We start from the raw sequence: 144,179 nt of genomic DNA on the forward strand, positions 1-144,179 counted from the left end.
CTGCCAGGTCGGACTCACCACTAGGCGGCAGGGGAATCATGCAGGGGTGTACACCCGGATGATCTCCCCCTTAATGCCGCTCCTTGGGTGCCCCCTCTCAGCTGGGGGTCTGAGGGGGGAGGGTTCATCGGCTGGCAGGCGGGCCAGCCGATGCTTGGGAATCCGATCCATATGACTGCCTTTGCTCCTTACCTGCTGTTCGCAATAAAGTTGTGGCCTATTTTCACCCAGCCGTTGTGTGGTCTCAGTTTGTCGCCTGCGCCTGCCCTCCTCCGCGCCATCAGCCTAGGCTGCAAAGCAGCAAACCGAAAACCTCCCCTAAAAGCTACCTAGCTGTAAGGGAGAAGAAAGGAGGGGGGAGCATACAACCTGTCCCTGTAGTGTGTGGAAATCTTGTACAGTCTTGACGTGAAGAGCAGAAGAGTAGAGTGTAAAGGCAGAGACCAGCTCATGTCTCCCAGAAACCTGTGCCACACAGGGGCAGTAGCTGGACAAGCTGCTGCAGAGTATTGGGGATTCATGGGCTATATTTATAATACAGATATTTATGATCTGGAATGTGCTGGTCGTAAGGTGGAACAGTGATAAGTGAATAAAAGACTGGAAGTGACAGATGACTGTCTCTGGGAGGATGATGGATCTACGATAAGGCTGATCACCTGCTAGGTTCTACTTTGCATTAAGACTATCAGAAAACTGAATTCTGGAGAATCACCCAACTTTAAAGCAGAGAGGAAGCTGATATGGAAAAGGGGAGTTTTCCTGGTCTGCATAAAAGTTAAAAATGCTTCCTGGAGAAGGTTTAGAGAAACATCTAAATAAATAATAAATATGAATAATAAGATTCAGGAGAGGGCCAGTTTATTGCTCAATGTCTTGAAGACCTGTCTAGTTCATTAGGGCTAAATTATCCAGGAAGGAGGCTCCAAAGTCTTTGGGGAGAATGACCCTCTGGTTTAATCAGCCTGTGGTGGACTTTAGAGAGGAGCAGGTTTCATTCCATTGCCGCTTAACAACTCACTGTTGCTTCATTGTCCTTGGTAGGCTTGCTGCTGCTTAATGGGTTAGCTTAACTTCAGCAGGGTTCAGACTCCATTTTCTAGCCCTAAGCCCATGTTAGAACCAAAGTGGAGGCCCAAAAATGCACCCCCGCTTAAGTTAAAGGCCTGCAGGCTACAGAAGGCCAGCTGATATTTCTTAGGTGGGCTGAATTTGTTCATGGGGACTCCAGCTGCTAATCTCTAATTACATTCTGATAAATAGAACCTGAGTCATTGCTAATAGGTCTTAAGTGAAATCTCTATCACTTGCAAACTCTCTGTCCTATAAAAACAACCAGCTATTTGCACATGTGATATATGGAAGACAAAATGCTTTTCATAGCACCCTTCCCTTATTCTGGACCTTTATTATCTCTGCTGTCACTATATCTAAATTTATTGTGTCCTTTATATAGGCCTATGCCAAGATCATCCTACAGACTGTTTCTCTGAGAATACTGGACCTAATACAAGAAAATGAATATAAATCATGTTATATTTTATCTCTTTTATTTATCCCAGTGCATGAGGCCTGGGGAGGGCCATTCTAGACTAAATCACTACCACCAAGCTGTTCTTCCTTGCCAGGCCTATGTATGCTGAGACTTTTGGAGCCTTGTCACTGGAGTTTTAATGGATCCATCTTGCTTTGGGAATTGTGCCTGGATGTTAGAAAGATGGCAAGGGTAAATTTAGGGGAGCTAGTGGAAGAAAAGGCAAGTGTAGGTGGGACGAGCAATGAGAAGATACCCAGAGAGGGCGAACAAAGAAGGTCAGGAAAAAAGACTGGGAGAGAATTGGTGGATGGTAGGGAGGCAGGGGAAGTGGCAGTTGGATGGAGATAATGCAGAAGGAGTGAAACAAAGGAATGTGGAAGCGAAACCATGTGACAGGTAGCAAAGGAGGCCCTCTAGAAGTAGGGAGGATCCTAGTCAGGATAGGCTGGGACAAATCACAGCCTATCCTCTCCGAGGGCCAAACTACAAGTGACGCCTGACACTAGTTGGACGCTTGACAGCTTCCCTCAAGTTTTGATGGGAAATGTAAGCATCCTGGACTGGTCTTGCAGCTTCGCTCTCTGACTGTTGTCTAATGGACTTTTCAACTGTCACTTGTCCAACATTCCACCAAGCTGCCTACATTTCCCGTCAAAACTTGAGGGAAGCTGACAAGTGTCCAACTAGTGTCAGACATCACTTGTAGTTTGGACCTGAGCCTTCAGCTCTCAAATCATTCTACTGATTTTTTTTAAAAAACGAATAATTTAAATCTTACTAATTCACCAAAGGTTTTGGAAAGAGGGGAGTTAAAGGCATATGGTTTTAATTCTTACCTTAAACTTGAAAGCAGTTCTCTATTCCTCCATGGGTTCCCAGGTTGAAATTTGGAGAATGTGTGTTTACATTTCAAAAAACCAATAAAGCAAGAGATGAGGTAGTTACAGATGGAACCTCGTGTTCTGTTCCCTTCACCTGCCTTTCATTCTAGCTACAGAAATTACCAGAGATTCCCCAATAATCCTTTATCCTTTCTTGGCTATAATTCCGCATTTTCTCAAGGACACAATACTGTCCCAACAAGATTTTTGCTTGAATTATGATCATTCTTAAAACACGTGACCACATGTGAAGCTACCTGATACCAAGTCACACCACTGGTCCATCAAGGCCAGTATCGACAACTCTGAGTGGCAGTCGGTCTCCAAAATCTGATGCAGAGGTCTTTCACACCACTTAACTACATGATCCTTTTAACAGGTGATGCTGGGGATGAATTTGGGACCTTCTGTATACAACGCTGATGCTGTACTATTTGTGTTTACGCAAAGGAGAGAAGCAACTTGGACTTCATTGACTTTGGGTCATGTTGTGATGGTTAATAGCAAAACTTCATCTCATGCCTATGGTTGTATCTATGCTACAAATTTGTTTTGTTTTTTATAAGTAGCCCTATTACTGCAGAAGCTATTACACCAGTAATGCAACACGACCAAGCAACTCTAGGCTAAAAGGATCCCATTGTTCTGGGTGGCCATTAAGAATGGTTCTCTCTACATAGATAAGTAAATATAAAGCTTGCCGGCTGCCACCCAGCATTTCTCAAATCTTCTAACTACCTTACTCTCTTGACTTTCTATATTACAAGTTGACCTCATCTAAAGTTATCATATTGTGTGTAGATTAAAAAAATACTCATCCTACCTTGTGTTATCATGGAAACTCTCAACTTCTTTTCTAACTTTGAGGTCAGTACATTCGAACATATTTTCACAGAATGAAAGCAGCCAAACTGAGGTTGATTTAGTCACACTATTTTAGACAAGAACATTTGGTGAAGCACCAGGAGAAACTTTACATTTCCTTTGTCACACCCGGCAGCATCAATCAAAGGTACTCAAACCTTTGTCATACCCAGGTGATGACCTTTACAGTCTTTGTTCCAATGGCTGAGGGGGCTCCCCAGCCTCAGGACACATTTTGCCCTATAAAAACCCTTGCTTTGCCCCATTCAAATTGTACACGCTTACCCAGCGTAGTACCCTCAGAGTCTCTCTCTCTCTCTGAGCCCTCCTCCATGGCCAAAAACATGGGACATTTGAAGATCTCTTCTTCCGTGGACCACCCTGCTCCTCTGATCGGTAAATATACGCCGCCGCCCCTCTCACACACACTATTCCAACCTCTGGCTAATTTCCTAGGACTGTCTCTCTGTGTGTACCAAACCGTTTTTATTTTGCCTCTTGTATGTATGTTGGTTTTTCCTCTTTAAATAAAAATACTCTTTTATTTAAGCACCAAGTATCATCTGCTGCCTTGGTGAGGGGACCTCGTAAGTACTGGAGTATCCTATTGTTACTCCTCTTGCATAGCCTTCTTCCTTACCACTAATTCCTCCCACTTACCCGCAAGGAGCCCCATTCCCAATAACAGTAGCAGAACAAAGAGGGGAATGATTATGTCACTATAGGAAGTAAATATGGCTGTTGAAATTAAAATGTCTCTCAGACATGACACCAAGGAATTCTGATTAGAAGCACACCATGTTTATTTTTAAGCCCATTAATTTTCAATTATAGGAACACTAGGGATCTTGCTGGAAAAATCGAAATGTTGTCGTTACAAAAAGATGTTGCCAGAACACACCATGATTGCAACCTATTTGCACAAGTTAAGTAACCATACTTCTATAATACATAAATAACTAGATGATTGTATTCAAAATATTCATATCTTGGCTAGGCTAGATTTATGCTGTTATCATTTATAGGAGGGCAGAGACGAAGAAGCACACAATTTTTCCCCACTTCAATTGCTGGCTATTGGCTGCATAGCAAGGTAGAGTTCTTGGAAGTCACTTCGAGTTTTGAAACAGGACATGGCACCACAATAATTTAGGAATTTCAACATCTCTATGGTAAAAATCTCTGGTTTTGAAAGGGGGTTTACCATAGAGATTTTGAAATTCCTAGAGTGTAATGACGTCACTTGCTTTTCTGAAGCAGGAAGTGACTTTCCCTGTGCTTTTTCCTGGTCCTGCTTTTCTCCCACAGCTCCATTGAGCAAAGGGGGGAGAAACAGGGAGCATCATCAAGAAGTCCCCCACCATTACTCAGTGACAACCCTAGAATATAGAGAGCCAGTTTGGTGTAGTGGTTAAGAGCACGGGACTCTAATCTGGAGAGCCGGGTTTGATTCCCCACTCCTCCATGAAAGCCAGCTGGGTAACCTTGGGCGAGTCACAGTTCTCTGGAGCTCTCTCAGCCCCACCCACCTCACAGGGCGATTGTTGTGGGGTAATAATAACACTTTGTAAACCGCTCTGAGTGGGCATTCAGTTGTCCTGAAGGGCGGTATATAAATCAAATATTATTATATTGGTGTGCTAGCAAGCACAAATGTGTGGTTGATGAGGGTTATATTGAATATTCTGACCCAAGTCAGAGGAGCATGGTGGCTTGCTTTTGAGAGCTCTGTTCCTCTCCTTTGTTATAATAAAGTTATCGTGTCATTCTGCCTACTCCAGCCTCTGTGTGGTGACTGGCAAACACACAGGGGAGCCAACTTCGGCTCAACAATATTGTGGTGATTTTTAACTGTAAGCCACCTCAAGCAGGATTCTAAAGAGATGGCATATACACATATCCTAAATAAATAAATGGTCACTGTAAATGTTGGCCAAAGAGAAATCAAGTGAGGTACCTGCTTCCCTCAGAGCTGAGGGGAAATTACAAGCTTGACATCAGCAATGAGTCATGAAGTGTTAGCCTATCAAGTGATGAAAAATCAAGCGAGGTACTGGCTTTTGTGAACTGTCCCTATGTTAGCTGTGATGAAAGGATAAATTGGTACAGAAGTGGCACTTGCTGCTTGGTTTGAAATGGGATCACAGATAAAACACAACAATGATTCTTATTGCTAATTTAACACCCAACTCCACGTGTTAAATACATGTACAACCAAGGCTGCAATTATATAGAAAAATGTATGAAGCATTACATTACTGTAATTCTAGCTAGCTTTCTTCAGAATTATACATAGTTAGGTTTACCTCATTCAAACCAAATAAAAAATTCCTCAGTGCTGATATCAGAAAGACTGAACAGTAATTTCAGGAAACAGACTTGCATGAATTGTGCAAATATATATATTTTTATTAAGCTTATGATGAGAACTAAGATAAGGAGACACTGACTTAAAAGAAGGATACTATTTCAGATATCTGGAAACCATTGCTAAAGTTGACCCAAATAAACATTTGATGAAACCACCCCCCCTTCTCTCTCTCTCTCTCTCTCTCTCTCTCTCTCTCTCTCTCTCTCTCTCTCTCTCTCTGGTTGGAGTGGTTAATGCTGTTATTACAATGACATTGCTCTGGTGCCTCTGTTTTGAAGAAAAGAGACAAGCAGAGAGTTCACACTTCCAAGTGTTTGCCAGCTATTGACTTATACGGTAAAAATTAGAGGTGAATGAAGGAAAATTAGAAGGACTTTAAGTGATATGACTAATGGCACAACTAATAACTTATGACACAACTGCTCCCCTCAGAGCTGGGGGGAAAGTAGTTGTGCTTATGACACAACTAATAACTTAAAGCAGTGCTAAACATTATCATTGCTGTGAGAAAGATGGTATTAAAATAGTGTTTTCTTCAATAAACTCATTAAGTATGGTAGTAAAATGCCAGCATGCTATAATGGTGACACACTTCTTATTTATTATTTTATTCATTCGTATATTTATATCATACTTTTCTCCTCAAAGCAGCTTACAACATCATTCCCCTTCCTGCATTTTATCCTCACAACAATCCTGTGAGGTAGGTTAGGCTGGGGGAGAATGCCTGGCCCAAGGTCACCCAGAGAGCTTTCATGGCAGAATGGGGATATGAACATGGGTCTCCAAGATGGTAGTCTGACACTCTTAACTACCACCACATCAGCTCTCAAGAATTTATGGTTTACTAAATCTTACTTTTCCACATTCTAAATCCTTTTCAAGTGAAGAGCTGGAGTGTGTGTCTCCAATGTTAGCTGTGCTCAACTGTCAGAACTTAGAAAATACTGGTGTAGGCCCATGATTTTTTATCTTCTGATTAGTGATTGATTGATTGATTGATTGATTGATCGATCGATTGATTGGATTTTTAGCCCGCCCTCCCTGCAAGCAGGCTCAGGGCAGGTTACAATCACAGATAAATTACAACAAATAAAACCAGTAAAATACAACTCAGTACCAACATGGATTTCAACATTCCAGGTAGTGCACCCTTCCCCCTTTCCCTGCCCACCATACACAAGGGAAGAAAAGGGTGGAGGTGTGGGTTGGTGAACCTAAGCATGGGGAGGCGGATGGACCATATGCTCCCCCGCACTGGCAGGAGACCAGCCAGATTCATTTTGTCCTTGTGGCTCAAGTCCACCAATTCTATTTATATGTAGATCCATCAAGTTAAATCCCAAATTTATTTTCAACAAAATACTGCTTTCGTGACTTATGAATGTCATAACTGTTGACAAATTGTTAATCAAATCTTAAAAGTCCCCTATTGTTAGAAAGAAAGCTGTGGATGAATTACTATGTTTAAAGATTTTTAAAGCATTTATTCCATAGCAAATTAACCATTCTACATTTCCAAGCAGAGAAAAGTCATTTGTTATGCCAGACAAAATATCTCCAGGAACAAACATGACACGTTTTGTGCATACCTTGGAAAAATGGCAGCTTCATAGCTTTTAACCAGTTCCAACCCTATTTTCTCGTAACAAAATCCTAACTTTCCACCAGCGATTCCAAAAAATCTGAGATTGAGCATCATTTGTATTATGAGAAATAGCCATCACATTAAAGACAAGGAATATTTTAAAAAATACTAAGGATACTCAATCTCAGATTTTTAAGTATTTATTCTCTATACCAGTCTCCTAAACAAGTACATTTTTCATACATCCTTGCTAAGTGCAGACAAAGCAAACCATTGGTTGAAACAAAAGAACACGGATGGTTTGTTCAAATACTGCTGAAAATAGTTAACCTCTGCTCAAGCCAGAAAGCTTTCCACAAGATGTTTGGTACTAGCAAAAAGAACAGTCTCCACCCCAATACTATTCCTTGCCCAATTAGAAGAGATGTTGGACATTTTTCAAGATAGCATATACGATTTCACTTGGAAAGAATATGGCCCAAGGTCAGTCAATCCATCAAAACCAGTCAGTTGTTGACTTTCAGCCAGGGAGGTCAGAGAGATGTCTACAATAAAAACTTAAAACCAAGGGAAACTTTAAAAAAAGGAAAGTAGCCAAAGAAGATTAGAATTTCTATGTTTGCCTTCTTTGTTAAGAAAGTAAAAGAAGTGCTTCAAATGAAGGAATTAATCCCTCCCTTGAGTGACACATTAGATGGAATGAGACTTTGTTTGTTTGTTTGTTTGTGTGTGTGTGTGTGTGTGTGTGTGTGTGTGTGTGTGTGTGTGTGTGTGTGTTTGTTTTTAACCCGCCCTCCCCACAAGCGGGCTCAGGGCAAGGTACAACATTGATTTAAAACCTTTATTAGCTGCCTTTCTACCTTACAGCACTCAAGGCAGCTTACAACAGATGTAAAAATAAATAAAAAGTCTCCATTTAAAAGAACAATCTAAAACTATCAATAGTCTTCTGTGTGTAAGATACAGCTTCTTTTGAACTTTTTTAAAAATTCAAATTCATACAGCATAGCATGGTGAAATTGGGTGGTTATAGTTAATCACGTTTCTTTTTCACCAAGTGGAAAAACATCAACTGTTTCAGGTATCTGCATGCTGATAACATTCCCAACATTGTTAGTGCTTTATAAAAACTAGCAAAAACTTAAACAATGTGGTTGGTAATACATAGACAATAGGCAGGATCAGGCTTGCCAAGCTTTTCCTTTCAGAAAGGTTATCACTCTCTTTTCTACCATAATATTGGTCCATGGATGAGTTGTCACAGGGCAGCAACACAGGTCTGCACAAATCAAGGGACAATCCTTAGCAGGTCAGAGAGACACAAAATTCTACACTCAGCCAACTTTGAATGATCATGGTTGTTGTGGGTTTTCCGGGCTGTATTGCCATGGTCTTGGCATTGTAGTTCCTGACGTTTCGCCAGCAGCTGTGGCTGGCATCTTCAGAGGTGTAGCACCAAAAGACAGAGATCTCTCAGTGTCACAGTGTGGAAAAGGTGTTGGCAGGTCATTTATATCTACTCAGGAGGGGTGGGGTTGAGCTGAGTCATCCTGTAAGAGTTTCCCAGGGTGTGGAATGCTAATGGTGGGAGGCTTCACTGTATCCTGAGGAGGTTCTTTTGCATATGGATTGGTGCTTGATGTGCTAATCTTCTCCGCAGGGCTATTGTCAGGTGTAGAGTGTTTTGTTAGCCTGGTGTTTTTCAGAACTGGAAACCCTGCTCTGTTCATTCTTAAGGTTTCTTCTTTCCTGTTGAAGTTTTGCTTATGCTTGTGAATTTCAATGGCTTCCCTGTGCAGTCTGACAAAGTAGTTGGAAGTAGATTTGCAGGACCTGAATGACCATCGCCAAAAGCGCTATTACATGAAGCTGACTTACACTGAATCAGACCCTTGGTCCATTAAGGTTAGTATTGTCCACTCAGCCTGGCAGCAGCAGCTCTCCAGAGTCTGAGGAAGACATCTTTCATGTCACTTACTGTCTGGTCCTTGGAGATGCCGGGGATTGAACCTGGGGCTTTCTACATGCCAGCAGAGGCTCTACCACTGACCCACAGCCTATCACTAATTCATTGACTGCCTCTTTTAGGGGACAAAGAAACTTAGTGCTTGTTGACATCGGATTGCTTGCTCATGCCTGCTTCCTGCTATGGATTTTTCCATGATACTGCTTTTTGGATGTTTCATCACTAGCCTGTCCGCTAGACAGCAACTCTTCATCTTGAACAGGACAGGAGCCATCAGTTGCCAAGTACTACTCTAGGCAGATCTTTATAATATTTGAGTTCTCGTTTTTTCATCTGTCCCAGAGTGTGCACATAATGAAAATGCCTGAGAAAGTAGACCCACATTGCTTTATGGGTCATTAATTGTGCCCCCCTCCCGACAACCCAGTATTCTTATAATCCTCCGAGGCACTTGAACATAATGACAACTAATGTTGTCTCTGAAGTTATATTAAAATATACATTGCTAACACAGCAATCTGTTTAATTAAAGAGGTAATGGACAAGAAAAAAAAGTCTCTTCTTCTTGTCACAGGATCTAATGCCTCTAGGAAATTAAAACCTCATGCTGTAACATTTCAGCATTTTTGTCTGCCTCCTTCAGTGTGTAGAAAGAGAAAACAAAGCAAATACAAACTGGAAAGGTAAGCTGGATAATCAAATTTGTATGTGTTTTTTCCCTTAAAAAAAACATGAAACAGGGAGAACTGTGTGTTGGAAACTTACTGTGTATTTTATTTACTTCATTCATACCCCAATTTTTCTCCCCATTGGGGACCCAAAGTATTACAACATTCTCCCCTTCTCTCTTTTATACTCACACCAACGCTGTGAGATAGGTTAGACTGAGTGTTTGACTGGTCCTAGGTCACCCACCCAGAAAGCCTCCATAACATAGTGGGAATTTGAACCTGGGTCTCCCAGATAGTCTGGGATAGTCAGAGATAGTCACTTAAAGGATCTGCAACTGACATTTTTGCAATTACAGTATCCTCCCGCCATAGTGGGAAAGATAATTGGAAAGACCAGAATGACACTCAGGGACAGCTTTCTACAAGACAAGCCCAAAGAAAATAACAGCACAGCTGGTGGTCACCTACAGCCCACAACTCAAGCCAGTCCAACACATTATTAATGACCTAAAACCCATGCTGAATTATGACACTTTCCTCCAAGACTCCTTCGGGTGGTGAAGGGTATAAAACCCATTCTTCTTCTTCTTCTTCTGCAAAATGATTGTTGTCTTGTGGGAACACGGTTGAATAATGTGACAATGTGACTCAGAGAATGCTGGGGAAAATGTTTTATGTGGTGTGACCTGCAGCATCCTCAAAGGGGAACAGAAGGTTCTAGCACATGTTGCTGTTTGCAGTGCATGCAGAACAAAGCAAGAAACACACTTCCTCTCCGCCTGTATTATATTGTCTAAAGATGCATCTGATGAAGAGAACTCTGGTTCTCGAAAGCTTATGTTACAATAAAGTTGATTAGTCTTAAAGATGCTACTGGACTCTACTATTTTGTGTCTAGAGATCAGTTATTGAGCTAATGGTGGTGGGATACCATGTTTCCAGAATTCTGCAACCAGCAGAATTCCCCCTCTATTTCTTGCATGCACCTTTCCCTGAAGACTAGAGTCACTCATAAGTGTGAGTATTCTTTTCGTTAAAATTTCCTATCTCTCAGAGCCAAGCTACAAGTGACGCCTTACACAGGTTGGACACGTGTCAGCTTCCCCCAAGTTTTGATGGGAAATGTAGGTGTCCTGATTTTACAGCTTGGCTCTCCATTACAGTTGCAAGACCAGGATGCCTACATTTCCCATCAAAACTTGAGGGAAGCTGACAAGTGTCCAACCTGTGTCAACCGTCACTTGTAGCTTAGCTCTCAGGCTTCTGGAGTAACTTCTGAAGGGGGCAGGAGGCTACAAGAAGAAAATGGAGAGATCTGTTCTGTGAATTCCTTTTTTATTCATGGTTGGTAGGACTCAAACCATAATACCATTGTTTTTCTCAAAACGTAAAGCTTGTGTCACAAAAGCAAGCTGCATAGAATAAAGCAAGACATATATTAGCTGGAGTAGTTGGGATTGGGTGGTAGGAATCTTAGTTTCCTCCTCAACAATAATTAAATTCAGGTGTGGCAGTAAGCATACCTGTTGGGAAGATTCCAGGGTTTCCAACAACCTGGAGACACAATGTCCTGTCCCTTTAATAAAGATTTAATGTGTGAAAATGGGCAGATGAAACTTTTCACGGTATGGAGTTAAGTGACATCATCTGGAGAATAACATCCCATCAAGCCTCTATGGAAAGGAGGAGGTATTTTTTCTTCCAGACTTCATTATTTTTACTTCATTTATGTCCCACCTTTCTCCCCAAGGCAACCCTAGATGATGCTGGAGAGTTCATAGTGACGTACAAGATTGAGAAAATTATAAATATGGAACTTAATAATGTTTCCTTTGCTACTGTTAATAAAATCAGAGATCAGCTGGAGAAAATGGCTGTTTTGGAGGGTGAATTCTCTGGCATTATATGATGGGCGCTGTTTTTTATCTAGTGTACTTTTGATTTCTGTTTGAAATTAGAATGTCACTAGTGACAACAGAACTCAAGATCTCACAATAATAATGATCATAACTGCGCTTATATACTGCTCTTCTAGACAGATTAGTGTCTCACCCAGAGTGGTGAACAAGTTAGTGTTATTATTATCTCCATAATACAGCTGGGGACTGGGGCTGACAGGAGTGGCTTACCCAAGGCCATCTATTGAGCTCATGGCAGTAGCAGGATTCGAACCAGTAGAGTGCTGATTCGTGTCCGAACCACTTAACCACTGTGCTGCAGTGGTTATTACAGTATAACATCAATCAAGTTCCTTTAGATGTACCATAAGTCAATTATGTATTCAGAGTGAATGACATTAAAGAGTGAATTCTGTATACTTACTTGGTTTAGTCTTTTTAGATATCTATCCATTAAAGAGTGAAGTGTATACAGAGTAATGCAATCTAATTTGGTAACAATTTCTAAACATAGTCTCTAAATGTCTGTTGTTCTTTTAAACTGGTTCTCACTCATTTGTAACCCCCCCCCTTCATACTATCTCTTTTAATTGATAAAGTTCAGCTTGGGGGCTAATTGGATACGGAGATGGGGAGTCTATTTGCCCAGGAGATATTAAGCCTGTTGTTTACTTTCTATTCTACTGCAAAAATGTGTTACTCTTACTCCAACATTCAATAAAAATGTTAATGCAGGAACGAAATTATTTGCATGAGGGAATGATGTTTAATATTCTCTGAGTGCATAGCAAAAACTTACATATAGAAAAAAAATTGAAAATTGCTTTGTGAAGAACCATAACTGCCTCTTGAAAACAATGAAAATGTACAGAGGAGTGGGGAGGATGAATGTTGATTTAGGCACCTAGTCTAGAAAGCTAGGGATTAAGATGATGGGTCCTTTGGGTGATAGAGCGGGAGCTTCAAATGATGGAACATCTCATGTAAAGCAGGAAGAGCTTCAGAAGGTATTTTATCTTCAATGAGCCCTCAGAGTGATTCTAGGCCCAGCAAGCATTTCAGGCCAAACCAGTGTAACATTTGCGTTCACGGCACAGTACAAGACACGAAAGATTATAAGAACCAACATTGATGGGACAGACCATGAATAGAACTCGGGCTGGGGAAGACAATTTTTTTTAAATTAGTAAATTACAGATACCATTGGATTGGATGATCAAATGAGAAAGCTAGTCTGGGAATGAGTTAATTTAGGGCAGTTCCAGATTTCAAACCATGTGAATGCAATTTTTTTTTTTAAAAAAATAGAAAATAGTGAAACGGGAATTTCTCTATTGAGATGTTTCACAAATATCTTTAGCGTGATCATATTATTGTAGGACAACAGCATTTGTACGCAGCATGATTGAAAAATTAAATACTGTGTTTTTTACAAGTTCTGTTCTGTGTTATGATTTTTTTTGGCAAGCAAGAGGCACACTCAGAACCCTGTAGGGAACAGCAACTTAGCTTTTCATGGGAGGATGATAATGGCATGACAGAAAGCTGTGCTACTCGCAAGATCCTGAATTCGGCTGCATCAGCTCTTCCCCTGGCATTTCTTTCTACTTGCATGAAGAGCAGCACAGGGACAAGATTGCACCAGCTGTTCTGAAAATCATATACAGGAAAGCAGCTGATGGCTGCTACCTGCCTGACCTCCCATTATGGTCGTTTTGATGGAATGGGGAGGGCCTGTGGCTCAGTGGCATGGCAAGTAACAGAAGATGTGAATGACTCTCATTGGCCTAATATGCGAAGAACAAACTAAAGACACAAGAGACAGAAAGGTAACTCTTTCTTTGCCTCCCTGACAGAAAGGCTGAGGGTGAACAGGGTCAGTGCAGAGCATTCAGTAAAAAACATAGCAACAACATAGCAAATAAAAATAAAAATTAATTGAAACCAAACAAAAAAACCTAAAATGGATGCATGTGCCTGTGTCTCTTTCTATATATTATTTGATGCCTTAATTCCTGTGGGAAGCTAGAGGACCGTTCTCCTTACCTGGTCAGGCAGGGAGTTTAAGAACCAATCTAAATGTGGGAGGAAACCATATACAGGTTGTTCTGCTAGCCGATCCGTTTATAGCGGAACTGTTATACTTAAGAGCATCTGTACGTCTTCCCTAGATGTGCCTTATTTATTTATGAATTAAAATATTTATCTCCTATCCTTGAAACTCAAGGCAGGTTACAATGTATATATTTTTTTAAAAAATCACAATCTAAATCCAACACAATAAAACTCCTAATAAACCTCTCCTTTCTGGCAGCACCCTGGGATTTTGGTAAAGCAGACAAACTTTTTCATCTTAAGAAGTTTTTGGCCTTTGGGGGTGGATGGGGGTGGGAATGATTGGTCAGTCACCACATCTGCCCTTCCTTCTCACACATATTTTGTCCTCTCAACAACTATGTGATACGCTGAGTTCCCAAGTGCCCAGTGATAGGAAACTCCCACCCCACCCCCTCTGTTGCTTGCACTCATTTCAGAAAAGAAGGAAGCGGAGAAACAACATTGCTGATGCTGTGACATAAATTCCAACAAGGAACATCCCTAAGTGATGTCACACACACCCTGTGACGCTCTAGGAACTGACCCAATCGCTTGTATTTATCATAGAGATTGGGTTAATTCCTAGAGCATTGTGGGAGAGGCAGTGACATCTTTCTCAGGCACATCCCCTCCCATGCTCCATCCCCAATAGCTCCTGGTGTTGGCTTGGCAACCCTACATGGGCCTAAGGTGAGGGGGAGGGATTTGAACTGGATCTCCTGTCTGACATGCTAACCACCACATCTCTCTGACATTTCCTTCACTCTCCCTATGAGAACAAAATATAACTATAATAAATGAACAAGGAAACTGAATCTTCTTTTGTTAGAATCCAGCAAGTCTGGGCTTCAATCTTTCTCTCTCTTTGAACTTCTGTATTTCTTAGTGTTTGCTGGGCTTATCTACTCATCGTTTATGAGCTAGTAGGAGGGACTGAGGTTGATTCAGGCTGCTGGGAAAGATGACACTACACTTGCTTTCTAGTGTTCCAAAATTTTAAAATTATGTAGCAACCAAACTTTTGCAATTAGAATAAATCACGCATTTTAAGCAATCAACCCCCCCTTTTTTGCTTCAGTATTCCAGACTACCTGTTAATCTCTGTTATGATAAGAGCTTTAATACATTTAAAATGGCCCCTTTTCAGGTTGCAGTTTTCATAAAACTGTTCTTTTAAAAGGTCTTCATGATAGCCAACCAAAATATCTCCTTGAAAAGGGGTGACTTTGTAGTTTGCTTGAATTGCTGTTCCTGTTCCAGCACTTTGAAAATTGGAAATAATCCTTTGCACAGCATGCAAGCTTTTCTGTGGCTCCAGCACATTATGCCCTTCTATCTAAAGCGAAGCGTTGTGAGAAATAACCATCATGTACATAATGAATGCAAGGAACCCCAGAGGAACATATGGGAATAGATATTTTATGGCAAGGGAAAATCACAAATAAATATCATCCTGTGAAACGGAGCTACATAAATGGAGAGTTATCTTTGCTTGAAACGGGAGAATTATTCTTTCAGATGCTGTGGCGATTCAATCACAAGTAATATAGACTTTGTTGAAGGATAAAGCGTTTTGCGTAAGTGGCAGTATTATAAAGTATCTTAAAGGCTTATAAACCTCAGCAGGAATTTATAAGACAGCCTGGCTATTTTATCATAAGAAGAAGAAAAAAGATGAGACTTTATAAAATGATTAGGTCACAATTTGCAGGCAGAAGGTTTCCTTCTGTTGCACTTGGTTCAGGAGTAGTATAAACAATAGAAGCAGAATCTTCCATTAGAATGTGGAGCACCTTTGCTATTGTCAATGGACCAAATGGGTCTGAGTGACAGCTCTGCTCTGTATCCAGTACTCCTCAATGAAGATATATTTGAAAAACTAAGACCCAGTAGGAGGGGGAGAAAATTCTAAAGTCTGCTCAAGATTTTTCAGATGGCAATCATATTTGCAACTAATGTGTACTATAAGATCCCCAGATCAGTAAGATCATAAATCCCCCATATAGTGCCCATGGGCTCCATGGCATCAGCTGATGTGTTTTCTGGTGCTCTCTTGCTTCTTCCTCAAAGCATCTCTTTCCTAAAACAAAGAGTTAATCCTGACTTTACTCCACTGGAATAGGAGGTGCTTCAGAACAGCCTATGAGGCATTTCTCCTGTGTCTGCAGGGAGCATCAGTTTGGAAACAGCAGCATCCCCTGTGGAACATCCCAACATTTTGTGAATGGCCCAGCTGCCCATGGCAGCCATTTTATTTTGTCTCCCAGTATTTGTTCTCAAAATTCCCCAAATGGCCAACGGGTCAAAAAAAATCAGGGACTCCTGACTTAGATATTGTAGTCAGGTAAGAAAAATATGGTGTGTGTGTGGGGGGGGGATACATGGAACTGTCCTTAGAAGAATGCTGATTAAATATTTGACCATTAAAATCACAGCTTGAAGAGCTAGATTAGGAAACTGAGAGGTTAGAAAGAAATATTCAGAGACTGGCCCATATACAGCTATAAGGGAAATATCCACATTATAGGTATACTAGTAACTTCCTTTTCTCAGAATTTCTTGGGAACTGTAATTGTGTGAGGGCAATAGCATAGAGTAATGCACTGATGTCATTTATTGGCATACTGCAGTGACATCAGCTCATTGCCAGCAATGTCATTACGTTGCTGGTGAGCCTCCCCCCCCCCACCATATAAGTCTCCCACTGATTGCCAGACTTGGCCTGGCAACACTAAATCCAGAATCCAGAGGGTGACACCCCACGAACCCCACAACTCTACAATAAATATATCAAAATGAATTTAATTGTAATATCATTTCTATTCTATAAACACAAGAGTATACAAAAATTCATACAATATTACAAAAGCTCATTCAATAATACACAAATCGTACAATTACATATATACAAATCCATACATCTCCCAAAATACTGCTAGTAGCAAACACCAGTTCCTTTGCGCAGCTAAGTCCTCTCCTATGCAAGTAGCTGGAGAGGGGGTAATTCTTAAAACCCGTACTCCTATACATGAAGACGGAAAAGTGGCAAGTTCAAAATAGCTGTAAGTGCAACTGTAAATATTCAAAGCGGCTAATTCCGAGGTACAAAAACAGGATCCCCCGCAGGATCTCCCGGTAATTGGCAACGAGCCCGCCAGCTAAAGTTGCTCGTTTCGGTTTCCCTTCATCTTGGCCTCCTCTCTGCCATGAAAATATTATAAGCCGCATTTATATATGTAATTGTACGATTTGTGTATTATTGAATGAGCTTTTGTAATATTGTATTAATTTTTGTATACTCTTGTATTTATACAATGGAAATGATATTACAATTAAATTCATTTTGATATATTTATTGTAGAGTTGTGGTGTTCCTGGGGTGTCACCCTCTGGATTTTGGTATTTCTGGAACCCATCCTGTTTAGTGTGGTTGCTCAACACTAAATCCAGAACACCTCACAAAACTACAATTCCAAATACTCTTTGAGGGAAGCCGTGGCTGTTTAAGTGATAATATTGACAGAGGTTTGAAACCCAGATAGAGGCATTGTCTTATGAAAGTACAAGCTGGAAGATTACAGTAGCGCAGGATGAGTAAACATTGTGCAGTTACTAAACAGTTTAATTGTACACCAGTCCTTGCCAAACACAAGATACTTTCCCCCATCTACTTAGCGGATACTGCTGCAGTTCCCACCCATGGATTGTCCATCATTGTCCTCTCCCATGAACTTCCCAATATTTAAGTTTTCCTCTAGCAGCATGTTGATATTGTAAATGTTTTGAGCATCAAAACAATGGGTTCTGTGGTAGCTCTTGCAATCCTAGATCTGTTTATCCAGGTGATGTTGGAGCACTGGTGGTTAAGTATTTCTTAAAGCTGCATGTGCCAGTTTTATTTCCACTTTCCCTGAATACTTCTCTGAAATTCCAGCAGCTGTGATGATGGCTGCTTTCACACACGTTGAATAATGCGCTTTCAGTGCACTTTCAATTCATTTTAGCAATCATTTGCAAGTGGATGTTGCTGTCTCACACAGGAAAATCCAGTTGCAAATAACTGAAAATGGTGTCACATGAGAGCTCCTCAATAAAGCAGGCATATGCGGTGTTCCACGCTGGGCTGGGGTGGGGGAATACCCATGTGGAAGCAGCCTAACAGTGGGTAGATTGTGTTGGCTTCACATGTCATTCTCCAATGAAGAATGTCAGTGTAAATATTTCTGATGTATGAGAGTTCTACAGTGGTAGTTCCTGTGAGCCTTGAACATGGCTTTGAGTGTGTATCTGAAAAGTGTGGCAAATCACTTATAATTCAGGGGAGTTTTTATAGCAGTCATTGATGTGGCATGGGGATCTAAAGTTCAAAGGAAAATCAAAATTCCAAGGATGTGAAACATGCAAGGCTTGTTGTCTCTTTGGATTGTGGCCTTGGACCTACCCTCCAGTATTACATTAACAGTCTGACCTTAAACAAAATTACACTCTCCTAAATCCACTGTGTTTAGAACAGCCAAACTCTCTTTAGGATTGCACTGGAAATAACACTAAGGATTTTTTACTAATTTTATTTTGCAATGCTGCTAACAAAAAGGATGTATTAGTATGTGCCCTGTTGGGGTTTGATTTCTCACTTTAGATCTTTCTTTGTCTAGAATTTACCAATAAAAACCCGTGAACTTCCCTCTTCCTTTAACTTTGTCTGGAGGTCTTCCTTGCATTCCTAATCTCACTCCTGCTGTACTTTTAAATTTGTGTTCTTATTCATCAGAGCATGAAAATGTTGGTTTTAAAACTGTGGGAAAGTAATTGTAACGGGACATAACACTGAGTCTTCTTACACATGCTGCTGTCATATAATAAAATAGTGTATAATTTCTTTTACCTTCTTTTGTGGCACTTCAGGAAGCAGCCAGCTTTAGTTGAATATACTCGGTGGGGATTTTTTGATTGCCCTGTGCTATTTCCTTTTACAGTATGTGTGGCTGTAGGTGGATTTTTTACATTTGCAAAAGCTTTTGAATTTACTGAGCGATGCTTTGTACAAAAGTTTTTTCAGTACCCAGCAACTTAGATCAGTAAACTCACGCAGATGTTCCTATTCAGTACGCCAATAAAGATAGTAATGAGAGGACTGATTCATCGAGTTCTTTCCAGCAGGGAAATACATATTTCATACCATAGTTCCATCTCATAGAGTTCTTTTGAATTAAAGTGGTGGTGGTGGTAAAGATTTGCAGAAATGTACATTTTTTAAAACGAGTGTGTTCATACATATGGGGAACATTTTGAACCTGCTGAGTGCCCGGAGTCTCTTATATCCCTCACCTCAGCAAAAACAACAGCAACAACAGTGCTGTAGCCAGGGGGAGTGGACAGGGTCTACAGAAGCACACATGGATTTCTCGTCAACCCCTTCCTACTGTAGCAATTGTCCCTTCGGAAGGAGAACTTATATGGAAAGCCTGTGTGGAGTAGTAGTTAATTTAATTTAATTTAATTTTAATTTAATTTATTACATTTATATTCTGCCCTCCCCGCATCAGCGGGCTCAGGACGGATAACAACAATTCAACATATTAAATACCACTACAAACTTTAAAACTTTAAAAACTACATCTGATTATTAGAGTGTGAGACTAGGAATGGGGAGTTCTGGATTTGAATTCGTACTCTGCCATAAGAGCTTGCTGGGTGCCCCTGGCCCAGTTACATGCTCTCAGCGTAACATACGTCACAGGACTGTTATGAGGCTCCCTATTGGGGAGAAAAGTAGGGTATAAATGAAACAAACAAACAATAAAAATCCCCCCAAGGAAAGAATCCCAAAACAACAGGGAAAATTATGTTTTGTATTGTCGAAGGCTTTCACGGCCGGAGAACGATGGTTGTTGTGGGTTTTCCAGGCTGTATTGCTGTGGTCTTGGCATTGTAGTTCCTGACGTTTCGCCAGCAGCTGTGGCTGGCATCTTCAGAGGTGTAGCACCAAAAGACAGAGATCTCTCAGTGTCACAGTGTGGAGAAGATGTTGGCAGGTAATTTATATCTACTCAGGATGGTGGGTTTGGGCTGAGTCATCCTGTAAGAGTTTCCCAGGGTGTGGAACGCTAATGGCGGGAGGCTTCACTGTATCCTGAGGAGGTTCTTTTGCATATGGATTGGGCTTGATGTGCTAATCTTCTCTGCAGGGCTATTGTTGAGTATAGAGTGTTTTGTTAGCCTGGTGTTTTTCAGGGCTGGAAACCATGTTTTATGTTTTCATACTGTAGACTGGAGTTTAATATAAAACTTTTAGCTGGGCCATTTGGCTTTTCCTTTGGCTTCTCTCTGTTAAACACAACCATATTTAGTATTTTATGCATAGCAAAGTTATCATTAACCTTTCATAATGAAAATTAAATTCCTTTAGCATTTAATATTTGTAAATTAAATGCACTGAATAAATGCATTTTTTTTTCTTTTTATGAGATATGGGAAGTGCCTTTGTTTAGGAAGTCTCCATGACTTAAACAATCAGGCAACATTTGTGTGCTTGGGAGACTGGTAGACTTTAGATGGATTACCTAAGGGAGATTTATTTCCAGTTCAGCTCCTAGAATCCTACATAGCATTTTGAAAATAATGTTCAAATGGGAGTCAGATGAGGAAAATAGTAGAGTCCAGTAGCACCTTTAAGACTAACCAACAAAGAGAACTGTGGTTCTCGAAAGCTTATGCTACAGTAAAGTTGCACAGTCTTAAAGGTGCTACTGGACTCTTTACTATTTTGCTACTACAGACTAATACGGCTAACTCCTCTGGATCAGATGAGGAAAATATTCTCAACATCTTTCCCCCCTGATATTCCACATCGAGAGGATATGTCTCAAGATGTAGGCATCATTATACTATCCTATAACAAAGCTAAGAATTCTGAAAAACTATGGGGGTACAGCCAACACTTAGTGATGGAATATCTGCTTTGGGGGAATTAAGAATCAGATGTTCTACTTGTGCCAATCCAGACATACTACTGAGTTCAATGAACATTTGACTGTAGTGATATCAAGATTTCTACTCCTTTTAAAGAGTAAATTTCTATCTTGATGCTCTAATGTGCACAGGGAGACCAGACTTAGAATGATTGTAAGGGAATTCCCCAAGTCCCTTTTTAATTATTGAAGCGCCAAAAACACCAGCAGAGATCAAATGCATGAAACCACGCTATTTACATTTCATTAAATGAGACCAAATCTCCCTTGTTTGGAAGTGTATTCCAGACATCTGCTTCTACAAGGTATTATGTAGCATTTGGTCCAATAGATCTGAAAAAAGATGACAGATGCATTGCTAACTGGCATGAACACAAAACCCTTCTTTCATTAAAATAGTTGAAAGCCAAATAATAACTCCACAGACAGTTTAGGAACTAAAAATTACCAATGAAGAATAATATCTTTGAACTGAAAATCTAAGCACAAATCTGATAGTTCTATTATATACTGAGAAAATATATATAAAGCTCTTTGAACACTTGATATGCTCTTTATAAATGCTAAGGATCGTTATGAGTAGCATTAGGATAGATTATTATAAAGCACCCCCCCCCCAAAAAATATTGGCCTTATTTGTCAGTAGAAGGGAAACAGCTAAAATGAACATAACATAGTTACTATCCTGTGCTAGCACACAATGACTTGGGTCCCTCAATACATTCCCATGGAAAGATATCCATCCATGGAGTATGACTTGCCTACCCCCCTTCTTCTACAGCCCAAATGCTTCTCCTTGGGGACAGGAGGCCCAAGAGCAGCACTGGGTAGACATTTTGGGCTACAGTGGAAGGGAGAGGCAAGAAAGACATACTCTGCAGACGGAAATCCATCTATAGAGACTCTCCAATGGATCCAACCTGATAGGTGCAGAAAGACACACTAGTATACCAATACTGTCCACTCCTCCCACAATGGCTCTAGGCATTTTGTTGCAGCCACCAATCGCAATATCACTTGCCCTTACAATCAGTGTCTGGCAATAGTGTCATAACCAGGGCTTTTTTCCTGGGAAAAGAGGTGGTGGAACTCAGTGGGTTGCCCTCGGAGAAAATGGTCACATGGCTGGTGGCCCAGAAGAGATCCTTCTGGAGGGGAGTTTAGATTGGCCTCCGCACCGCTCGGCGCAAAGGGCAATCTAAGCTCCCCTCTGTCTGGAGATCAGGGGGCGGGGCCACCAGCCATGTGACCATTTTCAAGAGGTTCCGGAATGCCGTTCCACCATGTTCCAGCTGAAAAAAAGCCCTGGTCATCATAACTCATAATGCCATCCTATGCATCTCATCTGCACACTCAGTGTACCATTGCGTAGCAATTTCCCTACCACAGTGCATCATTGGGCTCCACCAGCGCAAGGAAATTAGGAGTACTTCTGTCTCTGCTCAGTGGGCACAAGTTAGGAACAGAATAGTTGTGCAAGCCCAACAGATTTCAATAGCTTCTAATTTCGAGTGATAATGTTTATCAAGTGCCCACAGCATCTGGCCCTATACCAAAAACTCCTCCTCCTCAGGACTCAAGGGAAGTAAGAGAGAAAACACGAAGGAAACTGGAAGCAGACATGAGAGGCAGAGCTAAGAGGAACGTGTATCAAGAAGACTAAAGCCTACAGAGGTACTTGCATTGCTCAACAGAAGGCTGTATGCGTGCATCCTGGTCTGGTCACACCAAAGGGAACTGCAGCCATGCAAGTCAAAGAAGTGATTCTTCTGGGCATAACAACAACAACAACAACAACAATAACAACATTCGATTTATATACCACCCTTCAGGACAACTTAATGCCCACTCAGAGCGGTTTACAAAGTATGTTATCATTATCCCCACAACATTATCCCCACCCTGTGAGGTAGGTGGGGCTGAGAGAGCTCCAGAGAACTGTGACTCGCCCAAGGTCACCCATCTGGCTTCAAGTGGAGGAGTGGGGAATCAAACCCGGCTCTCCAGATTAGAGTCCTGCACTCTTAACCACTACACCAAACTGGCTCTCTCATAACTTCTGGCTCTCTAATAACTTCCAGGTCCAATTTGCTTACTGCTCTGAGCAACTAGGATGCTTGCTCTTCCAAGCCTTTGCCTCATTCCTTTCAGCCTTTATGTTGTTGTTGCTTCACAGGAACAAGTCTGACAGTGGGATGAAGAAGGGGGGGGGGAATCTTCAGCCAGAAAAACACATGACAGAAGAGGAATGTCAGTGAAAAGTACAGATAGATGTGGGTTTTTTCATCTCAATTGATGTCAAAGGAACTTCAGGATTTGGGTATTAAGCCACGATGAATTTGTCTCAATAAAAGGTGCTAGAATAAAACCTTGAGCTATGCTGTGGCAAGGTGCATAGCATCATGCTAGCAAATGGAGGAGTTACGACATTGGTACTACTCATCTGTTCTTCCAGATTGTGAACAATATGGCCTGAAGAAGCGTTAGGCCAGCTAGCAAGAGTCTGATGCATGATGGGTAAATGTTGCCAATCAGAATTTCACCATTCTAATTGCCTGGATATTGATAGCGGTGTTACTGGAATCTCCAAGGTTAGGGAGGCAAGGCTGAAACGTCCCAGCTAATTAGGCTTATCTGACCCATCTGTAAGTTCTCATGGGAGATGGTACGTGCTCATCAGAGTGCTGTGCGGGTTTCACGTAACTGCAGAATGCCAACTTCATGACTTTATGGGACATGGGTTGGCAGCTGAGATCCACCCAGGTTGCTAGGCAATTTGGCATAAACTGGAAAAGCCAGTTATGGGTTTTGTTCTTAGCACCTGCTTTCAGCCATAGCTTCTAGCTCAGATTTTAGCCCTTGCCTTTGTTCTGTGGGTTCTCTTTAAGGACCTTATGGATTACAAGGCGGTTGAATGCCTTGGACTCGAAACTTGCTTGCTGACTAAGAATGCTGCATGATACCTTCAAGATACTGTCATGTCTTAGAATGGCAGTTTCAGCCAGTATGTATAGTGTAAGTTTTATTTAGCTTTGTTTTTTATCTATCTTTTTATACTCTTTCCCCAAACATCTTTTATGCACAATTTTAATAAACAAATATTTATTCATCTCTATATGGTGTTTCCAGATTCCTGGCTTCAACGGAAATTATTGTCCTAGGTTGGTTTGGTCCAGCTCCCTGTGTAACTTTTTATAGGCTACTCAGTACAACTGATTCCCATGTAATGCCCTGTAAGGCTTGGTTTCACTTGTTTTTGAGAGCCAAGCTACAAGTGACACCTGACACAGGTTGAACACTTGTCAGCTTCCCTCAAGTTTTGATGGGAAATGTAGGCATCCTGGTCTTGCAGCTGTAATGGAGAGCCAAGCTGTAAAGCCAGGACGCCTACATTTTCCATTAAAACTTGAGGTAAGCTGACAAGTGTCCAACCTGTGTAAGGCGTCACTTGTAGCTTGGCTCTGAGTTAGAGCTAGTTTGGGGAAATGGGTGACAGCTCTACCCCTGCTATGTTCAGGCGTACTTTGTTGAGACTGGGACCTTAGCACCTGGTTCTACTGATCCTTACTGACCTTTGGGCCCCGTTGATTTTTTTTTTAAGAGAAATTTTTATTTTGTTAGCAAGATTAAAAGCCCAGTGGAAAGGGCAAAGAAATAAAAGAAACAAGTATAGAAGAAAGAATACAGAAAAAAGAGAGGAAGACAAAAATTAGAAATTAAAAAAAAGATATATATTTCATTTTCCATTTTTCTCTACAACACTTATATTTTAACAAACATTATACTTTTATGTATTGTCGAAGGCTTTCACGGCCGGAGAACGATGGTTGTTGGGGGTTTTCCGGGCTGTATTGCCGTGGTCTTGGCATTGTAGTTCCTGACGTTTCGCCAGCAGCTGTGGCTGGCATCTTCAGAGGTGTAGCACCAAAAGACAGAGATCTCTCAGTGTCACAGTGTGGAAAAGATGTAGGTCATTTGTATCTACTCAGGAGGGGTGGGGTTGAGCTGAGTCATTCTGTAACTCCAATCACCACCCCCGACAGAAAAGAGGCATAATGAAAACATTAGTGGATCGTGCAAGACGGATATGTGAGCCGCGCTTTCTCAATGAGGAAATTAATCATCTAAACCACGCACTTCAGGCAAATGGCTACTCCAGAAATGAAATCCGAAGAGCAATCAAACCCAGGATGAATCAAACAACCAAGGAAAAACAGTCACCTACAGGAAAAGTGTTTTTGCCATATATCAAAGGAATTACTGATCAGATGGGAAAGCTTATGAAAAAGCACAACCTTCAAGCAGTATTCAGACCCACCCGAAAAATACAACAGATGCTACGATCAGCAAAAGACAGCAGAGACCCCCTCACCTCTGCAGGAGTATACCGTATACCCTGCAGCTGTGGACAAGTTTACATCGGGACCACAAAGCGTAGCATCCAGACAAGAATAAAAGAACATGAAAGACACTGCAGACTTGGACAGCCTGAAAAATCAGCAGTGGCTGAACATAGCCTAACTCAAACAGGGCACAGTATCTTATTCCAGGACACCAAAATACTGGACAACACTTCCAACTACTTTGTCAGACTGCACAGGGAAGCCATTGAAATTCACAAGCATAAGCAAAACTTCAACAGGAAAGAAGAAACCTTAAGAATGAACAGAGCATGGGCTCCAGTTCTGAAAAACACCAGGCCAACAAAACACTCCACACCCGACAATAGCCCTGCAGAGAAGATTAGCACATCAAGCACCAATCCATATGCAAAAGAACCGCCTCAGGATACAGTGAAGCCTCCCGCCATTAGCATTCCACACCCTGGGAAACTCTTACAGAATGACTCAGCTCAACCCCACCCCTCCTGAGTAGATACAAATGACCTACATCTTTTCCACACTGTGACACTGAGAGATCTCTGTCTTTTGGTGCTACACCTCTGAAGATGCCAGCCACAGCTGCTGGCGAAACGTCAGGAACTACAATGCCAAGACCACGGCAATACAGCCCGGAAAACCCCCAACAACCATTATACTTTTAGTTTGGGTATCTCCAAAATTTACCTTTTCCAATACTGCCCCCTTCTATTTATTTTTCCCAAATTTATCTTCCTAAAAATCAAAGCCACAAATCATGTTCATTTTTCCTTGTCTCACGCAGAAAGTCAATAAGGGGTTTCCATTTAACCATAAAAGTAGACAATGTTTTATCTCTGATCAGAGCTGTAAAGCTGTCATTGAAAGTGATTCCATTCAGTCTGTTCTTTGAAGCTTCCTCCAGCAAAACTGATCGTTGTAGTCAGGAGATCAGCTGTAATTCCAGGAGAACTCTAAGACCCACCTGGAGGTTAGTAACCCTAACTGCAATGCTATAGACATTTTAAATCGCTGTCTCCTTTGGAAGGTAATTTACAACATTGGAAAAAAATATATGATTGGTCAGCCATGACGGACAAAAACAAAAGTAGACTTCCGGTTTGGGATTCATGGAGGTCTAACGCAGCTCCATTTGTGGAGCTGACCGGATTGCCGTTTTAACCGGCCGGAGGGGTGAAAATAACCCGCGGCCGACTGCTCTCAGGCGGGGAGCAGGCAAAGAACGCTCAAGACCCTAGGGTGAGTTAGATCTCGGACGAGGGGGGGCTCTACACAAGGAGTCTCCCCCCCGATCCTTGAGGTCCCACCTTGCGACGGGTCGGCTATAATCTCTGCGGCAATTTTGGGGCCAATTCGGCTGGCATAAGACCTACATACCCAAGCTTCGATCGGGGAGGGAAGTCGAGAGGAGAATTTAAGATCGAAACAGCGATTACAACCCGAGAAAGCTGGAGAGAAGGTAAAGATCGCTATCTCTTGAAACGGGACAGATTGACAAAAACAGAGAGGAAAGAAAGTAGACTTTTAAACTGCAACAGACTAGCGAAAAGGAGGTGAAGACTCGGCAGGAGTTGTATTTTAAAAGAGACTAAGTTTAAAGAAGTTATTACAAAAATCGGACTATTGTTTTGAATACCTGTGGTTTTGGAGCTGTGGGAAAAAGACACCATCGCGAGACCTGCTGTGGGAAGACGGGAGACAGGAAGTGCGTAACAACAATAGAGTGGCTGGAGGGAAGCGGCCCTTGCCAAAGGACAGGAAGTGGGGAATCGCCATCTTTGAAAGTGGAAGGGTCGTGGCTTCAGCGGAAGAGGAAGTAGGCCATCTTGGATTATAATAACATAGAGAAACCATAGAGAAAAGACGCCCGACATTTTGGATATAAAAAATTAATTTTGGCAAAGATTGGGACATTTAAAAAAAAGGAAAACGTTTAATTATACGCCACGGAGCTGAGGAAGAGAGCAGATTCGTGGGAGCGAGCTAAAGCAAGCCCCACGATGTCGAAAAAAGAGTGGCAATCGGCAATAGAAAACTTGGACAAAAAACTTATAGACATGATGAAAGAACTTAAGGACACGAAATTGGAGCTTATTAAAGAGGTCAAGGAAGTTACACAGACAGTAAAGTCGGAGCTGTCAGAAGTGAAAAAAGGTGTGGAAACGATTAGCAGTGAATTACAAGGAACGCAGCAGAGAGTTAAAACAGTAGAAGACGCGATGGAGAATTTAATAGACACGCAACAAACAGAGATGAGGCTGGTGAAGGGGAGGATGTCAGTTGCAGAAACTAAACACATGGAGAAGCAGCTTCGTTTTCGCGGTCTGCCAGAAGTGGAAGGGAAGTCAGCGCAAGAACAGATGACTGAGGTGTTGGCTGATTACCTGGGGAAGGAGGAGGAGGAAATTGTGGCTATCCTAGATGTGGCGTATCGTGTGAACTCGAGAATTGCAACCCAGAGGAAATTACCAAGGGATGTGATTGTGCAGTTTACAACTAGAAATATGAAAGAGAGGATTGTGACCAAACAATTTCAAGATCCATTGGAGATTGATGGCAAGACGATTATTATAATGAAGGAACTGCCCAGATCAGTGTTATTGGACAGGAAAAAATATAGAGTGCTAATTCAGACTTTGAAGGACATGAATATCAGATACAGATGGGAGTTACCGGAAGGAGTGTCCTTTGAGTTTGGAGGGGCAAAAAAACGCATCAGATCTGAGCGGGAGATGGAGAGATTTATCAAGGACAATGAAAAAGACTTACCAACAAAACCATGAATATGGAGTGTAAAGTATTATCTTGGAATGTAAATGGACTAAACTCACCGAATAAGAGAAAAAATATTTTTCATTGGCTACTAAAACAAAAATGTGATATTGTTTGTTTGCAGGAGACCCACATTAGAAAACAGGATGTAAAATATTTAAAATCTGGAAAATTGGGCAAAGAATTTGTAGCGGCTTCCAACAAGAAAAAAAGAGGAGTGGTGTTGTATATAAAAGAGGAGCTGCAGCCAAAATTTGTTATGAGAGATGTGGAAGCTAGATTTGTAGCAGTGGAATGTAATTGGAACTTAAAGAGAGTGTTGGTAGTCGGACTTTATGCACCTAACGGTGCAAAGGAAAGCTTCTTTGAGGACTTAAGGAAGCACCTAGACGATCTTGTATATGACCAGATAATTCTTGCTGGAGATTTCAATGGAGTGACAGATTTGGAATTAGACAAAAAGACTACAAAAGCACAAAAGAAAAGAGGACTATTGCCAAAGCTTTTTTTTGAGTTGATTTAACAAGAGACTCTCGAAGACGTATGGAGGAGAGAATATCCTAAAACCAAACAGTTTACTTTTTATTCTGCAAGGCATCTTACATTATCAAGAATTGATATGATCTGGGCCTCAAAGGACTTAGCGCTATGGACTAAGGAGGTAGAAATAATGCCGATGGTAGGCTCAGATCACAACCCAATTATGTGGAAATTTGGAAAAAGGAGAAAAAGGAAAGCCTGGAGAATAAATGAGGACCTGTTACAGGAAAGTGAGAATATGGAAACACTGAGAAGAGAGACTAAGTTTTTTATACAATACAACGTGAATAAAGAAGTACCAACCAGTAAAGTTTGGGACGCGTACAAGGCGGTTGTAAGGGGCATACTAATGGACTTAAATGGTAGAGCAAGGAAAAAGAAAGAGGAGAAAAGACAAGAGATTGAGGAGAAAATAAAGGCCAAAGAAGTACAGTTAAAAAAGAGACCAGGGAAAAAGAAAATATATCAGGAAATCAAAATTCTTCAAGAACAGTTAACAGCAATGAGTAACAAAGAATTGGAGTGGAACCTTAAAAGACTGAATCAAAAAGCTTTTGAGGGTGCTAATAAACCTGGGAAATATTTGGCATGGCAATTAAAGAAGAAAAGGGAAAAGAAAATAATAAATAAAATTTGTGAAGAAAACAAAACGTATTTGGAGCAGACTACCATTAGCAGAGCCTTTTATAAATTTTACGCTAAGCTGTATAATAAAAAAGAAGTAAACAAAGAATCAATAGCATCATATTTGGAGAAAACCAAACTTCCAGAGATCTCGGAAGCTTGGAGAAATAAGCTGAACAGTGAAGTAACTGATGAGGAAATAAATATGGCAATACAATCCGCAAATCTAGGAAAGGCGCCAGGGCCAGATGGACTTACGGCTAAATTTTATAAGACAATGGCCAATGAACTGGCACCATTCCTAAAAGAGGTGATGAACGGAGTTTTTAGGGATCAAAGAATTCCAGACACTTGGAGCGAAGCGAATATATCATTGATCCCAAAAGAGGGCCAAGATCTGACTAGCGTGAAAAATTATAGGCCTATATCACTACTCAATAATGACTATAAAATTTTTGCGAAGATATTGGCGGAGAGATTGAAGGGGTGGCTCTCGGAAGTCATAGAGGAGGAACAAGCAGGCTTTTTGCCAGACAGACAAATAAGAGACAACTTAAGGACAGTGATCAATGCTATTGAATACTACGACAAGCGTTGTGACAAAGAGGTTGGTTTCTTCTTTGTAGACGCTGAAAAAGCGTTTGACAATTTAAACTGGGACTTTATGTTTGCCACTATGGAAAAGCTACAACTGGGAGAAAGATTCGTCAGAGCAATCAAGGAAATCTATAGAGACCAGACTGCAGCAATTGTAGTGAATGATGAATTGACCAAAAAATTGACGATTAGTAAAGGAACAAGACAAGGTTGCCCGTTATCTCCATTGTTGTTCATTTTAGTATTGGAGATTCTGATGATACAAATTCGACAAGATGAGGAAATACGAGGAATAAAAATAAAGGACTATTCATATAAGGTCAGAGCATTTGCAGACGACATAATGTTAATTGTAGAAGACCCACTGGAGAACATGCCAAAAGTGATAGACAAGATCAAGGAGTTCGGAGATTTGGCAGGTTTCTTCATTAACAAAAAGAAGTCAAAGATATTATGCAAAAACATGACTAAGCAGAAACAACAGTTGTTAATGGAAACAACGGATTGTGAAGTAACCAGTAAGGTGAAATACTTGGGAGTTGAGCTGACTGCAAAAAATATAGATTTGTTCAAGAATAATTATGAAAAATTATGGACTCAGATAGAGAGAGATTTGATCAAATGGAATAGATTGAACCTGTCATGGTTGGGCAGGATTGCAGCAGTTAAGATGAATGTGTTACCAAGAGTAATGTTTTTGTTACAGACAATACCAATCATCAGAGACTCTAAACAATTTGAAAAATGGCAGAGGAAAATATCAGATTTTGTTTGGGCAGGCAAGAAGCCTCGAGTGAAAGTAAAAGTTTTACAAGATGCAAAGGAGAGAGGCGGAATGCAACTGCCCAATCTGAGACTTTACCATGATGCAATCTGCCTAGTTTGGCTAAAAGAGTGGATGACATTAAAGAATAAGAAACTATTAGCCCTAGAGGGATATAAAAAAATTTTTGGATGGCACGCATACTTATGGCATGACAAAGTAAAGGTCAACTCGATGTTCCTGCATCATTTTGTAAGGAGAAGTCTATTTACAATCTGGAAGAAGTATAGAACTTACCTACAAGAAGGAACCCCCTTGTGGGTGGTTCCATATGAGGTGATAGATCCGAGAGCTGTGGATAATGAACAACAATGTTTAACGTACAAAGAAATAACTAAGATTGAAGTATCTAAACTTAGAATAAAGACGCAAGAGGAACTATCACCTAACTATGATTGGTTTCAGTATAGACAGATTAGAGACTTATACAACTCAGACTTTGCAAAAGGGGGCATACGAACAGAGAACTCGGAACTAGAGCAGACCCTTCTTAAAGAAGACAAGAAAAGAATATCCAAGGTATACCAAGTATTGCTGAAATGGTATACTGAGGATGAGATAGTTAAAACACAGATGGTGAAATGGGCTATAAATTTCAATAAAGAAATAACAATGGAGGCATGGGAATACTTGTGGAAAACCACAATGAAGACAACGACATGTATCAATATTAAAGAGAACATTTTCAAAATGATCTATCGTTGGTACATGACACCAAAGAAGATTGCGCTAGGGAATTTGAATACTTCTAATAAATGCTGGAAATGTAAGAAACATGAGGGCTCCCTCTATCATTTGTGGTGGTCGTGTGAGGTAGCTAGGCAGTTCTGGGGGGAAATAATAAGAGAAATGAGTGAAATTTTACAGTTTCAAATAAATAAGAACCCAGAACTCCTGCTGCTAAACTTGGGAATGGAGGGAATTCCAGCCCATCATAGGACGTTGATTTTTTATATGACTGCAGCAGCTAGACTTTTGTATGCGCAGAAATGGAAAGTACAAGAAGTACCAACTATTGAAGATTGGATCTACAAATTGCTGTATATGGCTGAAATGGACAAGATGACAAGAAAACTGAGAGATCTGGACTCAGGGCAGTTCAACACAGACTGGGAGAAGCTGAAACAATACCTGGAGAAGAAATGGGAGGTGGGAGGAAAACTGTGGCAGTTTGAGAACTACTGAAATATAATAAAAGTATAAAGAGAGGGGTGACTTTACCGGGGGAGGAAGAGAAATGTGAATTTATAAGCAGTTAGATTAATTGATTGAGATATATATAGATATGTATAGGTCAACTGATAGAGAATAATTAATGATAAGGTTTAAACATGAGGATTGACTAACTAACAATATTTTCTTTCTTTGACAAGATTTACATGCACCAAACTGAATGTATAGAAGAGTTAAATTGATTGAGTATCTGAGGAGTTATATAGAATTACCATAAAAAGTTGAAATGAGTAATATATAGAGAATAAATCAAATTGTTTGATTTAAATGTGGGAAATTTTTATGGTTCATATATTTTTATAGGTTTATATAGAATTATTCAAAACTGGAAAATGGGATAAATTGTTTATCTAAAGACGTATAGTTTGGGTGTATAATAATTAAAGGAGTTAATGATGCACTGCTTAATATAATGAAGAATATATATTTGTTTTAGACAGAGGAAGTTAATAGAAGTAAGGGAAAAGGGACAGAGGGTGGGAAAGCTGTTGGAAGTCAACAAAAGGGGGGGAAAGGGAGGGGGTTAGAAACGAAAAATTAGGGGAAAATTGATTGTAATGTAAAAATAAAAATGTTCTAACCCAATAAAAAATTTTTCAAAAAAAAAAAAAAAAGTAAAAGTCGCTGTGGTTCAACAGAAACCCTTCAAAAACAAAATCCAACGGGAGGCTGCTGAATTGGAATTCATATGCAAATTTGACTCTGTCAAGCTGGGACTGAATAGAGACTATGAATGGTTATCACATTATCACAGGTAACAGATTTCCTTTACAGAGGCGTGGTCTGGGGGAGCCCAGAGACGCCTGGTGTGGGCTTTGTTTGTCAATTATCTCAGCCTGAGTGCCTGTGGGCTTTCGGGGACCACAGTTCTCTTTGTCAGATGCAGCTGGCAGGGAGAGCTGTGGTTATCGAGGGCTTATACTACATAGGAATTGTATACCTTCACTGCGGCAAACTGACTCCACACCAAAAGGAGATGTTTACATTTACAAGCAAAGGAATGTTTTGATTGCCTTCACACTAATTGCATTCTGTCTTCTTGTGATATATGTCCTGTTCTTTCCCCTCCCCTCCTCTTCTGTATTTGACCAGTTCGGATCAGGCATCTGATGAAGAGAACTTGATTCTCGAAAGCTTATGCTACAATAAAATAAAATTGGTTAGTCTTAAAGGTGCTACTGGACTCTTTTTGATTTTGCTACTACAGACTAACACGGCTAACTCCTCTGGCTTTATATTGTGAGGTTCTCTAACTATGGGAGTGGTACCTTTGGCAGGTGTGGGACATATGGAGGGAAGGGTGCAAATTTCCAAAAAGAAGTAGGAAACAGGTGGAATCTGCCTCTCCCCTCCACTCAATACCTGCATGGACTGAATGCCCCCAACAAAGGACCCTGATTTCCCGATTCTCCTATTGTAATTTGAGAAGAATATACTACTTTGGACTCCTTGAATGGTAGGCTTAATAAAAATGCAACAGATACTGTAGCATATCATACCGTACCACACTACCTCACATCATGGTCCAATACATTAGATTCAACTTGCACATAGTCTGTTAGGAGTGGATAATATGAAAGAGCAGATGTCAAATGAAAGGGAAAAGGATTTATTTAGTAAGTAATCCTTGGGTATTTTGTAGAACTATCTGGAAATAATGATGGCTGGCCCTTTGGTAACATTCACTCTCTTTCAGAGAAAGAATTGATGGCTAATATAAGAGACTACATTGACAAGAGCTATTGCAGAGCACATAATGGTTCCTGTTTATTTCTTCCCTGACAATATTGCCAGCGTATAGGTCATTACGATTTGCCTGTAAAGGATCTTAAACATAATAAAATAAAATCCTAATGTATTCAACCTTTTCATATTATATATTCAGAACGTCCTTTGATTGCCGAGGTAGAATGAGCAGAGAGAGAAATTACATACCACAAGATGTTATCTACCATCAGATAATTTTGATCTTTTAACAAGTAATTCCCCATGTATGCCATCTGGACATGAGAATATCAAGGGCTTTATGCAAAAGTAAAGAATATGGACTCATTTCTATATCACTCAGTTCCTTTTCAACTGCTAATATGTGGAGGGGATTTGTTTGAACACATAGACCTTGCTTAGCATATGGTGCATAGTTCACAGTAGAAAATACTTTCCAGCTGTTGAATTTTTATGTATTGTAATTACACGTCTAAGTGATTTGAATATGGTGCTCACAAAGCTCCTTCTATGGATGAAAATCTTTAATAGATTCAGGGAATGTCTGTGTATCAGATTTTTTTTAAAAAGCTTATTTTGATTATCCAGTATACATAGAATAGGACATCGAAGGCCTTTAACTTTCATTTTTATCTGTGAAATAAATTCTGATAAGACTAGGCATATTGCAATTTACTTTGGTTTACAGGTGGAGTGGAGGGCTCAGCATAAATCTATCAGAGATCTTTGATGTGTTTTTATCCTGAAGCAAATTCTGTCTGAAAATCTGTCTCTGAGAAATAGAATCATAGAGTTGGAAGGGGCCTTACAGAACATCCAGTCCAACTCCCTGCCCAATGCAAGAATAGCCCAAAGCATCCCCAACAGGTATTCGTCTAGCTGCTCCTTGAAGACTGCCAATCAGGGGGAACTTACCACATCCCAAGGAGGTGATTCCACTGCCAAGTTACTCTTAACATGAAGAAGTTTTTCCTAATGTCCAGTCGGTACCTTCCACCCATTGTTTCGACTCCTATCCTCTATTGCCAACAGGAGCAACTCCCTTTCCTCCTCTGACAGTCTTTTAAATACTTAAAGAGAGCAATCATATCTCCCCTCAACCTCCTTTTCTCCAAACTGAACATTCCCAGATCCCTCAGTCTTTCCTCGCAGGCCTTGGTCTCCAGGCCCCTGATCATCTTGGTTGCTCTTCTCTGCACCTGTTCCAATTTGTCCACATCCTTTTTGAAGTGAGGCCTCCAGAACTGCACACAATACTCCAGGAGGGGCCTGACCAATGAGGTATATGGTGGGATAATAACATTCTGTGATTTGAATGCCTTTGTTAATACACCCCAAGATTGCATTTGCCTTTTTTGCTGCTGTATCACACTGTATGCTCATATTTAGCTTCCTATCCACCTGTTTCCCAAGATCTTGTTCACACACACTGCTACCCAGAAGTGTATCCCTCATCCAGTATGCATGCTTTGGATTTTTGTAACCCATGTGGAGAACCTGGCACTTAAATCTCATCTTATTCAAATCTGCCCACTTTCCCAGCGTGTTCAGATCTTGTTGAATTCTATCCCTGTCTTCAAGGGTGTTTGATACTCCTTCCAGTTTGGTGTCATCTGCATATTTCATGAGTAATCCTTTCACATCATCATCCAGATAATTTATAAAAATATTGCAAAGCACAGGGCCCAGGACAGAGCTCTGTGGCACTCCACTGGACACCTCCCTCAAATAGAATGCTAGGAGGGGCTTACCCAAAGTACACAACTTGGAAAGAGTATATGGGTAAATTCTTATTCTGGTTGACTCAGCCTTCCATCCTTCCGAGGTCGGTAAAAGGAGTACCCAGTAAAGTGTAGATGACTGGGGAAGGCAATGGCAAACCACCCCGTAACAAAAAGTCTGCTAAGAAAAACATTGTGATGCAGCGTCCCCCATGGATCAGTAATGAATGACTCTGTGCTTGCACCTTTACCTTTAGTTAGTGTTCTAAGGGTATGTAAAGCAAATTTATGCCACTATGTGACACTATAATATGGCAATTAACCAAAATACAAGCAGTAGCCCTGGTGGAAGAGGGAATTTTTCCTCACTCAAACTGTCCATCACTATTTGTGGTAAGCAAAGAAAACCTATTCTGGTATGGTGAGATAATAAACATTCTACATAGACAATGAAGCACAGATGAGAAGTCAGAGAAGGTTAACTATATGAGAAGGCCTTCAGACAACGAGAACTTCAAGCTGTGGTGGGTGACATTTTCTAATACATGATGTTTAATACTAATTATCCAAGATGCACAAAGAATACTTAGGTACTTTATTCAGGACCTGTCCAAAAAGCCTTTACAATTACAGGTAATATCTCTCTGTAACCAGGGCCGGCGCGCCCATGGAGGCCAGGTAGGCGGTGGCCTCGGGCGCGTGGGCGCTGGAGGGGCGCTGGAGGGGGTGTTGGGGGTGGAGGCGCGCGCAGCGAAGCTGGCATGACTGGGCTGCCTGCAGCTACTGCTGCAGCCAGCCAGCCAGCCAGCCAGCCCCTTGCTGCCGCCGCCGCCACACACCCCAGCCGGGCACAGCCTCTGTGCGCCGCTCGAGCAGCGGCTCGCGGCTTCTGCGCCCAGCTGGGGCGCGGCGGCGGCGGCACGGAGCTGGCTGGATGGCTGCAGCAGCAGCTGTAGCCAGCCCACGCCAGCTCCGCTGCACACTCCTCCGCCCCAGCCGAGCGCAGAAGCCATGAGCTGCTGCTGGGACGGTGCACAGAGCAGCCTGTGCGCACCGCTCCAGCAGCAGCCCGCAGCTTCTGCGCTCGGCGGTCCGTGCGCCGCCCAGCCCCCCTGCGGCACGTGATGACGTCTGTGATGACGTCATCACGCCACACGGAGGCGCAGGCGCACGCCGCCGCAGGCGCTAAAACCTCTGGCGCCGGCCCTGTCTGTAACATGCAGGAAGAGTTTAGCAACAAAAAAAAAGACATGTGAAGTGCTTCTCTTATGTAGTGGAAAGTGTCATCAAGTCACAGGTGACTGATTGTGACTCCTTAGGATTTCAAAGCAAGAGACATTCAGAGGTGACTTAGCCATTGCCTGCCTCTGTGTAACAACCCTAGTCTTCCAACCACCTCATCAAAGTACAAGTCTGGGCCAACCCTGATTAACATACAAGATATGACAAGGTCAGGTTAGTCTGGGCCACCCAGACCAACCTGACCGTAGAAAGCAAACAAGCATTAGATAAAATTTTTTGATCTAGCTACTTTTAAAATGTTTATAATTAAAATTCAAGATAGAAAACTAACCAACAGGCACCAGAACTTTAACACAGATTTTCAAAGCTAGTGAAATTTACTTACCAGGATCCTTTGGTTCTTACCTGCAAGAATTTTTAAAAAGATGATACTCTGCATGAAGAACAGAATTCACCGGAGAAAAGTCCATGTACAGGCAAATGAATCCATAGACAATTGTTGTTCTAAAGTTCAACAGAATGTGAGCTGATAGGAGATGGCTAGCCATGTATCCAAAGATCATGTGAAACTGACTTGAATTTGGCTGAATAATAGCTCTGAAAAAAGGGGGTTTGCTCTTGACAGATTTCCAGTGTGGGGATGGCATAAAACAATCAAAATTGGTGAAACAACCATTCAGGTACAGGCTGGGAATTTAAAATGGCCTAGGAGAGGGGAATACGAACGAAGTCTGGCAGGTCAAAGTATGTCCAATACTTGTCTGACTGTGCCTATCTGTGTTTTGATACAGTAATTATCCCCATAAAATGTTGTGGATGAATGGGATACTTGTAATAAAAATGAATGTTTGCCTATTGAAACAAATAAAAATAACTTAGATGCTTTCTATACACAACTTTCAACAAGAATTTCTCAAAGTAAGCTACAAAATGAAGAACAGCAGATTTATGCTTAATCATTCAAGTACTTCTAGTGTGAACATTGCAATCTTTTTTTATTTCTGCATCTTCATAAACTGTTGACTGTTTGTAAAAGCAGACAATGGCAAACTACCTCTGTAAGTCTCTGCTTAGAAAACCCCACCAAGGGCCACCATAAGTCAGCTATGACTTGAAGACATTCTCCTCCATCACTAATGCTGGTGTGATTAAAAGCAGCTGAGGGAAGCTTTAGAAGTAAATGTGCTAGTTGGGAATTGTTAAGCATTCCCTCCCCCTTTTCTGCATTATTGCCTTTCCCGTCTCTACAACTGCTTTGTACATGAGAAGGGTCCTTTGGGACATTGTAGCTTACAAGCAACAAAACATCCTTAAAATATGTGCAGCTGAGAATGGAGCATGAAGCAGAGCGAGCCAAGATGGTTGATGGGGTGTCCTACACAGTATCCTACATCAGGAAATGGTGGACATTCTATTTATTTATTTTCGAGGTCTATACATCACTTTTCTTCTCAGTGAAGACCCAAAGCAGTTTGCAACATCAACCTTCTTTCCTTCATTTTATTCTCACAATGAATTTGTGTGGTAGATTAGACTGAGAAAAAGTGACTAGCCCCAAGGTCATGGAACGGCTTTCTGAGGCAGAAGGGGGGGGGATTTGAACCTGGGTCCTAGTCCAACACGCTAGCCACTACATCAAGACTGTCTTGGTATGTTGTGTGTCAACTGGTGCTTTATTCCAAAAGCTTTGCACCATGATGAGATATCTCCAACATTGAATCTTCCATGACATCTTTAGATTGGCCTGTAGAAAACGAATACCACCTGTACACCCATCATGCTCCATTTCTGTGTCACCTAGCCAATTTGGCATCATGAAGCAGCCTCCTGTCAGCTGTACGGTGGCATAGTTGGTGTAGTGGTTTTTGCACTGCATCTTGACTGACACAACAACCCTCATAGGATCAGGTTGTCAGTCAATTATATTGAAAAGCACCATTAAGGAATCTCTCGGCTTTCTGGCATTACAGTGAACTGAGGCAACTAGAGAGTAATTTTCCTTGAAACAATGAATTTCTCTCAAGCCTGTTTGCGCACGATTTGAGTGAATAAGTGCACTGCAGCCAAGAGAACAATTACTTTTGACACTTTGTATCGTGAATTGCACACCCATTGGAATATGTATTTATTTTCTTTCTGGAAGCATGCCCAGCATGTGACCCATTTAAAAAAAAATAGGTTTATGTAGGATATTTAGTGGAACAATACTTCTTACTGCTGGAGAGATATTCCTAGAAAAATGTGTGGGGAGATTTTAAATCTTTGCATAACAAGTCAATGGCAAATCGTTAGAAAAAAAATCTCATTATCAATAATGGAAACCATCATTAGCATTCATTTTTAGAAGACTTAACTAAGAAGAGCATTGAGAAAATAAGAGGAAACTCTTGGTAATACCACTTTTATTATATAAAGATCACTTGCATTACTTTGATATGATAATTCTATTAATCTAAACGCTAGCCTTAGGAAGTTGTTTGATAGCCATTCACAATGACTTCTTCTGACCTTGACAAAAATTAAAGCTTTCTGGCTAAATTGCCAAGGCCACATTGTTCTGCGAGGCTTTAGAAGTAACATCACTGGTTGGTTTAGGTGGCCTGCATAAGAACTGTTTTACTTGGCTTACATGATCCAAGGTCATAATGGTCAGACTGGTAAAGAGTCCTGTAGCACCTTTAAACTAACCAGCTTTAAGGTCTCAAGAACCACAGCTTTCTTCATCAGATGCACTCCTCTGAATCTATGGGCAGACTATGCATCATATAAGATAACTGACATATGACAGCAAACTTTTACACCTGTGCAGTTCCTGGTATTAGATCACGTTCATTCATTCTCTCGGTTGAACTACAATTCCCAAGAAGCAGGGCAAGAACACATTAAGCTTTTGAAATCATCTGTGCTATAGTGTACTTTGATTCATTTGAAATTTGGTGCTGGAGAGTTTTATGGATACCATGGATGGCTAGAAAGACAAATAAGTGGGTACTAGATCAAATCAAGCCTGAATTCTCCCTAGAAGCTAAAATGACAAAACTGAGGCTATCGTACTTTGGTCACATCACGAGAAGACAAGATTCTCTGGAAACGTCAATAATGCTAGGAAAAGTGAAAGAGGCGGAATGCAACTGCCCAATCTGAGACTTTATCATGATGCAATCTGCCTAGTTTGGTTGAAAGAATGGATGACATTAAAGAACAAGAAACTATTAGCCCTAGAGGGATATAAAAAAATATTTGGATGGCACGCATATCTATGGCATGACAAAGTAAAGGTCAACTCGATGTTCCTGCATCATTTTGTACGGAGAAGTCTATACACAATCTGGAAGAAGTACAGAATTTACCTACAAGAAGGAACTCCCTTGTGGGTGGTTCCGTATGAGGTGATAGACCCGAGAGCTGTTGATAATGAACAACAATGTTTAACGTACAAAGAAATAACTAAAACTGAAGCATCCAAACTTAGAATAAAGACGCAAGAGGAACTATCACCTAACTACGACTGGTTCCAGTATAGACAGATCAGAGACTTATATAATTCGGACTCTGTAAAGGGAGGTATACGAATAGAGAATTCGGAACTAGAGCAGACCCTTCTTAAAGAAGATAAGAAAAGAATATCCAAGGTATACCAAGTACTGTTGAAATGGTATACCGAGGATGAGACAGTTAAAACACAAATGGTGAAATGGGCTATAAATTTTAATAAAGAAATAACAATGGAGGCATGGGAATACTTGTGGAAAACTACAATGAAGACAACGACATGTACTAATATCAAAGAGAACATTTACAAAATGATTTATCGTTGGTACATGACACCAAAGAAGATTGCGCTAGGGAATTTGAATACTTCTAATAAATGCTGGAAATGTAAGAAGCATGAGGGCTCCCTCTATCATATGTGGTGGTCGTGTGAGGTAGCCAGGCAGTACTGGGGGGAAATAATAAGAGAAATGAGTGAAATTTTACAATTTCAAATTAATAAGAACCCAGAACTCCTGCTACTGAACTTGGGAATGGAGGGAATTCCAGCCCAACACAGGACGTTGATATTTTATATGACAGCAGCAGCTAGACTTTTGTATGCGCAAAAATGGAAAGTACAAGAAGTGCCAACTATTGAAGATTGGATTTACAAATTGCTGTATATGGCTGAAATGGATAAGATGACAAGAAAACTGAGAGATCTGGACTCAGGGCAGTTCAACACAGACTGGGAGAAGCTGAAACAATACCTGGAGAAGAAATGGGAGGTGGGAGGAAAACTGTGGCAGTTTGAGAACTACTGAAGCACTGAAGTAGAGGGGGGAGACTTTACCGGGGGGAGAAGAGATAAATGTGAATTAATAAGCAGTTAGATTAATAGATTGACATATATATAGATATATATAGGTTAACAAACAGAATATAGATAGAAAATAATTAACTATAAGGATTAAATATAAGGATTGATTAATTAACAATATTTTCTTTTTTTTGGTAAGCTTTGTAAAATGTACCAAACTGAATGTCTGAAGATACAGATGAGTCAAATTGATTGACTACGTGATGAGAGATATATAGAATTATTACAAAAAGATAGAATGAGTAATATATAGAGAATAAGTCAAATTGTTTGATCTAAATGAATGTATGACTTACATGGTTTATGATATATAGAAATATTTGAAATTGAAAAATGGGATAAATTGTTTATCTAAGATGGAAACAAAGACTTACAGTTTGGGCATACAATGTTAAAAATAGTTAAGGATGTACTGCTTAGAATAATGGAGAATATATATTTGTTTTAGATAGAGGAATCTAATAGAAGTAAGGGAGAGGGGACAAAGGGTCGGAAAGCTGTTGGAAGTCAACAAAAAGGGGGGAAAGGGAGGGGGTTAGAGATGAAAAAATTGGGGAAAATTGAATGTAAATGTAAAAATAATGGATTCTAACCCAATAAAAAATTTTTCAAAAAAAAAAATAATGCTAGGAAAAGTGGAAGGCAGTAGAAAAAGAGGAAGACCCAAAATAAAAGAATATTTTGGCATACTGAGATCTCAATGATGTTTGGTGTGGGGATGCTACAGATGGATTTATGGGCACAGTTCTCACTGATTCTAATGTGAGATGTTCATGTATAAATCCTGCATGAATCTGGTTGAAGATACATTTGCTGACAGATGCCAGTCTTAACAACTGCCGAGGGACTTCTTTCTCCTTTTTTAAATATAGGTTACATCTCCCAAGTATTGTGTTATGACACTGTGTCCTTTGAAACAGACTCAGCTAAGCAATGCAAAATTGCAGAGGGGGAAAGCCAAATTCTGTCAGGGAGTTGTTTAACAATCTCAAGAACGTCAGAAGGGATGAATAAATATTGAATTCCACATCCCACAGTTAACTGATGTTGCTGTCTTGACATCTCAGTGATGGTAATCTTCAAGAGATAAATCTAATGTCTGTATATTATTTGCTGTATCTGTATCTTGGCCTTTTGCCAAGGAGCTCATGGAATTATATATGAGGTAATCCCATTTCCCCCCCTCATATCATTTCTGTGAGGTAGATTAGTTGTCTGAAAGATTGCAACCAGCCCAAAGCCACTCAGCAAGATTCATGGCTGAGTGGGTATTTGGCCCTTAATCTCCCCCAGTCTAACTAACACTATGACCACTTTGCCATATTTGCCAGCTGCCATTTAGCTATACATCCAGGAAGTGCCACAGAGTTTGGATGTGCTATTTGCTTTACTATGAAAATCTGCATGCCAAAGATTCTTGCCAAAATTTGCCACAGTGTCAAGTTTCCTTTGTGGAATCCTCTGGCATGTATTTACAGGCATCATCTATACAGCAACACAGAATTTTTTCCAAACTTCTGCTGCGCTTCCAATTTTCAGTCCTGCCCATCCTTGTTGATTCAGAATTTGAAAGCAGAAAACCCTCTGAGGTTCTTTTTCACAAGCCATCTTCTTCATTAAAGCTAGCAGTGGCAATTGAATTGAAATTTGATTTAGGAATCAACACAGTCTTGATTTTTTTACCAAGGCAGAAATTGTATTGCTCTTGGGCACATTGTTTATATTCCAATTTATAAGCAACTGGATCTTTTCAATAGGTTAGTAGTTTGATTTCACAAAGCCTTTGTAATATATCAGAATTTGAAACATCCATCTATAATAATAGAAGCTCTTCGGCAGAGTGGGAAAGAATGGGAGGAACATTTTGGCCATCTTTCTGTGTGCTGTGGGTTTGCCTTTCCCTTCCTGTTACAAGATGGTGTGCAGCCAAACATAGGGTTGCCAACTCTGGGTTGGGAAATTCCTACAGATTTGGGGGTAGACTCTAGGGAGGATGAGTTTGAGGGAGGGAAGGGGAGGGACCTCAGTGGGATATAATGCCATAAAGTCCACCCTCTAAAGCAGCCATTGTCTCCAGGGGAACTGATCTCTGCAGTCTGGAGATCAGTTGTAATCCTAGGAGATCTTCAGGTCCCACTAGGAGGTTGGCAAACTTAGCCAGGCATGTGAGCATTGGGCAAGAATTAAAAATTAAGAACCATCTTTGCCCATGGCTCAACAGGCTGTGCTTTGGGATGAGCCAACCACTGATTAATTTTATTGTTTTGCTAGTTTGTTGATCTTGAGTTTTGGTGTTATACACCACTTTGCCACAGTGTCAAGTGTTACCCAAATAGGCAGTCTTCCAATTTGTTGGGGGAATTAACTTAAAGGAGGCAAGCGAGAGGGGGTAACTGGGATTCTCCACCTATGTTTATGGGGATTATTTCCTTAAGAGAACTCTTGAAATAAGCCAGCCAGATGTTCAACTTGAAAGATTTTTTATTGAAAGAGAAATGAATGGGCAAACAGAGGGAAAAAACCACACACTGGATACATATGAGACTAACAAAGAGGAAATCAGGGAGGAGATGGGGCGAAAGCAGTTATAGGAAAGGCTATGGTCAGGGGCGGTGCCAGGTTTTCTGGCACCTGAGGCCAGATGCCTGCACCTGGGGGCAGCTTCGGGAGTGTTGCTGCCCCCATGTGCATGCGTGCAAAGCACACATGCATACACCCAGACTGCATGATGATGTCACTGCATGTGACGTCAGCGTGCCGCTGCAAGCATGCCGCTACAACCCAGCCTCTCCATTGGCAAGGCAGGCAGCTGGGACCGTGCACGTGGCCTCCCACCCTCCCAATCAGTCACCCTGCACCACCCCGGCTGCCTGCTGTGCCAGGCTGGCCCACAGCTGTGTGCTGGCAGTGGTGGTGGCAGCATGGGGCAACTAAGCAGGAGGGCTGGGAGGCTGCGTGCTCAGTTGCCCCGTGCTGCCGCTGCCAGCACGCGCTCCTGGCCAGGCATGTGCGGGCCAGGCGTGGCAGGTGGCTGGGGCAGCACATGGGAGCGGCTTCCCAGTCCTCTCATTCAGCCACCAGCACTGCCGCCGTCAGCCCCACAGTGCGTGCCCCTGGTCAGTGCTCAAGGCAGCTGCCGGCACCACCTCAATGGATGCGCTGGCCCTGGCTATAGTTACCGGTTTCAAAGATAGAGGTCTGCAGAAGCAGCAGCAAAATGATCAGCATTTCACAGAGAAGAAGAGAAGACCCAAACAGATTAGGGTGTGTGTGTTCATATCCAAAGATATATACACACTCACTGGTGGCTAGAGAGTCAGATATAGGGCAAAATGCTTCCTAGTATGAGGTGATGTTTTCACCCCCAAAACAATGACTTAATGGGTTTTCCGAAGGTGGATAATGAGTTTGGGAGAGGGTTAATAGGTCTACCTGAGGTGGGATTATTTAGTTAGTTAGTTAGTTAGTTAGTTAGTTAGTTAGTTAGTTAGTTAGTTAGTTAGTTAGTTAGTTAGTTAGTTAGTTAGTTAGTTAGTTAGTTAGTTAGTTAGTTAGTTAGTTAGTTAGTTAGTTAAACGGTGTAAATAGTGCTTGATGAGCCTTTGAGTACTAGATGGGGAAAGCTACCAGGTTTGATGAATAGTATTAGGTGGTGCTTACTCTGGGTAAATGGGTGAGGGGAAATGAGGCAGGGCGTGGATGAGAGTAGTCAGGTTCTTGAAAGACTCATTGTCCTAAATTATGTATCTCTCTGGGGCATGGAGCGAGTCTTTAGTCAGCAAGCCACTCTGATTCTCCTTCTAAAATATTTTTCAAGCACCTACCTAGCTGGCATCCATTTTGTTTTATTTCAGGTCAAGCAGTGTCTTGCACTTACTCTATATGAGGAAGAGTGTTTATGATTTCATATCTATAAACTACCCCTCAGCAGAAGGGTCTGACTGCTAACATCAGGGAGAAAAGTGGGGTACAAATATTTAAATAAAATAAAGTAAAAAATGTTTCAAAAGTATGGGTTTATTTAGACTTCCTCATAGTCATAAGGTTATTGAGGCATCTCCATTGTATATTTATGCATTTTAATTAAGATATCAGTATCTTTTATATATATAAGTGTCTACTGAATGAAGCATGTAGAAAATAAGTCAAAGTATAATCTTACACTTTGGACTGGTGAGTTCTTCTTTCTTGGCTGCAAATTGGAATGATATTGTCACAAGCTGAAACAGACTTCTAAACAACTGCTGCAAATAAACGTTACGGGGAACTATCTTATGCCCGTTCAGACAAATATTTCATCTAGCCTCGTTACTGATCTATATTTATTTATTAACATTTAAAGTCTGTCTTTCTATCTTATCATATACTCCACAGATTACAAATCTAAAAATTTAACAATCTGTAAAAAACAATGTTACACGACAAATCAATTAACATTCAGACAAAGCCAATGGGTTCCAGGACATCAAAACATTAACCAATACTATAAACCAAAAATCGCAGCTCCCTAATTCGGCTGCCGAAAAGAAAAGAGGCTATATATTAAAGATCTTGGGAGAATGTCCATCTGTAGTAGCCAATGAAAGGCTATTAGGGATGACACCATCTGAACTTATCTGGGGATGAGAAGGGACATCCCAAATCCAAAGTGCTGCTGTCAAGAAAACCCTGTCCATTCAGGTTCCTAACTTTTGAGACTTGCCAGCCTGAGGAAGTCATAGCAGGTGCCTTATATGTGACGATGCTCTCATTTTTCTGGACAAACACCAGAGGGCAATATACTTCTTCCTCAGCTTAGTAAGATCATTTTTTTAAAAAAACGCATGAATTCCCAACTGTTACTCCAATTCAGTAAGGGAGGATCCTAAGTAGAAATAGGTTTCCATATGTGGAGTTGGTGCCAATGAAGCTGTACATCTGTGCCACATTATAACTTTCGGATGAGTCCAACTGAAGCAGGTAGATGCATTTTTTGGTTGTTGCTGAGGATAGAGAGGTACATTCCCATCTCAGACCACTAGATGCAGCATGCATAGGGTCAATGGCCTGGTACCCACTCTTTTGAGATTTTCAGTGCAATCCTAAGAAGAGTTACACCAGTCTAAGCCCATTGAAATCAATGGGCTTAGACTGGAGAAACTCTCCTTATGATTGCAATGTTAGTTTCTAGATGAAGGTATTTTTATTTTTCTAGGCTTTTGACAATATATAGACTTTGGATTGTGGCTCTGTGGCTCTGATTTTCTGCAGCTACTTTGCTCAAAAACACTCATGTTGAAATTTGAATGCTTTTTATGCTGTGACAATTGCATTTAATTTTTGTTTTTTGTTTTTATTGTATTCCTTGGGACAGATTGGGAACTTCCTGAAGATGTTTTTAGTTGGTCAGCCTCATCTTAAATAAATGAAGAACAGGTCGGATCCCAAGACTCTCTTCTACTAAGTCTTCCATAGACAGAGAAAGACTTCCTACCTCAGGGCCACTAGGAGAAGGCCTTTCCTGTCAAAGTTAATGGAAAGGAGTCCTTGGATCCACAAGAAAGTGCCTCATAAATGAGTCACATCATTGGTCTTTTGAGGTCAGTCTTGTCTACTTTGACTGGCAGTGGATCTCCAGATTATTTAGTAGAGGTTCTTCACATCATATCTACCATCATATCTAATCCAACTGGGGATTGAGCCTGGGACCTTTTGCATACAAAGCAGATTTTGATCACTGAGATACAGCAGCCCTCCTGCCAGAAGTCAAATCTTGAACTGCCTTTTAATGTGCCAGAAAAAGGAAGTTGCATTATACTGGATAAAATTTAAAATGTTCTAAGCTAATAACAGAACAAAAATATATTTCTTAGAATATCTACTTCTGTTTTATTTTCAAACTTAATTGCTCTTACTGCCAGTATGAACAGACAGTGACAGCCCCTTGTCAGATTCCAATGTATTTATCTACAATGAATGCAACCTTCTATAAAAAAAAAACAAGCAAGTTTCCTATTAACTGGGAAGGAAGGGGGAACCAACAAGCAAAATAAATTTGTATTAGAGTGACTTGAAAACAAATCATCTCTGCTGTCTATGAAAAATATTTACTTGCATATGGCTTGGCTTTCTTTAATATTTAAAAAACAGAGCCAAAACACTCTTTGGTGATATCTGATATGGCTAAAAATGTAGTCATAAAAAATGTGAGTTGAAGACATTAAAATCCATGTTTACAAGACATTTGCCAAGTCATAATTTATTACATAGGTCTATTGGTCAAATACGCCTGATAATGTTTTGTTTATTCCATCCAAAAATCCCTCACTTACTGTAGTGATATATCACTTCTTTTTTCCCCATGAACCATTCCTATTCTAGTAAATAAGAAGGCCATATTAAGCACTTGTGGGACTCTGGGCCCATAAAGCACTCTGAAAATACTTGGAATGTGTTCTCTTTAAACCCATAAAATAAATCATGATCTAATCAGATGCTTTATCCAAATTCAATACATGTTAGGGAATCCATTTGTTCAGAGCAAATTCCTTATTAGACCCTTCTTTCTTTTCATTGACTCCTCTAAATGTAGCAGCTCAGCAGTAGATTAATCATGACAATTATTCCCCAAATGAAGTAACAAGTATCACTAGTCTATTATTAAAATAAACATATGTCTCCACACACATATTTTATTACTTGTTGAAACCTCCAGTGGGCATAGCTATTTAAACAGGGTAATTTTTTTTATTAAAAAAATAGGTATGGTTTGCACATCTGGTAAACTGATTATCCTCTACCTAGTGATCTCATCTGACTAACGCACAGTATCTACGGGCCGAAGAGTAATATCACGATTAATCTGGAGTTCTTCTTGTTAAGGCTTGTAACTGTTTCTGGAAAAAGCAAGCACGAAGAAGAAGAAGAAGAAGAAGAAGAAGAAGGTCTTTTCATAGAATCCTACTTTTCTAAGGCTTAAGGACGCATTTCAGAAATTCCTTCTACATTTCATTGGGATATCATGGCTGGTTACAGCAATGTTATCAATTTATGAATGGTCATGAGGATGCTGATTTCAAACACATACCCAGTTAATAAGATGAACAACTAGGTGATTAGACTTGCTGGTAAAGAGGGAAGGAGCTAAATTGCACCATCAGGTTCTGAACTTTGAGATGGTTTGCACCTCACAAAGGCAAGAAAAAATGTGTTTGATAAGAGCTTTGCATACCTGATAAGGAGAGCTTTAAACTAAATCTTATGGGGGAGACAAAAATTCACAGCCTACAACAGGAGATGAGAACACTAAAGATTTGTGGGGAGTGGCACATATGCTAGGAAATATTAACTCACAGATAAGTACAGAAATAAAAACCTCAGGGCATATAACTCATGGATTCTGCTGTCTCTACACTAATGCACAGAGTACGGGAAACAAGCAGGAGGAACTTGAAGTCCTAATACAGGAAGGGGACTATGACATAATAGGCATTACTGAAACTTGGTGGAATGACACTCACAATTGTAATACTAGGATTGAGGGATGCAGCTTGTTTAAAAGAGATAGACAAATAAGGAAAGGGGGAGGATTAGCATTATATGTAAAGGAAGTATATACTTGTGAGGAAATACATGTATCTGAGCATGGGAGTTCAGTTGAGAGTCTCTGGGTAAAAATAAAAGGAGCAAGAAATAATAATGATATTATGGTGGGGATCTGGTATAAACCACTCAAGCCATGCAGAGGACTTGGATGAGAAACTCCTAGAACAAATTACAGAGTTCTGAAAGAGACGAGACACAGTGGTCGTGGGAGATTATAATTACCCAGATATTTGTTAGAAGTCAAACTCTGCCAAAAATCGAAAGGTCGAATAAATTCCTGACTTGTCTTGCTGGCAGCTTCATTTTTCAGAAAGTGGAGAAGGAAACAAGGGGATCTGCTATCTTGGACTTGATTTTCACCAACAAGGAAGAACTGGTTGACAAGGTGAAAGTAGTGGGCATCCTAGATAGTAGTGACCATGTAATTTTGGAATTTACAGTGTTGGGGAAGGTAAATGCTGTACGTAGTCAGCATATAGGTTGGACTTCAGGAAAGCAAATTTTAACAGACTTAAAGTTATGCTGGGAAGAATCCTATGGTCAGAAGTACTTAAGGAGAAGGGAGTTCAAGAGAGGTGGGAGGTTCTTAAAGGCAAAATAATGAAGGCACAATCACAAATGATTCATACAAGAAGGAACAATGGGAGGAGCCTAAAGAAGCCAAGGTGGTTCCATAAACAGTTTTGAAAAGAGCTGAGAAATAAAAAAGACTCATTTAGGAAATGGAAAGAAGACCTTCTAACCAAAGATGAATATAAACAAATAACCAGTGTGTGTATGGAAAGTGTTAGACAAGCTAAAGCTCAGTATGAACGTAGATGGATACAAGTTTAAGGTTAAGCTGTGGGAGGGGGAGCAGGAGTGGACTGGGAGGCTGAAAAATCCCGGGGAAAGTCCCCCTCCCCAAATTGTCATGTCCCTGATGGAGGGGGGACTTGCCAGTGACAGGCCTATTGACAACTACCACATAGCTTAGCCAGGCTTTTCATGGGGAGACACTGAGGGGCAGGAAAAGAGGGGGAGCTGAAAAGTGGGGAGCAAATAAAAGTAGGATGGCTGTCGATTGGAAGGAAGGGGAAAGGCTGAAGGAGCAGCCAGGGAAGGGAAAGAGGAAATAACAGAGAAGGGAGACACAATGACAAATGGGATGTTCTCCCAAAGTTCTTGGGGGTTGATATATGAACTCATTGTAACTGAATCATAGAGATGACAGCAGGTGTGGAGAGGGGCTCATATACTTGACATTTAGCCACACATTACCTCTGGGCTATTGTGGCAGGACAGTCACAGCACATCAAAGCACTTGTTGCCTTGGAGACACTGCAAGCTTCAGTGAATGCCAATCTCAGGGGCACCTGGACAATTAGGAGCCACAAAATGGAAGGTGTGGCCTGAGGCAGTTGCTTTCATGTAGTTTCCTTGGGAGAGCTGAGTTCTAAGACAGACGCTTAAGTCCTGTCCCTCTGTGTCTCCTCCAGACAGAGGCAATCAGGCAGTTCCAGGCCGACAACAGAAGCGGATAGAGAGAGCAGGGCGATCCTGTCGATGGGAGAAGATCAAGAAGGCAAGTTCTCCTGTGAAAGCAGGTGAACTTGTAGTGTAAGCAGGGGGTGATGATGACTGGCGGCTTGAAGCCTGGAGGAGTTCCACAGCCTGAAGCTCCTGATGATGTTAGCTGACAGAAGTTGGCAGAAGTTGGCTAGCGGAAGCGGGTGGATATTCCTGGACGGAAGCTGGGGAGTGTTTGTGTATGACTGTGAATGGATGGAGAGTGAGTGTGTGAGTGAATGAGAATGGGCCCATCCCTTAAGCTGGGTGGAGCTCATTGAGTGTCTGTGTATGGAAGGGAGTGAAGGTGATGGGCTGAATGTGATGTGAACGGGGGTGTCCCATGCTGGCATGCACCCTGCGCAGTCAAAATGGATACTGGCGTGTGTGGATGATGGATGACTGGTGATGGATGAATGGGAGCTGGCGGCTATTCATGGATTGAAGCCAGTGGATGCGGGCAGACAGAAGCTGGTGGATGTTGGCCAAGCGAAGGGGGCGGAAGAGACCTGGACGATGCTGGTGGATGGAAGCACATGAGCTGCCTGCTTACCATGCTTTTGTCTTACAGGATGTCTCAGTGTGGAGTTTGGGTGAGGTGACCTCGCAAGCCATCAAGAGGGCCGTATTGTTTATCTACTAAATAAACAATAAATAAAAGTGTGTTCTGCCATGGAGCCATAGCCCTTCCATATTACCAGGCAAAGATTTTCTTACATTATACCAGATCATCCTCCCAGTGAAAATCTCCCCATCCTCATCCAGTCAAGCCAGCAGCAGCATCTTAAGCAGAGTTACAAACTTCTGAGCCCAAAGATGTTACTTTGCTTAGGATAGCACTGTAAATATTTCATTGTGAGTGTAGTTGGTTGCTAAATTTGCTGGCACTGGGGCACAATCCAGCCCAAAGAAAACTGATAAGCTCAGGTGACACTGAGAGATCTCTGTCTTTTGGTGCTACACCTCTGAAGATGCCAGCCACAGCTGCTGGCGAAACGTCAGGAACTACAATGCCAAGACCACGGCAATACAGCCCGGAAAACCCACAACAACCATCGTTCTCCGGCCGTGAAAGCCTTCGACAATACATCTATTGTTTTCAATAGAAAAGTTAAGCATTTCCAGTATTTTAAAGGCCATTGTACTTTATTGCACTCATCTATGATTTTGCATAGCATAAGGAACAGAATTTACTCAGTTCATCCATGGGATATTAAATGGTAAAAGATGAAGTTACAGTATGCAAGTCGTTATGGGGGATCGATAATTGTTTCGGTATATACATATATAGCTTTATCGCTTGTGTAAGTGGAACTGTGTTTTCATTTCTTGGCATGCATTGCTGAATCCAGCTCTTAATGTATTATCTAGGAAGCAATTTCCCAAGCCATGTTATCTGTAGAAGTGATGCCTGTACAGCTATATATTCACAATGTTACTTGTCTTTGAAGACCAGTGTATCAACAATACCGAACGCAGAATACTAAAGAACTGATCCATTTTGGCAAGTCCTGCATATGCCTGAAGGGAAGGAGAAATCTAAAGCTGTATATTTTCTGCTTCTTTTTCTTTTTTGTTCTTTTTGGGGTTATATTTTCAAAGCACTATACAGAGATTGTACTTTTTCATTAAAAGAAAATTCCCAACACATTGCTTATGAGTAGAGATGGGCACAAACCACATTACGAACGTCAAAACCCCACAAAATTGGCGATTGCACAATCGCGATCCGGCGGTTCATGATCGTCCTCGTCCAACGAACCTGTTCAGTGCATTCAGCTGCGGTTCGGGAAGCCAGACAGTCAGGCGCCAGCAATCAATTCCCCTGGAAACGGAGCCGGAGGAATGCCTGAGCTCTGTCTGCGCTCCTTCTGTCGCCCTGGAAACCCGAATGGAAGCCCAGCTTACCCTGATCAGTAGGTCTTCCTTCTAACCACGGAGCTGCAAAGCAGTTACAAGTTGGGAGAAGACACCCAGGGGAGGGAGGGAGAAGGGGGTGTTCTGTAGCCATGGGCAGTCCAATCTCATCCCTGCAAACCCTGATAGGCAGTTCTGATGGCCAAACACAGACCTCCTGCATTGCTCAATGGGACCTCTGCTTATAAATAGTCGTGGGCTCCCAGGCTGGGTTTCACTTTCAGCGAGCAGTGGAGTGGGACACAGCTCTTGCTTGCCGCTAGCCTTTGGGGAAAGAGACTGAGAGTATAATTGAGCTTGGATTTTTGTGAGAGTTTCCTGGGGGCCTTGGATTGGAGAGGGTATAACTCCAAGATCCCTTTTGCAATCTTGTCCAAACTTGGGTGATGGCTGTAGGAGAGCCTGCAAAACACTCCCTGGGAATATGGGCTCTCTAAGTGCAACAGGAACAGTTCTGAGCCCCACGAACTGCAAACCGGTTCGGCAACAGAAAATTTTCATTGCGGTTTGCGACCTTGGGATCGGCAGCGGCACCGAACCACGAACCGTGGATTCATTAAATTTTTTTGGTTCGTGCCCATGTCTACTTATGAGCAAAAATAACCAGGCACCTCTGTGGTGGTGTCTGTTGTTTGAAAAGACCACGTTTAACAGCAGAGCTTGTAAATTCAGAATCCTCTACATCATATTAAAATGGGAATTGCTTAAAAGCAAATTGCTGAAAGAGTAATATTTACCATTGTAATCTAATTGGAAGTGAAAAAAGAATGGCCTAATATTATTTAAAAGGCCTCATAATTACAGTACAAGATACAGCAGTGTAAAATAATCCATCAAGCCAAACTGCATCAGAATTAACACATGCAAGATGACAGCCACAGATCAAAACATTTTTTCTTCAGATAAACATCCTGCCATGAGGACTGATCACCATCTCCTGGCAGAAACCATATATTCCCTCAGAAAGGATTTCGAGGCAGACATCAGCAGAAAAGATGTGAAGTCTAAAGCCAACAATAAGAAAACAATTAGAAACAGACATCTCTTTCTTCTCATGGACTCCACCAAGATGGGGAAGACGTTTTATTAGTACTGAAGGCCAAGAACAACGTACAAAAAAGGTAACTTTTTAAAGTGCTAGGAAACGTATGCCAAAGTGGAAAGTGGCATTGTTCGCCACTTTATTGTAAAAAGAGAAATTGATATGTGTGATCCATCACCCCGTGTGCTGTGATGCGGACATTCAACACCTGTGTAAAGGCCATGCCACATTCCTTTGGGCACCCACAGCTCTACCCTGAATTGGTGAACAGAGGAATTCTCTTATGGTCAAATGAGATGTAGCCTGAGATATGAACATGTGAACACATTGAGGCTACCCTATACTGAATCAGAACACTGGCCTCTCAAGATCACTCTTGTCTACACAGACTAGCAACAGCTCTACAGGGTCTCTCAGGCGGAGGTCTTTATTTATTTATTTTGTTCAACTTATAGCCTACCCTTCTCTCAAGTGGGCTCAGGACGGCTTCCAACAAGCGTGTACAATTAAAACATAGAATAAAGCCTCATCATAAGGGCCGTTTCCACACGGCTTACCTTGTTCCGGAAAACAGTGAAATCTCGCACGAAATCGCACAAGAAGACGTTGTTATCGGGCAAAATTACGCAAGAAGATGCTGTTATTGTGCGAGAAGATGCGATAACAGTGTCTTCTCGCGAGATTTCGCGTGAGATTTCGCTGTTTTCCAGAACAAGGTAAGCTGTGTGGAAACGGCCGTAATCTCATCACCTGCTACATGCCACTTTAACTGAAAATGCAAAGAACGGAACCTGAGACCTTCTGTATTACAACCACATATACTACCATTGAGCCATGGCCCCTCCCCAAGGGGATATCTGTGAACAGGAACTCTTGTGGGTTTTTAGGGGGCTAAAAGCAACTATATGGGTGGGGGTAGGAGGTGTAACTATTTCATCCCATGCTTTTTTAAAATAACTGTAATCAGTCCTGCCCACTTGACCTCCCCATCCTCACCAAACTGCTATGGTACTTGTATTGTCTTCTGAAGGACTTACTTACTTACTTACTTACTTACTTACTTACTTACTTACTTACTTACTTACTTACTTACTTACTTACTTACTTACTTACTTACTTACTTACTTAATACCTTTTTCACCTTTCTTCCCAATGGGGACCTAAAGCAGCTTTGTTCTCCTCACTTTTATTGTATCCTCACAACAACCCTGGATAGTAAGTTAGACTGAGAGAGTATGACTGGTTCAAGGTTACCCAGGACATTTCCATGGCAGAGTGGGGATTTGAAACTGGGTCTCCCAGAAACTAGTCTGACACTCTAACCACTACACGACACTGGTCCTCACAATAGCAAATAGCAAAGGATACATGCTAATAGCAAATGGCTCATGATGGAATCCTAAACAGAGTTTCCATTGACCAGTGCAGACAATGTCCACTGCTGGCTTTCACTGTTACATCTGTCATTACCTGTATGTGTATAGCTGTCTGCAGACCCTCCTCCCAATACTCTTCACTTTGTATGTTACCTACTTTGCCTGTACTTTCTAGATATACAACTATCATACTATTATGAATGTAGAAAGCACTATCGGAGTACACTGTTTCAATTTGTTGATTGTGGCCAAGGTCCTATTCTGCATGATTCTATTTAAAGCCATCCATGCTGATGGCCATCACTATAAAGTCAGTAATTTAAACCCTGGGATTTAAGCATGATTTATTATAGCTGGATTGGGATCTCTTAGCAACAGCTACTTGCAAGTATACCACTTTTACTGTTTTTACCATTTTATTGTTTTATATATTCCTTATTCATTGGGGCTTTATATAAAGCCTAACCCATTTGATCGATGGCACAATAATTCAAATAATGGTATTCTTAATGTAATTTTCCTGGATAATAGTTTTTCTTGTCAGATCCAATAACCATCATTCGCGCCTTTGTAATCTTGAAGCTAAACTACTGTAATATGCCTTACAGAAGGATGCCCTTGATAATGGTCAAGAAGCTCTAGCCAACACAGAGTGTGACGGGCTTCCTTCCCAATGGCACCAGATGCCGGGAGAGTTCTGCGCCAGCATCTGCATTGGTTTGGCAGCTTCCTTCTGAGCACAGTTCAGATTTGCCCTATAATGCCCTAATTGTCTTGAAGTTAACATCTCTAGGGGTGTTTTAGCACTAAATATATTTTGCACTATCTTCTATTTCTCTGCATATAATCTTTGGAAGATGTAGTGATGTTTACACCAAAATCCAGTGAAGTCACTATTTAGTGCTCCACTTCTGGATTAGTGGTAAAAAAGGGGCTGTCCCTTGCTAAGGTTTCACAGAATACACAAAACATAATAGAGCGGGTCATTTTTATAAATGAAACAGGGTTATGGTTATTGCCTGTGAAGGTTTAGACCAGGGGACCCCAACCTTTTTGAGCTTGCGGGCACATTTGGAATTCTGATAATGTGTGGTGGGCACAGCAATGAAATGGCTGCTGCAGAAGACAGAGCCAGCCACAAAATGGCTGCTACAGCTGATCTTCAGTCACACAGGGAAGATCCTTATGCTGTGGAAGTAGTTTCTGCCAAAAAAATGTCAGAAATCTGCACAGCCAATCAATGCTCCAATGGCCAGTTAGAAGCAATGCTTTGCAAAAGCCCCACCTGGCCCTACCAACTTTCTAAAAACACTTGGTGGGCACCAGGAAAGGTGTCAGCTCAGCAGGCATCATTGTGCCAGTGGGCACCATGTTGGGGACCTTGGCTGAAGCAGTTCCCATTATGGTTGTTGTGGATTTTCTGGGCTGTGTAGCCGTGGTCTTGGCATTGTAGTTCCTGATGTTTTGCCAGCAGCTGTGACTGGCATCTTCAGAGGTGTAGCACCAAAAGACAGAGATCTCTCAGGAACTACAATGCCAAGACCACAGCTATACAGCCCGGAAAATCCCCAACAACCGTTGTTCTCTGGCCATGAAAGCCTTCAACAATACAGTTTCCATTATGTTGGTCATGGTATATATATGATACTCTTTCGTTGTATTGTTCTTCAGTTTTGTAATCCTGATTTGTGCTAGCTATGTCTTACCTAGTTTTTGCAGTGTCTTTTCTAATTATGCAATCCTGTTTTTCTTCCATTGTTTATATGCATGTTATTTTTCTCACACTGTGTACTGTTTGTATTGCATTGTTTTCAGTTGTATAATCCACCTTGAGTCTCAGTGAGAAAAATAAATGATAAATGAAGTGAGCGTCGTGTCTGTAGGGAGAGAAAGGATCAGTAGCAGAGGCAGCAGTGATTGCAAGAACGACACTTACTGGAACACACATAGGCAACTAACTGAACAGGCCCCGCCTCCAGCTATGGTCACAAAACCTGGGCCTCTCCTTCTGGAAGGCCCATCGGAGTTATCTTTAAAGCAATAGTACCAGTATACCACATCTCTCTTCTTCCATCTTTATAATTTAAGAAATATGTTCAGTAATACTTTTCACAACGGGCTGCTCATCACCTGTGTTGCTCAGTAAATCCACAGACCCAGTCAAAATATAATTCTGGGATGCCCACCAGGCGTCTACTTCTGGTGAACGTGCTCCTGGTCATTTTGGGGCGAGAACTGCAGGGAAGAGGAACTGATTTTTATTTTAAAAAAAAGAGAGCTCAAATGGGCTGGGGATGGCAATGTGTGTATGGGGTGGGGGAGGCTCCTGCCCTCCCACCAATGCAGTTTTCTCATGTTGAAAACCATGACGGGGGAGGGGGAAGTTATTTTGCAGGTTTTGCTGCTCCACAGAGAATCTGAGCACGGGAGCCTCCCCTCCCCCTCCCCCACACCACCCCATGGTTCTGTTCACAAGCTTTTTAAAAAAGAAGCCGTTCCCCACAGCTGTCGTGTAACTGCAGGGAGCAAGTTAAAGCAAGCACATACCTGTGCAGAAATGTATCATCTAGAGGTGCCTTAAGATGTCTGAAGAGACATCTTAAAAAACTGTACCCTGTTCAGCTTGGTGAAAGGGGGGGGGAGAAAGGAAAAAGAGGCTCATCCTGAAGAAGAATTGAAACAGGTTATTTCACACACCCATCTGTCCTGTCTGCAAATGTATTGAGAGGAAGATGATTTTGTCAAAGGCAAACTACCTACCTTCTTTCCTCATAAATAAGGCCACAGGGCAGGGCATAGATGGATCTCGTGTGTCAACCCTCCATGCCCTGCTGCGGGTCAGTTGATGAGGCAGGAGTGCAGGCAATTGTGCAGGCAATTTGGCTGGCATACCACTGCCTTCCTCTTACGAGCTCAGTTGATGGAAAAGAAGGAAATAGAGGAGGAGGGCAGGCTTTTCTCTACTCATGAAGAAAGGCTAAGCCAGTGTCTTCCTTTCCTTGCCATCTGGTTTGTGTATACAGCTCTAAAAGATACACATGATTCTGCCTTCTACTGAGAGCCAAACTACAAGTGACGTCTTACACAGGTTGGACACTAGTCGGCTTCCCTCAAGTTTTGATGGGAAATATAGGTGCCCTGGTTTTACAGCTTGGCTCTCCATTACAGCTGCAAGACCAGGATGCCTACATTTCCCATCAAAACTTGAGGGAAGCCGACTAGTGTCCAACCTGTGTAAGATGTCACTTGTAGTTTGGCTCTGAGTCAAACCATTAATCTATCAGTTATCGTCTACTCTGGTTGACTCTCCAGCTGGTCTCTGGGGTCTTTCAAACGGGAGGTGCTTGGGAACTTCTGCACACCCACCAAATGTTCTCCCACTGAGCCACAGTGCCTCACTGTCTCTTATTTTCCTTGATGCTCTTTAAAAGAAACCAACCACATCTTCACCATTTTTAGGCTTCAAGAATGCACTGATTTGTAGCAAATTTCACATATTCAGACAAACAATAGAGTCCTCCCAGCAGTTGCTTCATAGTAAATCTAAGCAAAAAGCAGAGGTTAAAAGAAGAAGAAAGAACGAGAAAGGTGAATGGGTAAATGTATATATTTTAGAGTGCTTACTTGTTTCAGTCAAGAAATATGACTCCTGATAGTTTGGGGTATTGAGTCAGGTACTTTCTGTTGAAATGGAAGAAACATGCACATAGTTGTGTGCACTGCTCAGTTTGTTGCTGCCCATGAAGATTTCTGTATCTAGGTAGGTCTCGGCAGGGTCATTTTTTAGCTTGCAAAGGAATTATGGACTGAAATGCCTTTGTGCAAAGTCAGCTTTTCCTGCTTCATTTTCTCAAATCTCTGGCAACTCATAAGAATCACAGCCAATTTTGTAACAGTGCCTTATTAAAAATAAATTATGCAGAAAAAAAATCAGGTTCTAAGAACATGCTCTGAACAGTGATGATTTCCAGACCTGGAGCTGAGCAGCAAGTGGTCGGTAAGGACCTTTCTAGGAATGGAGTACAACAAAATAGCCCCAGAGATTATCTGCGGGCTTAGAACTGTTAGCATTAATTCATCCTGCCTGTTCTCTCTCTGGGATTGCAAGATAAGTATGGCCTCAAATAATGGTGAAAGTGGTTTTATTTAATGATGACAGTGTATGTGGGGAGTTTATATAGTGTCAAGACGGCCAAGAGGGAGAACAATAATCTGAAACATGAGCTGGAGAGAAAGAGGCTCTGTAGAAAGATAAGTTTTTAAAAAAATGAATAGGTTGAGCAGGCCAGAGACTCTTGTGGGTGTCAAACTGTAATTTGAGGCTATAGATGTTTTACCTATACAGTCTAAAGGATGGCCTGTAAACCTGAGACTAGAAAACTCTTGGAGTGTTCACATTAATTGCAAAAAGCAGCGAGTGCATAGTGCAAGATCATTACATTTGTTGGGTTACAAAAAATCAGATAATGCCATTGGTATCACAAATTTGGGGTGCATGGCTGTTCATCTTTGGATGTCAGAAAAGGAAGAAGATGAATGTATGAGACTGCTGCGTACCAAGTCAGACCACTGATCTGTCTTGCACTGTGTTGCTTACTTTGCAAGCCCAACTGGATGACACACTGGGAGATCCATGAACAAATCTGTTCAGCTTTTTCTACAGATGAATTGCAGTGGGCGGGCAATTCAGATCATAGACTTGGGCATGGGGGAGCAGGGGTTTAACCCTTCCCACGTAACACTGCTTATCAAAACCACTTGGGTTAGTATTACCCCTGGAAGGGAAGAATGACATACTCCTTCTTTATTCTGTCTCCCCCTTGCCTTCTAGGGCTAGAGGAGGGAGTCAACTAAACAGCTTTGTGCCTGTGCAATATCCAGTTTTATCCACTTGTGCTACAGGGCCAGGTAGTATCTCAGTAATAAGTAACAAATATACTCCACTAAACATTAATTGCTATATACGAATCCCCGGAGTCATGGAAAGTCATAAACGTAACCTACTTGTCAAGCACGGAATCAGCCAGTTTGGTGTATTGGTTAAGAACCGGGTTTGATTCCCCACTCCTCCACTTGAAGCCAGCTGGGTGACCTTGAATCAATCACAGCTCTCCCAGAGGTCTCTTAGCCCCATCTACCTCACAGAGTGATTGTTGTGAGGATAATAATAATATACTTTGTAAACAACTCTGAGTGGTGTCCTGAAGGGTGGTATATAAATCAGCTGTTGTGGTGGTGGTGGTTCATCCCTTCTTTGTACCTGTATCCTTTAAATGACATCGGTGCATTCTATTGTTTGCTTTTTGCACTTCTATAGCTAATGGCATCTATTTGAAAAGTGATCCCAGGAACTGATTGCAAGATTAGCTAGGCTGATGGGCAGAAATATGCCAAAGGCATACGGGGACATAGAAGTAGTGAGTCTCAACTCAGAAATCTCAAACAGACTACGAGTCTTTTAAGAAATGGAGTTGACAGAAGCTGGACGGAAGAAAATGGTCTAATCATTCAGTCAGACACAACCAAAGTCATTTGGATACATCCAAAGAGCTCAGCAGCCTATTGACTGCCTGCTCATGACGAGCAAGCGGGATGTGAATTGAACCAGTGGGTGCTGAAGCATAATTAGATGAGAATGCGCAAGACTCTAGCTGTTCATAATGTGAAAAAGATCACACAGCAAAATGAAGTGATGAGATGTTCAAAAGGAATGAAAAGTCTTATTTATTTCTTAGGGCAATCTAATAGCAGGTTAGTTCATCCTGCTGATGATATTTTTTAATAGTTCTCAGTATCGCTTTATCAGCCCTGGCATCACAGTGCAACCTGAGGTGAGGACAGTGCCCAGAACAATCAGATAGAAAAATTATTTCTCAGCTTGTAAATTAGATGATTTAAAAAAAGCAATTCTTGTTAGAGGCGACTCAGACAAAATGTTGCCAAATGGTCCTGAAAACAGGAGAATGGCAAAGGTTACTCCTATGTGAAATCTAAATAACTGTCTTCTCAAAATGCAGTTGAGATACAGATGAGCTTTCAATCTTCATTAAGAGATGCACAAATAAGATTACATTCCCAAGGAAAGGAATGTGTGTGTGATATTTGTAGCTGCAAACTGTAGAACATACCATAGGAACTCACAAAGGTGCTTTATATGGAGTCACACAAAAAAGAGGAAGGGCTACACCAGATAGCAAAAGAGCATCAAAACGGATCAGGCCATTTATGTAAATCAATAAATCACTGTTTTGGTTAATTACTTCTACCTTTTCAACATGCTGAGTCAAACTATTGGTTCCTCTAGCCTTGTTTCCCAGCTTTCCTACATGAAATCCTTTTTTGATGGAGGCAGCAGGAATTAAAACTGGGGCCTTCTGCATTATTTTATTTAACATATTAATACCTTGTTTTTCTTCCCAGTGGGGGACACAAAGCAGCTTACATTATTCTCTCCTCCTCCATGTAATCCTTACAGCAAGAAACCTGCGAGGAAGGTTAGTCTGAGAGAGGGTGACTAGGCCAAAGGCACCAAGTGAACTTCCATGGCTAAGTGTGGATTTGAACCTGAGTCCCCTAAATCCTAATTCAGCACACTATCCACTATACCATGCTGCAAGCTATGGCCTCTCATAGATGGGTCATTACTAGCACTAAGTGATAGAGGCAGGAGACAGGAATGTGTGCAACAAAAGAAACTGGTTCAACTAAACAGCTCTTACAGTATTGACATAAAAGGGTAGTTGCTCTAGATCTCTAGCCTGTGCTCGGTGTTCCTCAGAGCAGCTTCCTTCCATACAACCACGAAATATTTTCAGTTGGACAAAAATAAGCTGGAATGGAATATGGATAAGAAAATGGCTGAAGTGCATCATGCTTAACCAAAGGGGGTTCTGTGATCAAGTTCACTCAGTAGAGACTTTTCTGCTGTTCAATGCATACCACAACAAACATGATTCCACACACGTTGGATAATGCACTTCCAATCCTCTTTATAGATCATTTGAAACAGATTTTTTTGTGTGCGGAACAAAAAATCCACCTCAAACGATTGATAAAGTGCATTGAAAGTGCATTATCCAACGTGTGCGGAATCAGTCACAGTCTTTTAAGATAGTATTAGATTCTCTTTGTTACCTTATGACTACTCTTCTGGAATTTGTTCATACTATCACCAGGGGCAACAGGGGCAGCTCTCTAGGCCCTATGGTGGTGGGGCCCATGACCTACCCCCCCCCCATCCCCAGGAAGAAGAAGACAAAAGACAAAAGAGCAGACTCCCACTGCTGCCACTTGCCACAGTGCCTTTTGTGGTATTAGAAAACACTACGAATAGGCTGCTTCTTTTTGTATTCTGAAAAGACAGGTATGAATTCCAGAATGTAACTTTTTAGGACATGTTACTTCTTTTAAGGAAATCTCTCTTATCTCTGGGATCGAGTGGTGAATTCTTCATTCGTGTTTTTGGCTTCAATGTTAGTTTGATTCACGGTTGGATTTTATTACAGTCCTTTATTGTCTGCAATATATCCATGTTGTTTTTGCCTGTTTATTTTTTTCATATTGTTATACATTTGTCTGTGTGATGATGGAGAGGCAGAAGGGGGAAAGGGGAAAAATATCACTACAGATTAGTCTGGTGCCAGAATGTGGGATGCAATCCACTGGGAATTTCTCCTATGTAAACTTGCTGAAATGTACTCTCATGAACTTCCATTTGTTTTAATGGAGCCTTTGTGAGAGACATTGCAGATGAGTTTTGCCATGTCCCATCACACTTTATCCAGGTGAAGAAAACAAAAATAGCAGTGTGGAAAGAGACTGGTAATAAGACAAAATGTACTGTAATAATGGGAAGAAAATTACTCACTGATTTAATCCAGGGATAGAATCTGTTGCCCCTAAATGACCCTGGTTCATGGTAGAATCAAGTGCAAATAAAAGTAACTCACTGGCCTTGATGATTACAGAGGTTTTTTAAAATTCTGATAGTAAAACTACTTAGAAACAGGGCTTTTTTTCAGCAGGAACATGGGCCGTCGTCACACGGGCATCTGTTCCGTTAAATTTACAGCATATAGCATCATCGCTGATATTGGCACAGTAACGTTTCTTTGGGTCACCTCGCGTTTCTTCGCACTCCCAGCTGTCCACACCTAAGCGCTCTGTTCCATTCTCTCTAATGGGCGCAGAAGCAGCTCCTCCCCCTTTTTTAAAAAAAAATTGGCGTTTAATTCCGCTATAACAGAATAACATTAGATAAACACTCTTTTCTCAGCTTCCTAATCTACTGCTGTTTCCTGAATAATCTGAAATCCGTGTGCACAACTGAAGTTGTTGTCAGCTGGATGAGGCTGCAGTCTTCCGCGCCTAAGATCCTCTTGGTAATGCAAAACTGAAAGCGGAAGTCGGATAGAACGGTTGCGGAGTTTAAAATTTTCCCGCGCAAAAAAATAAAGGCATTATATCGCTATAACATCGTAATGTTAAAAAAAAACAGAAAATGACTGAACATGGCCATTTTTAGCGAGGTGTGGTTTTGGGTTAAAATAAAAATTTCTTTAATGGCAATTCAGTCATTTTTACTTGTTTTCTTCAGCAGAAAAATTTCATTGTGTGATGTCGTTATAGCGATATAAGGACATTATTACCAAAAAAAAAGGGGAGTCGTGGGAGAAATGGATTCTGGGATTGAGGAGAGAAAAAAAGCGTGGCGAGGCGAAAAACATCGATGTGAGGCATTCACACTGAGGCGCAAAATATCGCAACTATCAAGCACAAAGCAGAAGAGAGAAAATCACATCAGTGTTGGAATAAGGTGGGTGTTTGCCAGGAAATTGTGCCATTTTCACGCTAAATAGAAGCCCGTGTGATGATGGCTGTGGTGGAACAGAGTTCCGGAACCTCTTGAAAATGGTCACGTGGCTGGTGGCTCCGCCCCCTGATTGCCAGACAGAGGGGAGTTTTGATTGCCCTCCAAGCTGCTCGGCGGCGCAGAGGGCAATCTAAACTCCCCTCTGTCTGGAGATCAGGGGGTGGGGCCACCAGCCAAGTGTCCATTTACTCCGAGGGCAACCCACTGAGTTCCACCACCTCCTTTCCCAGAAAAAAAGCCCTGCTTAGAAATATAAGAGCCCTGCTGTATCAGACCACAGATCCATCTAGTCCAGCATCCTGTTTCACACAGCAGCCTCCTCTTAGTGGACGGGCAGGAAATGGTACAACACTTCAAAGGGATCATGTCATGTGACACAATGGAGAGTTCTTTTTGGTCCTAGGAAGCAACTGACTCCAGCCTTGCTTCTCAACCTGAGCTGCCCACAGAGAGAAAGCTGTGGACAGCCTTCCTTCCTTCCTTATTGTTGAAAGTAAAGATTACAGAGGGGGAGTATATAGAGCCAGAGAGATAGGTGTGTGTGTGTGTGTGTGTGTGTGTAGGGGGGTGTCTTTCCATCCTTTCTCTCTCTGGCGTGGTGCTATCCCTTTGAAGTGCAGGTTGCTACTTTCCTTCCATCCTCCGTCTTCCTCTCCTCACTCTCTTCTCCATCTTGCAGGTGTCACAGCAGGACCTGCTTCCTGCATCTCTCAACATCCTAGTCTAGATAATTAGAATAGAATGCTCCCTCTACTCCTTTGCTATCCTGAGTGGAGTTCCTTAAATAACGGACCCCTATTTCTTTGCCAATAAAGCCCAGTTCCATGTGGATCTTTATTCCTCAGCACGCACACACTTGTGCAGGTTTTGTTTTATCCACTAGGCTACTTTGCCATTAGTGTTCTACTTCTGCTCCAAACCCAGCATGGCCTCCAAGGCAAAAGAAGAAATGGGAACACTTCTCGCTGTCCCCAAGACCCCACCCTCCCAAACCAGAAGCTGCAGTGGGGTGAGGAAAGGGGTAGAGGTGCACTGCCAACCTCCAGGTGGGACTTGGAGTCCTCCTGGAATGACAGCTGATCTCCAGACTATTGAGATGGGTTCCCCTGGAGGAAGTGGCAGCTTCAAAGGGTGAACACCATAGTATATCAAAGAGTCTAATAGACATAAGAGTCCTAGAGTTATACCACACCCCTGCTGAGCTCCCTCTCCTCTCAAAGCTCTGCCCTTCCCAGGCACCACCCTCAAATCTTACGGAATTTCCAAGTTGGAGTTGGCAACCTTAGGAAAGGGTGATAATTTGCTTCAATGCCTTCCATCCGGAGGCTTCCGCTGTCTGACAGGTGGGGGGAGTTGGAAGAAGCTGCCCCGGAAATCGGCCCCTTCCCTCAACGCTGCGTTTTTTCTTCAAAAGGAGGAGATGTGGCAGTATGGGCCACACAAGTGCCCTGTTGATGAAGGCCAGGATGTCTTAAACAGCAGAGGAGGGGAGCAAGTTTTGATCCTACCCACAACGGTGTTGCTTATATTGGATAAAGTAAAAACATGGATACTGATTACAGCAAACTAAATTTGAACTCTGCCTCCCTCCCCCCCGCACCATGGGAACTGACCACTATGTCTGCAATGAGTAGTAAATTCCCTGTCCCCCATTGTGTCCCAGATGGCAGCCTATTTATTTACCCCCTAGAATTCAATAGGAGGCATGAAGAACCAAGTCAGCTCCTGGCACAGCCCCACTTTTGCACCTTCACAGTTCTTTCTTGAGTTCTCTTTTGAGTAATAACAATAATAATAATAACAACATTTGATTTATATACCGCCCTTCAGGACAACGTAATGCCCACTCAGAGCGGTTTACAAAGTATGCCGTTATTATCCCCACAACAAAAACCGGTGGGGCTGAGAGAGCTCCAAAGAGCTGTGACTAGCCCAAGGTCACCCAGCTGGGTTCAAGTGGAGGAGTGGGGAATCAAACCCGTCTCTCCAGATTAGAGTCCTGCGCTCTTAAGTTAAGAAAAGTTGTTTTTTATAAATAAGTTTTCCTTAATAAATCTCTTCAGTTCTTTAGATGCAGCCTAGGGTTGCATTTCCAGGCTGTTCTTAGCACTGAGAGAGACTTCTCCAATGGAATGCTGCTTGGTATGTGGTACAGAGCTTCATCAGAGGAATGGGATCTCTGAAGGATCCCTAGGGTACATCCTTTGATCTATAATGAGCTGGCTAACCACTGTTTGTACCTTGAGTTCCTGCAACAGCTGGTTACAAAAGAACACTTCTTTGGGTGTGAGGTACCCTTGTTCACTCCCTTGTGAAGATATGAAATATGTATGCCAGTCACAGAGTACAGCTATGTGGGCGATGTGCTAACAATTAGAGTGTACTTAGCACAGAAACCCATTCAGTGATTGCACTAACACCAGCATCTTAAACTCCAAAAGATAACCATGCATTCTGAATGTTTTTTCACATAGTACTTTGCCTTGGTAAATATTCTTTAATGTAAAACATGAACAATTAGTTAATTCATCTCATGCTGTTTATTTCAGAGAAAATTCCAGTAATTGGGACTAGCAGTTTCATCTTAGAGAGGGAAAAAACGGAAATAAGCAAGCATAGTTATTATAACTAATTTCCATTTTCTTTCTCTCTCTAAGAATGAGTGACTGGGGGCATAATTAAGCCTTATATCAAATATGAAGTCTTATGGATGAATTTAATAGGATGTTTACTACAAAGGTGGTTTGTGTGATGGAAACGGAAAAGGAAAGAAATCTCTTGCCACTGACTTTTGCGGTGGAGGGGGACTTCATTTTAAAGTGCAAAGCAAAGACCCCAAAGCTGCCAATCCTTTGAATGCAAAAGATTTTGCAGAATAAAGCAAGTATGCATAAGGTATATTTTGCTTTTCCTCCTCAATTAAAAATATTGGCAGGGAAAGAGAAAATAAAAGCTTTTCTTTAATGGTTATTGTTTGTCATTTGCAGTATCTGCTGTTTCAAAAGGGATTTGACAAGAAATATCTAGCCAGGCAACTAGTCCTTACTAATTATCAAGAACATTATTTCAGAATTGGGTTGCCATCTTTGGCTAGAGATTTGGGGGGAAGTGTCTGGGGAAGGTGGAGTTTGGGGACCTGACTGACTTCAGTAGGGATGTGATGCCATAGGCTCCGCCCTCCAAAGCTGCAATTTCCTTCAGGGGAACTTATCTCTGTAGTCTAGAGACCAGTTGTAGCTCCAGAAGAACCTTGAGGTTGGTAACTCTGTTTCAGATACAGAAGAAGTAGAAGCCCAGGAGGACAGTAGGTCAAAACAAAGGGCAAGGTAAAGATGAGGGGGAAAGCAGATGGGCCAGATCCTTGGTCACCATCCTTGTTGAACTGGTAGGTATATGTGGGATTTTGAGAACAGGTAGTGGGAGCCACAACAAAGTGGCCATGATGGACCAATCACATAATGGCTGCCATAAGAGTTAGGTCCAATTTAAAAATGTTAGGAACTTCAACATAGGAATAATAATAACAATAACAACAACTTTCGATTTATATGCCTCCCTTCAGGACAACTTAACATCCACTCAGAGCAGTTTACAAAGTATGTTGTTATATTATCCCCACAACAATCACCCTGTGAGGTGAGCGGGGCTGAGAGAGCTGTGACTGACGCAAGGCCACCCAGCTGGCTTCAAGTGGAGGAGTGGGGAATCAAACTTGGTTCTCCAGATTAGAGTCCTGCTGCTCTTAACCACACCAAACTGGCTCTCTCAAACCTCACATTCTCCTATAATGGAGGCAGCTGTTTCCAAATGAGTGGTCCCTGAAACAATTAAGATGTTGTCTCCTGGACTCTTCTGAGGCTTCTACTGTGGTAGTGAAGAGAAAGAGAGCCAGGATGGGCTCTTTGCTTTGCGGAAGAATCCAGTGGGTGCTGGGATACGTTGGTGGGTGCCATGGTGGCCATGGGAACCTTGTTGGTGATCAGTGGTTCAGATGAATGAAGGGAATATGGCCAAGGAGGAAGTAATAAATAAATACATAATACTGTCTTAGTTCAAGCCTGACCTTTGGTTCTGCTTGCTCACTACCCTCTGCACTAATTGGCTTTTCAGGGTCACCCAGATGCAATTTGTATAACCTTCCTTTTGGACAACTAACAGGGAAATCTTAAGCAGAGTTCCTCCAGTCTAAGCCCATTGATTTCACTATAAGAGCCAAGCAACATGTCATCTTGGGGATCCCAGACATATGAACGAGCTGCAAATAAAAGCCTCTCTGTCCTTGACTGGGGCAAGGGTGCCGGGAAAAGGAAGTTTGGCCATCATTTCATGTTCTCGTTTGAAAATATGACTTGGGTAGCAAGTCCATGATGCAAATAAACATTTTACCCATATCTCTATGGGGTAAGCCATATTTGCCAGGCATTAGTCATCACCGAACGGCAGTGTTCACTTGGAAATGGGTAAAGCTAACCAGTCTTCATTGGGGCTGGGATCCCTTGCTGTCAATGGAGCAAATGCGAAATATCATCTGTTACCCAAAATGTGGTAACATTTACCCCAGGGTGTGTTACCCCAGGGTATGTCTCTTTGTGAGTTGCGGAAATTAGCGTGCAAGGAGAAGCAGTGAGAAGTGGATAACTTAGCGAGATCTCCACTTACGCATTCGAGGATTGTCCCTGCTAGAGAACTATTTAAATAAACAGACAGATGTTTCAATCGAAAAGGGTTTTTTAATTGAAAATAATAAAGATGAACAGCATGCAAAAACACACACAACACATACTCAGAGCTAACTAGAAAGCAGTGGTGAAAATTGGATAGAGTTTGAGGGATTGGGTGATAGTTACCATCCAGAAGAGAGTGTTCAAGAGAGAGAGCATTGAGCGGAAGAGCTTGGATGCCATGGAATGCACCCTGGGGCAAGATTGTGTCTTCTGCCCCCAAACAATAACTTAATGATTGTCCCCAGGGTGGGACAAAGGACTGGAAAGCTGTCTCCAGGGTGAGACAATGAACTGGTGAGTTATTGAAAGACAATAAAACTGGGAAGGTTTGATAAAATCTTCCTGGATGGAACTAAAGTTATTCAGTGATGACTGACGACCCATGATGTATGGGTGGGTAAGGACATTAGAGCCCTGAGTCACCTGAGAATAGGAGAGTGGATAAAGAGAGATCGGTAGGGTGTGTTACAATGATTAATTCAGGAACTCCGGGAAGACCCCTTTGTCTTAGGATCTTTGCACATCTCCGGGGTGTGAAGGGTGAAAGCTGGCCTCACCTGACATCTCACATGCTAGTAACGTTCTGACTCCTGGCAGGGATCTGGCTACCACATTTCTGCCTGCTTGGGCAGTATTTTGTGTTTAAACGCATACAGAGAGAGGCTTAGGGTATAGCCATATTCATAAGCCATCTTAATATTGTGAGGGCAAGTCTGACCACTAACACATCAACCCTCCTGTATTCCCCAACTCTTCTCTCTAGTCTGACTGTTACATTTTGCCACTGTTCCTCTAAAGCCAATTCAACTTAATCAACAATTTCAATTCACTTGAGAACTACAGTGACCCCCCCCCTTAGTGGTCACAGTGGCCCATTTTTTTTTCTTGCCAAAAAGCCTTGGTGGCTTCTATTGGTTCAGTCTACTCTGATGTCACAGCTAGCAGTATCATAGAGACTCATGGGTCAGATAGCTGGATGCATTGAAGAAATCTTCAATTCTACTTTCAGAGGTCCACGGACAGCTATTGCAAGACAAAGCAACAAAAATGAGGTACTGACGTCAAAGCCTTTCAGTGGTATGTAGCTGGCTGATACGTTTTAGAGATACTTGCTGGAAATTGACATTTCATTAGCTGTCTTATATAAGGATGGATGTACCACAACTAATATTCTTTTGTAACTTGGTGCTTAAGTGATATGCTGTGGAGCTCCTTTCAACAGAGTCATTATATCTTCTTTTCAAACAATTGCATATATTTCTTGATGCTGAATTTCATGGTCCTATTTTTAGCTTCTGCCTGTTGCCAGGTTCCCATTTTTAGAAAGCATGTGCACTAAATTTAATCCAACATGTACTGCTGCGTTGTACGAAAGGTTTTCTTTTTTCTAATGGTGATCTGAAGAATTTTCTCCGGACTGAATAAATATAATTATGTGTTTGAAGATTCTGTCATGGAAGTCTTTACATCCTTGTTTTTAAGTGCCCCTTAATGAGTCCCTAAATAAGGAAAAGTGTTGGAATACCCTAACAGGGACCAGATGGGCATTTTAGCTTGCTGTTTATACTTCACCTGTTTCCATTACGTACTTTGGGAGGAATCTACAGGCTTTCCATGTGCTGTTTTTGCCTTTTGAAGGATCTGCTACTGGCACATGTCAGAAGAGAAATACCATGTGCTAGAAATCAAAAAGACAGAGCAGGGCTAGAATTAACAAGCTTACATTAAAAAAATTAAAAATGTAAAATGCTTTGACTTTCAACATAGCCTGAATACAGATAAGAAATCTGGCAAAATTAAAACGCTGAAAAATTCGTTGTGTTGTATGATGGCATTGTCTCTGAGCCAGTATGGTGTAATGGTTGTGCCAGTTAGATAGTTGGAGTCCAGCCTTAGCAGTTCAAATCCACCATCTGCTGTGACGCTTACTGACCTTGGGTCACTCACTATCATTCAGTCTAAAGTATCTCACAGAGTTGTTGTGGAAATAAAAATAGAAGGAGGAGACCCTCTGAGGCTGTCCTGAGCTCCCTGGAGGAAAGATAGGATAAAATGTAATTGATAATATAATAATTTGCTTCTAGAGCTCTTAAAGTAGACTAAGTACTTCATCGAGAATCAAAGAAAAAGAAGGCACATTCTGTCTGAAGACACAAAATCTAAGCATAGATTAAACATGTGTGAAAAGTGGGCAGGGAGGAGAGGAAGTAATGCATAATTGATATAGTATGTCATCAAACTGGAGAATTGTTACCAGTTGATAGACTACTAATAATCTTCCTCATTATTAATGTCATTGTTGTAAAAAAAAAATAACATTGGGTTGAAAGTTTGGGATAGATCTGTTCTTGAGAACCAGGAGATACAATGATAACCAGAGGAATTAAAGGGCCTTAGACTGTGATGTGGGCCTCCTTTGGGGGTTATGGGGCATCTGGAGGGGAGGTGCCAAATTCCAGGGAATGTTTGGGTCCTGAATAGGGGTGCCATTCCCCTGCCTGGGGCGGAGGATCCCCTGCTCCCATCCTTCCCCCTGCGCCCACTTGGCCGGCGGATGGGGGCACTCCCCGGGCAGCGCAGCATGCCCCCGCGCCCACAGCCTACCCGCCTGCAGTGGGCCTGTTTCAGGCCAAATTGTGCCCCACAGCAGGTGCTTCATATCAAGCTATGGATGACAGGCTATGGCAGATAGATCCCTGTACCATTGCAACAAGAAATCCAGGCTCTTGGTTAAATGGCTTTATTCAGAAATCAAATCATTTCCACAGATATGTCCATAGGATTACTCAGAAGCAAGGTAAGAACCTAAGCAGTAAGAGCAAGATTGACAGGAATAGTAACATGTGGGAAAATTCTTCCTCTTAACATACACATTTGCTCCTTCCCCCTCCCAACAGTAAACAGGACTTTTGGTGCAAACTTGTCCTGAGAACATCTCGCATATTTGTACTATCAGGTCGAGACACTGAGAAAGCAAGAGATCAAATTCGAGACATAGCAGTGTATGGGAGTGAGCAGTCTACAAGGTCAGAAGCACTGAAATTTTCTACAGTCCGTTAGATAAAGCACCTGCAATAAGCCTGTGAAAGAAACAGTTATGGCAATGGCAATATGACATCAATTTATAGCATGAAACATTGACTCAGAACAACAGCATCAGCATTGGCATGGATGGGGCTCAGACATGACATTTCAGCCCGCGGGAGCACTCCCAGCTGCCCTTTAACCCCACATGATAATGTCACTTCCTGGAATGATGCATGATGCAGCTGACAAAAAGAGCTGTGGCTCTAAAAAGCTTATGCTACAATAAAGTTGGTTAGTCTTAAAGGTGCTACTGGACTCTTTGCTATTTTGCTACTGCAGACTAACACGGCCAACTCCTCTGGGATCTGTCTGTCTGTCTGTCTGTCTGTTTATAGTCCGCCTCCCTCAGTGAGATTAAAGGCAGATTACATAGTTTAAGTCAATATGAACTATGGCTGGAACATCCTATAAACAAAGCAATAGGGGGGTACAGCAAGAGTCAGTATTTGCGGAATACACGGTTGGCACTAAGTTTGTAAGGTATACTAAGGGTTTTTTTTGGGGGGGGGGAGCATAAGGATTAAAAAATACTGGACTGCACAATAGAAGCTTCCAGTGCATGTATGTTCATATAAGCCCCATTGATTAAGGTGACTTTTTTTTAATTGCACAGAAAATCTGAGCTCATGAGTCTGCACAGAATCTCTCTTCAACCTGAATTCCCACAAAACAGACACATCTTAAACCATGAGCTATAAAGGGAGGCACCGGAGCACCCTTGGCTCTGGGTAGGCTACAATTTTTACAGATCTTATAAGGAGCCAAGGAAATCCTTATTAAAGTCCACAAAGTCTCTTGCAGGAATGCCCTGTTCTTTCCAGCCCTCTTCTGTGAGCACAAGCAGCCAAAAGTGGCCGCCCTTCAGAATCTGAGGGGGGATTCAGTACAAAGACCCACAGTGTTTTCATTACTGTAACATCTCTCTATCATTATGGAAGGATTTGGAAACCTTCAGGAAAGGCTCTCCGCTGAGCGCAAAACAACACAGAGCATTTCATTAAAAAAAATAAAAATAAAAGTTAAGTCTATCTCTGTGCAATGAGTTCATTTTCACTAGTGGCAAGTAAATCTGCGGTGAGGCCTGTCTGAGCTCATTTCCTTTTCTACCTTCAACAATCTAGGCTGACATTTGATGAACTCAAAGCAAATGAGAGAGAGAGAGAGAGAGAGAGAGAGAGAGAGAGAGAGAGAGAGAGAGAGAAGGGATCCCTAAGGTTAGAAAAATTTTAGAGAATGCAATCCAGATTCCACTGGTTTCAATGGTAAATCATATAACAAGGCGTACGATGATACATGATGATTCTGACAGCAGCAGCCAATCTATGGGCCCTTTCTGAAGACGTGATGTGATCTAGTTTGGACACTGCAAGCCTCAGATTTCTATCAACAAACAGGAACAAGGATTATTTTTTTCTGAAAGTTCTTATTTCAGAAGGATCTCTGAAGCAGCCTTGCCCAGGCTCTCTGCTGTTCATCTGCCTTTCCTAAACAGTTTCCTGATCAGTGACACCCGTGGAATTTTCTCTTTTTTTTTTTTTTGAAAAATTTTTTATTGGGTTAGAACATTTTTATTTTTACATTACAATCAATTTTCCCCTAATTTTTCGTTTCTAACCCCCTCCCTTTCCCCCCCTTTTGTTGACTTCCAACAGCTTTCCCACCCTCTGTCCCTTTTCCCTTACTTCTATTAAATTCCTCTGTCTAAAACAGATATACATTCTCCATTATATTAAGCAGTGCATCATTAACTCCTTTAATTATTATACACCCAAACTATACGTCTTTAGATAAACAATTTATCCCATTTTCCAGTTTTGAATAATTCTATATAAACCTATATATCATAAACCATAAAAATTTCCCACATTTAAATCAAACAATTTGATTTGTTCTCTATATATTACTCATTTCAACTTTTTATGGTAATTCTATATAACTCCTCAGATACTCAATCAATTTAACTCTTCTATACATTCAGTTTGGTGCATATAAATCTTGTCAAAGAAAGAAAATATTGTTAGTTAGTCAATCCTCATGTTTAAACCTTATCATTAATTATTCTCTATCAGTTGACCTATACATATCTATATATATCTCAATCAATTAATCTAACTGCTTATAAATTCACATTTCTCTTCCTCCCCCGGTAAAGTCACCCCTCTCTTTTATACTTTTATTATATTTCAGTAGTTCTCAAACTGCCACAGTTTTCCTCCCACCTCCCATTTCTTCTCCAGGTATTGTTTCAGCTTCTCCCAGTCTGTGTTGAACTGCCCTGAGTCCAGATCTCTCAGTTTTCTTGTCATCTTGTCCATTTCAGCCATATACAGCAATTTGTAGATCCAATCTTCAATAGTTGGTACTTCTTGTACTTTCCATTTCTGCGCATACAAAAGTCTAGCTGCTGCAGTCATATAAAAAATCAACGTCCTATGATGGGCTGGGATTCCCTCCATTCCCAAGTTTAGCAGCAGGAGTTCTGGGTTCTTATTTATTTGAAACTGTAAAATTTCACTCATTTCTCTTATTATTTCTCCCCAGAACTGCCTAGCTACCTCACACGACCACCACATATGATAGAGGGAGCCCTCATGTTTCTTACATTTCCAGCATTTATTAGAAGTATTCAAATTCCCTAGCGCAATCTTCTTTGGTGTCATGTACCAACGATAGATCATTTTGAAAATGTTCTCTTTAATATTGATACATGTCGTTGTCTTCATTGTAGTTTTCCACAAGTATTCCCATGCCTCCATTGTTATTTCTTTATTGAAATTTATAGCCCATTTCACCATCTGTGTTTTAACTATCTCATCCTCAGTATACCATTTCAGCAATACTTGGTATACCTTGGATATTCTTTTCTTGTCTTCTTTAAGAAGGGTCTGCTCTAGTTCCGAGTTCTCTGTTCGTATGCCCCCTTTTGCAAAGTCTGAGTTGTATAAGTCTCTAATCTGTCTATACTGAAACCAATCATAGTTAGGTGATAGTTCTTCTTGCGTCTTTATTCTAAGTTTAGATACTTCAATCTTAGTTATTTCTTTGTACGTTAAACATTGTTGTTCATTATCCACAGCTCTCGGATCTATCACCTCATATGGAACCACCCACAAGGGGGTTCCTTCTTGTAGGTAAGTTCTATACTTCTTCCAGATTGTAAATAGACTTCTCCTTACAAAATGATGCAGGAACATCGAGTTGACCTTTACTTTGTCATGCCATAGGTATGCGTGCCATCCAAAAATTTTTTTATATCCCTCTAGGGCTAATAGTTTCTTATTCTTTAATGTCATCCACTCTTTTAGCCAAACTAGGCAGATTGCATCATGGTAAAGTCTCAGATTGGGCAGTTGCATTCCGCCTCTCTCCTTTGCATCTTGTAAAACTTTTACTTTCACTCGAGGCTTCTTGCCTGCCCAAACAAAATCTGATATTTTCCTCTGCCATTTTTCAAATTGTTTAGAGTCTCTGATGATTGGTATTGTCTGTAACAAAAACATTACTCTTGGTAACACATTCATCTTAACTGCTGCAATCCTGCCCAACCATGACAGGTTCAATCTATTCCATTTGATCAAGTCTCTCTCTATCTGAGTCCATAATTTTTCATAATTATTCTTGAACAAATCTATATTTTTTGCAGTCAGCTCAACTCCCAAGTATTTCACCTTACTAGTTACTTCACAATCCGTTGTTTCCATTAACAATTGTTGTTTCTGCTTAGTCATGTTTTTGCATAATATCTTTGACTTCTTTTTGTTAATGAAGAAACCTGCCAAATCTCCAAACTCCTTGATCTTGTCTATCACTTTTGGCATGTTCTCCAGTGGGACCCGTGGAATTTTCTCCTTGTCATCTAGGGCAAGGTTAACTCTTCTTAAGGGTTTGGGAGTAGACATAGGCACGAATCAAAATACGAATCAAATTTCATGACGAATTGGGCTGATTCTCGTATCGTGAAACCGCGTTTCATGGGGCCACGTTTTTGACAAAATCCACAACTTTGGGGGCCGATTCATTCGATTTGTGAATGCTTCGTGATGCCAGACAGGCTGGCACCAATCCATTGATTCCCTAAGCAACATAGGCCCGGAATATCTGCAGACCTTTTGTTGCCATGGAAACCCCAATCTTAGCCCACATAACCTTGATAGGCAGCTCTGTCTGCCAACCTGAGAACTGAGCAACGCAGATCTGTGCGTTTACCTGGGAACTGTAGTTGGAGACTCTTTCCCCTCTCTGTTTCCCTTCTCCATTTTTAAGAATGGGATGGTGGAGTAGCGGCAGCAGCAGCCTCAACAGCTCCTTCTGCCACTGCTCACTGCTTGCCAGTTTCAGGAACCCTTCCCTGACTCTCTACCTCCCATCCTCCTGCTGCTCTGACATGCCTTCCCACCCACCCCTGCCCCCAAGCTCCCCAGACCGGATCCTAAGTAGATCTGCTCTGCTCAGCTTTTCTTTTGAGAACTTGGAGGCGGAGGGGAAGGCATGTCAGAGCAGCAGGAGGATGGGAGGACAGGAAGGAAAAGTCAGCAAAGGGAACCTAAAGAGAGGAAAACCCAAGCAGATCCACTCCGCTTGAATTTTCTTCCAGCAGCGGCAGAAAGCAGGAGGCCAGGAGGATGGGAGGGAAAAGTCAGCAAAGAGAGCCTGAAGAGAGCTACTTGGAAGGTGGCTGGAGGAAAGCCTGCTGAAGTCTCCCTGTGAGTTTGGCATCTCTGGGTATGAAGAGGGCCGTTGAAGTGCCCCGGATTCTGATGAATCATGAAACTAATGAATTGTATTGCGAAACAGGACAATTTCGTGGAAATTCGTGTTCCATGATTCATGGAACATGATGAAATGCAAAACTCTCATTTCTTTTTTTCCCTGTTTCGTGCCCATCTCTATTTGGGAGCACCTGAAGTTGTAGCATTAATGAAGCTATGCAGTGTAGACCTAGGAGTGGCTACGTGAGGACCCCAAACAAGAACAGAAGATTAATGTATGTTATGCTTTGGAACTAATATTTCTTTTTTATATTCAAATCTCAGGGACAGTTAGGGACATGGAGGGAGCAATTCCCTTGTACCTTTCCCTGGATTGTATCCTGTGAACTACTAGTGGGTGGAGTTGATGACCCAAGATCTTCCCCACCTTCCCTTCCCCCCTTTTGCAGACCCCTTTCTGACCTCAGAAATGAACTTGAGAGACCTGCATTGACTAATAGCCAAATTGTACCCATTGTTGTTCAGTATTCCTCTCTTTCCAGTTGCTGCTTTATTTTCTTTTTTAAAAAATTATATTTTATTCACTAATGTTTCAATTTTACAGTCAACAATTAATAAACAAACATTAAACAGATTTAAAACATTTGAATATGTAATTCTTGTCTCTTTAACATTAATATAGCAATGCCAATGAAATAGTATACAATACTTAAAAACTATTTACAAATGTACAACTATACAGTATTCTAAAAAAAAAATCAAAAATATGCCAGCCTTTGATAGTATTCCATTCTTGTGGATGTTTGGTTTGTGGATTCATTATTACAGTTGCTTTATTTTCATATTTTTCATGCTCTTCATAGTTGCTTTTTTCAAAAAGAACTCAGCTATTTTCTATTTTTCCCAGGTTCCAGGCATTCTAATCACATGCTTGCTAAGGGAGACCAAATACTCCATCCAGCCCAGTTTCCTACCTGCAGCAGTCATCTGACTCCATTGCTTCAGGAATGCTAACCCCAAAGAGGATTTCATCTCATAACTAGGGATGGGCACGGACAAGGAAAATCTGATTTCTACAGACCACGGACTGCCCCGGGTTTGTGGAATGGTCTGTCGATCCATGGTCCGTCACTTCCAGAGGCCCTGGCCTCGCCCCTGAAGCATTCACAGATGCCAAACTCGAAGCAAGTCTTTGGCAGGCTGTCCTCCAGCCACCCTCCAAGTCTGCCCAAGATTGCACCGCACATGTCTGACTTACAGACCCCCAAAGCACCCACCCTCAGGAAACTTCCAGTACATAGAATAGGAGCCGCAAACGCCAATTGACTTGCATTGGCTCGAGTCACAGCACCAAACAGTTGGAAGGGAAGGAAATGTGGGATGGTGTCAGAGACGCTTCCTCTGAGAACCGAATGACGGCCCCCAGAGTGCAATGACGCCTTCTACGAGCAGAAAACCTGCTCTGGGGCAAGAATGGGGAGGGAGAGAAGGACTCTGAGGGGACAGTCAACGAGAGGTTTGGGGGGAGACAGGAGGAGGAATACTCTTTGAAAGGACACGAGGACAGACACAGACAATCCAGGAGAGGAGGTCATCTTTGGAGGGAGGGGGTGGATTTCTTTGGGGAGATGGGAGGACAGGGGCGATCCGTCCTAGAAGCAAATGAGAATGGGAAAAAAATTATTAAACAAAAAAAGGGCAAGCCGTCAGCTGAGGAAGCTTGCCCTGCACCCAGACACTGGAATGTAGTGCAGCCTAAGGTAGCCCACTGCCCCAGAAGCAAATGAGAATGGAAAGAAAAAAATATTAAACAGAAAAAGGGCGATATATTGTTGAAGAAAAAGGGCGAGCCGTCAGCTGAGGAATCTTGCCAGAGACTAGAATGCAGCGCAGTCTCAGGCTAGCCCTCCACCCCAGAGGCAAATGAGAATGGAAAGAAAAAAAGGAGAAACAAGAATGAGCCATCAGGTGAGAAACCCAATAAGCTTGTTTCCACCCAGAGCCTTGTTGCAACACAAGCCCTATCCTTCCTCTCTCTGGCACAGTATGAAAAAAATGCCCGGCTGCAAGCAGTTCCTCGCTCGGTAACCGCCAGCTGGGAAGTGAAAGAGTAGCTCCGTGGCTCTGCCTTATATACTAGACGCCAACATAGAGAATAATGGGGGCTCTCAGGTTGGCAGCCAGAGCTTCCTATCAAGGTTTTCTGGGCTACGAATGGTGTGTTTTGAGGGTGGCTGAAGGTCTGCGGGACGCTCCTACGTTTACTAGGGAATACATTGCTTGGCGCCGGGATGTCTGTTTTGATGGACCGATGGACAGATGGACCGGCCAAAATTCACTGCATCTGTGAAAAACGGTGCATCCCACGGACTGTCGGTTTGTGAACACCAATGCCTGTGCATTTTTTTGGTCCGTTATCCAGTCCATGCCCACCTCTACTCATAACATTTGCTCTTGAGCTGTTGCAATTTCACCTATTAATGCTGTCACCTTGTGAAAAGATGTCTCTAGCATTTCTATCACCTCTATGAATGGTGATTTCCCCCCATTCATTTAGAACTCCCGTGACTATGTTACCCCCTCCCCAATGCAAAGCTATGTGTACTAGAACTCCTGCACAGGAGATTGCTTGAGTGGGGCAGTTCAATTGTTCTGCTTTTAAATTACACATCTGGGGGTCCACTGTTGTTCAGATACTTTTGGCTACTAAAGCTGCAATCCTATATGCACTTTCTTGGACATAAGCCTTATTGAGCAGAGGGACTTCCTTTCTAATAAAAAGGCATACAATGAGGTTGCAACTTCTCCAAATACTACTACTTTTAACTCTGGTTACATTTTTGATCCGGTTAACTATGTGAAGAAGGAAACTGCATTAATTTAACTGGGCTTCCTACGGTTCGATTGTCTACAAGGCTAAACAGCTGCATCATATTTACATTTTCCCAGTCTTCCACAATTTTATATATTTTAGTCATATCCTGTCCCAAGCATCATTTTTAATTTCCTAAGTTGCTCTTATTTTAGCCTTTCCTAGTGTTTTAATAAATTGCTTTTCAGATTCCATTGAATGATCATTCCTAAAGAAAACTCAGAACCATCTCTAAGTTTCATTCTCATTGGTTATGTGCTCTTGATTCTCATAATCCACAGTGTAATACAGACTCTGAAAGAAATGTGCAAACAATGTGGAGTTAGCTCCCTGTGGGTTGTCCAAAATGGACCGCATGCTTGCATTGCTTAAAAGCCTTTAAAAAAAGAATTTCCCCCCACCCATCCTGTGCTGGCCCCCGGAGAACCTTCTTGGCTAGCAATGCACTTTACATTGCTTTTGCCCCACCAGCTTGAATATTTATGAGGTGGCATATGATTTGATGGTGTCTGGTTCCATGTGTAATGCTGATGTCATCTGTTTTAAATTTAAAATGCCAGTTCTGTTTTGTAGTGCATAATAATTTGTTTCTTCAGCAGACTATAAAAAATTATACTGAAACTTGGCATGGGGGTGATTTGGAGGCCCTATTGTTTTGTATTTGTGTGTGTGTGAGAGAGACACACACACACACTGCTCTCAAATAAATTATACTACACAATTGAAAGTCCACAACTTTTCATAGCACCTTCTGTTTGGGGGGAAAAAAATTGAACTCCTTGGCTAAGACGGTCTCGTTTGTTTTTGGCCAAAGCGACACTTAGAAAAATGTAAAATCCTAACTCTGAAAATCTAGTGCAATAGTTCAAAAATTGACACCTACTTTGAGGGTTAATTTAGACATAGCACTAAACTACAGATTGGTGCTATGTGAATCATTCTTATTTTCATGCGCTCCTACCGCTCTGATCCAATTATTGACTTCTAGAAGACCCATCGGTTCAGCTTACACACTGATCACCGGTCATGAACAGGGAGCTAGTTTTTCAACAGGCTATTTTGCAGAACCTCCCTTCCTGTCCCTCCCCTCTTCAAATTTCTCTTTGACCAAAATGGAATTGATCAGAAACTGACTCCAAATTCCTAAAAAGAAGAAAAGAAACAGATTGCGGGATTTCAAGGAGAAATTAGGTAAAGAGGAATTTCTTAACAATGCCTGTTTTGGCACATGGTCAGTTTCCCAAAACTGTTCAGCAGCCCTTTGAGTCATTCAGCGCCAGTCCAAATAGACCTGATGTACTGGCTACTGTACGATTGACATAGTTGAACACAGTAAATTTGACTGTTGAACACGTTAGCTGCAAAATGGGTGCTATTATTCCTGTTCTATCTGAACTGACAAGCTATGCTTTGCATCGCCTCTTAACAAACCATTTTTTGCGGTCTTGGTTGAGTGAGGAAGCTGGTTGGGCTGTGTGACAGCAAACTATGGCATGTGCTAAAATGGAAGTCACAAATTGGCTTACAAGCAGGTGAGAAGAAGAGGGAGGGGAAGGAATGAAGGTGTGAGATGGCCGTGCTTGGGCCCAGGGCTGTGGTGATGATGAGGCTAAGCTGTGTTCAGCTTGCTCCTGGCCACCAACAGTCCTCAAGAGCAGCAATGCACCTCTCACGTTAAGTTAAGGGACGAATTCATCCTTACAGAGGGCTCACTCATGTAACACCAAATGATGGCTTTGCATTAGGTTCGAACAAAACACTGTATCTGCCTCTTTAGACCCAATTTTTTACAAACTCCCAAATACACAGTCTTCGCACACACGTAAACTTTCTGCCCCCTCAAGTGCCCTGCCTTTTACACCAATTTCCGCAACACCCCATCTTCCAACCAAGAGTGAATCGCCATAGCCTCCAACATTTGTGAGATAAAATGAGTTAAGTTTATTTCACATTGTGCAAGATGATCAGCATATCAAGGTCATGAACAAGTGGTGTGAGGAACTTGTTCCCTTTGGGTACAGTGGGTGACATACAGCATAAAAGCATTTTAGAAAGACTCACTTTGAAAAGTACATTTCCCTGTCTCCTAGGAAACCTGCTTTTTACATGTGGGATGCTACAAAGCCTGTCTGAATTCCAGGGTGCCATACAACTCTAGCTCCAGCACCTTAAGACTTTAAGAATTTCAAAACTCAAAATAGAGAAGCTGCAAAAGACAAAAGCTGGAATGCTGCCTGCCTAATAAACACCGTTGGAGGAACCAATTTGTTCACCAGCACAAAACCACAAAGACAGAGCATGCATGGTAGGTACTCAATAAGGGGCAGCAGGATGGTGTATTCTGCTTGATATCAAGGGCTCATTCCGTGCATATTCATAGGCTTACAGAATGTACGTATGCTATAGATATAAACCGGTTTAGTGGGATCCTGGGAAATGAAGTTCTCTGATCTTTAATACAGAATTCGCTACATTCTTACCAAAATACATTTCCATTAGGTGGAGAATGTAAATCAACTTGGTATAATAGTGTTATGATTTTGTAGTAATGATGTGGTCTCAGGTGCATTGGCACCTTTATCCGAGGGGTCAAATGCTACATTGTACTGCTGCCACCAGGCGGTCACTTGAGAAGGTCTCCATAGGATGGATACTGTGTACAAAGCTGTGCTTCAAGGCTTGTGATAGAAATGAGCTCTGGCTGCATAGTTAGTTCTGAATGTGACTGTGCAAGCTACTACAATGTGACAAGTTGACAACAAAGCACCAGGCTGTGATGTGCTTGAGGAAGGAGGGCGCTTCCTTTGCAGTGTCTATGAATTTATATATTTAGAAACATTATAGGCCACCTTTTCAAAAAAACTGCTCGAGGTAGCTCACAAAGTAAAAAATAAATAAATAAAAAGCAGCATAAAATCATTAATCTTAACAAAGTATTAAAAATTCAGCCATAAAAAAATATCCTGCCAGAGCATAAAGAGCACAAAACGTTTAGCAGCCTACAGGGATCCTTGTTAAATAGTCCTTAGATTAGAAGCAGACTATAAAAAACAATTTTTAAAAGATCAGACTCCCTTCGTTAAGAGTTTTTGACCTTTCCCCTGAAAGAGAGTAAGTTAAGTGCCAAATAAACCTTAAAGGTAGGACATTCCACAGGCAAGGAGCCACTGCTGAAAAAGTCCCATCTTTGGTTGCTACTTGCCTCATCTCTGCAGGCACAGGCTCAAAGAGCAGAGCTTTGGAGACAGATTGGCAGGAGGGACAACATGGGATCAGGTGCCTTTCAGATACTCCCATAAAGGCAAGAATCAGTACTTTGAATTGTGCCCAGAGACGGAAGGGCAGTATGTCCAGATCTTTTAGCATAGAGGTATGGTACAACACAGCTTGTGCTATTCTTCACTCGTGCTAAATGATCAGAGGAAGGAGGATGCCTCTGTCCCCATCCCATAGTGTAAAATGTCAACCTACAGGCATGCGAGTAGGAAAAAATAATCAATCACGGGTTGCATCAAAAATAGTATAATGGAGTAAAAACTCTCCAAGTCTAATCAAAGAATCACCAAGAATCAAATGCAGATTCAAAAACCGGTGCACATCACCAATAAAACTTTGTGCACCGACACAGTATTCATACAGTACAAATTATATTAAAGTCCAATAAGGAAGATATCCAATAAGTAAGTCAAAGAAGTCAGTCATTAAAGTCCAATGAGGAAGACATCCGATAGGTAAGTATAGTCAATAAAGTCAATAATGCTGTTATTTCTTCCAGGTGGAGCTGTAGCCAGTGGGTTGCAGTAGATGTAGCCCACAACGCCCGACAGACAGTGCCGGCTTGATTCCACTGTTTCGTGTTTGGCACGTCCTCAGGGGCAAGATGTAGCCACCATAACTTAAAGAGAACAACCGATAATATATAACTACTGTTTTTCTATAGACAATAATCAATAAAACTGTACAGAATCAATAAAGACTTAAGAAGAATCAAACAAACGTATCTAATCACATCATTTAATACAGTCAATCTCTGTGTAATCACGACGAGTCTCAACTGGTGTCCTCGCTACACTTGTGGTGAGTTCTCCAAATAAGCTGCTTTTCATGGCACAGAACAGGTCAGATCATCTTTCCCCTCCTAGGCATTGCTATTTCTTATTTTGTCTACTATATCATGGTGAAACAAGTTGGGTAGCCCTGGGGGTCAGCCCCCCGAGCTAGTTTTTCCTATTGTTTTATCTCAATTGTAAACCCCCCAAATTTCAAAACCATGTTCTGCCATATATTAGTGATCTTTAAATAGACCTATTTCACACAACATCGAGCTGTTAAAGCAGCATGCTTTGGGAAGTATGAATCTTTTCTTTTGCTCTATGGTAGTTAGTATTAGGCTGTATAGGTCCCTTTCGAATAGACGCTTTAACTCACTTTAGTTTCTGAAGCCTTAAAGATAAAACGCTGTCTTCCCAGTTAAAGAAATTTTAATTTGTGTTTCCCAAAAACTATTCCCCCCAATCTTTTGCGGTGCAGTTTATCCTTAAGGAACATGAAACCTTAAAAAAAAAATCTGGTTGCCTTCAGAAGCCAAAGTGCCCATATGCAAGGGACCTTAGATATTTGGGGGTGGTCCTTGGAGAGGGCAGAGTTTGGGGGTAGAGGATTGTTCAGTGGGGATCTGATGTCATAGAGTCCACCCTCTGAAGCTACTATTTCCTGTCATATGGAGATCAGCTGTGATTCCAGGATAGCTTCAGGCCTTATCTGGACGTCGCTAAACTGAAATGAGGCTCCCATGGGAATAAACCTGATAAAACCTGAGCAACAACCCCCCCCCCCAATAAAATTGAATGGAATTTGTATTTGGAGCGCTGTAAGTACTAGGTCATAAAGTTCCCAATGATTGTGAACTGCCTTTGAAAATGTATTGTCGAAGGCTTTCACGGCCGGAGAACGATGGTTGTTGGGGGTTTTCCGGGCTGTATTGCCGTGGTCTGCTGGCGAAACATCAGGAACTACAATGCCAAGACCACGGCAATACAGCCCGGAAAACCCCCAACAACCATTGCCTTTGAAAATGTTTAGCTAATAGGGTGAGCACCATGCAAAATACCTATGCAGTCCAGATAGAAAATTCTACACAATTTTCACACAGGTTCTGCAATGTTACTGATAGCCATGCTTAAAACCTCAAATGAAACACTGAATGTTTTGTGGTTGTTGTTGAATTTTTAATCCCCCCACGCAAGACAAAAGAAATTTGGTAGAGTGTGTAATATATGTTTGATATAATTTGATTCTGTTGTCATTAGAGATCTGTTGGATGCCAAGCAGCGGGGAGGGCATGAAATGAGAAGTTTTCAAAGCAACAAAGGTAGGGAATACTATTTGAGCAGTGAGCAAAAATGACAACTGGGAAAGTGTATGAGAAAGACATCAGAATTTCAAAGAAGAGCTATAGAATATTTTTCCCCCCAGCGAGTTTGACATAGAATGACAGAGCCATAGTGCTTGTAAAGAATGCCTTGATTTCTTTTGTCCTACTATAAACTTTGATCAAACACATGTCGCAGGTTTGTGTGGGGCTTCAGAAACCTGCAACACCTGTTTGAGTAGAGAAAATGGTGAGGTAAAAATACCATTGAGCATGGACATGACATGACAGGCAATGTTAGCTCGCTACTTTCAATTCTATTCAAATCAAAACTGATACTAGTCTCTCCAGCTTTACACTAATCATGCTTCCAGTGTTTAAATACAGTTTGCTCCAGTTTATTATTGCTTATGTTGAATATTTGAAAAATACACTGTGTGGCTAAATAACAGACTGACTTGGCTTACACGAGCAATGAACAATTAAGGCCTTTTTGGTAAGCTTTTGTAACTAAATAGAGCTCATTTACAGTGTGATCCTAAGCAGAATGATGCCATTTCGATTCTGCAATCCTAAAAATCCTTTCCTGAGAGTAAGCCTCAGATTTCATAGGCTTGCTTAGCTCAATGGGCTTAGAAGGTGGGATTATGTTTAGCACTGCACTGCAAACACATCTATGGCTGAAGTGAGATTTAAACCAAGAATTTCCCAGATCAATCTGTACAATTTACTAGCTCTCTTAAGGTCAGACATGAGTAAAGTACAAAATGAAGTTGTATTCAGTCGTGTGGTATGTATTTTAATATCTTGAGTTGATATATCGGAATTAAAACTAGTTGTATTAAGAAATTGGGAGGGATGGTGGCATGATGTAGCCGGATTGTGTCAGATCTCGGAAGCTCTGCAGAGTCAGTACTTGGATGAGGGACCACCAAGGAAGACTTTGTGGAGGAAGGGAATGGCAAACCACCTCTGCTTACTTGCCTTGGAAGCTCCTTGCTGGGGTCCTCATAAGTCAGTTGGGAACTGATGGCACATAGATACATATTAAGAATTAGTTTCATTTCAGGGATCATTGCTCTAATCAAAGGGCAGTCCTAAACTGAATTACCCCCTTTTACTTTATTTATTTATTTATTTGATTCATACCCCGCCCTCCTCACAAATGGGCTCAGAGCAGCTAACAGCATTCATAAAATACAGTGAATTAACCATAAAATTATAAAACCAATAATAATCTTAAAACAATCAATTAAAATAGTCCAGTCACAGGCTATTTAAAGTTGGATGGGAGACCACAAAGAAAGGACAGAGTCGCTAGGCTGAGACAGGCAATGACAAACCACCTCTGAACATCTCTTGCCTTGAAAACCCTACAGGGTCATCATAAGTCAGCTATGATTTGATGGCACGTGTGCACGCATACTCACACACACACACACAAAATCATGGAAGTCAGTAGCCTTAAAAAGATTGCACTGTTAGTGCCTTTAAATGTTAACTTTAAAAAAAGATGACAAAGGCTCTTCTTATTCAGTTCCTGATTTTACAGAATATGGTCCATTTCACTGAAGCCTCTCTGGCCACATTCCTTTTAGTCCTGAGTCCAGCATAGACAAGCAACATCATGAACAGCTGGTAACAGTTTACACAGTGAGGGTTCTGCAGCACTTTGCCCTGTTAGCATGTCATAAAATCCAAGTTAAAAGAAGCGTAATGTCTCATCTCCTCAAAGAAAATAAATTTGTTATTAGGAGAAAAATGTTATCCATCAAGCAACTGGAAAACACCACTGTTATATTTATCGATCGGTTCCTGCATCTAATAACCATAGAAATTATGTAACCCTTTCTCCATCTAAGCACTTTCTGAACTTTAAAGCTGTCCTCAAAACATGTTAACTCATTTATACTGAAAGAGAGAGAAATAAACTTTTTGAAGGACTTCAGAAAGCATTCATGTTCAAACCAGGGCTGTGACTCATTATGAATAATAACACTTTTGCATTTTCATCATATACATGATCTTAGTGTGTCTTCTAAAACCCCTGCATGGTAGGCCGGTAATGTTATCAGCAATATTTTGGTAAAGGATGAACAGATTTAGCAGTTAAAATAACTTTTGCAGAACTCTTTTGTTTCATGGGGGTGACCAATGAAACATGGTGGCTTGCCTAAGTTACCCAGTGAGTTCATAGATGGGGTGAGATTCAAATGAAGGACTTCAAAGGCTTCCTACATATGAATTAAAATATGAAACAGGAGACTCAAGAAGCAGCATTCTGACTTCTAGATTTTCCGTTTGCTTGCCCATGGAGAGTAAACTCCTGCCCTGGCCCCAATCCCCCACCTTCAAGAAATTGAGGAAAGGAATAAAAAATCACCAGAAGGTGGCCTCCATAGTGATGCTCTTGGAATTTCCCCATGTCTTTATGGTCTTTACTACAGAGATTATGGAAAATTCCTAGAGTGGCACTCAGAATTGACATTGCATCCTTTCTAAACTCCACTATCCCTAGGCACCACTCTCAGAATCTCCCATCTTGTGCTGAGGCAGTGCTAGCAATCTTAAACACTTCAGAAAATTGATGGGGTGTCAGTAAAAAAAATGCTCTTCTACATAACCCCCTCCCTGCATGTAAAGAAGGAAACAAGAAAGAATTAGCCACTTCCTGATGTGCCAGTTTATTACATGTAGAGAATTTGGGAGAGGGCAGTCAAAAATTTGTTCCTCACCTGCCCTTTCAAGTACAGCCCAGAATTCTATTGCCTTGCCTTAGGTTACTACATTCTATGCAGCAAAGGACATGTTGGGTTGGCACCTATGATTCCTTTCTGGCAGTTTCTCCCACCAACCTGTATGAAGAAAGAACTTACGGGACCTGAGCTAGTTAATGAAAGATGAGGGATAAAAGGAGAAAGTGGCAGTGTCTCCAGTCCCCCGGCTTCTTCTGCTCCTAAACTAGGGGGGAAATTACCAGTAGGCAAAACAAAAGGAACATTTTCAAAGCAGCTTCCCAGAGCCTATAATTACCTTTTACCCTTCACAAACAGAACTCAGAATACAAGCAGGGCTTATTCAACAAGGAGGGATGGGTAATTAAAGTAGAACTTGCATATAACATCAAACTTAGGCAACACAATTTAAAGTTGGAGCCACAGAGTCTTTTACTGTCTGAAGCATTCTGCAAGTCTCTCACAATCATTCCTTTGCTAAAGCTTGGCTCTCCCGCCTCTGCTGCTCTCTTGAGCCTCTTGGGAATGCTACGGATCTCCTCAGAGTGCAGCTCTCTGGAGGCTCCTCGACATGGCAACTTTCCTCAGAACTCTCCTCCTCAGAAATGTCTCTTGTCCCCTTTCTCTCAGAAACTCTCTCTCTCTCATACACACACACACAAGTATTGTTGATCCAAGCAATCCTCTAACATCTGGATACAGCCTAAAATGACAGGTTCAGCCTTTGGACCCATTCAGTGTTTGGTTTCATTGTTCAGATTTTTTTCCTCCCTTCTTTCACCAGCACACTTGCATAGAGAGGTCTGAGTAATCTACTGCAAAGGAGAATTCAGCATAGGCCAGTGGAGAGTTGATTGAAATATTTGAACGCAAGATAACGTACTGTATGTGAGCTATACTTTTGTTATTCCTGGCACCGCTGACAAAAATCCAGCCTGTGTGTGAAGTTCAGACCTAAAAAACACACTTATCAAAACTCTGTCCACAATACATGAAAGCAAAAACACATGCTGGAGTGTTCGCCAAAGTGGGGCTCACAAAGCATCTTCTTGATAGGAAATATATGTAAATGACAACCAAAAGTGCATACAAAATCTCCAGCAGATTGTGCAAAAACAAAGAATCCTTTGGCTTGCTTACTTTAGAAAGGAACACTCCAGAGACCAGAAATCTCCATCTGTCTCATCTTATCATTATCCCCTTCTGAGCCCAGCAGGCTCGTCTGCAAGGTCAATTTTGTAGTCCTAAAAAAGGCCTGCTACCCTGGTTACAACACACAATGTGGATCCCTTTTCTTCCTCTTACGACTATCCAGCACAGAACGTAGGTTTCTCTATACACACATGAAGTTGCCTTATAATGGATCAGACTCTTACAGTGCAGTCCTAAGTAGAGTTACTCCAGTCTAAGCCCATTGATTGCACTAGAGTAACTCTGCTTAGGATTGCACTATGGGCCTAGCAAGGTCAGTATTGTCTACTCTGACTGGCAATAGTTCTCCAGAATCTTTCATCTCACCCCATCCTTTGAACTGGAGCTGTCAGGGACTGAACCTGGAATCTTCTGTGGGCCAAGCATACAAATCATACACTTTTATTTTATTTATTTATGTCATTTATGTCATTTATAGTCCGCCTTTCTCACTGAGACTTGAGTCTGATTACATAGTGTGAAATTAGTACAGTCAATATCAAGGATATTTCAATAAACAATGCCATAGGGTACGTAACTGAGAGTTTACAAAGACATCACATTAGCAAAAATCCAATAGAGTTAAAGAAATGCCGAAACAGAGCGGCCATTTCCACACGTACCGGCATAGCGCTAACCTCTCGCAACAAGAGCATCTTCCTGGAGCGATTTCTGATGTCATCGCACCACGATCCTGTTTTCGTGGTGTGATGACGTCAGAAACCGCACCAGGAAGACGGCCTCATTGCAAGAGGTAGCACTATGCCGGTACGTGTGGAAACAGCCAGTATAAGCAATTCTAGGGCTGATATTAGACAACACAGAACTACCCAGTAGGGTCATATTTAAAACAACAGATAGTATGTACGGCAACATAGTGAAGTATCTGGTCCCAAACTCGTTAGTGAAGCATCTCTTTGAGACCACCTCCCTACAGTACAGCCCTCCTATCTGAGTAAAAAGACCTTTTGAATAATTCAGTTCTACGTTGTTTGCGGAAAGCCAGGAGAGTGGGGGCTCTCCTGACTTCCTCAGGCAGGCCGTTCCATAGGGTAGGGGCCACCACAGAGAATGCATGTGTACAATTTAGAGTAAAAGGTACAGCATTGAAAAAGTGGAGTGAGAGAGCATATTCAAAACTAAACAGTTGGTCCAGCAGAGCACATGCAGGGGGGGGCACTGCTAGCTAAGGGGGATAAAAGAGAGAATAAAGGGTGTAGTTTGCCTGTCTGACAAGGAAGAGGGTCTGAGGTTCCTTAAAGATCATGGAGATAGTCCTTGGGGAAGGCAAGAATGCCTGCTTCAGGTCCCCAAATGTGCCAGTATCTGAATTGCTGGGCAAAAAGAGCCCCTTTTGTGTCGTTGGTTTTGTGGATTGTTGGGGGTTTGAATTTGGGCTGGAAAATCCAGGGAGCTGCTAGGGGCTGCTAAGAGACTGGCTGGATGTGGGGAACAAAAGAGATCCAGGTGGTGTAGTGGTTAGAAAATCAGACCAGAATCTGGGCGGACCAGATTCACATCCTCACTCTGCCATGGAAGCTTGCCAAGTGACCTTGGGCCAGTCACACAGTCTCAGCCTAACTACCTCATAGGGTTGTTGTGAGGATAAAATAGAGGAGAAAAGAATTATGGAAGTCACCTTGGGTCCCCATTGGGGAGAAAGGTGGCGTATAAATTAAGAAAGTAAATAAACAAGATAAAATAGATTGAGTTAAAATGGACACACAAAGGAATCGCTTAGGCTGTGATTGGATTAACATTGTTAATGTCCTGTTTCCCCAGCCATTCAGGGTACCTGCTTTCATTTTGGGTGAAATTTAAATATATTGTTTGTGAGTTTCTGCACTCACATAATTAGCTGTTGATGCATAAAAATGCCAGAGCGGATAGTGCTGCTCATATGCTCGGTATGACCCCACTCCAGACCATAAACTCAGCTTTTGGTAAGGGATGAACAGATTTAGCAGTTAAAATCACTTTTGCAGAACTCTTTTGTCCATGTGGCTCTCAGCCAAGAAGATGATCCACATACAGAAACTTCTTTTGACAATGCACAACACTGTTGATTCAATTAGTAGGGTTATCCACTTGCTACTTTCCATAGATGTTAGTGCTTCTCTCCAGATGGTTGATGAATTGGTGGGTATATGGGGAGTGTATAGTTCTGGATTCCTTTTTCTATTATTTTGGTTAGCATGGTCTGGCCAACATGCTGGTGGAAGAGAAGACCAAATCAAACAGCCCCAGATTTCAACTCAGTTTTCAGTCCTCGTAGACATCTTCTCTTAGCCCAGACTGAATTATGCATGATCACCTCTGCAGTGGTGAAGCATGTAGACAGACTCTCTCCGTGGCCACTCTTTCAGCTGTGGAATTCTCTTCTTCAGCAGAATTGCCAATGTCAGAAAAATGCCAATTGCCAATGTCAGAAAAAGTTTATGACCTCAGGCTTTGTCCAGGTTTTCGTGTCCAGAAATAATCTGACATAGGTGTGGAGTTTCGATATTTGTTGAGTTTTACCCTTGCTGGAAAAAAAAAAGACAAATAATTTTTTAAAAACCCAAATTAAAAATTAACTAATGGAAAAGAGGTGTGCACCACTGAAGGTACCCTCATGTGACCACACTAACCAAGATGTAGCACATTGTCCAAGAGGACATATCAGTCTTGCCCTGGGGCATGCTCTGCAAGAGTGCCTACTTATCGGACAGCTTTTCATTAAATTGCATTTTTCTAGACCACCTCCAAGGAGGTGCTTACTGTAAAATATTTTTGTACAACTTTATAAAGTGCTTTTGAAGAAAAAGGAAATTTGATCATTTAATGCCATGTAAGGGATTGAATTGCACTCGGGTGTGAGCAAGGCTGGCAGTTCTTTTCATTGCCTTTTATTCAAAACACATGATGCCCCCACCGTACAACTCTCAGAGAATGTCTTCTCAATCCTCACACTGGGATCTCTTAAAAGAGATTCCACAGAGGGATCCCTGCAGAGCTCATATGCTGATGTCTCTGTTTGGGGCTTCCATTTTCTTCAGAGCGTTTACGGTGCATGTGTTCCCAAATGCATTTTGAAATTGTTTGCCCTCCCAGCCCTAGAAACAAAGTTAAATATACTTTTTTTGCTCATCAGTCTGCACCAAGTGAAAGCCTGATATAAACCAAAAGGCATTATTGAGAGAAGGTTAAATGAAACACATTCTTTAAAAGTCTATTGTCTTTCACTTTAAAAAAAATGCAGGAGATTTTTAACAATGCCCACATAACACAACAGTGCTACAGAAACTTCTATTGTTCAATACAGAAAATGTTGGTTATCCAAAATGAGGGCAATGCCACTTCAAACATGCCTGCTTATTTAAAAAATCCCTTTCCAGGTAGTAATATTAATATATTAACAGTGCAATCCTAAGGGAAGTTAACCCAGTCTAAGCCATTGATTTCAATGGGCTTAGACTGGAGTAACTCTGCTTAGGACAGCACTCTGTTTCTTTTAAAATTTGATTAATGGTGAATCTCTTGCTCTGTTCTATTAATCATCTATCTATCAATCAATCAATAAATCCATCCATCCATCAATCTAACATAAAAGCAGGTTTCAGATAACAGCTTTTTTCAGAATGAAAACCTAATGTTAGTGACTCATGATTAGGACCCCAATATGTAGTTTAGCCTTTAAAAGTAGCTGCAAGGTAGGGGCAATATGAATGGTGGCCAAGATGCAGAAGAGTGTTTTGAACCCCTGTAATGTTTTCTTGATCATCCCCCCTCATCCCCTCAGTGTGTGCCTGCAAGGGAAATGTTTTAGTTATTTATTTACTTCTTTTATAGCCTACTGTTCTCATTGAGATTCAAGGAGAGTTACAAAATATAGAAAACAATTCAATCAGACAGCATAAGACTGTTGTGAGCAAGTGCGGTGTAGGATCTAGGAGCTCCAGGTTTGAATCCCTGCTCTGCCATGGAAACTTGCCAGGTGACCTTGGGCCAGTCACATGATACTCTCAGCCCAACCTGCCTCACAGGGTAGGATGAAACGTGTGCGGATAAAATGGAGGAGAGGCGAATGATGTAAACAGCTTTGGGTCCCCACTGGGGAGAAAGGAAGGCAGGGTATAACTGAAATACCTACATATGTACGATAAACAATGCAATAGTGCTAGGATTACAGAATTAGAAAATAATGCAAAAACAGAACAAAACACCCTTATCTGAGGCATGAGATACCACAATACAGAAAGCAGATTACAAAGGTAGAATACAAAGTAGGAAATTCAAGTTGATATATACAATAAACATTGCAATAGACTACAGTCCTATTCCCCTATGAAAGCTGTTTTTAAAACGTCAATAATTGCTATATCAATACAGCATTATAGCAATTACTGATTTTTTTTAAAAATCCCTTCAAAAACCTAAGAGTGCGACAGTGAGAAAAATGGCAGCCATTTCAGGTTGGGACTAGGCTTTCCAGGCTCTGCTGGGAGATCCCTGCCCCCAGTCTCTGCTCACCACAACCTCTCACCTGGCTGGCAGGAGGAAGTAAGGTGCCGGAACGCAGTTGTGGGAGTGAAACTTGCTCCCACATGCTCCAGAATGACCCTGCACGTGCCTATGTAGTGCCAGGAATGATGTCATTCCTGGCATGATGCAGAAGTAATAGGTTGTGCCAAGTAAGGATGCCAGACCCCCAGCAGGGGCAGGGGATCCCCCGCCCCCGCCCCCGCCCCCCACACCCTTCCCCCACTTACCTGGCCAGCAGGTGGGCGCGCACCTTCCATGCATGCTTCCCTGCAGTGCTGTGCATTCCCGCGCACAGCAGCCACCAGGATTGGGCCTGGTTTGGCCCAGATTGGGGCCACTGTGGAGCGTGGGAGCAATGGATTAAATCGGGGCAAGTGGCAAAATGGCACATGCATGTTCCACAGGCTCCTGGTTACTTCTCGTTTAAATCAGAAGATATGGTGTCTCAGCATGGCCAATTCTTTAGGAATTGGCACAAAACAAAGTGAAAACACTGAGATCCTATTGCTTAGGTTTAAACTGGAAGTGACAATATTGGAAGCACATGAAGTGTGCACATGAAAGAAGAGAAGTGGCGTTGCCCACCAGAAGCCCCCCTGGCTTCAAGGTAGGGGGATCTAGCTGTTGCAATAGGCGACTCAGCATGCCTTCGACACTAGAGGTGCCACATCTCTCTCTCTCTCTCTTTTTCTGTGAGACTTTCTTGATATGAAGGTTGCTTCTCTTTGTCTAAGGTGGAAAAACATCCTGGCTCCTCCTCCATTCTCTGTTTCTTTTGGAAGATTTTCTTCTTGTCTCATAGCCTTCCAAAGAGAAAGGATGGTTTCTTCAGAGCTCCTTCCATGAAGGCCTCATCCACACACTGACATCCAGCATCGACGTTGCACAAGGTGGCTGTGATATAGGGTAAGTAATGCTTTAGACTTGGACTCTTTCTTTCTGCTCCAAGATATTGCTGTGAACAGAATCTACCTCAATAAACTGTAAGTTCTCTCTTTTCTATAGTTTAATTGCCTGATGATTATTCACTGCACGTTGAGGAAAACATTTCTGACTGGGTAAGTCTGCTACCAAACAAAATATAACTGTTTCTACTACCGGCAACCCTGATTGCTTGCTGCCATTCTGTGTAGTGATGGGAGAAAAAAAATTAAAATAGCAACATTACTGACATTGCAATGTCACTTCTTGGTACTTCTGGATACAATCCAGAAGCTACAACAACTAGGGAACCACCCTAAGAACAGGGTAGTTCAGGATACAATCCAGAAGCAACAAAGGGTAGTTCTAGGAATCAGTGGAAACCAGAGTTACTGGCAATTCCTAGAGCTACCCTTTGTCACTTCTGGGACGTATCCAGAAGTAATGTAGTGACATCAGTGACATTACAGTCATCACCCATGTCCCTGTCCCCAGCCTTTCCAGTGGTTGCCAGGCTCAGCCTAGCAGCCCTACTGGGAGCTGAGTTCTGATCATGGAACTCTGGGTGCATGTCTGATCTAAATTCCTCATTGTGGACCCAGGGGTAACATGAGGAAAATGTAATGTATAGTTTGGCTGTGAGTTGCAGCAAGCCTATACTGGGGAAAGAACATGTTAGTTGCCTTCATTTCCTTGGAGAAAGGGTGGGTTAAAAAGGCAACAAATAATAAAAAAATAACTACACTGTTTTTGGCAGTGTTTTTAATCCTTGTGGATTCCATTCAAGTTACATTTCTGGCTGCCCAATCACTCTATTCAGAAGACATATTTTATGGCCAACAAGCAGATAATTTAAGCTACCTCCACCCTCTTTCTGTGGAGTATTATATACCAGACAAAAACTATTATAGACCATAGTTCACAATTACTGCAGCAGTTCATTTTATGACTTGTCATTCTTTGTTGGAAACAAGAGAAGGAAGACTTTCATAATTATTTATGAATAATTTATGTAAGCTTTAAGGCTGGAATGTTTTAGAGTATTTTTCTGTGGTGCTTGAGCTACTGATTTAGAATTATTCTGAGGTAAATTATTTGCATTTATGCTTGTTGGCTGAAGTGTCTTCTATGTGGTGCTGGTTGCAGGTGGTTTGGACCTAAGACTTTGTGAAATAGCTAGCATTTTCTCTGTCTGATCTTTCTGTGTATGTCAGCGGTCTTCAGTTGCCACTAATCCTGATTATGAAAACTTTTTAGATGGCTTGAGAAGCCAAGCAGTGCTGCACCTTAGGGCTAAACGCTGGTAGAGGGAAGATATGTTGGCTGCATCCTCTGGCCCATGGAAACCTTGCCCCTAAAAGAGAATGCACACAGTCTTTATTTTTTTAAAGCCAGTGTGGTGAAATGGTTAGTTAGTGTCTGTCTGAAAAGGCCCAGGTTCCAATCCCCACTTGCTGGTAGGGTTGCCAGTCAGTGGCTGCACCCGATGGGAGATGGGGGGCAGGAATAAGGGTGTGCTGTGGGCAGGGCTGATTTGACCCATGGCCGGGCCCATAAGCTTTCAAGTATTTTGGGCCTCCTCCGGCACTTCAATCTTTCATCCCACTACAGCTGACAGCCTGACCCTGGTACAGTAGATACTACACCAGAGTACATAGTCCTATATCCATTTTGAGGGTCTCCTGAACAATTCTATTCATATATACTTTTGAGAGTATATATATGGATAAATATATATGTACACGTATTGCTACAGCGCAGAGTGTAAAGTGCCTTTAACCATTGGAGCCCTAAGGCGCAGGTAACAGTGCCTCAGCAAAAAAAGAATTGACAGGCCCCTATTCCCTGCAGGGCCCCTAGGCTTCAGCCTAGTCAGCCTTATGAATAATATGGCCCTGGCTTTGGGTGTGACTTCACCCCTCAGGAAAACCACTCTAGGAATTGCCAGAAACTCTATGGTTTTACCATTTTAAATTAATTTTTCTCCAGCCAGCTGACAGAGTGGTATCAGGAAGTGGGGGTTGCCATAGGATTGCTACAGGGGGAGACCTGGCACCCCTACTTGCTGGGTGACCTTGGGCCACTCAAGTGCCTCCATGTGTGGAGGCAGTGGTCTGGGGCAGGGGAAACGTGGGGAAAATAGGGAAGTCACAGTAATGGGAAAACCACACAAAACTGCTTCCGTGAGGAAAAGAAAAAAAGTCTTCTTAGTGACAAAAAAATGGAAGCCATTTTAAATGGTCTCCAGGGTTAATTATATTCCTCAACTTGCCCTCCTGATAATTACCCTCAGCCACAGGAGCTGTCCTGATAATTACAACTGGCAGCCTTTAGTGTTCAAATCTACATTATGAAATCTCTCTAGATATCCTCCAGCTTGGACCTTGTGGCAAGGAGGAAAAAGCCACCCTTGCCTCTGAACCCCCCTCGTGCCTTCGGTCCTTTGAGCTGAGGTGATTTAGAATCCAGCCTCGGGCCTGCCAACAGCATTTTCTCTCTCTTGATAATAGCAACGAGCTTTGAATGGCACTAACAAAATGTCTGCTTTTATGTATGAACGTTGCTAAGTAAATGTATGATACAAGCCATGGATGCCTGCACACTATCACTGGTGGTTAGTAATTCATTATCTCTGTATATAAACACCATTATAATATACAAGAACACCATTAATCTCTCTCTGTGTTTCAAGGTACTTACAAGTTTCACTGGATAATTTGAGGCTGCTTAGATTTAACACTAAAAACACCAGTGCAGGCCAAAGGCATGATGAGTTATTATGAATACCTGCTGTAACTTTGCTAAAGCTAAGAAGGTGTTGGACTTAAACCTGCTGTCAGGTGGGTGATCCTTGTAGGAATATTAACTCCCAGAAACTCTCTACACGAGACATCTTACACAGGGATGCTTAACTGAAGATCTTACACTTATTCTCCCATTGTGGATACACAAGCACTGCTACAGAGACAAGAGTACATTTGAATATCAGATCACACAGAAAGTAAGTCATTTGAGCATCCCTGTGTCTTCTATAGAGAAATGCTAAGTAATAATAATAAACACTGAAAAAGAAAAGCTCTGTTAATAGCACTGAGCATAGATATCAAGGCATACATTGCTTGCACTAAATATCTAATTGTTTTTCAAGGATCTTTAATTTACACATGCTGAGAATGGGCACAGAGAGGTAAATTATATTCCTCAACTTGCCCTCCAGGTAATTATAACTGGCCACACTTTGTTATATTAGACTTTTCTACATGAGTTGGTAAAATCTTAGAGGTGGTAAAATGGGTGCATTATTTCAGGTTGCTCGAGGGGGCGTGTCACAGTTTTGAAAGCTTCTTTATGAAACATCTCACAAATGGAAAATCAGAACAATCAAAAGCAGGCTGGAGTAGCATTTTACTGTGATGCACTTAGATTTTTTAAAAATGTGGGTGCTGTTTATTTGAGGGAATATTCAAAACTGGCACCCCTCACCTGAAAGTTACCACCTCAGGTGTTATCACCCTAATTCTGTTGCACATGTAGGCCAAGCCATATGACTTAATTGGCTTGATGTAATATACAGATACAAGCCAGAGATGTAAGATAACAAGGCGATTGTCATCCGTAGAAGAGGGGATGAAATACAACAGGACACACCGTGGGTAATTTGTGACTTTTCACAGTTCTCTGCCCCCCGCCCCCCACTTCTTCAAAGCAAAGGCATTTCAAGTAAGTCAAAGGACAAAGGGAGCTTGACTCTTGAAAGCTTATACCCTGGAGATCTTGTTGGTCTTTAAGGTGCTACTGAACTGAAATCTTGCTCAACTTCCTCCATTTGTCTCTGTTGCTCTTGTGGAATTGCTGCACAAGAAAAGGAATAATTAATGCCACCATTCACTATTCTGTAGTTTCAGAGTGTTTCATTTCACTTCGCAAAGGAAGAAATGGATGAGAATCACAAAAAGAGAAGGGTAAAGGAAAGACCAAATAACTATATACCCCTGGCATTTGCAGTCAGGATAGAGAGCGCCTGTTCACATATGATATTTTTCAGGTATTCACCGAAGTTGTTTCAAGCATACACTTAAAAACACAGAGTGTGAATGCTGCAGACACATGCTTGCAATAAATACAATATGCTCATTATTCCCCAATCTTAGGATGAAAACAGGGGACAATATCATCTTTACTAAACTGGATAGTAAAATGCCAGTCACGAAAGCAGCAAAACGAGGATACTAACAGGCAAGTTGGGAGTTTCTAAATACTATGGGGACTCCCCTGGTGTTTGGAAAAATATGATTTTGTAAATGAAGAAAAAGAACATATCCCAGACCTGCGACAGGCTGGAATTGCCAAAGAAATCTGGAGCCTGTAATGGAGATGGAACATATTCCAGGGGACATGGAATGCTGAGGTCAGCTGAGTCAGTTAAGGGCGGTGTAAGAATTTTTCCTCTCAAAGAATTTATAGAGGGGGAGATTTCAGTTGGGAGGGAAAGATTTCCAAATCCACCCCCCCTTACTCTTATAGCAAATTTCACAGTGGCATACTTACCAGTAGGACAGTGAAACAAGGCTCATCTGATGCCACAAAAATAAGAGAAAATCTGCAGGAGATCTAACTCGCTCAAACTCTGAGCTTTCCTTTAGTAATGTAGGACCCTAAATGCTACTTGAGAGAAGCAATTTCAGGTTCTAAATCCCTCTGGCAGTCCCACTCTGTGTCTGGTCCTCAATCCCATCTTTTTACAGTCGCAGTCCTGAACTGTGTGACCCTGTTCATCCCAGGCACCTTGAGCCATGAGCCACCTGAGGCCCTGATGCTGGCCTGTCTCCATGATATCATAGGGTTTAATTGCCGTCTGAAACCCAGGGTTTAGGGTTGGAATGCAAATTGCAGATTACATGAGGATAGTATGGTGCAACTAATGCTCTAAACAAACTTGGCTTTTATTATATCTCTTTAACCCCTTTTAAAATGGTATTTAATAATGTTTGCTGACTGTGACTGAGTTGATTTCATGCTTTTTAGCTTGTTCATCTGATTGGTTTATCCTGTGTATTTTAGTATTTTCATACTGCCTTATGTACACATGCCCCACAGGGCTTTTGTAGAACAGCTAACATAGAAATTATAGAAATAGATATATAACAGCTTCCTAATATAAATAATTTTATTCATAAATGTGTTCTCCATTTTGTGATATGTTATGGAACTTTCAGTGTACGCCAGAATGACTGAAGTTTGGGGGGGGGTGAATAAAGTTTACCCCTTCAAGTGCTTTGTGTATGAGAACAGTAATGAAGCATAAATGCATTTATTTCACCCCCCCCCCCCTTTCTGCTGCTTGGCCAGGATGCTGTGTGCCTACTCAGCAACTGTTCTTGTACAGCCTGAGTCTTGCTTATTACATATCTCTAAATCTTTTTCCAAGTTAATCATCATTCTGCAAAGTAAGAGCAATGTAGTTCCAGTTGACAATTCAGGAAAAAAAGAAGGTGCAAAATATCGAGACAGGCGCAAACAACAGTCAGAAGAAAGGTTGATGATCAGGCCACTGACGCCAAGGAAGCAGTAAGTCTTCTTTCTCTCTTGAATGAGTTTGTGCTATCAAACAATACTTTCCAGTGCCCGTTGACAGCAAATAATCCGGGGGTGCATCATGCCGTTAACTGTGTGGACATCACTTATGACACCATTCTTTGCTGCCCTGGTACAGGATGTGCAAAAGGAAATATTTCCTGGTTGTTGTGGATTTTCTGGGCTGTATCACCGTGGTCTTGGCATTGTAGTTCCTGACGTTTCGCCAGCAGATCTGAGAGATCTCTCAGATTTCCTCACACAGTGTATAATGAGTCAGACCATTCATCTATCAAACCCCATATTGTTTACTCTGACTGGCAGTGGTTGTCCAGTGTCTCAGGCAGAGGTCTTTCACATCTCCAACTACCTAAACATTTTAATTGAAGAGAATGGGGATTGAGCCTGCGTGCAAAGCATATAAGCTGCCACAGTGCTTCCTCCCATGGCCTCTCCCTGCTACCATGGGTTGTGGGGGTGGCTACTGTCTTAAGTGGCAATTTCCTTTTTAAAAGTCCACCAATTGTTATTATCTATGAGAAGTAAATGGAACCTCTATAATCAGAGGCACTGTATGTCTAAATACACTGGAGGAGAACTGTCGCCTTATGAATGGGGCAGTAGCATCCAGATGTCCATTACTGGAAAGACGATGCTGGACTAGATGGAATCTCTTTGTCTTATTCAGCATGAGCTTTTCTACGGAGGCAAAACACTCCGAAGTAACTTTATCCAGAATGTGATTCTCCTGGGAGTCTTTAGTCAGTAATACATACCAATCCCCTATTTATGTGTACTGGTGGTGGTGGTGAGAATACTATAGAGCTTTAGCCAACCTTCTGTCTCCATATACTTGGCTAGATCTGTTCCATCATGAGAGACAACAGGCCTCCAGCTCCCTAAGGTTATCTCCTGACAAACACCAAAATAAGGAACACATTAGAGGCTAGAAGAAAATCCTATGACATGGTTCCCTTGAGGCTTCTCTCCATTCTCTGCTACAAACACATTTGGCTGCACAAGGTCAGCTCAAAGGGAACAATGTCACATGATCCAAGCCAACATGTATATGAGAATATTAATAGTACTTTATTAAAATACTTGTAATGTATTTAAATTAAATTTTAGATGACTTTTGTGGTTATGGTGCATCTTTTCATTTCTAAGAGTTTTAGGGTCCCTCTAGCAATCCCTTTGATATCAGTTTGGTCTGCAGAAGTATCAGGAGACTCCATGTAGTGCCATGCCATGAAAAGGCTTCACCTGCCCATTTCAGCATACTAAACTTCTATTAAAGGGGCAGGGCATGTTTTTCCTGGCCACTTGACAACCTTAAAGACCAGTATTTGTTGTCTGGGGGTGGGGAAGCTCTGGCCCTGACTGAAGGCTGCCTTTGGGCAGGATCCCTGCCACAGCCAAAGATCGCTCAGCTCCCTGCTTCTTATGAGGAAAGAAATCCTCGCAAGTGGACTGGGACATGGACGGGGCATGTGCAGCCTACCAAGTTACCTTGCAATGGAGCGAAGAGGGGGCTGAGGACAGCACCTGAGTACTCTGCACAGACTGCAAGAGAGGGAGCTAGCTGGAAGGGGAGGAATAAAGTTCTGGTGAACCCCCTCTAATCAGATTTCTGAGACCAGTGTGAGCACTGATGGGAGGCCCTCGGTTGCCTGACAGAGGGGATGTATTCTTTTCTTTATGTGACCTCTTAAGACAGCACAGATGCCATGAATGGGTGCTTGGGGCTTTATATACTCCATCAAAGCCTTAATCCTTCATTGATCAGATGTTAAGATTGCTTCAAGACCAAATGCTAGAGTGTATGCACAATGTCACTGAAAACATTTAAATTTTTTTCTCCCAGAAGTATTTCTTCTTTCCTGGACTCTCAAGCTCTTAGTTGTTTTGGAAACATAACACTGAGGTTGCTTGGGTAACCAGAATCTGACCACCTACCGTCAGCTGTCAATGAGATGCAAAGTTATAGGACATGGAACAGGACTCTGGGCTAAGACTGCTATGGATTCAGTGCCACAAAATCTGTTACGTGCACAAAACACATAAAAGGCACTCCAAGATCGCCTGTGAGACAATATTGAAATGGAATTATAACTGTGGGTTCCAATGGAGATGGAGCTGACACGTATTCAAGTATATCAAAATTTTGGAATATGAAGGCTGCAATCCCACGGGCACTTTCCTGGAAGTAAGCCGCATTGAATAATATGAGACTTATTTTCAAGAAGAGTTGCTTAGGATAGCTCCCAACAGGACCTACTAAGCATTTCTAATACTTCTGTACCACATTCCATTATCACGTGGTCTGAGAGTGTTCTTCCTGAGAATGAGCAAACAGAATAGACCTGGCTAATTAGCTGCTGCGAACACTGAAAATAGTATCTCTTTTTTGCATGGTTTTGAAAGGGTGATGAGTTTTCATGACAACAAGTAGTTGATATGTTAATCTATCTTTTATGGTGTCAGACTATTGATCCATTTTGCTCAAGCCTACTCAGATCGGCAGCAACTCTCCAAGGTCTCAGGCAGAGAAAGTTCTGTCTCATTACCTGCTAACTGAAGGCCTAACTACTTTTTACCCCTTTGGTGAAACTTAGAGCTAAACCACACAAGACAAATTACACGAGGATGCTCAAGTGTAGGGAGACACGTTAGCTGGGAAGCGTACTTTGAATTTCACCTCTCTCTACAGAGCCGGCTAGATCGCTCCTCAGAGGGTTTGTTAATAATTGACTGAGACTTCTGGGAGGCAAAGAGGAAATTAAGGAACCCTCTGAAGAGCGATCTTTGCCTGCTCTGTAGAGAGGTGAAATTAACAAACTCTCTGAGGGTTTGTGAATTCGTTTCCTGTGGTTTAACTCTTAGTGTGTATTGATGGGCTGGGAAGCACAGATCATATCAGTAGTCTGGACAGTACTAGACAGGGATGTGCTCTGGAAAAATGTATCACGACATCCCTCAGGTCTTTTAACTAGAAATTCCAGAGATCAAACCTGGGACCTTGCAAAGTATGCACACTGCTCTGCTACTGAGTCATAGTCTCCTCCTTAACATTTTTAGCACTAAGAAGAGCACTGCAGTGCATTGATGTGATATAATACTTCCTAGAGTGTTTTACACTCTTGGTTAAATCATTGCTATGTTTGAGTCATTTCTTTGAGATAACATTTGTATAATTGTCCAACGAATAAATCCCATTTCAATATGAACTCCTGAAGTTGTTTTATACTGAGGTGGTTTCCACACAGGGGGACAGGACTGTGTGCTTTCCCCATTGCTGCTGCAGCAAAGTGGCAGTGGGGCTTCCACATGGTATCCTGCTTGGAATTGAGGTTTGGGAGTCTAGGCAGGAATCAAGACAGAAGCTGGAGCCAACAGTGTATCATAGATGTTGTATCACAGAGGCTGCGAGTAAACTGAGGCCTTCAACACTACTGCAAGAATGAGGAGATACAGGCCCCTCCTCTCCAGAAGCAGGTGAACAGTGCTTAAAGATGCTCTGCCTGATTGTGGTGGTGAGTTCTATGCCAGGGTTGAGGTGGTTCACTGCTTGGAGAGGCTTGGAGGGGCAAGTGGGAAGAGACCTCTGGTCCATCAGCAGGTTTTGGGGTGGAGGGTTCCGAGTTACCATCTGAATCCAAAGGCAGGGCTGTTTCCCAGGGTGAGAAGACTGCCTCAGCCTCTTGGGGCTTCTCTGGCACATCAAAGGGGGCTCCTGGAGGTTCCCCAAGTGTCTCCTTCTTTGGTGGTGTTAGATGCCCTGCTTCTTTCTTCTCTGATTCTTCAGCCAAGGAGGAATTTATACACTGGTCCATGATACATAGTAGGGTTTCCTGTAGCTTCCCTGTCCCACTTCCTCAGCAGCAACCATTCCCACCTTCCCTGGGCCACTGAGGCTTTTCTAATCTTTTATTTTTAAGTCAGCAATAGAATATTATATTGATATAATGTTGTAACTAAATGTGTGCCAGGTTCTCTGTATCCCACCTTGCATTGTTTAAAAAGAAAGTCTCTAGGTCCTTTTGTGATGGAGAGATGTCTTTCCCCTTGTATCTGCACAATGAAAGGAGCTAGAGACTTACTTTAAAAAAAATGAAAACTGGAACTTCAGAGAGCCACATTGATATAACACTGTTATAACAGTATGTCAGTATAGCATATTCAACTACTGTTTTCAAAAAAACAAACAAGTCCCCTTGCGTGGGACGGCCTGGCCACTGTGGGGACAGGGTCAGGGAATGGCTGCCATGTGGGTAGGAAAATCAAACTTTCCCACCTACACAGCAGCCATCTAGGCTTTACTGCAATCCTTCCCAAAACATATTTGAGAAAGATCAGGGGGAAAAACCACAAGGAAACCCTGGGAGGTGCAAGAATATATTATGCTGTTACAAGGAAGCTGGGGCTGGGGGGGAACCACTCACTTTCCAACAGCACTGAAACCAAGGCAAATAACTTGTGCAGCTTTGGAATGAATCAGACCATATGGTCTGAGACTGGCCATTGGACATTTGAGTCTTCCACATTCAAAATTCAAAAGACAAAGTGAGACCAGCTACACTCAGTGGCAAAAATGGATCACACTGTTTTTGTTTTTAAATGAAAGCCAGTATGGTATCATAGGTAAAATGCTGGACTAAAATCTGGAAGACCCAGTTCCAGTTCCCACTTTGCCATGGAAATGCACTGGATGGCCAGTCACCCTCTCAGCCTAATCTATCTCACAGGCTTGTTGTGAAGTCAAAATGGAGGTGGGGAGAACAAAGTGGTAAGCCACTTTGGGCCTCCATTAGGGAGAAAAATGGTGTATGGGTATCTAAATAAGTAAATACAGCTTAACTTTATTAGTTAATAAAGGGAAACTTGCTCACTCAAACCACTGGGAACTTCTGCACAAACCTCATCAAGATGAATGAAACAACAGTTACTCCATACTTGCACAGGTCCACATCAATGGAAGTAGTGCAGTTCTCAGAAGACTGTGCCAGTATCCAATACTAACAATATGACTATGGGTTGGATCCTACCGTCTTTTTTGCTCAGTCCTTCCCAATTCCACCCTTTAATATAGCAACCCTCACACTTGGATTTTGTTCATGCAGGTCCTGTGATGACCATCATACACTGTTTGGTGGCCAACAAAGTTTTGCATCATTGGAAAAACTGGCTGGATTCAACCTTATGTGCATAAACCTGAGATGGCTTTCCTTTATACAACATACTGGTTATAAGGTAACCTCTCTTTACTGACTATAATTCACAACCTAGGAGGATGTTCTCTCTTATATAGTCTTATAAAGTCTTATAAAAGTTGGAGGCATCCCTTCCAGAAGGCCACGAGGATCTCAGGAGAGGGACAACCTGTTCTATGACTGCATTATGGATGTGCTGCCAATGTAGCCATGGAGTTAGCACTCAGTCTGTGTTTGTGTCACGATGCGGTGTGCCTGTTTCACTTTGGCAGCTTGTTCAGTAAGGATATTCAGCAAGTGACTCCAGAACAGATTTTATAAAAGCATTTTGAGTAGGAGCTAAATAAATATATAAGGTTTTCTATTGGATCATTTTGAAATTCCATTTTAGGGGAGGAGGTGAAAATCTAATGAAGCACTTCAGGCATCAGGACAATGCAGTACTTAGAGTAGATCTGGATAGATTTCTTAGCTGATCAATTACTTTTTCCAAAGGTTCAGAATCCTAGAAAACAGCAATCATGTTAACATTTAGAAATCAGATAATCATCACTTAACATTTATCAGAACTAAACTGAAAGAGGATAGAAGAAGAGTGTCCCTCTAGTGTTTTTGGTTGTTTTTGGTGAATTCGCAAAAGGTTAGTGTATGAAAGTGGCTACCTACTGAGGAAGCACCCTGACCTGGATGTCCCAGGCTAGCCTGATCTTGTCAGATTTCAGCTACTAAGAAGGGTCAGCCTTGAGTAGCACTTGGATGGGAGACCACCAAGGAAGTCCAGGAATGCTAGGCAGAGACAGGCAATGGCAAGCCACCTCTGAGTCTCTTGCCTTAAAAACCCTATGCGGTCACCTTAAGTCACCTGCAAGTTGATGGCCTTTGTACGCACACGTTCAGGAAACATTCCCCTCTTGCTTTGAATTGACTTCAGCGTCAACATAGTTGAAGCATGTAGCTTAATCTAATTGGTTGTTTAGTAATGGGGTATCAACCCATTCACAAAATATAGTTTAAAATTGGCCAGGGTCACTAGCAAATTTTCCAGGAAAAGAGGCTTCGGTCTCTCCACTCTTAACCATTTTGCCATCCAGGGGGAGCTATTTACCCTGTGTGGGGACTGCATATGTACTGATTGGCTACCTGTGCACCCCCCACAACAGGGAAAATAGCATCTTCCCAGGACATTTAGGGAAATGGTGGAGGCTGAAGCTCTTCTCCCCCTGCACTGTGTTCCCAATCCTAATTGGGAACAATTCCTTCACAGCTGACATGTGATTATTTGAGACAAAATCATGGATGGAGAACCAAGACACAACATGTTAAAAATTGTAACATGTAGTTTGGTTCCAATTGGGACATTAATTGTGTTATCTGCTGGTGCCTGTGAGGTGGCACCATGTGGTAGAAGTCTAAACCAGGATCCCTAACATGGTGTTCATGGGCACTATGGCACCCATCAACACCTTTTCTGGTGTTTGCAGAATTAGGAGGGGCCAGGTGGGGCTTTTGCCCAGCAGTGCTTCTGATTGGCCATTATAGATTTGATTGGCTGTGCAGATTTCTAAAAGCTTGCTTTGGCAGCAGCTTCCACCACAGCACAAAGATCTTCACTGTGTGACTAAAAGTAAGCTGTGGCAGCCATTTTGTGGCTGGCTCTGCTTCCTGCAGTAGCCATTTTGTGACTGTGCCCACCACCCTGAATGAGAATTTCAAAGGTGCCTGCAGGCTCAAAAAGGTTGGGGACCCCGTCTAAACTCAGCCACAAATGGTCAGTACCATGGACAGATCACTTGGGAAAAATAGAGGCTTGCAGACAAACAAGAGTGCTGTTCCAGCAGAAGTCTGGACCAGGGCTAGATTTCTTCTGCAGGGAGATGAGAGTCTCCATCTCCATCTCACTGGAATTGTCGGAAATTTTAAAAGACTATGCTTAAGTCCAAAGACGTGCATGCCAGCAGGGATCACATGGCTCCTGTTGCTTTATGACTTTTTAGGAAAGCAGGGGGAACTTTCCTGAACTGGGGATGGCTCATCAGGGTCAGAGGATGAAGGAACAGCAATCATCTTAGGAGAAAAGCATGTAGGCATTTCTGGAGTTCCTCCTGCTCTTTCATGGGAGTTTCAAGTGGGTCGGCTATCACTGGAGATGGCTCACAATCCATGCCCCCATCCCCCTATCCTCTCTATCATCAGAACCTTCTTCTGACAGGCCCAGGTCATCATGACACCCCTAGCTGCAGGGAGAAGCTGGCTGAGAAAATACAAATATGTCTTTTTAGATATAGACATAGAAAGAAATTGGCAATTTTAGTACACTCACACAAACCTGTGCACCAGATATCAAAACTGTGTGAAGCGTTGTGTGATATAAGCAGCTCTGCAATTTACTTGAATACTTATATATCTGGTATGACGCAGATATATCTGGTATGACGCAGTGATCAGGATTTGGCTCACCAAGGTTTGGCTAATAAATGAAAAAGGCTAGTTTGGATAACATCTTCTTGTGCCCTTTTGTCACAAATATCCTTTTATATAATTAAAATTTGGCACAATGAATAGGGTTTTTATTCATGCATATGGTGTAACAGGTTGCAAGCTTTAGTTGCTTTTGAAATTTAAATAAACCTTCATCAAGAAGAGAAGACATATATTTTATATATAAATCCTGGAACTGGGTTTTTTTACCTGTGCAGTGTCTTTATCTAATCAATTAACCTTTTTAAAATTATATTTGAAAGCAAGACAAATGGATAATTAAGTAAAGATTTTTTTTTAAAAAAAATGGATTGAATAGGGAACCAAAGCTTTCTAGGCAACCATGCAAATCATTTGTAGGTCTGCATTTCAATTTACTCGCTCTTGTGTTTTAAAAATGGAAATGCTTCCCAATGATTCACTGATGATATGCTTATCTGCAAATTGCAATCTTCCGTCTGATCCGATATGGCCTTTTATAAATGAATACATTAGAATAAATTATATTATAATTGATACAGTGTGTTTTACCCTGCCTTGGAATGTACATAACATTATGGCAAGAGGATTAAATAGCACTGATCACAACCATGCTCAGGAAGGAACTCATTAAGAAACCATCTGAAAATAGAGAAAAGGGCAAGGCACTCTATAGCCATTCATCATTCAGGTTAGGAAAAAAAAATCTGTACTCTGGAAAAAACCCACACATATTAATTGGTTATGCTATGATGCATTCATGGGATGCGCACATCTGGCATTGTGGTATCTTATTGACTACAATAAAAATAAAGTGTTTAGTAAAATTGGGTTATGTAGTTGCTGTGTTTTCCTTCCCTAATTGAATTCACTGACTATGAAACCAACTGGCTATCAAACAGATGGACTGAATCCATCCCTGGTATAACTCTGATTCTGCTTTCTCAAGTGGAGACGAGGTAGGTGTTTATTCCAGCACATTTGATGGGTTTGACCTGTGGCTTTGAGGCTCCCTGAAGATGCCGTTGATGTAGCCTTGTTGCAAATTGCACCTCAAAGAATGCCTCTTTTTGAAAGTCATACTCTTGTGGCCAGAGCTCACCCTGCCTGTGATACCTGCACCCTGCCTGCGCTGTCTGTCTGAACAACCGGATTCACCACTTCTTTTCAATACATTCTGCGTGTAATTATGCATCCTTTTTCTATTCCCACCCACCATTAGTTTATTTCATTCGATATTGCAGTGAGATTTTATGGGTTGGACCTAAAAATAAAATTGCTCCCCAAACTTCTAAGTTTCCCAATTCTTTTCTGCAAATCTTGATAGCTAATATTCCCTGCATGTCCAAGTTTTACATAGCTTACAGTATTTGACATCCTATGATTTTGAAATCTGACCATTGGTGTTTGTCCATAGACATATGTAATCGATGAGGTTTCATTTGGGATGCCTGGCAAGCCAATAACTAGATAACAAGAAGTCAAAAGCATTTTAATTTTTAATTCAAAATTTCACATTTTGAAATTTGAGTGGGAAAACTTTGGTGAATGTTTTAATATTTGCGAATTTTCATTTCATTTTCATTAGAGAGTCATCCTTTGCTATATATATGCAATGCAATATACAGCATTCATCACAGGAAAAATTTACCTGTGCAATAAATGTGAGTCTATCACTTTAAGCCAGAGAGGGACGAAAGCATGGAGGATCACCAAGGAAGACTCTACAGGGGAAGGCAATAGCAAACCACCTTGGCTCCTCACTTGCCTTGAAAGCCCCTTGCTTGGGGTCGCCATAAGCTGGTTGTGACTTGATGGCACATACGTATGTGATATGTACGTATCACCTTTAAGCCTAGCCCAATAGGCTTTGAAACCTCTGATCAGTGATACCTTACATCTGAATCCCAAACATGCACAAACAGATGCCAGTGATTCTAATGAAAAGTACTCCATTGTGGGATCAGAATACTTGTTTGCTAAGGTAGGAAATACTGAACGCCTCTTGAGTAGAAGACAAAAGAATACATTTATTTGTTTAGCCCATAACAAAATCACAGTTTCACAAAATTACAGGTTCACAAATGACATTTGTTTAAGAAAAATTCTGCCAAACATGTGCAAAGGCAAATTAAGCCACTTCTCAAATGAATTTTTTTATCTGTATTGAAAATTCAGCTTTTTGTTCGCTTGACCTCTGGCCCATGTGCGCGATCAGCTGCTCTAGGAATTTATTTTTCACTTCCTTGTGAAGCGGGCATCTTAACGAATAACGGGAGAAATCATCTTTTGCAATCTGCCCGGAATGCCTGTTCCTGTTTCTACTACTGACTTGTGTTATTATCCCCATCTCTGAACAGCGGATTGAATAAATTTACTCCCCCCCCCCCAAATATTGTTATCCCAGCAAATATAATTCTTTAGAAAGAGACAGATTCCATTGAATTATAACAGTTGAATTATTCAGGCATTACAGGCTTGCTGTTATTCATACTGTTGTTCTCTACTGTGTTATAATTTAAGAGAAAGGTGAGAGGGTGCTAACATGATAGCATTCTGCTAAAGTGGAAGCAAAAAACTTCTCCCTTTTGGAGGAGTGCTCTGAATTCCTTTTGTTCTTATAGCATATGGAAATTGGATAACTTAATGGGCGTCATTACATTATTTGGTTCTCTAATAACAGCAGAATGAGATCAGAACTAGACACTGCAAGGATTTCTAATCTCGTGTTTACAATCTGATCTAATGTAATGCAGGAGCATTTACTGAGAAGTGGAAGGGGGTGATATTCCTCCATTTCAAATTCAAGTATTCTTCCCTATTCATTTCCTGTGAACTAATTCTGAGACCCGGAAGAAGTCCAGCTAGAAGAAGAGGGGACATGTGGATGGGGTTGGGGAAACTGGCACTGGGGAAGGGGTACAGGTACTCCTCTTCTGCCTCAAATTATCCCTGAACCCCACCTCCTTCATATTCAGCAGCAAACAGAGGATTAGGAACACCATATTTGCTTCATAATATTTAGTTTCAAGGTATAATTATATTTTATTGGTGGGAAAGATCTCACCTGGGGAAGGTTCATCAGGGCCTGTTCTTAACCTTGGAACAAATGAAAGAGCTATAAACAAGAGAATGTACTGGAACATGAGCACACATGGGCTGGGGGTTGGACCAGATGATCTGTAAGACCCCTTCCAACTCTATGATTCTATGAATAGGGTTGTCAACTTTAGGTGGGAAATCCCTGTAGATTTGGGGGGTGGAGCCTGTAGAGGGTGTGGCTTGGGGAGGAGTCTCAGCAGGCTATAATGCTATACAGTCAACCCTTCAAGGCAGCCATTTTCTCCAGGGGAACTGATGTCTGTTGTCTGGCGATCTGCTGTAATTCCGAGAGATCTCCAGCCACCACCTAGAGGCTGACAACCCTAGCATACAATCATCTGTTTTTCAGCACTGAGTAACTGCAACAGCCCATATGTATCTGTACCTCTGGGGAGGAGGAAGCGTATGGGAAAGTGTTAAAAAGGCTTTACTTGTCATACTGGTACTATATGACAGCCAGGATGGGATGGTGGCAGTGAACTTGGAAGTCCTCAGATGTGAATTTCATTTATGGGATAGCGTACATGCTTTGCAAATGTAAGGTACCAGGTTCCATCCCTGGCATCACCTCTTCAAAATTTCAGGTATCAGCACTGGGAAAGGCTTGAGGCTAAAAGTAGAATAACATACACTTTAGGGAGGGCAGAATTCAGCAGCAGAGCTAAACATGCACCAAAGACCCAGATTCAAGTCTTGCTAAATAAAAGGATCTATGATAGTGGGGCTGGGAACAGCATGGCCGAGACCCTGGAGATACACTTCCAGTCATTGCTGAGGATTGTGGGATAGATAAGCACAGCATAAGGCATTTTTCATATGTCCCTTTTCGTGTAAGTCACATATCCTTTGGATGATCTTAGGAAAGCCATAATTCTCTCTCTCTCCTTGTATCGTCTTGTAAGAACTAATGTGATAATATATATGGATGGGAAACCACAAAGGAAGTCAAGGGTCACTAGGCAGAGTCAGGCAATGGCAAACCACCTCTGTTTGTCCCTGGCCTTGAAAATCCTATGGGGTCACTATAAGTCAGCTGCAACTTGACAGCATGTTACACACACACATTTCTATTTATGACTTGTCCCCCATTAGCTATTATTTTTCAAAAATTGAGGGGGATGCTATTTGGCCAAGGTCTATTAAGGCAGTGGTTCCTAATGTGGTTCTTGTGAGTTCTATGGTGCCTCCCATTGGGTTGCCTGGCACGTATTTTCTTCCTCCCCAAAATATATCTTCTCTGGAGCAAAAAGTCAATCCTGGCTGTCCTACTGGAGAAGAAGGTGCTTCAGAAGAATGCTAGGAGGGATCACCTAAGCTTCTGCAGCGAGCACCTATTCAGAAGCAGCCACCTCCATTGTAGGAGGACGCTTGGCTTGCAGCCTCCCAAAATCTTGTGATTGCACTAGTTCCCCATGGCAGACATGAGGAGGTTCACTCCCTTTCCTTAAGCTCAATCAGACTGAAGACACTAACATTAAGGGACTAGCAACAAAGCCCGTTGTGGGGAAAAATACAATCGGCTCTAGAAAGGGGAGGGTGGGTGGGCAGGCATTCGCTCCTCCTCTGTCACTGATTCCAGCTGGTAAAGGAGGGGGGGTGGGCATTGTCATCTGTGCCACGCCTGCTGCCTGATCTCGGCCATGTGAAGGAGTGGTGGGCTTTGTTCCCTGCTCCATGCCTGATACATGCCAGGTAAAGGGGGGGGCATTGCCTCCTATTCTGCGCCTGACTACAGCTGGGTGAAGGGGGGGGGCGGGCATTGCTGCATGCTTGGCTCCTGACTCTGGCAGGGTGAAGACAGGGTGGGCATTGCTGCCTGCTCAGTGGCTTATTCCGGTAGGTTGAAGAACGCAGGCATTGCCACCTGCTCTGCTCCTTATCCTGGCTGGGTGAAGGGAAGAAGGGCATTGCCTCCTGCTCTGTGCCTGATTCCAGGTGAAGCTACCTGCTTTGCTTCTGATCCCAGCTGGGTGAAGCGGGGTGGGCATTGCCAAGCAGGGCCAGATCTAGGGTTGCAGGCACCTGGGGCAACCTTAGTCTGACCTCTTGCACGCGCACAGCACCTCTCCCGGCGTGGTGTGATGACAACATTTTGGTGACATCATCACACAGGGCGGTGGAAGCAGCATGCGGGGCTGGGAAGCCGCCTGCGCCATTCACCTCCCCGCAGGTGAATGGTGAGGGTGGCCTCGCAGCCTCCCGCACTGCCTTTCGCCTGCCCCGCAGGACAGGGAGAAGGCGGCTGCCCCCTCTCCTGCGGGCGAATGGTGTGGGCAACCGCACTGCCCTTTGCCTGCCCTGCAGGACAGGGGGTGCGTGGCAAGCCGGCTGCCCCTTGTCCCACGGGGCAGGAAAAAGGCAGCGCACGGGGCTGTGAGGCTGCCCGCGCTGCTGCCCGCGTGCTCCGGCAGCTGGCAGCTGCTCCCGGTGCGCCTGCTCTGGCGGTGCTGGGGGCAGACTACCCCCCCTGCCCCACTGATCTGGCCCTGTTGCCAAGTGATCTCCTCTTAATACCAGCTGGGTTAAGGTCAGAGGTGGCATTGCCACCTGCTCTGCTCCTAATAACAGCTGTGTTAAGGCAGGAGAGGAAATTCCACCTGCTCCGCTCCTAATACCAGCTGGGTTAAGGCAGGGGGTGGGCATTGCCATCTGTTCCGCTCCTAATACTAGCTGGATTAAGGCAGGGGGAGGGTATTGCCACCTTCTCCACCACTAATACCAGCTGTGTTAAGGTGGGGGATGGGCATTTCCAACTGCTCCACTCCTGGTTCAAATGGGGATGGTCATTGCCACCTGTTCTGCTTCTGATACCAGCTGGGTTAAGGTGGGGGTTAGACATTGCCACCTGCCCCGCTCCTAATATCAACTGTGTTAAAGCAGGGGGTGGGCATTACCACCTGCTTCACTCCTAATACCAACTGGGTTAAGGCAGGGGTGGGCATTGCCTCCTGCTCCACTCCTAATACCAACTGGGTTAAGGTGGGGAGAGGGCATTGCCACCTGCTCCACTCCTAATACCAGCTGGGTGAAGGCAGGGGGTGGGCATTGCCACCTAATATCAGCTAGGTTAAGTTGGGTGATGGGCATTGCCACCTGCCTCACTCCTAATACCTGCTGGGAGAAAGCATTGCCACCTGCTCCCATCCTGCTCCTGGCCTGGGCTTCCCACCATGACAAGTTTTCTGGAGAACATGGTGCCTTGCCTAGGCTTCCCTCCATAGCAGTGCCCTCTGGTGGTGCACCAGGGTATAAAGTGAGTTGTCTGAAATACACTTACTCAGTTATATAGTAAGATACTGTACTCCCCCCAGCCCCTTAGCTTGAGCATTAAATTTCATTAGTAGTTCAAGATGGGAGTCTGTGAGGAATCATAGGCCGGTGGTAATGAATGATTGGGAAATCCCCCTCGAGAATACTGTAAATGCTTAGGTGCTTGGTAAAACCCATTTCTCATCTCCATCTATTTTCCTTTTGTTTTCCTCATCTGTCCTCAGCATTCTGTACTCCTAGAACATGATCAGTCCTAATCAAGAACTTAGAGGGTCTGGGGCACAAATGAAATGGATGTTCTCCGCAGATCTGAAAGGACATAGAGCACAGACAATATTTCTCACTTGAGAATGAACAGTAGTCGTTCTTTCTTTTTGTTCTTAGAATGGCCCTTGTGCCTGAACCACTGGCAACAACAAGATTAACCTGCCTAAGGTGTATGAGGAAAAAGAGTCCAGGTGTGCCACACAATAAGTAGGCGAAGAAGCAGACAACAGGTGGTGTGGGAGGGGGACACATACATTTCTGCCAAAATTCTTGATTCATTTGCAGGTGTAAAGATACAATACCACAAGTGATCTCTGGGTTGCAACCTGACAACCCGATCATTTAATGATTCAGCACTGGATGACTCACTGCTATACTGCCTCAATTACTCCTGTTTTTCCACCATTGTGCCAAAAAGGGTTGGGGAGAACCCAGCCGTTCCTGGTTGAAGAATTTGGTTATGTATTTGGGAGCCATTGTACTAACAGGGAAACCCATGGCTTGGGCAGCAAGTGGAGGGACTGCCACAAGCAAAGAGCTAAAGAAACAACTTCTTACAATGTAGTAAGTAATTCTACTTGAACAGCCTGGCATTTTGAAGGATTTTACAACCTCCTCCTCCCTCCTGTTGACTCATGGTTTTCCGCAAGAACGAAAGAACAGATTGTTCTGAAAAACTGTGAGCCATTTTTAAAAAAAAAATGTATGTCAGTAGATAGCAACATCAAAGTAACAGATAAGGCAATGATTTTGAATCCTGTATCTCTGAGTATATATTGTCCAATTCCAAAATTCTAACATTGTCCTTATTAACAAATGATCTAAGTACAGTCTAGGGTTGCCAGTCCCCAGGTGGGGGATGGAGATCTCCAGGAATAATAAGAAATCTCCAGGCAATAGAGATATGTTCCTGTGGAGAAAATGGCTGTTTTTGGAGAGCTGAGTCTATGGCATTATACCCCACTGATGTCCCTGCCCTTCCCAAACCCAGCTTCCTCAGGCTCCATCCTCAAATTTCCTGGAATTTCCCAACCCAAAGTTGGCAAAAGTACACACAGCATTTGGATCTTTAATTGCATACCCTGAGGTAAAATTCAACCACAAAAAGCTGCCTTGATGGGAAGTCATGGGAATTGGGGACAGCCATGGTATGTAGAAAGGTGCTATTAAACTGTCCCCTGGTGCCATTTCCTAGTCAAAACCCTGAACCACCACTGTCCCTGCAGAAGAAGAAAAAGACAAGAATGGGTGTCTGTTTTTCTTCCTACATGCCTGAAAACATTCCTGGTAGGGGGCATTTTTGATTGGGGAAATAGTGAGGAGAGGATAAAGTTAATATTCCCTTAGTGCTATGGCTCCCAATCCCATACCTGCAGCTGATTTGTAGTTATTTATTTAAAATATATTTTTATCCTGCCTTTTCAAAAAACCCAAGGCAGTCAAGAGACAACCTGCAAACAAGTTAATTAAGAGCAGCCAGCACAAGATGCCATCCATTAACAATTGCTAAAAATATCAACACAGCCACTATACAAATAGTCTAATATGACATTCATTAGCTTGTGAGCAGCAACTGAATCAGCAAAACACTGTGTGGAATACCACTACCTCTTCCTAAAGGCAGACAGTTAACAGCACAATCCTGAGGCCTGCCATGCTGCTGGTGCCAGCACGCAGGCGTACCTGCAGCTCCACTAGTCCACTCCCTACGGACATTTGCAGGAGAGTTACTCCAGCGGCCAAGCCCAACAAGGTGATCACCTGGTAAATAACATCCCATTTAAGCCTCTGTGAAAAAGCTCAGCCAGGTGAGCATGGAATTCCTGTGGCTCTACTGCCCAGCTCTGCATCAACATACACATCAGATACATGTACCAAGAATCTTACGATGTACTTCTACTGACTTAACGGCATATGAGCATTTCTTTTCTGACTATTCTAATTTTATTGAATCAGTATTGAAAGTATACTCCACTTAGTTTCTTCTGGGTTTCCTTATAATATCATTGTAGAGAAAAATGTTTTTCTACAGTTTTTATTCCAATTGCATCCAACAATATGTCTGGGTTGACTTGTGCTTTGAAAAAAAACCCTGCTTATAAGAAGCTGCCATATACTGAGTTAGACTATTGACCGATTTAGCCCATGTATTAACAAGCAGCAGTTATCAAAGGTATCAAAGATCTTTCCAAAGATGGGCTTACCTGAACTCCCTCAACTGAAAATGCTAGGGAAAACTGCAGTTCTATGCATTGAATTATGGCTCCTTCTGGAAGGTTGGAAGACATATTAGCCTACCCACATGAGCAGCGGTGCAAGATCATGGTTCCCCTTCCATAAAAGGAAGCATTGTAATTTGAGATTTTCTCATTTTCCCCCCTGGATTCATGGTTCCCGTGTTAACTGCATAAGCAGTTGTTGTCTTCAAGAAGACCACTAGATATATCTTGGAGCAAACTCCATGTTGCTTTACATATTCACCTTTCAGCGTGGCTAGTGCCTAGGTGGTCAACTGGCCAGAAGAAAAAAGCCCTGTAAATAACATTGCCAGGTAAATGACATCCAATTTAAGCTTCTGTTAAAAGAACATGACATTTTTCTCCTTTCCTATCTATACTTTTCATCCAAGAGACAGCATCACAAAGGAGAAGCTGAGATCTGTGAATCATTCATAAATACACAAGTGGGAAAGAATTTACACAAATAAACATCCTTACTATGTGAAAACCAGCAGATCCATAGAACATGTAAAGAGGCTCTAAGGGAGTGAATGAGGGTCAGACAGTCCATCTTGAGACTAAGGGTTAATTCATGTTAATATTGCCATTCACAGGGGAACTGAGTGCATAATGGATCTGGAACCACTGCCACTTGTCATTGTCACTGGAAAAAGGCAACAATTTGTATTACTCAGAGATCAGGATCAGGATCTCCACTCAATTCTTCTTGGGGGAGAGCAATGCTTACATATGTGTCATTCAGAGTGAAATGTAATAGATCAGAAAACATGAAAGGTTGAGGCAATCAATAAAGTGCTCAGCAGATCTAGGAGAGGGAAAGACATCATCATGATTAGCATTGATGGTTTTCTATTTGAAATGAAATCTTTGTGTATATGTATTTATATGTGGTTTTCAAATACCACAAAACTGAGCACAACTCTACTGTCCACATTTCTCCTCCTGCACTGAAATCTATTTCTTTCTGGGCCTGTGGATCAATTGAGAGTGTACTGTGGAATAACAAAATGAAGAGTTAAATGTCTCATAGCCTGTTGCTCCTAAAAACAATGGAAGGAAAACGTGTCCCCAGCCTGTACTTGACACTCTTAGGCAGATTTAAACTGTAATCCACCATGCACAGAGATCAATAGGAACTTTTCCCATTAACTTCACCAGAGAGGGGCTTTGTTTCTCAGGATGGATCACATTAATTAAAATTACACCTTTTTTTCAGATTAACAGCGCAGTCCTCAACAGAGTTGAACCTTTCTATGCCCATCGATATCTATGGATTTAGAAGGGTGTAACTCTGTTTAGGACTGCACTGTGATGCACAAAAATATTAACTTTAAAACAAAGCCAATTAATTACAAAAACAATGTTTAAATTTAAAGAGTAATAGAAGGAAAGCAAAATTCTACAGGTTGCTATAAGCTTTTGGTACTTTGCCTAGACCCTAGAGGCCCGCAGCCAAGGGATTGCTTCATTTCTCAGTCTCCTCTGCCCTTTCCCTCAGTTTCCTTTTTCCTAACCCATTGGCTATTGTTATGCACTCTTCTATCAACTCTTTTGGGCTCTCTGCCCCCAGCTTCTCCACCCTCATGCACTATTTCTGGTTTTAGCCACCTTCACAAAGTTACTCCTGTCAGTAGCGCTGGTGTGAAATTTTAATCCCATCCAGTCAACTTTCTCTTTCCTCAAAGAAATTGGACTGCAGACATTCTGTTCTCATGGTATTCTAAACAGTTGGAATTCTTGCAAGTTGGCATGTTCACACAAGCTCTACAAATTGGTGACAGAATTCACTGCCACAAGCACCTTACAGTATAGATTTTCAATTATTTCTGTCCTTTGTTATGTTTTCGCAGGCTGCAGTTACTGTCTGATAGATCTTGGGAACTTGCAGATGGTTTATTTCTCCTTTGTTTGTGTCTGTAACTTCAATGCTCCTGACACCCACAAGCCACCCAGGGACTATGCTGATCCCATCAGGTCAGAATATTAGTAGCATAGATGGTACAGCAGATATTGACATAGATGGTACAGTCCGAAACAGAAATTGTCCCAGAGATTGTTTTGAAACTCCCTGCACAGCTTTCTCCCAGCAACATGCAATGTTGCTCCCTGGCTGTACCTTTTGTTCCAAGTGAAATACTTCCAGCCACTGCTTTGCAACCAGTACTGGTAAGAACAATAGTAGAAGCAGATAAACTTCAAAGGAAAATTGAGCTTATTTGCAAATTCAGAAAAATGGATCCTCCAGGGTTGAATTAGGACGTAGGGTTTCTCTCACATTACAGCTGCTTATTTTCTGCACTTTATACTCAGGCTCTATCAAGCTAACTACAACATGTATTATAGCTAGCTTCCTGATACTCTAATTTACATAATCACCCTGGCCTCTGCCTGGATTATAAGGACTTCTTCCTTTTCCACTCTTTGTATCTGATGAAGGGAACTTTGACTCTCTTGGAAACTCATACCCTAGAAATCTAGTTGGTCTTTAAGGTGCTACTGGACCTGAATCTTGTTCTGGTAAAAGCAATGCAATGCTTATCTCTTGGTAGACCAATCATGAGATAAAGCATAATAGGAACAATTAAGCGCTCTCTGTGAGGAAACCCCAAAACATATCAAATCCATGAAAAATGCTAGTTTTCAAGTGTTCTGTGATGGTTTTCCATTTTCTCACATATGGACTTTTTAACAATATAATCACCCCAAAATGATGCCGCAGTCAACATCTGACAGTGTAAGGCATTGGTGCCAGTCATCTTTGTCACGATTCCCTTGTGTGACTGCTGCTACCTCCAGGTCTATGTGTATATTACAAATCAGCTTTATACCAAGCCAGAGCATTGGCTTATCTAGCTCAGTAACAACAACCAAAAAAAGGCGAAAGATTTATGCGATCTGAAGAGAAACCTAGTTCAGTATTATCTGCTCTGACCGGCAAATGTGTGGTGAACCTGTATGAGCTAGACTCAGGAGCAGCGTCCTCAGAACCTGTTCTGAGGGACGACCCATTCTGAGGCTCAGGCAATAGCCAATGCCACTGGATCCTTCCCAGACCCAGAGCCTCTTCTAGATCCAGGGCCCCTGGATCTTGAGGCCTCAGTCAAAGGAATTACCCCTGAAGTCTCAGTTCTAAGCAATACTGCCAACATGCCAGAATCCAGGGCAGCCAATCCCTGGCCGTGTAGGGTCAGGCCCCGGAATACCAGTCCCCCATGTTCTTCCCCCACCTGGTGGGCCTGTGAGGAGGCAATGCAGCAATGGAGAAGTGCCAGGCTGGCAGCCCATGTTCTAGCTACTGAGCCAGATCGCTGCCTATTAAGCGCACATAGCACTTTGCACAATCAGGGCTCAATCAAGCCCTGGCCAGGTGAAGCCCAGGAACAGCTGGGGCCTCTTACCCTCCAGGATACTTTAGCCCTGGGCTAAGCAGAGAGCCTTGCTAGTTCAACCAGTTCAAAAGGCCACAGCACTTGGGTTCTAGAACCAGCTCCAGACCTTGCTTGTTCCTGTGCTCCAGACCTTGTTTGGTGATAATTGGCAGGGAAAATTCTGGCGGTCAAGGAGACCATCAATCCAGGTAGCCTGAGGCCAGAACAGACGTCTCCCAGCATCTGCCGCCACTTAAGGTTCTTTTGCTGGAGATGCCAGGAACTGAACCTGGCATGTGCTGCAAAACAAATTGTAGTAGTACAGCATCACTGATCTTCTCAATATGATAGAGACCCACTTGGCCAGCTGTGCACTTATCAGCAGGGGAAAGGAAAAGGAGGGGTGGCAAGATTCAATCCACAAGACAGAAGGAGGTTAGGAAAGGCCCTTGTGACTTCTTGCATTTCCAGTTATGTCATTAGGAATGTGTCAGGAGGAGTCAAGACCTAAAGTGGGCTTGCAAACAGTGGGCTGCATCCTATGCCTCTGTGTACAGAAATAGATGCATCTGAAGAAGAGAACCGTGATTCTCGAAAGCTTATGCTACAATAAAATTGGTTAGTCTTAAAGGTGCTACTGGACTCTTTTCTGGTTTTGCTACTACAGACTAATCTGGCTAACTCCTCTGGATCTATGTGTACAGTATAGCTTTCCTGCATTCCTCTATATTTTGGGGGTCACACAAGCTCCCTGTAGAGGAACTGCCACACAACCCACTGGCTCTTATGGCTCTTTATCCACATGGATCCTATAACCCTAGGAATGATCTTTCCAGGGGTTGAAAAAAGATGCAAGTGCAGAGGAATATGGGGAAACCATATGTGCCTTCCACATATGGATGGTAGAATACTGCACAGGGCAATTTTCTTTCCTTTTCCGGGGTGTGTGTGTGTCTTTTTTTTAGCCAATCTCATTCTGAATTGAGATGTAGGGGAGGAGTCTTGCCCACCGCTAACTCTATCCCATTTTCTATGGCAGCTTATTTCTTCATCCCAAGAGTTAGAATTACTGTCAAGCCCGTCATGGTTAAAGAAGTACTACTGAGCTTTCTTAGTCATTAATTCTCATTACATTTAACAATCTCTCTCTCCACTTCACAGACAATGGCCTTTTTTTCTTATTAGAATGCCAAGCTTATTGGTATAGACAGATGTTTCAGTGCGGTTTCTCTGTCTCTGAAGGCAGAAGCTAATGACAAGTTCTGAAGTCTGAAGGGGACACTTCAGATCAATAAGCCAAACTTTGTTATTTGCACACTTCATGGAATGCCAGCATTAACAATTTATTTGTTTGTTTGTTTATTTAACCATTTGTGTAGATGTTCTCTCCTGCCCCACTTTTTATGATCATCTCTATGTGCTTAGAAATACCAGACAGAGAAAGCAAAAGCATTATGTGCAAAGCAAAGGTGCCCCAATATTACAAATGTTGATAACTGTATGTTTAATTATATTTCCCCTTTATAATTATTGTGCATGCACACTTTTGTAATTCTATTCATGGTCTACTTCCGAAATCCTCTTGTTTGAACAGAGGAGGCATATCTGAAGCAAATTTCTAGTGAAAAGCTCAACCCAGTTCCTAACTATATTTATGGAGTAATAAATAGAGATAAATCCAATTGATTTCAGTGTAATTTATTTATTCCCACCATCTCTTCAGAGTACTCAAAGTGGAATGCTTGATCTTTCACCCTATCCTCATATGTTACTGTTTCAAAGCTACCCAGTAAGCTTTATTTCTCTGCAGAGACTGATACTCTGGGATAACAGCACAGGTCAATTTTACTTGAGGAGGTTGGGGAAGAAACTGAGGTGACTGGTACCTAGTTCCTGCTGCTTGTTTTTTTTTATTAAGTGTTCTTAAGAAACTACCAAGGCCTTCATTCATTCATTCATTCATTCATTCATTCATTCATTTATATCATGGCTCATTTGTGGACTATAGTTCTGCATGTATGTGAGCCCTTTTAAGATAAACGTCTCTTCTTGATCACTGCTTATCTTTCAGAGAGATGCTGTAAATTTCACTGCTAACACATTTGATGGTTGAACTTAACCAAGTTCAGATGTGGTGATTAGATGCAAGCACTCTGTCTGTTCAGTTTGGGCTGAGCAGTCACAAATACTTACTGAATTGAATTGTGCTGAGTTTTCCCAAAACTGTGCATGTGCAAAAATGCTACTGACTCGATTGATCACTAGTCATTAAAGTCACTACGGACTATTGAGATGAACACTGGATAGGATGACTGACTTATAGACTTGTGTGTGATCTAACTATTTCAACAATTGCCTGCTGAGCAGAGTAGTTATCCAGCAAGGATGAGGGGGTAGTAGAATTCAGTCAGGCTGTGTGAGAGAGCCAGTTTTGCTGCTCTGCATGGTTATGAAAGAATACAGTGAAACAACCTGTCAAAAACCTGCAAACAAATAGATGAACTATGAAACCATTCACAGAAAAGTCAGGTCTCTGGGGTTTTCCGCACTGAGTTTTTTTGTTGGTTCTGGCCCCATACTGTTTCAGTTTATCCCCTGATTTCTATATACCATTTTTGGCCTTTAGTTTTCACTTCATTTTTTTGTCCCCCCTGCCCTGTCCCCCCACCCCCGGATCTTTACCCCAATCTTTTTCTGGAAGTCAATTTTGAATCAATTTTTTTCCCTCCTGCATAATGTTTGTTTTGGTTTTGTCTGTCCCATCCTCTCTTGCCTACCTCCAGCCCACTGTTTGATGATTGCATATTTATCATCATTGAACCACTCCCCCCCGCACCTTCCTCCTCCCAGTTTGTTTTCAATCACTTTTTTAAAAAATTAATATTTATATATTAATATTTATATATGAACTCACCATTCTAATAACAGGTGCAGCAAACTCTCTGAAGTCCCTGCTTTCATTTTTTAAAAAGTGTCTAGCCCTTTCCATTACAGAGAAATGCCTTTTTTCCTTATATCTCTGCAAGGGAAGGGGCTAGAGGCTAAAAAAAATGAAATCTGGGAATTCAGAGAACCTGCTGCACCTACTACTACAATTGTGGGTCAATATATTAATATGAAATTGATGCTTTTTAAAAAAAATTGCATAATTTTGGGGCCTGGGGGGCCACTTCTGGCACCAGAAAAAGCAACACAGTTTGAAATTCACACCGTTGCTGCTGCTCTGGGCTCTATCCTAACAGCGGTTGGCTTGCCCAACCATTGTCAGCCTCCCATCTCCTGGCTCCGGGTCAGCCCAGGCAGCGTTCTCTGGCTTGGACCATGGTGTGAGGGGCGAGGCAAGTTTGGTATGGGTGATGGAGCTGCTCCCCTTTTAGACTCCTCCATGCAGTCTTTGGACTAGCTGCGTGTTCATTTTCTATCTTAAAAAAAATTCAGCCCTTATATCACTATATTGATATAAGCATATGTAAAAAATAAAGGAGGGAGTGCTGTGATGTCACCAATTATGCCACCAATGACGACAGCTTCCTTGCCTGAAAAGCTTGATTATTTAAGGCATGTGAGGAAGAAAATAAACTGTCTCTAAAACTACAAAAATGCAAAGGAAGGGCAGGTGCATGGGAGAGCTGTACCCAAACCAATTTCAATGCTTGCGGATTGACTGCTAAGAAAATCAGGAATAAGTTGAGCATGCGGAAAAGCCCTCTGTTTGCAACTGGTGAACAGGGTGTGGATTGGACGGGTAGGTGTTTGTGCATCCCTAGTTTTACAATGAATGAAGCTAAGGCTGTAGTTACCTCCCCTGTGCAAAAAAAACCTTCCACTCAAGCTAGCATGGGATTTCTGCATGCAAAAGAAGGTTTATGTATATGTGCCGGACGTGGATACATATTTGCATCTATATTGTAATCCTCATCTGGGTCCCGTGGAACATGATGGATACATCTTTGAAATGTATAGGAATGTGCAACCCCTTCCCCCATTTGTGGCCACTACTTTTGTGCAAGAGTAATGGTGTGAAAATAGAGCTACATTTAGACTAGTATGTGGTGATTTATTTAAATACAAATCCCTTTAGGATTACTACTTTGGCAGGGGGTGGGGGGGGCTGGTTCCTGTTCCGTTGCTTTATTCCAGCCTGCAAAACTAATATTAGAGGAATAGGGGGTGGGGGGACATTTCCCCCCCACACACACACATATGTATGCAGAGGACTGGGCTGTAGCTGAAAAGACAATCTGATTATCCAGTATTTTAAGGGTGCTTAAATTTGCACTGTTAATGTCCTTTTGAAGAGGGTTCCCCCCCTCTTGTATAATCATGTGTTGGATATAAATTGGTGCAGTGTGATTCAAAGTCAAAAGAACATGCTGTTTTCTTTTCTTTTCTTTTTCATAAGTGCCAGCGTGAGTTTCTGTAGTTAGGCACAGCAAGTAGGAATGGCCTGCGCAGATTCAAAGAACAGCTCATGCTGGCAACCGTGTCACAGTCGGGTTTTTTTAAAGCCCTGGGAGAACCAGAGCATCTCATTCATCCGCACAAACATATCAAGAGCTTGGAGCAGAAAATGTCAGAGATGAAAACAAATGCTTTGCGCGCCATGCTGTTGTGCGGGAGAGATGAAGAGGAGAAGACATTGGCAAAGCTAGCAGGAGATAGCAATGGCAATCTAAACTCCCCTCTGTCTGGAGATCAGGGGGTGGGGCCACCGGCCATGTGACCATTTTCGCCAAGGGCAATTTAAACTTTAAAAAACTCCTCCCTTGTTCCAGCTGACCCAAAGTGATGTCATTGTGCGGTCCTGAGTTCCACCACTGAGTTCCACCACCTCCTTTCCCAGAAAAAAAGCCCTGCTCTGAAGTAAGTCACACTGACCTAAGTGGGACTTACTTATAAGTAACATTAATAAACACACATATGATCAGGCTGCCCATGAAGAAAGCCTGTTGACTTGAGAAGGTAAATTAGTGTCCAGAGCTTGCAAATGAACCAGCTAAGCTTTACAGATGGAATGAGAGGTGTCACTCAAGGTATGCGACGGCTCTGTCCCAGCTCCTTCTTTTCTCTATTGCCACCACATGATGCCACTTGTAAATACAAAGGAGCCCTGCCCCCACCTCCCTCTGGCGGTGGCCAGATACAATGTTCTGCCTTACCTCGCTGACCTACACCAATCAGGGTTTCTTTTCCAACACACCTTGTTGTCCTCAGCTGACTAAAGTCACTACATTTAACCCTCTGTGTCAGTACCTTTGAGGTTTGTTTGTGCCACAAGACAACAATAGACTCCTCAAGGTTACACAAAAGGATGGATTGTGGTATTGCTAGTGTTATTGCCCCTGAATGGTGCTGAAGAAAAGAGATTTGATTCTCTTACTGGATATTTTATTTACTTTACTTCATTTATTCTCCCCACTGATGATCCAAAGGGGCTGATGTTGTGTTTCTCACCTCCACTTTGTCCTTACAGTCTATGAAGTGACTATGATGTTAGGCTGAGAGTGTGTGACTGGCCCAAAGTCACCCTGAGAGCTTCCTTGGCACAGTGGAGATTCAAACCTGAGTCTCCCAAATCCTAGACAGATCCTCTTAGCACCACACCACACTGGAGAGTATAAGGAGGCAGTGACAGAGATCATGTAAGCATGTGGCTGCTGAGTGGACAGCAGTAGCCAGCACATGTGTTGATATTACTTGACAGCACTGGTTTCTGCCATCCATTCAGTATTTCTGTGTCTGTATGGAGTCTTGGTGTCTCCATTGCCACTAAAATCACCAAATTCCCTTCCCCTTTGGCAGCACTCCGTGGTGGCAGTTACAATCCTATCAATGAACCATCACATGAGCCACTGCTGGCTAAACATACGTTCAGAACATTCCAGGATAGCTTGCTAACTCTCACAAAGTAGACTGAGAGCGGAACTACAAGTGACAAAAGGTACAGATTGGACACTTGTCAGCTTCCCTCAAGTTTTGATGGGAAATGTAGGCATCCTAGTCTTGCAGCTTGGCTCTCTGACTGCTGTCCAATGGACTTTTCAACTGTCACTTGTCCAACATTCCACCAAGCTGCCTACATTTCCCATCAAAACTTGAGGGAAGCTGACAAGTGTCCAACCTGTGCCTTTTGTCACTTGTAGTTCTGCTCTGAGACAATCAAGTTGGACACAGGATCCCAAATTCAGTAGTTGACGTCACTGTACCCCATATCCAGGCATATAAAAGTTCCAGGGAACTCATAAATAGCCAGGGTTAGCTAATGTTACCCACCCTCCAGCAGAAGGGTTGTCAGAGACATGGGGGTTATAATAACATGTGAATCAGGCCTAGATTTTAGTGTGTACCTGCAAATGGTTGAGAAATTATGTTTTTCAGAAAGCTTAACCTCATATACCACAATTACTGCAAATGAACAGCATGCCACTGCTGATGAAGGAATTGCAGAAGGCAACCAATGGTCCAATGGTGGTACCAGTTCACTGTATTCAGACTTCACGTTCACTTTTACTTCTATCATGGACTGGAAGATGTATAAAGTCAAAAGATGAGATTTCAGACAAAACAATGTTGAGCTGAACTAAGAGGGGGAGGGCTGAGTTCCACAAGCATTTTTAAGCTGCTTGAAAAGCAGTTCTAATTTTTGGCCATGTTTCCAGGATGCACTCAAAAGACATACAAATTGGGAGGAAGGGCTTAGAAGGGTGTAACTCTGTTTAGGATTGCACTATTTATTTCCACACTTGATTTAAAGGAAGCCATGTATGCACATCAGCATGTAGCAAGTTTTTAAAAATATATATTTTAATGAGTACATCCAGCACGTAACAACAATGGAACTTATGATGAGAACTTAGGAAGATTCCTCCAGGTTCCACAAAGAACTGATCCCAACTGCTTCTGAAGGAACTGAACTGGGTAGACCACTTGGACATAAAGGTCTTCACCACAACAACTCCAGCAGCCATCTTAACAACTCTAGCATAGCTTCTTTTTCCTAGACACCACCAGGAGGCCTCTCTTCCAAATATTAACTTTCCCTTAACTCTCTTCCTTAACTCTATACTTCTCATAATTCTTTTACCATAGAACCAAAAATGAGTATGAGAACTGAAAATTCTCTTTGGAGTATAAAAAAGGTACTGTGGCATACAGTTGTCAACCTCCAGGCGGGACCTGGAGATCTCCCAGAATTACAACTGATCTCCAGGAGACAGAGATCAGTTCCCTTGAAGAAAATGGCAGCTTTGGAGGGTGGACTCTGTGGCATCACATTCCTGTGGATATCTCGCTCCTCCCCAAATGCCACCCTTCTCAGCACCAGCCCTAAATCTCCAGGAATTTCCCAAGCTGGAGTTGGTGACCCTATCTATCACCACAGCATTATTGCAAGGATTAGTAAGATAAAATGCATGAAATGCTTTGAACACTCTGTATTAATATTGATATTGAGACCCAATTTGGTGTAGTGGTTAAGAGCGCGGGACTCTAATCTGGAGGACCGGGTTTGATTCCCCACTCCTCTGCTTGAAGCCAGCTGAGTGACCTTGGGTCAGTCACAGCTCTGCCAGTGGTCTCTCAGCCCCACCTACCTCACAGGGTGATTGTTGTTGAGGGGATAATAATAGCATACTTTGTAAACCACTCTGAGTGGGTGTTAAATTGTCCCGAAGGGTGGTGTATAAATTGAATGTTGTTGTTGTTGTTGTTATCTTGCTATATCTAATAATGAATGGCTGGTTCCTCCTATGAAGATAGGAGGAACCAGCCATGCAAAAGGCTGGAATCAGTTCTTTGTGGAACTTGGAGGAATATTCCTAAATTCTCATCATAACAGTGACGAAGGGTTTTGCAAACCTGGAGGACTCCTAGGTTTGCAGAAATCTTTCTTTAAAAAGTATTAATTTGGGGGCAATCTCCCCCAATCCAGACATCCCCCTCGAAACTTACACAACAATGTATTTGCTAAAACATCAGAGTTCAGATGTCATTTGAGTTTGCTGTAGGTTGGTTGCTGTAGGTGGCCAGCAATGGCCAGCAGGTAGTGTGCAGTGACTGTAGTGAAAGCCAGCAGGCCAGCATAAAGGCAGGAGATCTGAAGTTAGTGGCAATTGTCGAATTCTCATAGTTCCCCCCCCCCTGTAGATTTACAATGAATTTTTGTCTGTCAGCTGCCTCAGGCAAGACTTCTTTCATGAGAGGTGTGATAAAAATATTCTAAATAAATGTTGCTCTTCAGATACCCCACATTGTCCAGCTATCACCTCCTAGAAGAAGAGACTGAGAGACTCCTAGAAGAAGAGACTGAGAGAGAAACAAAGATGGGCATACTAGTATAATGGTGATACGATGGAGCTGGAGCTGGTGACCCAGGTTCGGTTCCCCACTCTGCCATGGAAGTTTTCTGGGTGACCTTGGGCCACTCCCACACACTCAGCCTAACCTACCTCACAGTGTTTGTTGTGAGGAAAAAAACTGAGGGGAGAATGACGCAAGTCACTTTGGAGCCCCATTGGGGAGAACGGCGGATTATAAATGAAGTAATTTTTTAAAATCAGGCATGGGCTGAATCCACACTCACTCACCATCCGCTTATCTTGCGCAGTCGTGGCAATCAGGTTCATTCTGCTACCATGCTGTGCATCATCACATTCACTCTTCCAGTGCATCTTCATGGCGCAATAATTTCTCCACATGCCACTGAGTAAAGCGTTACAGTGGGCGGTTCCATCCTCCGCCGTCAGAATTGACGGCGCACGTCACTTCCCCCTTTTTTTTAATTAAAAAAAAGGTCAATTTTCCGGTATACTTTTAAGAAATGGCAATGTACCCTCCCCCTCATTTTTGATTGGCTCGTTTTTTGCTCGTCACAGACCACTTTCTAACAATTGGCTGGTTGGTATGGCAGGCAAATTTGAAATTAGATTGTCACATTAAAGGCATTGTCCGGAAATTCTGCTGCTCAGAGTGGTTTTCTGCTTTTAGTAGTTAACAACATGGATGCTCAGAGTGTGATATTTGTGATGATGGCTCAGATTGTGGTTGGCATGCTTCGCACCACAAGATGATGCATTCTGTCTTTCGTACATGGTAGAATCTCCCACCGGCGTCCTAAGCTTTCAGGAATATATTTGTTTTCCGCACCTGCCATTTACTGGAGACGATCATTGTGGGAAATACAGGATTGCTCAGCTTGGTTCCTTGCGCTCTTAAAAATGGCGAGACACAGTAGGGAAATGGTCCCCATGTGACATGCGCATGGCTGGTGACCGTTTCTTTTCCTGCGCAAACTGCTGCTCACTACAGTTGGTTTACCAGTATACCGACCTTTCTGCACTGTGCAAAAAAAAAAAAAAGGCGGGGAGAAAACAGATTTCCACCACTATCACGTGGTTTGGAAGGAAGGCGCAATTGTGGCGCAGTGATGGCGGGGAACACACAGAATGGGAAAGCGTGTGAGTATCTGCATGAACAGCGCACCGCTTGCGAAAAAGACTTGGAAACAAAAAGGAAGTGTGGATTCGGCCATGGTGATACGAAGTCCCCTCCAAGTCTCTTTGAAATGGGTACAGATTATATAGAAGTTCTTGGTAGGCTGCATTACAAGTGGGCTTGTCTGCATTATTGGAATCAGAGAACATTTGCAGCCAACTGCATTCTTTTAAAAAAAATTAAAAAATAAAAATCTGTTCATTGCAAAAAAGTAACTGAAATGACCATGAATAATTTAGGTGCCTGTTCAAAGGCTGTTTATTAAAGCAAGTTTGGACTTGCTGCACAGTCATTTCTTGCTATGGCACAATACTCTACTCTGTTCCGCGCCTTAATGGCTGGTGCCCAGCTTCAAAACAGAGGTCACTTTCATTACTTCTACCGATCTTCCCTGTCCAGTAACACTGTAATAACGACTCGATGTCACGACACATCAAAGGCAGCACAGAGGAAATTGTTTGCCCCAGATTATTATACTCGTAATTAAGAACATACAAGGGATTTCTTTTTATTCAGCTGCTTGGTATAAAATTAAGGTTGCGTCAGACAATATTGGGTGCAGCCAGGAAAGGGCTTGCATGATGCACCTGAGCACCGTTGGTGAAATATGTGACCATCATAACATGAGAAAAATCCTGTCCTTAAGGGCATGCCCGCATCGTAGTTTTGAAAGTGGTCCTGGAGGCTTGTCAACATTTCAACATCAGCTGTACCACGAGTAGTTGCTTGTTCTGCAGATATTTACAAATGATAACATTTATTTCAGAGCTTGGAAATGTTCACCCGCTGAGTCCTGCAGAGCAAGCTGCTCCTGAAGGCACAAGAACAAGCTAGGCAGGATTTTTTTAGTCAGTTGGCAACCTAGAGGTCATATGTACACCAAATGCACATCTATGTTGCAGTCCATGTGCACCAGTCCTTCCTCTGTTATCTCCTCATCCCTCTTGCTGCTGCTGTTGGTGATCTTCATACATCCCTTTGGGTAGGTTTAAGTGCTCTATACTTGTTAACAAATAAGAAAATGTAAAAATGCTTTTTGATTATTGGATCAGTGGGTGGAAATTTTTGTTAGGTAAACCCAAAACAATGATTAATTGCCGTTAAGAATCCAATGCTAGATATTTCTTTCTAGTATTTCTCCCCCTTCCTCCCTTTTTGTGTTGAAAGTTTATAGTGCATGTTCTTGTCTGTTGGTGGAATTATCATGTACGCGCATATGCACCTGTCTACATGGCTTTGTTAACATGCTCCAGTATCATCTGCTATCCTCTTGGCTTTCTGGATTCCATTGACTGCTTTAGCAGTCTGAAGGAACACGGTGGCATCGCTGCCTCTGGCACTTGACCCAGAATTTACAGGACAGCGCACACATTTCACTCTGCTCTACTGCATTGTGAAAAGTTACAACACCGGCTGAAAACATCATCCTTCTTGCAACCGGGGAGCAGATGGCACATGCCATCCTATTCTGGCACTTCCTTTTCACCGACTGGCAGCACTTTCCTCCTCTCAGCTCAAGAAAGAATGTGAAGGAAAGACCTAGAAGCAGGTAGTAATCACAGACATTAAATAGAACATATATATTCAAAAGCAATATGCCTCAGAATACAAGATTCTGGGGGTCAAGCAGCTATTGCTTTCACGACCTGTACGAGCGGATGGGTTAGAGGGTGGAGAGAACAAAACATTGTCAGAAGTGAGGGCCTGCCTCACCTACCTGCCACTGGCCCTGCCTCCACGGAGCCAGAAGCCACCACCATGCTTCAAGTGGGTGGGAGCCACGGCTGCCACAAGACAGATATAAGCCACCATTGCCATAATCCAGCGGCCCCTGACAACATGAGATTTACAGCAGCTGCCATGGTGAGGTATCCCACCCACCCCACCCCACCCATCCCACATAGAGGGGGTGGGTGCAAGCTGAGTTGGAATCTTCCCCTTCTTTTCCTTCCTCCACTGGGAGGGGGGGATTCAGGCTGGGGGCAGATCAGGTCAGGGCCGTTTGCTGTTTTTGCATCCTAGTTCAACCCTGCTCCACAAAACTCACCTCTTCTATCACACTTAAGTTTAATCCCTTAATTTTCAGCCTTAAAACTGAAATGAAGCTTGCTCGTGTATAATGGTCCTTGCTCACATGCTGCCTGTCACTCTCCAAGCAGTTAAAAGTGGTCCTCCACCACTCTTCCGCCGCGTTCTTATCCTTCCCTTATACCACAGCCGCTTCTCTCCTCTTTCTCTAGCATTTGAAGGAGGCACATTCATGTGCTCATGAACCTTTGCTCTGGATGGGAAAACAACAGCTCCAGCACCCTCTCCCATCTGCCTCTCTTCCTCCCTCACACAAACACTCTGAAATGCACGAAGCTGAAGTTGGTTCCCAGTTCCCAGTTCCTTATTCGCACTTCCTTATTCCTTATTCGTTATTCGCAAAGCCAAAGAAAAATATTGTGGGAAAACTGAAAAGCTATAACTCCAAAATGAAGTTTGCAGGGGCACATATTATACACCTCCATATTCAGAAGACTCAGCACTCTAAGTGGACCTATACTGGGTCATCCTACAAAACCCAGATCTTGAGTAAACAGCTGCAAAATAGGATGCCCCCAGAACATTTCAATAAGAAGAAAAGGGCGGCAGCTGCAGCAGAAAAATACTTTGGATCACTCCAAATCACACAGATCTGAACTCCAGAGACTGTCCCCTACAAGAGGACATGTGCTGGTGCTGATCCAGTCTCTGGTTCTGCACCTAAGGCCTCAAATGCGGCCTCCATCCAAGCACCCTGTATTAGACATGGTTTTGAATAAGGAAGTGGTGAAAATATAAGCCCTCTGCAACCCCAAACAATCTTTGGATCACCCCAAATCACACACCCCTGAACTCCAGAGACTGTCCCCTACAAGAGGACATGTGCTGGTGCTGATACAGTCTCTGGTTCTGGACCTAACGCCTCGAATGTGGTCTGCCTCCACTCACCCTGTATTAGACATGGCTTTGAATAAGGAAGTGGTGAAAATATAAGCCCTCTGAAACCCAAAACAATCTTTGGATCACCCCAAATCACACACCCCTGAACTCCAGAGACTGTCCCCTACAAGAGGACATGTGCTGGTGCTGATCCAGTCTCTGGTTCTGCACCTAAGGCCTCAAATGCGGCCTCCATCCAAGCACCCTGTATTAGACATGGCTTTGAATAAGGAAGTGGTGAAAATATAAGCCCTCTGCAACCCCAAACAATCTTTGGATCACCCCAAATCACACACCCCTGAACTCCAGAGACTGTCCCCTACAAGAGGACATGTGCTGGTGCTGATACAGTCTCTGGTTCTGGACCTAACGCCTCGAATGTGGTCTGCCTCCACTCACCCTGTATTAGACATGGCTTTGAATAAGGAAGTGGTGAAAATATAAGCCCTCTGAAACCCAAAACAATCTTTGGATCACCCCAAATCACACACCCCTGAACTCCAGAGACTGTCCCCTACAAGAGGACATGTGCTGGTGCTGATCCAGTCTCTGGTTCTGGACCGAAGGCCTCAAATGTAGCTTCCATCCAAGCACCCTGTATAAGACATGGCTTTGAATAAGATCCAGAGGAGTTAGCCGTGTTAGTCTGTAGTAGCAAAATCAAAAAGAGCCCAGTAGCACCTTTAAGACTAACCAATTTTATTTTATTGTAGCATAAGCTTTCGAGAATCAAGTTCTCTTCATCAGATGCCTGATCTGAACTGGTCAAATACAGAAGAGGAGGGGAGGGGAAAGAACAGGACATATATCACAAGAAGACAGGATGCAATTAGTGTGAAGGCAATCAAAACATTCCTTTGCTTGTAAATGTAAACATCTCCTTTTGGTGTGGAGTCAGTTTGCCACAGTGAAGGTATACAATTCCTATGTAGTATAAGCCCTCGATAACCACAGCTCTCCCTGCCAGCTGCATCTGACAAAGAGAACTGTGGTCCCCAAAAGCCCACAGGCACTCAGTCTGAGATAATTGACAAATAAAGCCCACACCAGGCGTCTCTGGGCTCCCCCAGACCACGCCTCTGTAAAGGAAATCTGTTACCTGTGATAATGTGATAACCATTCATAGTCTCTATTCAGTCCCAGCTTGACAGAGTCAAATTTGCATATGAATTCCAATTCAGCAGCCTCCCGTTGGATTTTGTTTTTGAAGGGTTTCTGTTGAACCACAGCGACTTTTAAGTCTTTGGTGGAATGTCCTGGTAGATTGAAGTGTTCTCCCACTGGTTTTTGGACGTTTCCATTTCTAATGTCAGATTTGTGTCCATTTATTCTTTTGCGTAGAGGTTGGCTGGTTTGTCCAATGTACAGAGCAGAAGGACATTGTTGGCACATGAGGGCATATATCAGATTGGAGGATGAGCAGCTGTAAGAGCCAGAGACAGTGTAGTTGATGCCATTGGGTCCTGTAATTGTATTCCCTGGGTAGATATAGGGGCAGAGCTGGCATCTGGGTCTGTTGCAGGGCCTGGTACCTGTGCTGGTGGCCCTGCTGGCCGATTCATGATTGTAAGTGAGAAGTCGTTTAAGATTGGGGGGCTGTCTGTAGGCAAGGAAAGGTCTTCCACCCAGGACTTCTGAGAGAGAGGTATCATTTTCCAGGATGGGTTGTAGCTCCCTGATGATACGTTGGATGGGTTTGAGCTGGGAGCTATAGGTGACAACCAGTGGTGTTCTGTTGTTAGTTCCTTTAGGTATGTCCTGGAGCAGACTGTTTCTGGGTACTAGTCTGGCCCTGTTGATTTGTTTCTTCACTTCATTTGGTGGGTACTGTAGTCTCAAAAATGCTTGTTGTAAATCTCTTAAGTGTGAGTCTCGGTCGAGAGCATCGGAGCAGATACGGTTGTAACGTAAGGCTTGGCTGTAGACAATAGACCGAGTGGTATGTTTAGGGTGGAAGCTGGAGGCATGTAGATATGAGTATCGGTCTGTTGGTTTCCGGTATAAGGTGGTATTTATTGTCCATTATGTAGTTGTACAGTGGTGTCCAGGAAGTGTACCTGTTGTGTAGAGTGGTCCAGGCTTAGGTTGATAGTAGGGTGAAAGTTATTGAAGTCCTGATGAAATCTCTCAAGGGCTTCCTTCCCATGGGTCCAAATGATGAAGATGTCATCCAGGAATCTTAAGTATAGTAGTGGTTCCAGTGGATGGGAGCTGAGGAAGCGTTGCTCCAAGTCCGCCATGAATATGTTAGCATATTGTGGTGCCATGCGTGTGCCCATGGCTGTGCCATTCACCTGTAGATATAAGTTGTCACCAAATTTGAAGTAATTGTGAGTGAGTACGAAGTGACAAAGTTCAGTGGCGAGGTGTGCTGTGGTTTTGTCCGTGATAATATTCCGTATGGCTTGCAGTCCATCTGCATGTGGGATATTGGTGTACAGGGCCTCCACATCCATGGTTGCTAGGATGGTGTCATCTGGTAGGTTGTCAATGGACTGTATTTTCCTGAGGAAGTCAGTGGTGTCCCGTAAGTAGCTGCGTGTGCTTGTGGCATAGGGCCTGAGGACAGAGTCCATGTATCCCGAGACTCCTACTGTGATGGTGCATTTTCCTGAAACAATTGGGCGTCCTGGGTTACCTGGTTTGTGGATTTTGGGTAGTAGGTAGAATCTTCCTGGTCGTGGTTCCTGGGGTGTGTCCATATGGATGCATTCTTGTATGTCCGTGGGGAGTGTTTTTAATATTTTATTGAGTTCCCTTTTGTATTGCTATTTTATAGAATGTTGTGTTGTGTTGGTTATCGAGGGCTTATACTACATAGGAATTGTATACCTTCACTGCGGCAAACTGACTCCACACCAAAAGGAGATGTTTACATTTACAAGCAAAGGAATGTTTTGATTGCCTTCACACTAATTGCATCCTGTCTTCTTGTGATATATGTCCTGTTCTTTCCCCTCCCCTCCTCTTCTGTATTTGACCAGTTCGGATCAGGCATCTGATGAAGAGAACTTGATTCTCGAAAGCTTATGCTACAATAAAATAAAATTGGTTAGTCTTAAAGGTGCTACTGGACTCTTTTTGGCTTTGAATAAGCAAGTGGTGAAAATATAAGCCCTCTGCAACCCCAAATAATCTTTGGATCACCCCAAATCACACACCCCTGAACTCCAGAGACTGTCCCCTACAAGAGGACATATGCTGGTGCTGATCCAGTCTCTGGTTCTGGACCTAAGGCCTCAAATGTGGCCTCCATCCAAGCACCTTGCATTAGACATGGCTTTGAATAAGGAATTGATGAAAATATAAGCCCCCTGCAACCCCAAATAATCTTTGGATCACCCCAAATCACACACCCCTGAACTCCAGAGACTGTCCCCTACAAGAGGTCATGTGCTGGGTCTGATCCAGTCTCTGGTTCTGGACCTAAGACCTCAAATGTGGCCTGCCTCCACTCACCCTGTATTAGACATGGCTTTGAATAAGGAAGTGGTGAAAATATAAGCCCTCTGAAACCCAAAACAATCTTTGGATCACCCCAAATCACACACCGCTGAACTCCAGAGACTGTCCCCTACAAGAGGATATGTGCTGGTGCTGATCCAGTCTCTGGTTCTGGACCTAAGGCCTCAAATGTGGCCTCCATCCATGCACCCTGTATTAGACATGGCTTTGAATAAGCAAGTGGGGAAAATATAAGCCCTCTGAAACCCAAAACGATCTTTGGATCACCCCAAATCACACATTTCACTCTGCTCTATTGCATTGTGAAAAGTTACAACACCGGCTGAAAACATCATCCTTCTTGCAACTGGGGAGCAGATGGCACATGCCATCCTATTCTGGCACTTCCTTTTCACTGACTGGCAGCACTTTCCTCCTCTCAGCTCAAGAAAGAATGTGAAGGAAAGACCTAGAAGCAGGTAGTAATCACAGACATTAAATAGAACATATATATTCAAAAGCAATATGCCTCAGAATACAAGATTCTGGGGGTCAAGCAGCTATTGCTTCCACGGCCTGTACGAGTGGATGGGTTAGAGGGTGGAGAGAACAAACATTGTCAGAAGTGAGGGCCTGCCTCACCTACCTGCCACTGGCCCTGCCTCCACGGAGCCAGAAGCCACCACCATGCTTCAAGTGGGTGGGAGCCACGGCTGCCACAAGACAGATATAAGCCACCATTTCCATAATCCAGCGGCCCCTGACAACATGAGATTTACAGCAGCTGCCATGGTGAGGTATCCCACCCACCCCACCCCGCCCATCCCACATAAAGGGGGTGGGTGCAAGCTGAGTTGGAACCTTCCCCTTCCTTTCCTTCCTCCACTGGGAGGGGGGGATTCAGGCTGGGGGCAGATCAGGTCAGGGCCGTTTGCTGTTTTTGCATCCTAGTTCAACCCTGCTCCACAAAACTCACCTCTTCTATCACACTTAAGTTTAATCCCTTAATTTTCAGCCTTAAAACTGAAATGAAGCTTGCTCGTGTATAATGGTCCTTGCTCACATGCTGCCTGTCACTCTCCAAGCAGTTAAAAGTGGTCCTCCACCACTCTTCCGCCGCGTTCTTATCCTTCCCTTATACCACAGCCGCTTCTCTCCTCTTTCTCTAGCATTTGAAGGAGGCACATTCATGTGCTCATGAACCTTTGCTCTGGATGGGAAAACAACAGCTCCAGCACCCTCTCCCATCTGCCTCTCTTCCTCCCTCACACAAACACTCTGAAATGCACGAAGCTGAAGTTGGTTCCCAGTTCCCAGTTCCTTATTCGCACTTCCTTATTCCTTATTCGTTATTCGCAAAGCCAAAGAAAAATATTGTGGGAAAACTGAAAAGCTATAACTCCAAAATGAAGTTTGCAGGGGCACATATTATACACCTCCATATTCAGAAGACTCAGCACTCTAAGTGGACCTATACTGGGTCATCCTACAAAACCCAGATCTTGAGTAAACAGCTGCAAAATAGGATGCCCCCAGAACATTTCAATAAGAAGAAAGGGGTGGCAGCTGCAGCAGAAAAATACTTTGGATCACCCCAAACCACACACCCCTGAACTCCAGAGACTGTCCCCCACAAGAGGACATGTGCTGGTGCTGATCCAGTCTCTGGTTCTGGACCTAAGGCCTCAAATGTGGCCTCCATCCAAGCACCCTGTATTAGACATGGCTTTGAATAAGGAAGTGGTGAAAATATAAGCCCTCTGAAACACAAAACAATCTTTGGATCACTCCAAATCACAAACCCTGAACTCCAGAGACTGTCCCCTACAAGAGGACATGTGCTGGTGCTTATCCAGACTCTGGTTCTGGACCGAAGGCCTCAAATGTGGCCTCCCTCCACTCACCCTGTATTAGACATGGCTTTGAATAAGGAAGTGGTAAAAATATAAGCCCTCTGCAACCCCAAACAATCTTTGGATCACCCCAAATCACACACCCCTGAACTCCAGAGACTGTCCCCTACAAGAGGACATGGTTCTGCACCTAAGGCCTCAAATGTGGCCTCCATCCAAGCACCCTGTATTAGACATGGCTTTGAATAAGCAAGTGGTGAAAATATAAGCCCTCTGAAACACAAAACAATCTTTGGATCACTCCAAATCACAAACCCCTGAACTCCAGAGACTGTCCCCTACAAGAGGACATGTGCTGGTGCTGATCCAGTCTCTGGTTCTGGACCTAAGGCCTCAAATGTGGCCTCCATCCAAGCACCTTGCATTAGACATGGCTTTGAATAAGGAAGTGGTGAAAATATAAGCCCTCTGAAACCCCAAACAATCTTTGGATCACTCCAAATCACAAACCCTGAACTCCAGAGACTGTCCCCTACAAGAGGACATGTGCTGGTGCTTATCCAGTCTCTGGTTCTGGACCTAAGGCCTCGAATATGGCCTCCCTCCACTCACCCTGTATTAGAAATGGCTTTGAATAAGGAAGTGGTGAAAATATAAGCCCTCTGAAACCCAAAACAATCTTTGGATCACCCCAAATTACACACCCCTGAACTCTGGAGACTGTCCCCTACAAGAGGACATGTGCTGGTGCTGATCCAGTCTCTGGTTCTGGACCTAAGGCCTCGAATGTGGCCTCCATCCAAGCACCCTGTATTAGACATGGCTTTGAATAAGCAAGTGGTGAAAATATAAGCCCTCTGAAACCCCAAACAATCTTTGGATCACCCCAAATCACACACCCCTGAACTCCAGACACTGTCCCCCACAAGAGGACATGTGCTGGTGCTTATCCAGTCTCTGGTTCTGCACCTAAGGCCTCAAATGTGGCCTCCATCCAAGCACCCTGTATAAGACATAGCTTTGAATAAGCAAGTGGTGAAAATATAAGCCCTCTGAAACACATAACAATCTTTGGATCACCCCAAATCACAAACCCTGAACTCCAGAGACTGTCCCCTACAAGAGGACATGTGCTGGTGCTGATCCAGTCTCTGGTTCTGGACCTAAGGCCTCAAATGTGGCCTCCATCCAAGCACCCTGTATTATTTTTTTTAAAAAATTTTTATTGGATTAGACATCATTATATTTCATACAATCAATTTCCTTTACCTATCTTTATTGTAACCCCTCCCTTTCCCCCCCTTTTTGTTGACTTCCAACAGTTTTCCAACCCCTTATCCATTTTCCCCCTACTCATATCAAACTTATTTTATCCCTTGTATATATACTTTCACTCTCTTCTAAGCTTCCCTATATCAACTAAATATTACATTCCTGGCATATCATCTTTACTGGTGTCCATTTAACTTATACTTTATATTACTTATGTAATTTCTCCATTATATAGCTATCTATCAATAATATCAATTTAACCCAAATTTCTTAATATGAATATAAGCCCTCTGCAACCCCAAATAATCTTTGGATCACCCCAAATCACACACCCCTGAACTCCAGAGACTGTCCCCTACAAGAGGACATGTGCTGGTGTTGATCCAGTCTCTGGTTCTGGACCTAAGGCCTCAAATGTGGCCTCCATCCAAGCACCCTGTATTAGACATGGCTTTGAATAAGCAAGTGGGGAAAATATAAGCCCTCTGAAACACAAAACAATCTTTGGATCACTCCAAATCACAAACCCCTGAACTCCAGAGACTGTCCCCTACAAGAGGACATGTGCTGGTGCTGATCCAGTCTCTGGTTCTGGACCTAAGGCCTCAAATGTGGCCTCCATCCAAGCACCCTGTATTAGACATGGCTTTGAATAAGCAAGTGGTGAAAATATAAGCCCTCTGAAACCCCAAATAATCTTTGGATCACCCCAAATCACACACCCCTGAACTCCAGAGACTGTCCCCTACAAGAGGACATGTGCTGGTGCTGATCCAGTCTCTGGTTCTGGACCTAAGGCCTCAAATGTGGCCTCCATCCAAGCACCTTGCATTAGGCATGGCTTTGAATAAGGAAGTGGTGAAAATATAAGCCCTCTGCAACCCCAAATAATCTTTGGATCACCCCAAATCACACACCCCTGAACTCCAGAGACTGTCCCCTAGAAGAGGACATGTGCTGGTGCTGATCCAGTCTCTGGTTCTGCACCTAAGGCCTCAAATGTGGCCTCCCTCCACTCACCCTGTATTAGACATTTTTTATTGGATTAGACATCATTATATTTCATACAATCAATTTCCTTTACCTATCTTTATTGTAACCCCTCCCTTTCCCCCCCCCTTTTTGTTGACTTCCAACAGTTTTCCAACCCCTTATCCATTTTCCCCCTACTCATATCAAACTTATTTTATCCCTTGTATATATACTTTCACTCTCTTCTAAGCTTCCCTATATCAACTAAATATTACATTCCTGGCATATCATCTTTACTGGTGTCCATTTAACTTATACTTTATATTACTTATGTAATTTCTCCATTATATAGCTATCTATCAATAATATCAATTTAACCCAAATTTCTTAATATGACTATAGACACAATATACCTTCAGCATAAGTTAATCAATTTAACTTATCTTTTATATACTTATATTCATTCTATTTTGACTATATATTATACAATTGATGGTTGTTGGGGGTTTTCCGGGCTGTATTGCCGTGGTCTTGGCATTGTAGTTCCTGACGTTTCGCCAGCAGCTGTGGCTGGCATCTTCAGAGGTGTAGCACCAAAAGACAGAGATCTCTCAGTGTCACAGTGTGGAAAAGATGTAGGTCATTTGTATCTACTCAGGAGGGGTGGGGTTGAGCTGAGTCATTCTGTAAGGGTTTCCCAGGGTGTGGAATGCTAATGGCGGGAGGCTTCACTGTATCCTGAGGAGGTTCTTTTGCATATGGATTGGTGCTTGATGTGCTAATCTTCTCTGCAGGGCTATTGTCGGGTGTGGATTGTTTTGTTGGCCTGGTGTTTTTCAGAACTGGAGCCCATGCTCTGTTCATTCTTAAGGTTTCTTCTTTCCTGTTGAAGTTTTGCTTATGCTTGTGAATTTCAATGGCTTCCCTGTGCAGTCTGACAAAGTAGTTGGAAGTGTTGTCCAGTATTTTGGTGTCCTGGAATAAGATACTGTGCCCTGTTTGAGTTAGGCTATGTTCAGCCACAGCTGATTTTTCAGGCTGTCCAAGTCTGCAGTGTCTTTCATGTTCTTTTATTCTTCTCTGGATGCTACGCTTTGTGGTCCCGATGTAAACTTGTCCACAGCTGCAGGGTATACGGTATACTCCTGCAGAGGTGAGAGGGTCTCTGCTGTCTTTTGCTGATCGTAGCATCTGTTGTATTTTTCGGGTGGGTCTGAATACTGCTTGAAGGTTATGCTTTTCCATAAGCTTTCCCATCTGATCAGTAATTCCTTTGATATATGGCAAAAACACTTTTCCTGTAGGTGACTGTTTTTCCTTGGTTGTTTGATTCATTCTGGGTTTGATTGCTCTTCGGATTTCATTTCTGGAGTAGCCATTTGCCTGAAGTGCGTGGTTTAGATGATTAATTTCCTCATTGAGAAAGCGCGGCTCACATATCCGTCTTGCACGATCCACTAATGTTTTCATTATGCCTCTTTTCTGTCGGGGGTGGTGATTGGAGTTTTTGTGTAAGTACCGATCAGTGTGAGTTGGTTTCCTGTAGACCTTGTGACCTAACTGAAAGTTTGCTTTGCGGATGACCAAGGTATCCAGGAATGAGAGTTTTCCCTCACTTTCTTTCTCCATTGTGAATTGTATGTTCAGGTGGATGTTGTTGAGATGATTCAAAAACTCCCTCAATTCTTCCTCCCCATGGCTCCAAATGATGAATGTATCATCCACAAACCGGAACCATACACTGGGTTTGTGGGGTGCTGATTCTAGAGCTGTTTTTTCAAGGTGCTACACCTCTGAAGATGCCAGCCACAGCTGCTGGCGAAACGTCAGGAACTACAATGCCAAGACCACGGCAATACAGCCCGGAAAACCCCCAACAACCATTGTTCTCCGGCCGTGAAAGCCTTCGACAATACGTCGTATTATACAATTGTCTGTCAGAAATGAAATTACTACTTAATATAATAATCACCTAAAATAATTGCCTAGAAATTCTCATTTAACTCCCCAATCCCCGGTAAAGTCACCCCCCTCTTGTTTTATTACATTTCAGTAATTTTCAAACTGCCACAGTTCTCCTCCCACCTCCCATTTTTTCACCAAATATTGTTTCAGCTTCTCCCAGTCCGTGTTAAACTGTCCTGGATCAAGGTCTCTCAATTTTCTTGTCATTTTGTCCATTTCCGCCATGTACAGCAATTTGTAAATCCAGTCCTCGATAGTTGGCACTTCTTGCACTTTCCATTTTTGCGCATACAAAAGTCTAGCCCCTGCTGTCATGTAAAATAACAATGTCCTATATTGTGCTGGAATGCCCTCCATTCCCAAGTTCAGCAGCAGGAGTTCTGGGTTCTTATTTATTTGAAATTTTAAAATCTCACTTATCTCTTTTATTATTTCCCCCCAGTACTTCCTAGCTACCTCACAAGTCCACCACATGTGATACAAAGATCCTTCATGTTTCTTATATTTCCAGCACTTATTAGACATATTGAAATTCCCTAGCGCAATTTTCTTTGGTGTCAAGTACCAACGATAGATCATTTTATAGACATTCTCTTTAATATTGGTACATGTCGTGATCTTCAACGTATTTTTCCACAAGTATTCCCACGCTTCCATTGTTATTTCTTTATTAAAATTAATAGCCCACTTCACCATTTGTACTTTAACTGTCTCATCCTCAGTATACCATTTCAGCAGCACTTTGTATACCTTAGAGATTTCCTTTTTGTCCTCTTGTAAAATTACCTGTTCTAATTCCGAATTCTCCATTCTTATCCCTCCCTTCACACAGTCCGAATTATAGAGATCTCTGATCTGTCTGTACTGAAACCAATCGTAACTTGGAGACAACTCATCTTGCGTCTTTATTTTTAGTTTAGAAAATTCCATTCGTGTTATCTCCTTGTATGTTAGACACTGTTGTTCATTATCGACAGTTCTCGGATCTATTACTTCATATGGAACCACCCATAAGGGGATTCCATCTTGTAGGTAATTTCTGTACTTCTTCCAAATTGTGAAGAGGCTTCTCCGAATATAATGATGTAAGAACATAGAGTCCGCTTTTACTTTGTCATACCATAAGTATGCATGCCATCCAAATATTTTTTATATCCTTCTAAGGCCAGTAATTTCCGGTTTTTCAACGTCATCCAATCTTTCAACCACACTAAACAAATTGCGTCATAATAAAGTCTTAAGTTAGGCAGTTGCATTCCACCTCTTTCTTTTGCATCTTGTAATGCTTTCATTTTCACTCGAGGCTTTTTGCCTGCCCAAACAAAGTCTGATATTTTCCTCTGCCATTTTTCAAACTGCTTAGAGTCTCGGATAATTGGTATTGTCTGTAACAGAAACATCACTTTTGGCAACACATTCATCTTAATTACTGCAATTCTTCCCAACCATGACAGATTCAGTCTATTCCATTTAATCAAGTCTTGCTCTATCTGAGTCCACAATTTCTCATAGTTGTTTTTAAATAAGTCTATATTCTTTGCAGTCAATTCAATTCCCAGATATTTCACCTTACTTGTTACTTCGCAGTCTGTTATTTCCGTTAATAATTGTTGTTTTTGTTTAGTCATGTTTTTGCATAGTATCTTTGACTTCTTTTTGTTTACATAAAATCCTGCCAAATCTCCGAATTCCTTAATTTTCTCTATTACCTTTGGCATATTCTCCATTGGATCTTCCACAATTAACATTATATCATCCGCAAATGCTCTGACCTTATAGGAAAAGTCCTTTATTTTTATTCCACGGATTGCATTATCTTCTCTTATCTGTATCATCAATATTTCCAAAACCAGAATAAACAACAGTGGAGACAACGGGCAACCTTGTCTTGTACCTTTACTTATAGTCAATTTCTTGGTCACCTCGTCATTCACCACAATTGTTGCACTCTGGTCTCTGTAAATCTCCTTTACTGCTCTTATGAATCTTTCTCCCATTTGTAGCTTTTCCATGGTGGCAAACATAAAGTCCCAGTTCAAATTGTCAAACGCTTTTTCAGCATCCACAAAGAAGAAACCAACCTCCTTGTCACAACGTTTATCATAGTATTCAATAGCATTTATAACTGTCCTTAAGTTGTCTTTGATTTGTCTGTTTGGTAAAAAACCAGCTTGCTCCTCCTCAATAACTTCAGAAAGCCATACCTTCACTCTTTCCGCCAGTATCTTCGCAAAGATTTTATAATCATTATTAAGTAACGATATAGGTCTGAAATTTTTCACATTGGTCAAATCTTGCCCTTCTTTAGGGATCAATGATATATTAGCTTCACTCCAAGTATCTGGGATCCGCTGATCCTTTAAAACACCATTGATCACTTCTTTTAGGAATGGTGCCAGTTCATTAGCCATTACCTTGTAAAATTTGGCTGTAATTCCATCCGGTCCTGGCGCCTTTCCCAAGTTTGTTGACTGTATTGCTTTTCTTATTTCTTCCTCCGTTACTTCATTATTCAGTTTATCTCTCCAAGCTTTCGAAATTACTGGGAGCTTCATTTTCCCCAAATATGTCGCTATTGAGTCTTTATTCACCTCTTTTTTATTATACAGTTTGGCATAAAATTTATAAAAAGCTCTACTGATAGCTGTCTGCTCCAGGTACACTTTATTGTCCTCACAGATTTTGTTTATTGTCTTCTTCTCCTTTCTCTTCTTCAATTGCCATGCCAAATATTTCCCAGGTTTGTTTGCGCCTTCAAACGCCTTTTGATTCATTCTCTTAAGATTCCATTCCAATTCTTTGTTGTTCATTGCTGTCAGCTGTTCTTGAAGAATTTTAATGTCCTGATAAATTTTCTTTTTCCCTGGTCTTTTCTTTAACTGTGTTTCTTTGGCTTTTATTTTCTCCGTGATCTCCTGTCTCTTCTCTTTTTTTTTCCTGGCTCTTCCGTTTAAGTCCATTAATATGCCTCTAATTACTGCCTTGTAGGTGTCCCATACCTTGTTGGTTGGTACTTCTCTATTCATGTTGTGTTGTATGAAAAACTTTGTTTCTCTTCTCAACATCTCCATATTTTCTCCCTCTTGCAGCAAATCCTCATTTATTCTCCATCCTCTCCTTTTACTCCTTTTCCCCAACTTCCACATAATTGGATTATGATCTGAGCCTACCATAGGCATTATTTCCACATCCTTAGTCCAAAGCACTAAATCTTTTGAGGCCCAGATCATATCAATTCTTGATAGCGTAGAGTGTCTCGCGGAGAAAAACGTATATTGTCTGCCTTTGGGATTTTGTCTTCTCCATACATCTTCTAAAGTTTCCTGTTGCGTCAATACAAAAAACGTCTTTGGTAATAGTCCTCTTTTCTTTTGTGCAGTTGCTGATTTTTTATCCAGT

The sequence above is a fragment of the Eublepharis macularius genome, chromosome 3 (assembly GCF_028583425.1).
Source record: "Eublepharis macularius isolate TG4126 chromosome 3, MPM_Emac_v1.0, whole genome shotgun sequence".
NCBI lineage: Eukaryota > Metazoa > Chordata > Lepidosauria > Squamata > Eublepharidae > Eublepharis > Eublepharis macularius.